Genomic DNA, 142,604 nt, shown 5'->3' with positions numbered 1-142,604 from the left:
TGTTGCTATCTCGACCTTAATTGCTGGCTAACCCACCTCTCTCTGCTCTAGGTGGCTGCCGCACTGTTGCGCCCTTTCCTTGCGGCGCTCAGCTGCCTCTCTGCTGCTAGACTGGGTTGGACGGGCTGTTGACCCTACACTATAAGTGGAAAAGTCAAACACAGACTGAACAGCTTCTGGCCTCAGCCTGTTGGTCCGGCAAACTACCAGCATGCCTGACTCAAAAACCCTCTCCTCTAGCTACTCATCTAGAAAGTGCTCACTGTAAACCGTAGCTGCAGGGCCAACTGGAGGGTTCTCTGTTTTCAGTGCAGCTAGCCAGCGATGTAGAACCGCTCGCCGCTTCAGAGACAAAGAGGAGAATACTGGGTATGGGATGGCCCAAGGAAACAGCTAAAACTTCTGCCTGATATTAGCTAATGTTAGTTAGCTACAGTTAACTTTGTTTACAGTTAGCTGGTTGACAATCATAGTATTATTCGAATTTAGCGGTACTTTCATTAGTTTCTACCTACTCTAAATTTTACCATTGTACCAGATCTCATTGCAGTGGGAGTGTGTTGAAAAGATGTGGAGAGCACTCCCTGCAAACTAAGATTTGCGTAGCTCTACAGTGAAGTAGGCCTAACTAACAAAATGTTGGTCAGAATTGATTGGCATAATGGCAGAAACTAGGAAAATAAGTCTAAGTTTAAAATTAACCATAATTATTATTATTATTATTATTTCATTCAAGCTTTCTGTTCTTTTCTGTTTCTGCTTTCTGTTTCTATTCAAGTGTTTCTGAAAACAATAACAGGATAATTCCAAAACGTTTTGGAGAAGTATAATTTTCCGTGACTTTTCAGGGCTTAGTCCTGGACAAAGAGCTGTTTTCTTTCTAAGAATGTCCGTCAGAAGAGCAGAAATGACGGCAGACAGTGCACACCAAGAAAGCTGTACAAGGGCACCCTGACAATAATTCAAACTCTGACCTCCACGTCACCGTCATGAATATGGAAATCAGCCTGGAAATTATGAAGTTGATTGAACTGTCGCATGATGAGTGCGGAGGACTTATTAAGCATTTGGTTAGGGAGTAATGAAAGGCTTTTAACCCACGTCTCGTCCCTGCACTCAGGACAAACCAAGCCTGACACTAACGTCCACTTTGAATCATGAGGCGTGAAACAGCTCCTAAAATAGCCATCAACTCTGGTCTCTGAAGATTGAAGTTTCTAACAAGCTATTGAGATAAAATCATGACTTTATTGTGCAGTTGTGTGGCATCATCATTTGCAAATATGCACTCGAACTTGTGAACATGCATCACAGTGAAGGTCTACTCAGTTTTGTCAATGTGAAATGTATTCACATTTGTACACTTGCATCATAATCTCCAAATTTAGACCTTTTAAGTGATTTGAAGCGGTCTCCATTGGAGTGGAAGGCCATTCTATTCCAATAGATATAATTTCCTCAAAAACAATGCACTTTCAATGATCTTTCAAGAAACTTTCAAGATCTCTGTCCCCGCAAGACTTTAAGTGTAATTTGGTTTCTTAACACAGTAAGTGAACGAATTTAGCAAGATAGCTAAAGTTTTTGGGTTTGTTGTTGATTTGTAATGGACTTCACTAATGATGAAGATTGAGATTTTGTTTTCAGAAGTTATGAATCTACAGGCCACAGAATAAAAACCAATACCAATTTGTGTTAGCATGCACACCGGATAGAAGTATCTACTGGAGAGATAATTTTGGTAACAATCCACTTGTCAGATATTGGATAGGTGATAAATGGGCCAAACTCCCAAAAAGTTGGTGTAGTCCTTTAAAATGCACCTTACACAGAGACACGATATGAATCAGAACTGAATAGAAAATAATTGAGACTTTGCCTTGCGTTATGTATGTTGTTTAATATATCCATAGCTTTGAGAGAGGGAAAAAAAGAGTGCAAGACAAGCCAGTGATCAGAAAAGGTTGATGTGAAGAGGCTGAGGGAGAGGCTGAGGTATCCCATGGATGGCGCTTCTACCTTCCCAGATTGGATTTGCTTTGCGTGGATCTCAGATAAACAAATAATAGAGGCCTCCAAGAAAAAAATCGAACCCAGAATGATGTGGACATTGAAATATTTTGTTTTGTTTGGTAATTTGAATTGCACTGAACTGAAAAGAGCTCTTAAAATTTGTATGTACTTTTTTATTTACTTTTAAAACCTTGAAGCATTTATTTATTTATTTATTTTTGTAGTGCACTATATTCAAGATATACAGAATACATTAAATTTTTTCTTTTTTTCTTTTTGAGTAACCTTTTGGTAAAAATAGAATAAATGCTGGCTGTTGTTATTTCTCAAGAACATGGTCATGGTGTTCTACTTCAATTTACTTAAATTCCCCCTTTCCAGACCTAGTTAGATAAGTCTATGTTCTTTTGAATTCTGGTCTTTTTGGTATACAGAGAGCTTTCAATTACTAGTCAACAGGACAAGCTTTGATACAGCCAATTACCTGAAGAAAGCGATCAATGATTACCAACGTCATGTATATGGTCTGCTGGAGGAGACTGAACTTCATGTTTAGTTGCACTACACACTCATAGCTTGTGATGCATGTTCACAAAGTTCATATTTGCAAATATGACGCCCCACAATCGCATAAGATGACACGATTTTATCCCCACACAATGACAAGGTCCCACCCAAACAGCCGCATATGCACACATTTTATTCTGGCATGCCTAGGCAACACTCTATCATTTTTATCTCAGAGTTTTCACACTTGTCTTGATCTTCTTAATGATCTTCTTCGTCCACTAGCTTATATTTTCCATTATCAACCAGCTTAAGGGGGAACTACTGTAGGAATAAATAATAATAATATTTTCTTATAATTATTTAAATATATGATCAAATGACTCTCAAAATGGGATTTTGCTTGAGAAGTAAGATGTAAGATGAAGTCAATGTATTTTCAATTATCCACCCTTTTTACAGGCAGTTTCACATTAGCTTCAGTTAAAGTCGTCCTCCCCCTCAACTGGCCAACACACAAACAACACAAAAACAATGCCGATTCACCCGTATTTTTTAATAGGATTTACAACTTTACTTGGCCTTGATTTGCTCTTCCCATACAACTACTGAAATCTTTCCAATCAGGCAGGCTTGTATTCTTTGAACTAACACGCCTTCTGGGATCCTGTGTAGTATTTTTTTTTACAGTTCAAACTCATTTTTTACAACAACACAGTGCATTTTAAAACAATACATCCGGTTAATGTAGCAGAGGTTGGCAATTGTAATTTAAGATGACACTAGCAGAGGGAGAATAAACTGTAGCGTTAATTTTACTGTCAGATTTAATGTCAAGAACTTTAAAAAAAAGAAAAAAAAAAGCTGATCATTAAGAAGGAACAGCCAGTGCCACAGTTATGAAAAAAAAAAAAAATATATATATATAAATAAAATGTTTACAGATATTTGTGTGTGTGTTAGTGTGAGTGTTTGTGTGTGTGATTGTGTTTGTCATTTTCTGCTATATTCTTTTTCCTTATTAAATATTTTTGGTGGTTAGATTTTTAGAGATGAACGGTCTGGACTGTTTCCCTGTTCCCTGTTTCCCTAACTGCAGCCTACCAGGCCTATAAGGTCTGGGTGTTAAATATAGAGCCCCCTACTGGGAACAGAGGGATTTAGAGTCATTATGAGGTGAAAATTGTACTGTATTGGATTTCCAGGTGCTGTCTGTAGGTGCTTGTCTGTTATGACATCTGGCAATATGAGTGGAGTCTATCTCTGTCTTTGTCTCGCTATATTTCTCTAGAGGCTCACTTCTCGCAACACCCTATACAAACTAACAGACAAACAGTTCCATATGACTACACCCACACACATACACATGCACCACACACACGCAGACAGACACATAATCACACACACACATACACGCACAGAGTGACTAATCTAGAGTGTAACTGGGAGGGTGACTTTTCATCACTGATGAAATGAATATGTATCAGGGGGAGAGGAGACCGAGATTCTCTGTGGGCCCACTCTGTAAAAATCATAGAGGTCAAGCAGCCAGATGTGTGAATGCGTGATAATGCAGCTATATGATGCAGCAAACATAGCGTGCGAGTGTGTGTGTGTGTGTGTGTGTGCTCTGTATGAATGTATACAACAGCGAGAGTGTTTGTGTTCATACAGCATTCAGTGTGCGTAGATGGGTTGGAAGGTTAAGCTCTTAAGTAGTGCTCAGTGTTTCTCCCCGACATGGAGACACATCAAACAGCCACACCAATTTCCGTCCAAGCCATCCGATGATTGCCATCAAGTGTCCTAAGCAGTGCACTTTTGTACTCTACTTGTCTATCAAGTCTCTATTCACTCTCAGCCTCTATGTTGTTTTGTGGGGGAATCATAGCTCATTGCTCATCGATAGACTCTCCAGCTCTGTGTTGATGCAGACATAACACAGGGCAAAGACCTAATGCATGTACAATAATACAGTTTGCAGAACCATGCTGAAACCAGCTAAGCATGCCTTCATGATTCGAATCAGTTGTCACTTTGTTATTACTGTTTGAAAGTCAAATTGTCTTATTTGTCCTTTGTCAATATTTGCTTATGATGTTTTATTCATGCAGTACCAGGCTATTTTGGCCTGATTCAGAATACCATGGTTTTAATATATTCCGAGTATATATTCATGTCTGAATGACTATTAGCATAAAATTAAGGAAGAATATCAAGGGATCCATCTGTTTGAGCCCCCAGGATTTTAATATCATAGCAAATGATAAACTTTAATCACAGAGTTAAAGTGCTTTACAAAGCACAGCAAGTGCTTTACAAAGCACAGCAAGTAAATTATAAAAATCAATTCTGACATGTGTAGAGAAGCTAAAATAGAGGTAACACGATGTTGATGTGCGTTTCATTTTCAGAACCTGGCAGCAGAAATCTGGGGCTATTACATGGCTTGTCAGTTGAGACAGGAGAACAAAGCATTACATTCGTGAAGGCAAGATGGCATGTCATTAAAAGACAAATCTATTCTTTATAATATTCCAAAGCTGATGAGACAATGTTTGGACAAGCTTTTTTAGTTTATATGTATTTTAGGGAGAGTAGAAAGGGCGGGGTGAGAAGAGAAAGAAAGTAGCGGTGTCCCTGTACGCATACATGTATCTGACTGTTTGTATGTGTGCCTGTGTGAGAGTGTGTGTGTATGCGCGCGTGTGTGTGAGCGTATATGAGTATGCGCGTGTGTGTGCGCGCAGATCAGTGTTCGGCCGGGCTGCAGCGTGGAGCAGAGCGGTGCCACCCCCCATGGCTGCTGAGCGCAGGACGACGGCTGACTGAGAATGAATGTGGACAGCTGAGCGACCGTAGGGCAGCCCTGGCCGAGGGTTATCATCTGATGACCTTGTGCTGTCCGCCGTGGAAAGCCGATCTGACAGCGCAAAGCTCGAGGCCACGGACACACATGTGGGGAGCGCAGATAGCCACCAGGGCGCAGACTGTCTGACTGACAGAAGTGGTGTCAAAAGGTAAAGTGAGGACTGTGAGGTGTTGGACCGTTACGATAAGCAGAGTGAGATGCCCTCGCCTTGTTAGTCAATTAAACAATTAGAGCTCTATCTTTTTTTCAGCTGCCACCAGTAGCTGAGTCACTATGACGGTCGGTTGCTCCCAAAAATAAAATAAAAACTTGGCTGCGTATGTGCCATGGTGGGACAAAGCTATAAAGACTCAATGAACCTGACTGCTGCGTCACTTTGAGTTTGGCTCGGTTGGTAAAGCAGAGGTTTGTCATGCCAGAGATCCCGGGTCGGCCAATGTCCACCAGACTCGTTTTTTATCCGGCATTTAGATGTGTGTGTGGGTCAGAGCCGACACACAGCCATGTTGTCCAGTGTTGCTGTGTCCGCCGGGCGAAGAGCGGGAGTCAGACGGGAGCTGTGCAGTTTCCTGATTGAAGCCACATCCTCTGAAATGAAAAAAAAAAAAGTGTGACGTGACCGCCAACACCTCCTCAAAGCGCCAAGCTGGTCATCACGAATTAGCACAAATTACGTGGTTGTTTTTCTTTTAAACTGACGAGTGCAATGTTGGTCTGGTGATTAGAAGAGACTGTCACATATCAGGAAGGTCAAGAGTTCAATCCCTGCTGCAGCCAATGAGTCCATCAGTGTTGAGAAGTCCAAAAATATTGAACCCTACCCCCTTGTGGCTGTCCCTGCCCTTTGACCCCTTTAATGAAAGGTGTAGGTACGCATTTCTACTAGAGATGGGAAGAAACAAAGCCATTGTCTCTTCTCCTTAACACCATGCTTACCATAAATTGTTTGGTTGCTTTTGTGTGTGTGTGTGTGTGTGTGTGTGTGTGGGAGTGACTGTGTGGTCAGACCCAGAGACTGGCTCTCACTGGAAGGGCAGCTAGACAGTGCAGTATGCTGTTAGCTAACATCACTGTAGTAACACCGTGCCAGCACAGTGTTACTACATATAGTTTGAGGAGAGTTTGATTTCTCCATATCAATATTAATGTGCATCTGCCCAGCAATAGTCATAGTTAAGTTTTAGAAACAGTAACAAAAAAGCCCTCCCCCTACTCAGGGTAGTTAATATGGCAGCATATTGTACCATGTGCAGTCCCCATGTGAGATGTGACTTCCAACAGATATGTTCCACATAGTTTCTTATAATAGCCACGATAGAGGCCACAGCAGGGCTTCCAACACGCTGTCCACGTATGAATGAAGATCTAGGCCATTTACCTTGTTCAGTGGTTGATTGTAGCGATGGCCCAGGCAGGTTGGTGGTGGCAGTATGAAGGTGTTGATTCAAAAGAATGATAATTTAAACTTAGTAATTTAAAATAAGACCATAATACTATAACAAAAAGTGGTTGAAAAACTGTGTGCTGTGTACTGTGCTTCCTAACAAAACTGAAAACTGGCTATCTGCAACGCCATATTACAGTAATTACCCACAGGTCCCTACAACCGTGACAGGTTAAGCCTTTCAAAATAAAAGCATCTACTTAACGTTACCAATCCATTACATAAATCAAATTTAATTCATTACAGGTCCTTGTTCATAAAAGACATAAACCAAACCCAGGCAAAAATTAAACTTTATATTATCAAAATGGCTCATACACCCCAAGTATTAGTCTAATAGCCCTGGAATCTGTTGCTGAGCTAAACACGGCAGTCCTCGTTTTCCCGCTGGTCTCCTGGCTTCTTGCATTGGGTTAAATTTCCTGCTAGGAGTGTTAGTGAAAGTTTCATTGCTGATTTCTTATTTTCTTTGTAGCGTCACAAACACATGGACATGATCTATTATTGACAGTTAAAACTCAGTGCATAGTCTTGTCGCTCATGTAGCAGTCATTACAGCTCGATAGGCTGGATACTTTTTTTTGGGAATGTCTGGAACTTATGAATGACTCCTGTGTGACCAGTAAAGTCATCCTGTCACCCTCTTGTGGCAGCCTGGTCAGATAAAGCTTAATCTCTCCATAGCGAATTTGAAGGACAATTAAATTACAGAGTACATTACACATGACAGTGAATCCATTTCCTTTTACAGTAAAAATATTCTTCCTTTATTGATTGTAATTACATGCAGGCTGCTAAAGACATAACTGAGTATTTATGGCAATGAACTTTGGAGTCGGATATAGTTTATAGTCTATCTATTCATGCTGTTGATTATTCAAAACAAAACATTTAAAACAATTTTTGAAAAGGTTGATAAGTGTGCTGTACAGTCACTGTAAATGTTGAAATGTTATGTGTGTGCATTTGTCTGCATTTCTCTGTAATTATGCCATTACATAATCATCATATCATAAACTTATCACTTATTACAAGGACAAAATGTTTATGAAAAGTCTGGTTGAACTGAAGCCTCAAAAACTGTGTGACAACCCGTTGACACCGTACCTTGCTCTGCATCATAAATCGCATCCACCTCTATATTTATAAAAATAGAGAAAGAGAGAGAGAGAGAGACAGACAGACAGACAGACAGACAGACAGACAGAGAGAGAGAGAGAGAGACAGACAGACAGACAGACAGACAGAGAGAGAGAGAGAGAGAGAGAGAGAGAGAGAGATAGCGGGAAAGGGAAAGAGAATATTTAGTGGGCGAAAGAGTCCAGCTGCTGAAAGTGGTTAGCAGGACCAGTGAATCTCATAAAGCGGAGACACAGCTGTGGTCCTTAACCTGACTTCCTCTTTAACAGACTGAATCCACATCTTACCAAACATCGTAAAACATTAACCAAGCTGAGGCCTTCAACTCAATTGTAGAAGGATCTTGTCACGTATGCCAGGTGAAAAGTGAGTATGTTCAAAAACATAACATTCCACCAATTTCTAAAAACGGGACTATTTGTTTTTTTGTTTGTTTTTTGGGACGGTGTATGTGTGCGGGGGGTTTTAGTGGGTTTTATGGACTGAAGTTTGGTATAACCTTCAGTTTAAGTAAAAACATTAAACTTGTGATTTATATAAGATATGGCTTGTCATTTCTGCTAACTCATGTCAAGAAAAATATTTCATTGGCAGAGTGGATGATGTTTTGTTGGTCGACAGATGACCGGTAACTGCTTGGTTTCTCGCAATGCAGAACCTGATTTTAAGTAATTTTTTTCAGTATGCACCGTTAGCTAAACCCATTTAAAGTGAATTAGTCCATTAGAATTATCACCATTGTACTGGCACCTTTAATATGTTTTTATGTCCTTGATCAACTTTCTTTGGGATAAATCAATTAAAAGGAACATTTGCTACAAGCTTCAAAAGCCTGGTTGCGTAACTAAACATTAATTTACACTTTGCTTAATTATCTCTTTTTTTGCTGAGTATATATAAATTAGTTTTTGGAGACTGTTGCACACACACAAACACACACATACAGTCACAAACACAAACTCTCTTTCTCTCTTTCTTTATCTCTCTATCTCTTTCTCCTCCCGCCCTCACTCACTTAAAGACTTTAGAAGCCGATTGCAGTGAAAAGGATGTGATAAACTGTCTTGCATTTAACGGTGTAGGTTAGGTGGATGGCCAGTTAAAGGGCTCTTAGCTGCTTGCCATTAGTCTTTAGGCATAGACATGGGAAATTCACCAATCACCAAACTCCTACTTCAACCCCCCCTTCCCTCCGTCAGCCTTTCAAAGCCACGTCTTCAGACTCAGACGGAAAATAGTGCATTAGCTCTTCACATTAGGGGCTCATGAATAGATTTGCATGTTTGGGATCATTAACTGGAGGATTCTCTTCTCCCCTCCTCTGCTGGTTTTCACACCACATCATCTCTATCAAAATGCAGGTGTCATCCGTGCCACCTTTTCTGCATCATCATCATCTCTCTCTCTTCCCTTTCTCTTTCTTTCTCTTTCTCTTTTTTCCTTCTCTCTCATGATATACACAGCGCCAGTATATGACTACTTATATAAGGGATTTTGCTCTCAAATTTACTAAAATCAGAATTATAATCATTCACGATTCACGATTTGATACAACCACCATACGATGTAATAAATAAAAGTTCAATGACAACAAAGTCTGACCGTGCATAAGTATGATCATTTCTGAGCCACAAATCTTTCTAGCGATGCCATTGGCTCGCTAGAATGTAAACAACAATTTAAAAATGTCATTACAAAGTGCAAATAATATAATTTGGATGGAGAGCTCGTGAAATTGTGATGGTCAAGCCGTCTCCTTTGTGATTACTACAGCAGAATAAAATGTAATATCGTGATTCATTTTTATGCCCCACGATACATATTGTCACATTTTTGTATTGCGATATATTGAATTTTGATATATCGTCCCGTCCCAGACAATAAACTATCCAAAGAACCCTACATAAAATCCTATGTCATTCTTCATTCAAATCCCAATGGGTCAGAGAAACATAAAGTAGGAAAGGTGGGAAACTGTATCAAAAAATAAATATTATTTGCTATAAATAGTGCTAAAAAATACAAGCACTTCAAAGCACTCTGCTGCCTGAGGAAGAGCACCAAGTTTGAAATGTGTTGCAACTGAGTAATAAACTTCATTTTTTGTGCATTGTATGGTTTCCCACCTTTTCTACTTTATTCTTCATTCAAATATTATCAAGCCACTTGACTCATGGAACTCATATACACTAGTGGACAGTACAGACAGAGTATGAACATATGACTCCACAAATATACTTTCAGTGTTCCATCGTCTGTTAGTAGAATTATTCCCTGTGATATGTCCTGCTTTTTCTCTGTGGTACCTTGACACATCTCTCACACAGGCTCCTCAGGTAAATCACCCCCTGCCCAACAAAAAATTGATTTAATATGATTCACTTGATGACGTTACAACACGTCAAGAATAAATAAACTCACAATGAAGTCAGAGACTCACTTCCATTGTGGCCCTCATGATTTCAAGAAACAATCCCTTTCACAGGTTCTTTGGGTATATCGCCCCCCCCCCCCCCGAACTGCAATTCAGCCTGATAAGAGATCTTTTTAATATCACTCTCTTCTCCAATATCAGTGGGTTGTGAGGGTGCCAGGCCGGGATATTGAGTGAGAGGTAAGAGTTTCTCTCTCTCGGCTTGGCCCAGCATCAAAACTTATTAGACAGATAAATGAGAGCTGGACGTTCGTCTGAGCAGGCCTTTTTTTGTGCCGATGTCATTTATTCGTTCCGTGAATACTGGCTCAATCAGATAGCGACCAGCCTTTCACAGTGGCCACCATCTCTCTGCCTCTGTTGACCCATACTGGCACACTGCTGACTGATGTGAGCTGTTCTGGTGGCACTGAAACAGCCATTTCTCTTTCACTTTGCAACTGCTTTTGTTCAGTTTCATCTGTAGGGGACCCTTTTGCAGATAGAGCCTAATCTCCAATCTTAAGGTCAGACTGTGTATATGTGATACTACTACTCTATTTGGTGTTTTGTTCCCTTATTTACCACAGTTAAAAAGCCTTGTAAACCCCCTGCACCGCAAGACTTCTCTTTGTGTGTGAAGTTTTTGACTTTCATCATACTGTGTTAGTGGCTCTTATGACATGTGATAAGCGGCTTAATTTGTTTTTTATCCTAAAGGATAGAGGGTGTAATAATATTTATAGGAGGGATTTGTGCTTGTCTGAAGGGCTTGCAGAATAATAACTATTTCTTACACTCAGTAGAGACTGTGTAAGCTATTCACCTGGGAGTGTGTGTGTGTGTGTGTGCGCGCATGTGTGTGCATGTACGTATATGTGTGTGACTGTGCATGTGTGTGGTAGTGGGTGTGTGCGAGAGTGGAGTGTTTTGTTCAGCCCCACTCTCAACTCTGAAGTCCTTAAAAAAGCAGACTCCCAGCAAAGACATCCTTGACCAGTTTCCTGTAACCATAGCGATAGGGAGCGCTCTCCAATCAAATCTCTGTATTGTGTATTAGGGAAGTGCTCTGTTTCCTGCTGTTTTCACTGGCTTCCTCCCATTGGTGTATGCTTGGGATTCCTCATTTGGTCCTGGAAAGCTACAGAGAGTCTTATTCTGCCATCTTGTTGTATTCATTTTCTCTTGCGAATTTACATACAATACAGGCAACAGTTAGAATGGAATGAAGTAAGTTGCAAACCTTTTGTTCAATTTTCCACCAAACATTATGTGAGATTAACTTTTAAGATGCTATTCCAAGCTTTTCTTTCTGAGTGTTATATGTTACTGTTTATTCCCTCTGTGTGTATGTTTCCACTTTAAAGATATCCATCTTAGCATGCCATTTAATCTTTAAAATTGTTTTATTTCTGTTAAAACGAGTACAAATCTGCCAGCTAGGTTCAATGGTTTCACTTAAATTTTAGCAATACATTGAAATCACTTGTTTAATGACAATGTCACTTGATAAAAAAAAATAAAAAAATCTTGAAACCAGTTAGGTTGAAACAAGTTGAAATTATTTACCTTGATTTTAGGAATGAACATGACATGAAATGACTTTATACAGTGAATTAAGTTTTTTTTCAGTGTGTTATATGTCCGGACAGATCAGTTCTAAAAGTTTGCTGAAGTAAAAGATGAAAAAAGAAAGTTTGTCTTCACTTTCGTTACTTGATGTTGCTTCATTTTGATACATATAATGATACACAAATCTTTGTCTTATAGAGGATCAGCCAGTTGAAGCCATCAGAAGCAGCCTCCTTGGAGACGCCTGCTCATGCTTGTCAGATTCTACACAACATGGGGCGTTAATCTGCATCGAGCAACACTCCTTACAACCCCAGTGTCTAGGACTAAACCTGGCAGCGATGCAGGTTGGTCATCAGGTCACCAGCAGCACCGTTCTCCAAATCCCACCCCAGCCTGAGCCTACCGTACTCAGGAACCGACACCCAATCCTGCAGGACACCATCCAGCCTGTCTTGGCCCAGGCCATCATTAATCCTAAGAGGGGGATGGAGGGACACGTCCAGCCACAGACGCCACGCCCCCCGAGGACCTGCAGCTCCCATGGACCCGGTAAACCATGTTGGAGCTTGGATATAAGGGTGGCCGTGCTCCTGGTGACGCTGGCTGGAGCTTTAATCCTGCTGCTGTTGTATAGACTCCTACAGCTGAGACACAGGTATGTACACGTGACAACAATTAAGTAATAAGTGATGTCACAGACCACCTTTTGCCCTGATGCCTAAAGATCAAATCTCACCAGAACTTTTTCTGCCGTGTCTCCCCTGTGTCCCTGTCAACTTTAATAATGAACAGTGTTAAGCCCACAGAACTTGAATGGATCATTCCCATTCAAATCAATGTTCCGGGATGGTTGGAGTGGCAAACAAGAGCAAGCAAGGATCCTAAACAGACTTAAAAACAGGAGAATACAATTGTGACATAAAAGTAGAACAGACTATAAAAGGCATTCTTTTAAACAAGTAGGTTTTGAGAAGGGATTTAAAAGATGATACTGAGTTTGCAGGTCTGAGTTCCTCAGGTGCCTGAGGAACTCAGACCTGCAAACTCAGTATCATCTTCCAGAGCTCAGGGGCTCTTATGGCGAAGGCCCGACCAGTTAGCCTGGACCTTGGAGCAGTCAGGAAGTCCCTGCCTCAGGACCTCAGACTGCACTCTGGCAAATACGGGGTTAAAAGATCTGTAATATAGCTAGGAGCTAAACCACATTGAGCCTTAAAACATAACAGTAAGATCTTAAAATCGATTCTATATTTAACAGGCAGCCAATGAAGAGAGGGTAAAATAGGGGTAATGTGGGTGCGTTTCTTGGTGTTTGTTAAGAGCCTGGCAGCTGCAATGGAAACGAAGGATGCACTGACGTTTTTGTGAAACAACTCAGAACACGGATTGAACATGTTGAATCGGACAATACAAGTCCAAACAACCTCCAACAATACAGATCCGAACAGGCAGCGCCACACTGGCCCAACATTGTCTGATGTTGGTATATTTTGGGAGTTGTATGGCAAGTTCATTTTGTATATATCAGTGAGTTCAACATACTAAGCAACACTGCTAGGGGTTTCGCCCCAAATGGAAAAGTAACCGTGAATGCACTCGTACTATAGGACGGTTTGTTCAAAAGCGGTCTCCAAATGGCATGTCGTGTTGTTTCGTGTCGTGTTTGTTCATGTTGTGTCATTTTGTGCTGTCCTGTGTCATGCAGGCTGAGGCTGTCCAGGGCGAGGCACGCTCTACAGTACTACAGCTTCTACCACGCTGCCGCCTACTCACTCAAAGACCCCGGGCTGCCTCTGGTACTGCCTGACAAGAATGGGAACGTCTGTGAGGTTACTGCTCCAGTCCAAGTCGTGACCACGGTGACGCCCACCGCAGTCACCCCACTGCCGCCCCCACCGGTGTCCCCTCCACCCCCACTGCCCCTGCCCCTACCTCCTGCCCTCCCTCTACCTCCACCTCCTGCCCTCTCTCCACCTCCTCTCCTCCCTCCACCCCCTCTCCCTCAGACCCACCCTGTCATCACCCTCCCTCTCCCTCTCCCCCTGCCGGTCATCCACACCACCCCGCCCAGCCCTCACCCGTCGTGGGGCGCCAGCTCGGACGCGGATGTGTACTCTCGTATCGGAGCCTTCAGGCCGTCCAGGCTCTCCAGCCTCTCCAGCCAAACACAGGTCGTCCTGTTTGAACACTCGTCTCTCTGACCTCCAACGTAGGGCGTGACTGGAAAAAGAAAGTGAATACGTTTGCTCATTCTACCTGCATTTGACAAAAAAAATCTAAACAACAGCAACAAAAAACACTGAGGTAATGTTTGACTGTATTCTATTGATGAAAAAGAGACAAATCCTGACGAAGGCCACAAGCCGAAATGCGTTGGTTTTACTAATAAACATTTGCTGTCAGTTCTGCAGGTGTTTCTGGAATCTATTCTTTTTCTGATTGTTTTCTATTGTCAGGAGAACAAAGAATAACTTTAGTAAAACCTTAGAATAACTTTAGTAATAACTTAGTAATATGTTTTTGGGAAAAAAGGCCATAGTCATCAACAGATGAGCATTCTGACTGATAAACTCTGATCATAATCTAGGAATAATGTACCTCTTGCTCAGAGAGTATATATGTATATTTGTGCATATAGACACAATATATAGACACACGCACACACACACACACACACACACACAAAGAAAAAATATACAGTATGTGATGTAAAGAAATGAAGAAATCCTTTCCAAAACACTCTGAAGTTGACCATTCAATATCTCCAAATATAGAGGATTCAGTAAAAAAGTGTGTGTAAAACTGTTATCCTTTTGTCAGCCAGTAAATGTATTTATCTACTATCCTTTGAAAAGGATGTTAGGTGTTATTTGGTTGAAATAGAGAATGTCATTTTGGAGCAAAACTCTTCAAATATTAAGATGTTTTGTTGCATAGGATTGTGCAGCCTAGTTTTGTGGTTGTAAAACTAGGTTCAGGCTGGTGGAAGCCTTGCCTGACCAACCCCTCCTCTACTTTGAAAACTGCTTTGGAGGTTAATAAGAAAGGTAAAATAGACTTACATTATCCCTTCATATCTATTTTAAGAGTCATGGAAGAAATTCTGCTGAGGTTTATGCTTTATCCTCCACAAAGTGATGAGTGCTCACTATTCAGAGCCTTATGATCTTCAGGATCTTCTTCTGAATCTTTCTGCCGACTTATCTGTTTATTTCTTTTTTTGCTAATTTTGCTAGTTTGCTAGTTGCTACTTTGCTAGTTAGTTTCACATTTCTCCCAGGATTATTGTAGCTGACCTCATGGTTTCCTCAGATGGGAGGCATTTCCTGATGTGGTTTTCCATGGCAGGGTCCCTCCCTATATCTCACGCTCTGTTCTCTCTCTCTCTCTCTCTCTCTCTCTCTCTCTCTCTCTCTCTCTCTCTCTCTCAATCAAGGGTGGAAGTAACTAATACTGTAACATTTACTCAAGTTACTGTAATTGAGTAGCTTTTTTGTGTACTTGTACTTTTTGAGTATTTTCAGTCAGTAATTTTACTTTTACTTAAGTACATTTTTCCTGAAGAATAAGTAAAGTAATCTGTCTTTAATTTGTTTTTGCACTTCATTTTGTAGTTTCAAATTTTTACAATTAAAAGAATCTAGTTTGAACTCTGTCCTGTCATGTTAGAATTGCATGGGAAAGATCAGATCTAAAAAAAATTATATTTTCTAAAAAGTAAAGTAATAACTTTTACCCTGACTACATATTAAATTAGCTACTTTTTACTTTTACTGAAGTAGATTTTTACACCAGTGCTTTTACTTCTACTTTAGTAAAATATCAACAAAGTAACAATACTTGAGTAGGACACTCTAGTACTCTTTCCACCACTGTTCTCAATCATACTTCACTTCCTGCCTCACCTTTCCTTCACTCTCAATTTCATTTTTGTGTAATGATGTAATTCTATGATTCTTAAGTTTTCTTTATATTCAACTGAATATCACATGTTCAAATATGAATAAACAATTTTCTGTCTGTTCCCTTTTTGGAGGGTTAAAGTGTTCCTTAATACAATTAAAACCACAGTGTACTGACAATTAAACATTATAATCTGTGCAACAGCAACTTTTGTTCCTTAATAATCAAACTCAGATCTTGCATGGATGCACACAGTTTCATCATTCTCTAAAGTTGCTATGCCAACAGAGGTAACATCTGTCTGTTGTTGGCATGGCAACTTTAGTCTCCACCTTGCCCTTAACTTGCTGAGAAGATTAAATCACCTTCAATATTTAACCACGTTGTTCCTTCTTTTCCCAACAGGTCTCTCATGTATAATTTAAGAATAGTTTGCAAAGTCATGAGGGATGCTATTTAGTTGTTGTCTGTTTGTTGAACATTGCTTGCTTGGGTGAAAACCGAGACCTTGCATGGCAGGCCTCTTTATTCTCTTCCACAGCTAACTCTGCTAGTTAGGCCTTTGTTTCCATACTAAAAGCCAGATAATTCAATCTGTGCATGTATTGTAGCTCCGTTAATAGGTTTTAAACTGAACAGGAAAGACACTGTAACAATATACTGGTACAGTAAATAAATAAATCACGGAGTAACATGCAAGACTTAATATGGATGTGTTTGTGTGTTCTGTATCTGATTAACGTTAATTGAGGGATTTTATCTCATAATGTTCCATTTTAAAAAGGCTCAATGAAATGCCTTATTCAATAGTTCAAAAATAGATTATTCTATTCTCATGATGTTATTTCTTGAAGGCCAAGGTCTTAAAAGAGCAAATAACTTGTTTTTTTTATAATGACTTTTTCTTTTGTGTCAGCAATCATTTAAGAGAGCAGGTGGGTGTCACATTTTTCAAATGCCAGATATCTCATTTTTGAGGTGTTCTCTTCAATCTGTCTCTAGCTTTGAAAAATACAATACAATGTACCTGTGCATTGTTGATACCCCAGGCGCTTTTCAAATGGACAACTCCATTGCAATTCCTTGTATAACTTATATCAGATCTTTTACAGGTCCTGATCCTCCTTTTTGCAGAAATGCACGTTTTGGGTGGAACAGACTTGACTAAGATGAAACTGTCCGCTGCATCATAAATCTGACCCCCACACCCGGGAAAATGACTTTGTGTCACAAAAGCCCTTGACTTACAGTAGAGATGCTTGGTAATTGCATCTGTCCTCTTCTCATTTTCTAATCTCTGTAGTCAAAGTGAGAGGAAATGGACACTGTTAGCATTGCCCTCAGTGCCTGTCTCCTCTGCATGATGCCAAAACAAGTACTTTATTTGCAAAATAGAGGGATAGAAGTGTGCAATTACCAATGGCCATCTTACTTCCCTGTGTTCCAAAAGATCAAAACAGCAATTTGATGAGGAAAAGATAGCCAAGGAAAACAAACTTTTTCAAACTTCACTCCTGTGGGACTAAGCTTACCTCCGCAGAACTCTGTTAAGGACTAACAGTCAAACCTTTGTGAGAACCTCCTGCCAAGAGAAAGTTAAGGGCTAAATGCCCCCTCTCCACTTAAACGTAATACAGACTTGATTTTTGAATATCACTGATTCTTGAGACCTGGGACAAAACATGTCCCACAAATAAAAGTGTTGAAAATTATGTTGAAAATAATGAAATTACATGTTGTAACAGCCCTCGGCAACCTCCATCAGATAGACTTTTAGTTGATTTTAAATAAATGTGCTTATATCTCCTTCAGCCAATAGTGTCAACCTATCTCTTCAAAACATGTTATTTGAGGTTGAAAATTATTATCTTGTATCTTTAATACTAAAGATAAAGTTACATAAGGTAATCTTGCATAATCTTAGGTTGGTCAAATAAATGAACAAATGTCAATATTCAACATTTAATTGCACATATGTGTAACTATGGGGCAGAAAAGAAGATTCTAAAGGCTCTAAATCTGTGTTGGTCAAAATAAATAATATTTTTTTATTATGTCTGCTAGTGTTGACACAAAGCAAGTAATGACATGAAAAACATTAATTTTGTGGAAAAAATAGTGAAAATAATGAGGTTGCACCGAAACACTGCTTGAGTGTTGAGCACTTTGTCTATAAACAGATCTGATTAGATTTTTTTCAAAATTAAGGATCAATGATATATAAATTTAGATAAAATACTTCCCCTAGTCAGTTTAAGATCCTGTTTCAATTGATAGTTTCCAATAACTATCAATTGATGTAAATAATGAAATTGATGGCTTTACCAGAGTACACAGGATATGTAGAAGCCTGGAACTGAGCTGGAGCTGAAAAGGAAGACAGTGGACAGTGTGTGTGTGTGTGTGTGTGTGTGTGTGTGTGTGCGCGCGCATTCATGTTTAGGTTCCACCCAGGCACGTAATAAGACCTTAAATAAAACTCAAAACATTGGCTAGAATTCTGAATATAAAGTTAAGATATTCATCAGTCTCTACACATGTCAGACAGCTCTATGACACAACATTTTATTTGTTAACGAGTCATAGCAAAATAAGTACACAAGTACATGCGTATGTGTTGTTTTTTGTCCAAGGAGAGAGAAGATACTGTACAGACACTATTGCAAAGATGTGCTTACTTGAGTAACAAGTAAGTCCCAAAGCATAGGGTCAAAGTCGCAAGCAAGTGTTGAGTGTAAAATGATGAGTCACAAGTCCCACTAAAACAGAGTTAAGACAAGTCGTGTGACAGGACGGATCAAGCACTGTGATGAGACAACACAAATTCAATCAATAGATAACATGCAGACAATCTCTTGAGGGAATGGTCTTATTTAATTAGATTTCCAAAATTCGGTGGCCAACATCTTACCTCTCTGCAAGACACCTGCCTGTTGTAAACAAATCTAATACTGATGCTCTGCATGCAAGGTCTGCAGAGTCCATATTGCTTTAATGTTGTGATCTCATGGGCACTATGCATATTCATAGGAGGGAAGTCTGTCTCATACAAATGAAGATATAATATGAATTTCAAAAGAAAATTTGAAGGGTTGCATTCCAAAAAGGCTCTATAACCATTTTGGAAAGATAATTGCCTAAAGTCCATTGCTCAATGCTTGAAGATGATTACAGATTTTGCTACTTTTTATGTAATAGCTTAAAAATAGCTATTATTAAAACTGATAGCTGCAGTCCCCAGTTCTGATTGATTCCGGTTGTGGCACAATCAAAGCAGTTGTAAAATACTCAATATACTAGGGATGGGCAATCATGTGCCATGGAGGGCCAAGAGCCTGCAAGTTTTCATTCCAACCAAACACTACACCACAAGGTAATTTCACTGATTAGCACACATTAAACCAGAGAAGAGCGACTAATCAGTGAAATAACCTTGTCCCAACTCCTGCACCTTAGCAGAGACTGTTAGCTGTGTGATTGGTAAACACTCTACATTATAGAACATGGTAAAAGAGAAAGTACTTTAACATCTCAGCATGTTTACAAATAAAGTGTTTCTTGGCTGTCATGTTAATTTGTCACATTTTATGCCTGGCGTACATCAAGGCCCACCTGGAGCAGGAACCCATGATGCAGCATGCAGGCAACAACTCAACCTCATCAGAGGAAGATGACATCTTTGCCAGCATGAAGGAGACCAGGGTTCAGGAGAACCCTGGGCAGATAGATGCCCACCTGGCCAGCACAACTGCTACCATGGATACTCTCAAGTCGTTCCCAGCTGTGTGCAAGTTTTCTCTAAAGGTTAGCGGCCCCCTGCCTGCTTTAGCAGCGTGTGAGAGACATTTTAACGTAGCAGGACTCATTTTTTTGTCCTGCTATGGACAAAAATTGGAAGCTTTGAAGACAAGGAAGAAAGTGATGTTTATATTATGTCAGGGCCTTCTATTTTAGCAAATTTCTAGTACAAGTGATGTTCTCACCAGAGACATTGTTTCAAAGTTGAATTCTGAGTAATAAAATTGAAATTTTGCTCCGTGTGATTAGATCTGGAATAGTGTGACATGCAAAATGTTGGTCACAATTTGTGTATAATTTTACTGATATTTGTTTTCATATGATTAATGCAGTGCAAACCACCCTAATTTCTTACAAAGTCTGCAGTGGCATTTGTACTACCATATGTGTAACAATGCTCGTCACTAGGGGGAGACGTAAGCAATTGGGTGCAGTCGCCTTCTCAGGCATCGAGGAAGAACACCTGAGAACTACTTTGTCTCCTCCTTCATGTGTCTGTTTATCCTATTTTAAGAGGTAATTGTTATATATGTATGCCTCTCCTTCCCGGGACCCATTACAGATTCTTGGGGGCTCTGACATCCATTCAGCAGAGCAAATCCAGTGATCACTGAATTAGGAGACAGTGTGAGGTGGTTGAGCGGAGCAAGGGAATCACCAGTGAATGTCCAGAGAGGAAGATGACCAGTGGAACCGAGGGGAGCCATGCCTAAAGTGGAGCAGCACTCTAGTACCAGTACAGCATAGTCAACGGTCATGGTCCAGATATTAAGCAAAGGGGATGAAGAACGTTGTATTAAACACATCTGTGCATTTATGGATTCTGATTGTCTGGTAGGTTCTGAAGATGAGGATTTGGGGCAGTATTTAAATTGTTTCTAATGCCATCCTGAGGTCAAAGGCTGATTTTGTTGTATCACCTGTGAGTCCTGAGGTTCTTGAGATAATAATAATAATAATAATAATACTAATATAACCCTTATCAATAAAACCACAGCACCCATAGAGCTATGAGCTATGTATGAGAAGCTGGGCAGAAAATTGCAGCAATGTTTCAAAAAGGTCAGACAGGGCTTCAGTGAGCTAGAAATCATCAGGAGTGTGCTGTGTGTCATTAAACCTGGCAACTTCAAAGACATGCTAATGAACAAGGGAGATATGATGATTGGGGAGCTCAAGGGGCTTCTGTAGTCTTAGCTGGGGCACAAGAGTAGCATTGAGCTGTTTCAGGAGCGTATGTGTGTGAAGCAAAACGAGCAGCAGTCACCCAAGCAGTTTCTCTGCAGGCACATTGGTCTTAAGCAAAAGATCATGTTCCTGTCAAAGCAGAGCAGCACTGACAAGAGATACACACCAATACCATTCAGGAAGCCTATCTGTACTCTGTTTATGAGGAGCTTGGCTATAAGTGCAATGATATCCACCGGGACCTGAAAACCTTCCTCACAGCCATGTTTCTGATAAAGAATTACTTAAGGAAGTCATGAAAATGACCAGTGATGAGAGTCATAGGGAGCATGACTGGGTCAAGCTCCACGCCACAAGGTCACTTGTGCACACAGTGTGTAGGTAGATGCTCAGCATAGAAAATACCCTCATGAGCAGCCAGAGACAGTGACAGACCACAATAGAACCACTCAACAGCTCAGTGGAGTAGGAGAACCTGACGAGCTTGGTAGCCTCTGTAAGGGTCAGTCAATGTCATTGTCAGCTGTCAACAATGCACCCATGCTTGTGTCCCATCAGCCGACTGCCTTCAGCCAGCCATCCTTCAGTTTCTAGACAAGGTAAGGTGTAAGACATGCATCAAACGGGGCCTGTGTAATTGAAGTCACTGCTTTGTGTGTGGTGAAGCAGGGCACAGAGCAGTGGGGTGCCTGATAAAGGCCAACCACTTGAGCTGGTCTCTGCAGAGGGACAACCAGTGACCGGCCTTCAGCCAGTGTCCCACCTGCCACCTCAATTCTGGCAACAGCCAACCATACCAGCCATACCACCAAATCCAAGAAAACCCCAGGCCCAGGGGTATCCCACATCCTGCTGCTACCATCCAGCCCACTAGTGTTTGTACTGCACCTGACATCACTGCACCACTAATTGAAAAAAAAAAAGTCTGTTGAACTGCTGCGTGAATGGCTATGCAGTAAACATCCTCCTTGATATTGGGTCCCAGGAGAGCATCGTAGACCACCTCTGGAGAGAGGTTACTTACCAGGCCAGCAGCTGAGACCCCTCCAGCATGATGAAACCCTCAATGTCTGCTGTCAGTGGTGATGCCATTTCATATGATGGCTGGGTTGAAGTCACAATAAACCTCCCTGAAAACAACAACTCTAACATTGCAAGTATCATTCCTGGTGAGCCAGATGAAGCTTGAGAGACTTCTCTTGGGTTCAGTGTGATTCAGGAAGTTATCAGCCAGCCTGAAGGTGCCAACATCTTGTCCACAGTTATCCGTCTGCTGCAGACTACCATGGCCATCGACGAGGAACAACTATCAGCCACTGGCAGCCTCATCCAGGTTCATGCAACCAGACTTTGTGTCCATGAGAGTGTGAAAACAAAACAAAACCATCCCAGCTGCTTATGTGTAGAGTCCCTTCCAATTTTGAAGTATCAAACCCAGTGGTGCTGTTTGAGCCAGGAATGGACAACCCACTGTTTTAGCAAATTACTATTGGGAAGTGTGTCTTGGAGATCCAAGTCACCAAGCATTCTTATATCCAAGTGCTAATTGAGAACCAAAACAAACATTAGGTCACTCTGCCCAATAGAATCAACCTGGGCACCATTCAGCATGTTGCCAAAATCAATGAAACTGACTTACCCAAGAAGAAGTCCTGCACCAAAGTTGACAGCGTCCAGTCCCCATCCATGTCCCATGTTGAAGGTGCTCCCCCACAGCTGTGGCATCCAACTGCTGCCTTTGTCTGTGACACTAGTGACATTGGCTGCAACCTGAGCCTTCAGATGTCCATCACCCAAAGATGGCATTCCTGTCCAGAGGGCATATCTGTGTCTAAGCCACTGTACAAGGAAGTGAAGAAGTACATTCAGGATCTAACAGTCAGGGGATTGCCAAGTCAAAGTCATCCTATGCTGCTCATTTGTGTCCAGAAAAAGGATGGGAGCCTTAAGGTTTGTACATAGACTACAGCTAGTCTACACCATAGACTACAGAAAATAAGGCTTATTATTCTGACTTTTAGTCATTATAAGCATTCAGGCAGTATGGCATACAGTACAGTATGGTTGTTGAGCAGCACATTGGACCAGGGCACCGTCTGCTTAACTCAATAGGCTGAAATGGGTTAATAATATCTGAGTATCATAGAAGAATATCACCATTATCACTTATTACTTTTCTTTCTTGTGGCAAAATTGACCCTGATCCCATCTCCAAGATTCATACACACGTGCAGGCACAAACACACACATGCACACATAGCCATACACTACACACACACACACACACACACTCACACTCACACACAAGTCAGATCCTTTGAGAACTTTCAGAGAGCATCTTGGGAAACAACTTTTAAGCTACATACAAACATGCATGTGTACACACACACACACACACACACACACACACACACACAAGTAATGATTTATGTGAGGATCTGCGTTACCATGGTGATGAACTTTTCCAGAGCTTAGAGACTAAATTGGAACATCTTCAATAAATAAATAAATAAATTAATAAAACTTTAGTTGGAGGACAAAACATGTCTAAATCAGCCAGATGTCGCTTGCATGGCAGCATTGATGTTTTGATTCTGTTTTAAGCTTCGACCCCAAGAAATTTGAGCAAGGGCTGCATGAGAAAATAACCCTAACTAACCCTTTCCTACTATTTTCATATTATAGAAGGCTAATCAATGAACACCATATTCATGTTACAGGTGAGATAATAAATAACATGAGGCTAGGTGCACATTCACCTTCACATTTAATGCTGGGGACATGGAATTCTAACACTACCAACATGTAATTTGGAGTTAACAAGTTGTGTTCATTTCACGTATCTGTGTGAGATCAGGTTGTGAAAGCTACTTACCACTAGCCTAATGCAAATCCGTGCTGTATGTCTGCGTCACCATGCATTGGACCTATGAGCTACAAGTTTGTGGCTGAGTAAACATGAATATTTTTCCTGGCCTTCTCATACACAAAGCCTCACACCAATCTTTATGTCAAAATTGCAAACACATCTGTTTTCAATACATGAGACAGTCAACACAGTCTCATACAAATTTGTGAAATGAGCATAAACTCATAAACTCATAAATGAGCATCAATCATGTGAGCATACGTTCCTCTATTAGCGTGAGGCCCAGGAAATATTGTGTTTTCAAATTGTAAAGTATGAGGAATACATATTTTTGTTCAATTAATGAAGGCTGTGTTTGTCACACATTGCATACAACATATTCTGATGTTTCCCCTAATTTTTCATCGCCTGGGCTGTGGGGGGCATAGTTTACATGTAAACTCCTTACTTAGCTTACATAGTGTCTAAGTTTAACTTTCTTTATGCAAGCTAATTTTCTTCGGGAGCGGCATCTTCTAATTGCCACAACTTAACTGTCTGCAGCAAGGTGGCGTTTAGAAGACATCCTAGAGATTTAGGCAATCTCCATTTGTGCTATTTTCTGATTGGCTGCTGATGGCTTTGGAACTGGAACTGGAAACGATTTTGTTTGTACACTGCATTGCATAATTTTGTTTTGTGATTGATTGTTGGTTAGTTAGATCTCAGTAGGCTCATTCTCTGTAAAGTTCTTTGAGACAGGCTTGTGATGAAGGGCTGTATAAATAAATTTGACTTGATTTGACAAGAACAGTTGAAGATCTGCACAGGTTTTTGATCTGTCAGGTAAGGGGAGACTGTCAAAACAAGTCTTTGATGTCATACGGTCCAAAATCAAAGTCTTAAAACCGAGTCAAGTCTTAAGTCCTCAAGTTTGCGACAAATGTCTCACTCAACTCAATCTTTCCGAGGCAGGAGACTCATTTCACTTCTCCACAGAACTCTTTCTCTCTTTGATTATTTGATATTCCTTAGTTGAGTTATAATTATTTAAGTCATAATTATTTATCTATCTTTCTTTCTTTCTTTCTTTCTTTCTTTCTTCTTTCTTTCTTTCTTCTACTTAGACAATGGTCTTTCTTACCAAAAGGCCACCCTGCCACACAAATCATTGATGAGATATTGAGTTTCTAAATAAAAACGAAACCTTTCGAATGAGTCATATGTAATCAAGTATTACAGAGAACTTTGATTTGGATGTTCGGTTTTTTTTCTTCATAGGCCAGTTAGTCCTGCGAGGATTTAGTCTCATGGAGGAAATGTTTACATGTGTCTTAAAGGGTTCAGACTGTTGGATTTAAGTGGGAGACAGAAAATGTCATGCATTCATAGGCTGTATCCTTCTTTAATAACTCTGTTTGAGGAAGCTTGGAAGTTGATTGCCAACAAATAACTTCACATTTGTTAGTAATTTTAAGACTTCAAAAAATCAAAAAATAGATGGTGCATGGGACAAGTGAATGGGGTTTTACCCCCCACTATATGACATTTGTATGTTTCTTTGCATTTGAAAAAAAACAATAGCTTATCATATTATTTTTTGTAATTTACACACACAGGGCTGTTTTTCGAGTTACTGTCCACGCAAAACCTTTGCTGTTACCTGCATGACCGGAGTTGTAGTAATCTTCAACCCTTGTAATTCTTTTGTTGTCATCTTTGAAAAAAGATGACGGGTCAGCCAGAGAAACAGACATATTGGTTACAGGTAATGCTAACCTACTTGTACAGCCGGCAACATCTGTGTCTGCAGAAAGTCTGCCTTCATTTTCTTATTTCTGAATGTTTTCTGAATGTTTCTGGGCATCAACCTTTAGGCAGTGGGTGTGTCTGCCTGCAATCAAAACCACTGCTGAATCGTTTTATATCTAAAAGCCACGATGGCTGGGGTGGCGGTCCTGAACTCTGATACAGAGTAACTGGAGTTCTGGTCAGAGCTAGTGTGTGTAGTTAGCTGTCAGCTAGCTACCATTGTTAGCGTAGCTTCTTTGTAGTAGAAAAGCTGATATACAATACAATGCAATACAATACAATACAATACAATACAATATAACTTTATTAATCCCCGAAGAGCAATTTGATATAGCTAGCTAAGCTAACAGGCACCTGTCCAACAGAAAACATGCAGGGCAACTCTGCGTCGCTTTTCATCCTCTCCTTCAATACTCGCCAACGGGTGAAAGCCAACCCCAGATTCACTCTCTTTTTGGAACGAGCCTTGTCTGTTGGTGTTTCGCCTTGCTGTACTTTTTTTTGTACTTTTTCAGTTTTTTTACCATTCTGGCAACCACGTTCAGGAGCCTTGCACTTCACATCTTGTTGAACTTAGGGAGGAGGGGTCAACTTTGAAAGTTGTGTTTACAAGCCACAACCGGCAAAATCCTACAGTATGCCCTTAAGATTCAGCAATTATTTATTTCTTCCAGCTGACTTATGTAGGCTAATTAATGTCATCCTTTCAATGTACTCAATGGTAGTTGGTGGTTGGGGGGGAGGTGCCCTTTTTTCCCATTTGAGCACCTGCCCCTTTAGAAGTCTGTGCACGGGCCTGCTGTCTGCATTTCTATCCTTCTTTGCATTTCTCCAATCTTAACCAAAATAATAAGCCACCTGATATTAACACTTGTGAAATACTTCAAAGTAGTATCTCGTTAACAAAATACATGAATAACATCTGAAAGAACATGCTTCCAGCCACTTGAGATGACATACATTAAAGTCTCTAGCATCTATTGGTTAAAAATATATATATATGAGAAAATGCACACTTCTTTTTCTGCTATGAAGAAGCATCTCTCTCACATGTTAATGCAGTTTTGTCCCTAAATTGAAGTTAATAACAAGGCACTTGAGAATAACATTCTATTAAAGTTGATTAAATCCTTCAATTTAGAGGGCTTATCTATTGCTTAAATGAGCAGAATAAGATGAATAAGATTAGAAAATATGCACATCTGTATATCTCTGCATTTTTCATCCTCTTTCCTGATACTTTCTCGTTTACGTTCTCAGTTTACGCATTTAGCTGACACATCCAGAGTGAATTACAAAGAGTCCTCTGATCAAGTGTTGTACAGTTAACTTTTATCTTCTTCTGCCAGAATCACAGATAAGTGGAATCAACTGGGAGAGAACAGTAGCACCTGCAGAAGGTATCAAACAGCAAGACAACAAACAACGTGCCTCTGTTTGATGTCCCACTTACGTGGCTTCTTGTACCAAACAAAATTACAGCACTGGCACCTGCTACAATGGGTTCAGAGGGAGAGAACTTAGGGAGAAAAGGCAGAGCAGGGAGATCCAGCACAAAGAAAAGAACGGGGGAAGAAGGGAAAAGGGCATTTGGAAATTATGCACATCCGAGCAACAAAAACGTTTGAGAGACTGTTGAAAAATGTTGTTGAAGATTCCAGTGAGATGTGAGAAAAATGATGGTAGAGCTAACATAGTATTTAACATTAGGTGTGGTAAAGAAGAATGGGAATATACCATACTGTAACTGATTATTATCCAATGAAGATGAAGTAAACAGGCACTGTGACATTATCAGTCACTCACTCATTTATTATCAATAGAGTAGCCCAATGCTGTACATTGATATGACATCACAACCTCAACATCTGAGTCTTGGTTTAATTGTTTATACTCCAGGAGAGAGACTTATGTGTGACCATGAATGCAATTTTACTTAATCCAGTAGAGATCAATACATAAGTTTCATGAAATGTAATCAAAATCTAAGATTAAAATTTTAAAAAATGCATGATTGACAATCTGAAAATGCATTCTTGAAAAGTTAACTATTCGAGGATACAAGGTTTCATCCAAACGCAGCAAAGTATTGATGTTAATTCTTACATTAAGTGGAATCCCCTTATAACTTTGAACTCTTGAACTAAAGTTGGGTTAAATCATTTTCAATTCACTCAATTCAAAATGTAAAATAAGACTGCAGTGGATATAATAATAATGAAGCCTTTATATTTGATAATGCTGTTGTAGATTGGATACAATATCTTTAAGCAACACTTAACATTACTATTGCCTTGTTCCAGGTATTAACCTAAGTACTGAACAATGGAAAAATATTGTAAATAGATAATTATAATGTGTTGAAAGTTCATAAAAAATATACTAAGCACATGTATGAGTTTTATTTTCATTAAGTACATACACAGTATTCTTATGCACTTACAAAATGTTTCCCATAGGTTAATACACAGATTAATACACTAGAATAAGACAATTGTTTAATAAGATTTGACTAACTTTTTTATGGTGAAAATTACCTTTCTGGATTGACTGACTTGACTGAAACGTGTCATTTAATAAAATTCTTGTAAGTGAAGACAGTGTGTGGGAGTCTACAGATTTCAACTAGAAAGTGGATTGACTTCCAACCCTGCAGGGAAATGTACAGTTACCGTATTAGCTATAACACAATAGCAAAATGCTCCATTAAAGTTTTCTAGGAGGTGTTTACACTAACATTTTATTTTGAAGTATTAATTTATTACATTATATTTACATTACAATTTCATTCATTTACATTTCATGCATTTAGCTCACACTGTTATCGAGAACAGTGCAGCTGCAGAGCAAACTTCATTTCCGAGATCACCAGCATTACAAGCAACTAATAATGAGTGCAATTGTAAAAGTCACAGAGCCCAGACACCAGACATAATAAATAGTCCTGATTATGTATAATAGAGAACTGCTATGTTAAGAAAAAATGTTTCCTTTTTATTTAACAACATCATCAGCACCTCTTGTTCTGCCGTTCTGCTGTATTACTCTAAGCTCGTTACCAACAACAGTCCCAGGAAGAATTCCACGAAGACAGTGGTAGACTATCTTTCGGTCCCATGAGGTTCTGAAAGCCCGTAACGTAATGCCTCTGACAGCAGAATGCCACAGGCCGCTCTGCAGGGGAACATGACTGAACAGTTCAAGAGCGTATGGATGAAATCCACACTCTTCACCTCCTCCAATATGCATGCTGATTTACAGCCAAGTGCACTCTGTACCAGTCTCTGAGGATGCAGAGACAGGCAACAAACCTGCAGATTACACAAACATCTAAAATAACAATGCCATTCCAGGGATGCTTTTACCCAGACTGCCTTACAGTACTGTGACTGCATGCGTTTTCAGACGTGGCCTGAGCATTTTCAGGTGACCTGGTGGAATCAAACCGCTAATGCAGACAGTGCAATGCTTTAGCCATTGAATTACACAGAACATCATCGTGTGTTTTCTCCAGCTACTGTTTAGTATTGTTCTGCAAAATGACTCTCCTGTTTTTGAAATGTCTCCTGTCAAAGAGACAATTGTATACAACTGACAAATCCGCTGACATTATTGTCTGAGGGGAATAGGCGTTCGGGGATTGGCGGAGGTTGAGGTTGCATATGTTATGTTGTGGGAAACCACATGAATACAGATTTGGTGTTTTTAGTTTTCTACCTTGACTTGAAAGCAGCACAATAATATGCTGCATAGAACAGAAAAAGACCATTTGGATAGAGAATAAACAGACAATAAACACATATATAACACTGGAAATTTGACAATTTCTCATATATATATGTATATATTTCTCAGTGATATTTTTTTAGTTTTTTATTTGATCTTTATTTACCCAGGGATAGGCTCAATGAGTGCACATGCTCTTTTTCAGCAGCGCACTGCTTCACACTCATACAGTTACACACAGAAAATTAAAGTAAATAAACAATAAAAACAGCCTATACATTTTACATATTTTGAGACTGTCCAATTGAGTGAATCTCCAGACCCTTCATTAGTGAATTTTCCCATAAAAATAAAGTCAGATAGACCCAAACAGAAAGTTTGAACAGGTCCTTCCAACAGACTCCATAACTTCTGAGTTTAGGAGATATATAAACACATATGTAAAATGGAGGCAAACCAGGAATATAGCCTACTTGTAAATAAAAGTGTACCATGATTGGCTAAGCCTGTGCATGGGCAGAGATAGCCTAGTTACTCTGGCATACAGGGAACAATTATGGGTGAATGCTTTACATCCAGGCAGTAAAGAACCTAAGTGAACCATGATGAGACAGTGTCCAACATGCACAAGATTTACAGATTTACAGATTATCAGAAGTGTGGACAGACAGTTCTCAGCCCCTCCTTGCTAAAGTTAATGAGATGGACATCCACTTGCTTGGTGCCATCAAGGTCCAAGGTCAAATTTGCTTATTCGCTTTATTCAATAGCTCACCTTAATATGGTCCATAAATGCATCATAAATGGTAGAGCCCCTAATTATAGCAAACTACTTTGAGAAGGTGGGAGAGGTAAATAGCCACAACACTCGAGCAAGTGTAGCTAACTTGAATCTATAGGTTCAATCCATGGTGGGAAAGGTTTTGTTTATTTATACTGGAGCCATCGGATGGAAGAAAAATTAAATTATTAAATGTCATTAAATTAAATTTAATTGTATTGTACTTTTTTCTTTTTATGATGCCTGTCATCATCTTGCCTGGGCTGGAGGAACAATTTCAACAATTTCTTCATATGTTTTTTTTTTTTATATATATATAAATATACTGTATCTGAATTGTCAATTCAACTAAACTAAATACCAAATTCCTTTGGTGTTGTGTCTAAATGCTGTTGTTTGGAAATGTATGCCCTCCAGAGAAAGTTTAGTTTATTTTAGTTTAGTTTTAGTTTTAGTTTTAGTTTAGTTTAGTTTAGTTTAGTTTAGTTTAGTTTAGTTTAGTTTGCACATAATCACAGCAAAAACAAAACCAAACAAAACAAAAAAAACAACAACAAAAAAAAAATCATCACACCTAAACCTAAACCTAAACCAACTCTGAAAACAAAAGTTCATGGGACTGAGGTGTGGTTGTTGTAGGGGTCTCTAGTGTTTTCAGCCTGTTCCTCTGTTGTGATTACTGTAAGTCACTGTGTGTCACACTGTGAGCTAAATGGCCAAAATATAAATGCATATGCTTGTGTGTACCGGCTGCCAGCTGTGGGCCCCTCACGATACGCCCTTCTGTATTCCTGTATTGCAGCAGGCCTTTGATCAGGTAATTGCCCTTAGGCCCCCAGAGTTTGCATCCCCCATATGTCGCTATGGCGACCAGCTCTCCAGCATCCATCTGTGTGCTCCATTCAGGGCCTTTTAGATGGACTCGTGTTGTGAGGCTCCGAGTGACGGAGGAACAGACGAGCGAGATGCTACATGAGGCACCCTGACCACTTTAACAGGTCCCTTTTCAAGACTGCGTGTGTGTGTGCATGTGTGTGTGCGTGTGTGTGTGCGTGTGTGTGTGTGTGTGTGTGTGAGTGTGTGTGTATGTTTAGATTTTGGAGTGAGTAAGTGAAGGAGTGAGTGAAACTACAGTGAAACAATAAATAGAACTGTGTTTTTAGTAATGATAAAAATAAAGTATATATATGTATATTTTGTTTTTGTCTGACTTTTTTGTGTGCGTGTGTATGTCTATAGGCTATTTCTGTCTTTTTGTCTATCACACACACACACACACACACACACACACACACACACACACACTTCTATGCACTCTTTGCCGTGACTGTCCCCATCTCACCCTAAACGTGACAATAAAGTTTCTTAATATTATTCCCGCTCCATGTCAGTGTCAACCCAGGAATGATGAAATTCATTTTAACAATCATATTACACACACTGTAATAAGGATTTTTTTTTTTTGCACATATAATACTCCTGAGATACACATCCAAGTATGCATTTTATCAGAGGATCAGAGAGCAGGCACAGCTCGGGGCAATAAACCCGGGAGCAGTTTGGGGGTTCAGTGTCTTATTAGAAGACACTTTGACAAGAATGACACATTTTCTGTTGTAGGGAATCAAACGCTGTGACGTTGAGGAGACCGGACGGTCTCTCTGGTCCTTCTAGACCTTGACAGAATGCTTTAATGGGGGGAAAGTTATATACGTAATTTATGTATTACAAGAATTTAAGTCCCACTGTAACTAATTTAAATTCACTGCATGTAGAGTTTTGTTTGAGGCATTGAAAACTTCTCCAACCTGTAACTTTTCCTACTTAATTATGTATTTCCTACAAGGGAAGATGATTTCTGGTTAATGAATAAAACTGGCTTTACTTAGCCTACATTTTCTTAGATTACTTTTTTTTTTTGCTTTACTTTGTTTCCTCTTCTTTTGTTTTCTTTTTTTAATAACCTTTATTTAGTATAAGAAGGATTACTGGGCATGCGTCATCTTCTGCTTCACATCCATACAGACAGACAAATCCACACCTGGGATCTATACCCAACACAATCACAGTCTTATACTGATGGCCAATGAGCAGCTCCACTGGTGCAACTGTGAGTGCCTTGTGTGCCTTGCTCAAAGGCACTGCAGTAGTGGATGTTGTGGGAGGCCCTTTGTTCATGGCATATTTCAGTCTCAAGGTATAATCAGACCTCCAGCGTCATGCCGTGGTGCCATGGGCTTGTTTGGATACTACTCATTTGGATCCTTCCTAATTTTCTAGTTTTCACATACACTAAACAGTTTTAAAGCGTATTTTCAAGTTAGCCACAGGATAGGAACACACGTACGCACACAAACGCACGCATGCACACACACACACACACACACACACACACACACACACACACACACACACAGAGGGAAAGAGCGAGAGAGAGAGAGAGAGAGAGATATTTCCATTTAAAACAAACACTAATTTATAGATCACTCGCGTTCTTATTCTTGTCACTTTGATTGATAGATTTGGTTTGATGATGTTGAATCTAAACGCTATCCATGAACCTGTACAAAATGTAAATACATGACTTCAGAAAAAGACATGATTTATTGAACATTACAGAGCAGGATAAGGAACATGGATCTTCAATCCAACGATCACAGCTTTATCTATGCATACAAACATCTCTGGGAATATTTTAATACTGATAACGATGGTGATGATCAACAATAATAATTATGATAGCCCTCCTTACAATTAAGCATCATTCTTTACTCAAAACAATCTATTTCTGCCAGTTTTATATTGATTTAGGACTGTGCTGGCATTTATGCCCTCTTTCAAATTGAAATGCATATCATTAGATGAAACTTCAGTGATCCCCTTGGGGGGAAATGGGTAAACATGAGAGTCTAAGATGAAAGTCCGCACCACACCGCAAAGGTTAAATTATTTGTGTGCTCACGGTCTGCAGAAATGACACTTGATTATTTTCTTGAAAGCGCTTTGGAAGTCTTTGTTGAAGTATGCGTAAATGATGGGATTCAGTAAGGAGTTGGAGTAGCCCAGCCAGTTAATGACATCCTCGAGCCACCGGGGCATGTAGCAGGACTCCTGGCAAAAGGGCATCACCAGGGCGACGATAAAGAAGGGCAGCCAGCAGAATATGAAGGTGCCCATAATGATGCCCAGTGTCTTCACCGTTTTGCGCTCCCGTGCCAGAGCAATCTTTCTCTTCGCCTCGGTTGCCTTCTCGTGTCTGCTCTCAAAGAGCGGGACGGAGTTCGGTGTGTTAGGCAGCGGCAGGTTGTTTTTCGAGTTACTGTGAACTTCTATTATTTCCAGAGACTCGCCGTCCTCTGCGTGTTTCACCGCACCGTTTACGCTCGGCAGCGGCTTGGGCTCCACGCTCCTTTTCCAACTTTTACCCGCGTCTCCGGTGGTCTTTTTGTGAAACAGGGCGGGGGACAGAGCCAAGCAAGAGTCGGACACCTTCTTTTTCTCCGTTTTACGCACTGTTCTCCTGATCCGGAACCTGGCAGCTTTGAATATCCGCCCATATAAAACGAGCATCAGAATCAACGGGATGTAGAAGGCACCGAACGTGGAGTATATTGTGTACCAGGGGTCTTGATTTATCTTACATTGCTTGGGGTTTGCCCTGTCCTTTGCCATGCTGCTGGGCTGGGAGCGCATGATCAGCATGGGTGGAACTGAGATGGAGAAGCCGACGAGCCAAGTGACACTGATGAGGACCGCAGCTCTTCTCGGGGTCCTTTTCTTCATGTAGTCTATTGGCTCGGTTATTGCCCAGTATCTGTCCAGAGCGATAGCGCACAGGTGCAGGATGGACGATGTGCAGCACAACACGTCCAGAGAAATGAAGATGTCGCACGGAATTTGTCCGAGAGTCCACCGGTTTAAGACTTGGTAAAGCGCCGCCATGGGCAGTACCAGCACCGACACCATCAGGTCAGTGACAGCTAGAGAGCCGATCAGGTAGTTGGCCACATTCTGGAGAGTCCTCTCCAAAGCTATGGCTGCGACGACGCACGCGTTCCCAAATATGGCACACAGGATGAGTGTGGCAAGGAGGAAGGATGTGACTATTTGATAACTCAGTTTCACCTCCTCCTCTGCAGCTTTTGGAGTTTTGTTGGAAAGGTTGTCAAACTGAGACCAGGCAGCTGTCGTGTTGTTTGTTCCCTCCATGTCGGTAAACTCGAAGTGTTTGGAGACCTTCAGTTACTTGGTAGGAGCCCGGTGCGCAACACACCGCCAAACCTTGAAGAGCGCATAGCGGACTGTGGGAGATGCGCTGTGCCACTCGAGCAGCAGAGAGTAGCTTAACTCCGTGTCTCGGTCGGTGACGAAGAATGATGCTGTATATTTATACTGGTGATGGAAAATGCGTCACTTGGCTGTGAGGATGTAACGGAGTTTTGGCTCTTTCTGTCCGTGTGCGCGATCAGTCGGCAGCTCACACGGTGAAGATATAGCTGAGAGAGTCGTATAGCCGACAGTCAGTCATATAAAAACTTGCAGTAATTTCCTAGCCTATATATATTTTTTTACATATATTTATTTTATTCCATACAAGTCATTAATTGCAGTCTGAAAATCGTATTTTTCTTGCAACAAGTGACAAAAATCTGCCAGTGTGGTGAGGTAATTGCATCTGTTTCTAATGCAAATCAACTTTTTTCGAGAACTTTCTCTGATCAAGTGTCATTGTCTTTATGTTAGTATGGTGTGCATGGTTTTCCCAAAATGTTGACACTTGTTTCTAGAAAATCCCTGTAACAAATGATTCTGCATTGGAAACAAATGGAACTATGCCACTGGCCATTTTCAGTTGTTGGTTTTAAGACTGAATATGACTTGTTGAGATTGACTTTTTTGCAGTGAAGTGTAGAGCTAATAGCCTACTCCATAATGTGTTCTGTTGCAAATAAAAAAACAAAAAATAGTAGAAATCAGTAAGACCAATCTTACCATTTCAGCAGTTAGTTATTTACTCCAAATCAAAACGAACAAACTTCATGTTGAATGTATCTTCTGTTCAGCACCACGGTCAGCGCAGTGGGCGACAGGTATGATAGGCTACTGCCACCTGGCGTCTATAGCTCTCGTAACACTATAATGTGATTATTTATTGAAACCTTAGGGATTGATATCGGGACTTCATAAATACGTGGCTCACCCACATAGCTTCTAAAACAAGCCTTTCCTTTACAAGACACCTCTTGAAGATGTATGCAATGAATTGAACGGTTATGTAATAAGTAAGTAATGAAATAGGCCTACATATTGTAGCCTAAGTGTCCTTATAGCTCACCAGTCTTGTAGACATCGTTGCTTCTCGCCTAAACTTGTAGTTAGCAGAGGGGGAATCCAACTAGTTACACCTACTCAAGTTAGGCTACTGTAGTTTTAACAGCCATCTGACATTTAAGCAGCCTATTACTAACAGACTGCAAACTTCCGTTGTTTTTCTAGGCTATAAGTTGTAAATAGGCCTATATTATAATGCAGTAAAGTTTGTTGCGACTGTGTGTCCAAGGACAGTTGGCATACCCTATAGAGTAAAACAGGTGTTCCTGATTTCAGCCCATTTCCCATATCTGAAAATGTACTTTTTGTTGCTGTTTCTTCTCTTTGTTTTGTCTTTGTTACATTTGCAATGAACACAACACCAGGCTCCAATGTCTGCACTGAAGTATGTAGAGATCAATGGTGATGTTAGTCACAGCATTAAGAAAATATAAACCAGCCAGCCAACCAGCAAACCAGCGAACAACGAGCAACGCGAACACTTTTGGTCCATCTGAGTTTCCGTAGTTTCAGACGTCACAGCTGCTCAACTGGTCCTGTTTCATTGTTTTTAAACAGGTTTTCTTTATTCCCAAGTCTCAAGAAGTCTTTCCAGCTACCAGGTTGGTTATTTTATATCACGAAGGCATGGATGTGCCGAGTGTCATTATCTGAAGTAATATGTTTTGCTCTGAAACGGCATTTTGTTCGTATTCGCCACGAGAGAGCTGGTGTTGTTGTTAAAACTGCTAACCTAGCATGCTAGAGGACATTCCTGTGTATCTGTTTTGACTCTGTCTCCCCTTCCTTTCTGCCTGTGCTAATGTTGAAAAACAGAAAATATCCATGTTGAAACCACGATAGCTACTAAAAAGTCATGTTGTGGGTATTTGGCTCCGCCTCGGTTACATGTCCTGTCTGTGTGTGTGCCCATGCTAAAATGTTGTTATAAACAGTTATAATGGGATAATGCCTAGCAATGGGGCTATTATTATAGATTGAATGCTATGGGATACAGGGAATCCCTCTGAACCTGCTATAAGAACTTCACCGCCATTAAATACTCATTTTAATACTTTGCTGACGTGACTTTCAACAAGTAGCTAGCTACTTATATCACAGGCTCAATAAGCCCGAGAGCTAAATTAAGACTGTGTTTTTGCATAGCTCAATGGGAAGAGCATGGGTCTAATACTGCTAAGGTTAGAGATGCAGTTCCCTCTGGAGCCACCCATACTTTAACTGTGTGCACTCAGGGTACTGTGAGGACACCGAGGAGCTTTGGATTAAAGTGCCCAACTAATGGCATATGTGGGTCATATTTTATTATGACATTATTATTATGATTGGATAAGACCTTTAAGACTATAGGCTGAAGCCACAGTGGATTTGATTTGTTGGTAAATTTGCAGAAAACCAGGAACACAAATGTCCTTAGCCCTAGAGCTGCGGGCGATATGGCTGAAATCAATATCATAATAAACATAAGGATTTTTTTTTATATTGATATAGGCTATATCACAGTATGCATCAAACTTAAATAATCAAATCAATCCTTGTCCCACTGAACCGAATGGTAATGTCAGGTGTGATGTCAAACAAACCTGCAATTTTCAAATATTCTTTAAAATGTTTGATAACTCATTTTGTCAGAGTTTTTAACCAAAAATTACTTGTTAGAATCAATTTAGACAGCAGAATTGAGTGTCACGATATCCCCGATTCACCATGTCATCACAATTTGATTCCACTGAAAGACAATAAACGATAATATTGAATTATCGCCCAGCCCTACTTAGACCCCCTCTCCCTTCCCTTCACTACCCACCCAGCCAGTGGCAGTCGGCTTTGCAGCTGATTGACAACAAGGACTGAAGCCCTCCTGCTGCAGTGTTTCCCTCAATTGGTCAGATGCCCAAGCCTCAAATGTACTTTGACAGCAAATAGCAGAGCAATGGCACTATCAGTATTGCTGAGATTCTGACATATTATCTTATTCATCAAAGTCCACCCAACCTGGGGATTACTTTTGCTGAATTCAACAAAATGTCATCTTCAAATTATAAAATTTACCTACGCGGCTTTAAGTCAAAGACCCACAGGCCTTTCTGCCAGTGTGTATGTTCCTGGTTACTGTATGATTTTCTGAGTTAAGGTACTTGACTGTGGTTGTCATTAACAGAACTGGACTGAAAACTAATCCTTGGAGAGCCCAAGAGGGATTACCATGCTCCGCTGCAGGAGGTGTCGCAAAAGCTTTATAGACTCAACATGTTTGTATCCGGTGGGTGACAATTTTTGTGCAAAATTCAGCAGCATGTTCTGATGTGTTTAGCAACTTGGGTCTAAACGTCAATAGGGCAAAACAACCTGCAATTACTGCAAGTCATACAAGGGCATGGTTAGGGCTACACGAGGTGAGGACTAGGACTACACACACACACACACACACACACACACAGATATACACTTACACATAGACACACTCAAACACAAGTAAACAACTCTTGTCTCTCGGCTCACACGTCTTTCTCTCTGTTTCATTGCTCTCCTTTCTTTATTCTTACACCCACACACATACACACACACACGCACACATACATAAATACACATATACACACCACCTACACTCAAAACACTCAATCTTTAGTGCATCCTTAGTAACATTTTTCTGTCATAAATGATCTCTCCACCCAGTAGACTCTCACAGTTTCTTTTCTGCCCTTGAGACACTGGTGAACTCATCCTAACACATAATACAATAGATTATAAAGTGCTTAGAGGACAACAGTGGTGGGAAAAAGATAGCAGCACGTGTCTGTGTCAGAAAAAGACAGAGAGATTGCTGGCTGTTAGCGTTGGGAAACTGGGTCTGGCAGGGATTGCCCTGGCTGATTGTTTTTCTTTTATGTTGAAGCAGATTGCTGACACAGATGATAGCACAGCTGCTCTTTGCAGTATTTGGCACGTCAATATTGACACACTGCCGGAATGGATACTGACCTCAGTCCACCAGGTAAGTGTGTGTGTGTGTGTGTGTGTGTGTGTGTGTGTGTGTGCTTGCGTGTGTCGTACGCGCATGTGTGTTTTATTTCTTACTGCAGCTAAGTTACTTACTGCTGTTTGCATGTATTCTCTTACATCCACTAGATGCCTTGGGAAAAGTGTTATAATAGTTTTACAGTTTCCATTAGTTTTATTTTACTTTTATCTCTTTTGACTTCGTTCTTATTTTCTTAGTTCTTATTTTCATTTTAGTGTACAAACAATAGTTATTTAGTTTTATCTAAGGTTTTAGTTTTTCAACTGTTGTGCCTGTATGGAGTGTGTTGGTAACACTTGTCACAGAAAATTGACAGAAAATTGTGTTTGGATGGCCATAGTTGATCTAGGGCTGTTCAGTATTAGATGATTCTCTCCACTTCACTTCCTTTATGGTTAAAAGGCAAAAATTTTATTTCACCTTATTTTCACCTATTTCATTATTAATATAGATTATTACTTTTTATTTGAATTAAATTCAAATCAAATTGAATTTAGCGTTTATTTTTATTTTACATTGCTAAACTAGGCTATGTTTTCATGCCCGTCTTTTTTTAATTAACTAACAATCTTGCTTGGGATTATATTAAAATATTTTAGGGTTTATGTAAATTAATGTTGGATTCATAAACATTTAGTTTGCATGTAAATAATTAAATAATCTCTTTTTCAGTGAATAATGCTTTTTGTCTGCACATCCTGCAACCATTACTATTTGACTGGTGCATGTTAATTCACTGGGGATCTGAAACAGACCAATGAAATTTCTTGTACATATTTGTTTATACAAACCAATCAAGTTGTTGTGATTTATTCTGTTTTTCTGTCGGTTTCTTTCTAGGCCCAGTGGACTGTAGGGAAACTGAACTGCCAGAACTGCGGTGCTCGTTTGGGCGGCTTCAATTTTATTAACCACAGCAGGTGTCCCTGCGGCCAGGATATTACTGTCCACCTCAGCAAAAGCCGTGTGGATCATGACCACAAACGCTCCATTCACATGGTCCAGCCCAGGAGGACAAGGCCTGAGACAGGACAGGGTGGTGTGCGGAGTGGGACAGAAGGCTCCCAGAATGAAGAGGAAAGGCCTGGACTCAACAGGGACACACTGGATGGTTTGCAGGTTAACTGTGCTGTCATGTCCCACATCAAGCCTGAAACACACACAGTCCCAGCCCATGCAGAGGCCTCCCATCAGCTGACTGACAGTGAAGCCACCCAGCCATTTCCTCTCAATCCTCTGTATAGCGTCTCTCATAGGAAAAGGTACAGTTTAGGAGATGATGCCTCCAGTAGTAGTCTTTGCCCAGCAAGCCCTATGGACAAGTCACTTGTGGAGGTGATGAGGACAGGGACCGATGAGTCTGCACATTCACTCATGGCGTATCACACAACTGAACACCTGGACACTGATGCTGGAGGTTCATTTAACAGCCTTGCCTGCCATTCAGCTGTTTCTAGAGAGAGGCGGTCAATGCTGGATCAGCAGCAGCTTCCTACTGTGGAGGGCCTTGCGTCTTCCAGAGTGGGTTCCCCTGAGCATGAGGAGATTTCTGACTCTCTAATGTTCCTAAGAGGGAGAACCATCTCTGACAGCATCGCGGAGCAGGAGGAGGAAATGATGGTATGAGGCCACTCCTTACAGCGAATTAGAAAAAAAGATACCTTCAAACTGGATTAATGCTCTTATAGTGGTTTATTCAGCTATGTTTTGATCTTGGCTGGTCTTCATCTGGCATACGAAAATCAAAATACAAACAAAGACAAAGACACGCACATCCAAAACATAGGTGCTGTATCAAATAAAATATTGAGTGAATTCTGATCTTGAATTGTATTCATGCATTATGATTGTCACTTTGCAACAGGTGTGTTATGTCACATGACTTTCTTCTAGGGTTTATAGGTATTTAAGATGGCGAGTCTCTGTAGTAAGTGAGGAAGAGCGACTTGCTTGAAACGTCACTTCTTTATTAAATTTGTCATACAGGAGCATTTTTGTTCTGTTGTATTTCACTTAATCTGGCATATACCTCAGGCTTGATGAAGCAGTTAGGGTTACCTAAGTTAGGGTTACCATTTGTGGTTGAACCATCACTGCATAAACCACCTAGCGAGCATTAATCTAGTGCGCAGATGTCTTTTCTGTTTCATTGTTTTGCCTTTTGTATCAATGATCTGGTTCAGGTTTTTTGACGTGCATGCTTTGCCTCCTCACTCCCCCTCACAGCCCCAGGCCACCGCCACCTCTCCAGCCTCAAACAGACTGAGCAAGAGGGAGAAGAACCGTCTGAAGAGTCATAGGAGAAAACAGAGGAGGAGAGAGCGCTGGATCCACAGTCAGCTGGAGCAGGAACAGGTGAGAGACATAGGTCCATGCCGTAACTAGCATCTGTGCATGAGTTACTGCATATAGTTGTGGCATAGGAAACAAAGACCTAACCCATGGCAATGTCAGGGTCAAATACCACATTGCTATCACCAAATACAAGAATTTAAGCTGTGGAAAAAGTCTGGAAGTTTGAAATGGAGAATACTTGGAGAAAGAGAGTTTCTATTTTAGAGCTGTTACTCCTTTTGTATCTGTGAATCTTCCCCACCTGATTCGATGCAGGGTTGCTGTCCTGTAGTTGACCCTGCACTCTGACCTCCCACAAAATAAATAGTCAATCACAGTAAATGCAATGACATTGTATTCTGCTACGTGACTAACCAAACACATCTGGTTCTCCAAGCAACTTCTATTCGAACCATCTGTTGGATGTAAGCCAAGAGTCTTTGCTCGTATCACCCTTGATAACTTTGTAGGAGTTGAACACAAATGGGAGGAATAATCATTAAGTTGGACATTGCCCTCATTGATGGATAACGGGAAACGTTTCTGTGCAGTTGTGACTAGGAAGAGGGAGATTGCTGGTTGAGTTTGGTCAGTGTGCAGCTCAGGTGCAGCCAGCATAGCCTCTGTTAAACTTAGGGACACAGATTGGGAGTTGGGAGAGAGAGTTGACAGCAGTTCTGGTCCCAGATTGCGAGACTTTGGTGAAGCCCATGTTTAAGCCCTGCTGAATGGATACTACAACCACTCTCAGATGATGGCTGTACAGAAAATTCTGCAGGTTTGCTTTTCTGTTTTGTTGGTGCACACACTGCTTCTGTATCAGCTGTTACAGTGTTGTTGTTGTTTTCTGTGGTATTATGTATCACAGAAAGCTTGGGGGTAATTTCTGTTTTGGTTCCACTTCCATCTCAGCTTTGGCCCCAGTTATGGTTGAGTGCATGTTGCAGTGCTACAATGTTTTTCCTTTGATATTATCATAATAAAAACAGTTTTAACAGTGTTTCTTAATGTTAGGACTGCACTTCTTCTTGGTTTTTAGGTTACATCAGATTAGATTAAACTTTCTGTGGGGAAATTGGGTCATTGCAGCAGCAGAGAATAGAGTACCCATGAGAATGGATACAAATAGAGATTGCTTAAGATAATACAACAATAAATCACAACAATCAAGCATATTGAGAACAATACAAATGAATAAAGACACAGTGTCTTCGTTCACATTATTAGATTTTCTGATGGCGGTAACATATGTGCAGAGCATGCATTATTAGCTATTCCAGATGGAAGTAGCATACATACCAAGATACATACAGATGCAAAAATAGGCGTTATTTTAACTCCAGATTTTCTCTATCAGTGGTAGTGATTTTCTTTCTGTGGTAACTGTGACTGAATACACCGATGCTGAATGAATACAGAGGAATCCCTGTGGCATGGAAATTATTGACTGCTCATTGAGCAGTAGGCAAGGCCTTTAAAATTTAAGCCAACTTTGAATAATTTAATAACAGCTGACGTCGGTAGTGTGTGGGTGGCCACAGGAGTACGGGTAGATGAGAAAAAAAATGTTAATGCTTTGATTTGATTGGTGAAAGCAATGTCAAAATCCCCCATGTGCCTCTCTCATGGATGACACATCTCTCAGATGAATTAAATCCGGACTAGAGCAAAAAGCTCTCTGCTTGGCCCGAACCGAAGACAGTCTCTCATCTTTTTGAGCACCGTCCCACAATGGCACTTGACGAGGTGATTGGAGTGCAGTTTCCATCCGTGTGACGTGTGAATAGAGGCATGGATTGGTCACCCAAACCTACCAGGCAGCTGCAGTTTCTTGTTTTTTTTTTTTTTATTATCTTTTTGAGAACAACACAAGGAGTATACATACATAAATCTCATTCCCCATATCTCAAATCCCCCACAAAAACAAAACAAAGCAAGGGAAGCACAACATGATGAGATATAACAATCATGTGACAATGTGGAGGTAAAAATAAAAGGTTAGTCAGTGGAGTAATGAGGGTCGAGCCTACTCCAAACAATCAGGGATCCTGATTGATATCCAAACATATCATATCCTCAAGATATAAAAGACAAAACAAAAAACAAACAAGATAAATAGACAACACAAACTATTGCACTCAGATCCTGCCGTTGTCATAGTCACTGACATTGGTGTAAGAGGTTCTTAAAGTCAAATTCTGTATGAGATTGCCATATTTTTAAAAAGTCTGAGGATCTGCCTTTACTCTTGTAATAAATGTTATCCAACGTAAGGTAGCTTGAGAGTTCATTCCACCAGTGGACTATTACTGGGGGTTTGGATACTTTCCAATTTAAAGCTATGCACTTCCTAGCTGCCAACAAGGCAAGATCTATGTATCTGCTTTCATATTTATTCCACTTGTCAGACATACTAGTTCCCAAAAGACATAAACGAGGTGAAAAGGGAATAGATACATGTAAACATTGTGATATTATCTTGGTAACGGAGTTCCAATATAAAGAAAGTAAATTACATGACCAAAACCTATGAAAAAACTTGCCTTTTTGTTTCTTACAACGCCAACAGAGAAATTACATCTCACTGTTCATTTTATTTAGTTTCTCTGGAGTATAATAAACCCTATGTACCATCTTAAATAGAGCTAGTTTATGCCTTAGATTGTAAGAGCATTTATGAACTTTTCTACAAATATAAGACCAATCCTCTTGATGTATTTTCATATGAAGATCTTGTTCCCACTTCTGTCTTAAATTATCTGTATTTACCATTGAACTTTCAATAAGGGCATTATAAATCTTTGAGATAACTTTTTTCTTGTTCTTTTCCCTATTGTTTAATATGACATCAATTTTTGATGGTTTAGGTTCTTGAAGAGAACCCTGCTCAGTATTTACTAAGTGTCTTATTTGAAAAAATCTAAATAAATGGGAAGAGGGAACTCCATATTTATGTTGAAATTGAGCAAATGAGAGAAAGGTCCCATTTTCAAACAGGTGAGAGATTTCCCTTATACCTTTATCATGCCAAGGTTTGAACGTGTCATCTTTACAACATGAGAGACTTGGATTTTTCCAAATTGGGGAGAAAGGGGAAAGAGGATTGTTGTAACCTAACAATTTATGGGACAATTTCCAGATACGGAGGCTATTTAGTATAACAGGATTCTTGGTGATTTTATCCACTTCTCTGAAATCAATGTATGGTAGATGTTCCAAGTTGTATGGATAAATATCCAAGGATTCTATTATTTTCCATGAGCATGAAGTATTTAAAAACCATTGTTTAATCTGAGTAAGTTGAGCTGACAAAAAATAATAATAAAAGTTGGGAAGCTTCAGGCCACCAGTTTCGTATGGTAAATACAGCACTGGCATCCGAACTCGTGGGGATTTGTTGTTCCAAATAAAGGAAGACAGCAGACTCTGTACCCTTTTAAAAAATGATTGTGGCGGTATAGTCGGAAGATTTTGAAATGAAGATAAACATTTAGGCAAAACAGACATTTTAACTATGTTGACTCTACCCATAAGAGAAATGGGAAGCTGACCAATTCTCTTTAATTCCTCCAATATTTTATTAACTGCTGGAAGGTAATTCAAACTAAAAGAGTCTTCAGATTTTCTAGGAATGAACATACCTAAGTACTTAATACATTTAATGGACCAGTTCCAATTGAATTGATTCTTCAGTGATGTATAGTCAAAGTTGGAAATTGGCATTATCTCCATTTTATCCCAGTTAATTTTGTATCCTGATAACTTCCCAAAATTTTCGATTAAAGATAACATAAACGGTATTGAGTTTACAGGGTCATGAAGATACAACAAGATATCGTCAGCATACAAAGATATAAGATGCTCCTCCTTCCCAATCTTAACACCTTTAATGTATTCATGAGATCTAATCATTGCAGCTAACGGTTCGATAGCAATGGCAAACAGTGCAGGTGACATTGGGCAACCTTGTCTTGTGCCTCTTGAAAGCAAGAAGGGTTTAGAATAGTTGATATTTGTTTTAACAATAGCCATAGGAGAACTGTAAAGAATTTGTACCCAGTAACAAAATTAAACAAAAATAAAAAAACCAAAATTGAATCTTCTAAGGACAGACATAAGGTATTTCCATTCAACTCTGTCGAATGCTTTTTCAGCATCGACCGAGAGAATAACATTCAGGGAATTAAGTTCATTAGTATGGTAAAGAATATCAAAGTACCTGCATAAATTATCAGTAGAAGTACAACCATGAACAAACCCAGTTTGGTCTAAATGAATAAGACTAGGTAAAACTTTCTCAAGCCGTAAAGCAAGGACTTTAGCAATGATTTTATAATCTGCATTAAGAATTGAAATTGGCCTATAGGAGGCGCACTGGAGAGGATCTTTATCTTTCTTTTGGAGTAGGATAATGGTAGCCATACATAAAGACTGAGGGAGACAACCTTTGCTAAAGCAAGCATTGATCATGGAAAGAAAAAGAGGTAATAAATAATTTGAAAATTGTCTATAAAACTCGATTGGAACCCTAACCCTACAACATAATGCAGATAAGTATGGACCTGAGATGCATTACAAAAAAGAACAAGACATACAATACAAACAACACACCGTATATTAGACCCAACACCCACCCCCCTAACCTTAGATACTCCCTGTGAATGTCACCCTCTATACAATGATAGAGGTGCTGCATTTTATGTAGTCAGCTCCCAACTTCAATTACATGAAACTAATATGAATATTCAGATTTGAATGTATCCTTTAACTGCTATCCATTATAATAAGAATCAAAACTAAACAATGTCCATAGTCCAAGCCCACCCCATTGAGTGGTCCTATAGGCCATCGGGCCAATAGTGAGGACGAAAAAAGGAAAAAAATAGAGAAAATCAAACCGACATGTAGGCTATTCGGCAAGCTTGTCCAATATCTACATAACATGACCACAATCACTTTCTTAATTCAGTGCTTGGAAATTGGTGAGCCCAGAGGACCTGCCACCACATAGTCTTTAATGTTAATGAATGCTGGCCATGCTTAGGAAAAAAAAAAGAAAAAATCACTCTTGTGGATCACGGAGGGATGGTTTGATTACCTGTTCATAATAAGTCATTGCCTCTTTAGCATCCGTGAATGTCGCCGTGGTCTCTAGGTGGGTAACTATCAGCTTACATGGATGCAGGAGACCGTATTTCACTCTGCTGCTCTCTTCATCAACAGGTCAGCCGAAAGGTCCGGGTAGATGTGTATTTTCTTCCCCGGCGAGTTTCATAATAGCCCTTTTGGTTTCCAGGCTGAACAGTCGGGCGATCATACTTATTGGGCGCGTCAGGGAATGAGGACCGGTACGGTGGGCAATGTTCACATATGGCTGCTGCCCAAGTTTGTCAGCACCAAACATTTCCCTTAAAGGGTGTTCATAAAGGCAGTTAGTTTTCCTTCTTCGGCTCCGCTGGGAATTACGATAATCCGAATATTGAATTTGCGGCTGTGGTCTTTAATTTGTTGAATCTTCTCTCTCAATGAGATGTTTTCTGAGTGTAGATTGGCATATTTCATCTCCATTTCGGTCAGTCGGCGGTCATTGTCTATGACTGCTTCCTCGACCTCCCGCAACTTAGAAGATGTGTCCTTCATTGTTTCTTGTAAAGAGTCAATTGACTCCTTTATCGGCTGCAGTTTTAAATCAAAGGCCATACCGATCTCCTCTCGAATAACCTCTCGTATAATCGAGGTGAGCTCTGTGCGGTCCATGCCTGAGTCCTTGCTTTGCAAATTAAGATCTTTCCCCGACATTATGCACTTCTTCGGTAGACTGGTGGATCGCAATGAGTTTCAGGGAGTCTAGTTCAAGACATTATATAGTAGCCTTGACTAAAGTCAGTCAAAAAAAAAAAAACTTTTTAGAAGAGGGTGCGACGGAGGCGTGTTCACTCCATGCTGCCGGAACAAGAAGTCGTTTCAGTCATTTTTAATTATGACGTCTCCCTCAGTTTTGTTTACCATTTTAAAAGATGCAGCAGTGTAGTTTGACAGTGGGCACAAAGAAAGGAGGAGCAGCTTGTTAGCAGAAACTAGAGCATGAGTAGGGCAACTCCTACATCTGACATCATCCTGTACAGAACGTACACAATCACACCAAAATACTAAGGATAGAGGGAGCAACAAACTGTGAAGATCAAAACCACAACCTTTTAAACATGATTGATGTTTTTCTCTGCACCATGGCCAAATTTCACTGAAACTTTATTATTCAAACCTTTAGCTAAGAAAAGCGTGCTTTTACTTTGTAGAATTGGCTGTTCAATGTTGGCTTATGTATGTTAGTTAACACGTGTGCGTGTCTATGTGTGTGTTTGTGCACAGGCTCGGAGCGTGAGCGGGTTATTGACAGACAGCGAGGAGGAGGACAGAGAGGGCTACACCTGCGCTGTGTGTCTCGACGTGTACTACAGCCCCTACAGCTGTCAGCCCTGCGGTCATGTCTTCTGCGAGCCGTGCCTCCGCACCTTGGCTAAGAACCGACCTACCAACACCCCCTGCCCTCTCTGCCGCACGCTCATCTCACACACACTCTTCCAGAAAGGTGAGCTTCCTCCAGGACTGAGTCTGACTGACACTCAAACAAAACACGGGAAATATCCAACACACACGCTCCTCTGCGATAATGATCTTTCACACCTAACTTTGCACGGCATGCAAATTAGACATAAGTTACTTACAATGCAGCCCATCCACTGCCTTACTGTACTTGATCAAGCTGCAGTAATTAGGAAGAGAGGGCATATCCAATAATCAAATTCAAATTGTGTCTTTAAGTACTGTTATCATTACCTTTCAGAGCTCAACCAGACAGCAAAGACCTTCTTCCCTAAGGTCTACCACACCCGCAAGCAGAACTTCCAGAAAGCCACTTGTGCAAAATGGCCTCTTCCCAACTGTCGCAAACGCTTCCGTATCTTCTGGGGTGAGATATGTTGTGTTGTACAAGCATATTTGTTTTTTGTGTCATGATCTAAAGTAAATTCTGGGATGACAGAATTGATTGTAAAGTCTTCTAGAGGTGCTGCAGGCATTTGAGATGGGAACTGCCCACTTCATAATGGAAAACACGCTCTCACTCGCCTCCCTTTCCCCTAACATTCAAGCCAGGTTTCAATATGAGCACTCACCCTAGTTTGATGGTGCAAAGGAAAGTGACATCAGATCTTGTTTATTGGTAAAAATATATAACAAATTTAACAATGTCTTCAGCAACGATTTCCAGCCATAATTGTGCAGTAACTTATTTCAATATAGAAAAAGTATAACAAGGTTTAATCTTTGTAAGAAACCCACTCTGTCCTGTCCCTCTCTCTCTCTCTCTCTCTCTCTCTCTCTCTCTCTCTCTCTCTCTCTCTCTCTCTCTCTCTCTCTCCCTATCTCCTCTCTCTTTTTCAAAGCTTATCTTGCTGTAGGGTTCAAGAGTTGAATAACTGCTTGTCCTCGTCCCCTGACTGACCTCATTTTCACTGTCTAACCTCATGTCCTTTCTCGACCTCATTGACTGATTGCAAATTATTTTATTGCTTTTTTCACAATTTAACTATAATAATAAACTTTATCTTTATAGCACACGAAACAGCAGTAATTAAACTCCAGAAAGATAAATATTAAATGTCAGACATTAATTAAAAGCAGGTTTACGTGGAAATAAAAAAAGGAAAATAGAACAAATAGAATTTAATAATACTTTGAAAATTTGTCAGAGTCAGAAACTTTGCTGCGTACTAACACTGACACTAGTACTATCACTGCTACTACTAGTACTACTACTACTCCTACTGCTAATAATAGTGGCGTGTGTGTGTGTGTGTGTGTGTGTGTGTGTGTGTGTGTGTGTGTGTGTGTGTGGGTGTGTGGGTGGGTGGGTGGGTGGGTGTGTATATGTTTATATACACTACCAGTCAAAAGTTTGGACACACCTGATTGAATGTAGTATGTTTTCCATTATCTTAAAGCCATTTTGATCTAAAGGCTTATGCTTAAATGCTTGAAATTTGTTTCTTAGACAAATATAAATAATTAAGCTGATGCCTATGTATGAATTTCTTTCCAAAGACTTTGCCTTTCCATCAAGGCAAAGGGCGGCTAGTTTAAAGAATCTAAAATATAAGATAATTTTGATTTGTTTAACACTTTTTTTGGTCACTTGGTTCCTTTTGTGTTATTTCATTGTTTTGATGTCTTTACTATTATTCTAAAATGTTTTTTTTTTAAGATGTATTGTTTAATTCACCTGGAACACTATGCAATTTTGACACAAGAAAAAATCTATTATAAACAAAAACAAAAAAAACAGGGAGACTAAACTGTGATTAATCACTGTAAAACTCTTGCAGTGTGTACCCGTCCTAACCTCATGCCTTCCTGTTTAACATCAGGATACCAGAGACAGGCAGCAACAGCCGGGAGACGCTGGCACTTCGCCCCCGCAGGCTTCACCCTGGATGCTCTGGACCTCGCTGACATGCGCGGCTGGCTCTTTGACATCGACCTGGTCATCATCTACATCCACTCTGTCAACTGGATCCTTGCTTTCCTACTCCTCTGTTTCCTCATCTACTTCTTCTTCTCTTGAGAGAGGTGTGTTCAAGAGTTAAAGAAGTTGTAATGCTGCTTTATTGGTCTGCTTTTTTCTTAAGGAGAGTGGGTAAACTGCCATGTCTGATTTTTTTATCAGTTTTGAGAGAGTACACAGTACATAGAAGTCAAACTTGTGATGTTGATGTTAAAATATTGTAAAGAAGCAGAGTAGAGGCGGCCAAGACATGGGGGTCTGGAGCAGGACAGTCTGGAAAAGTATGGGAAATTAATTTGATCATTTGAAGGTTTTGAAAAGTTTGAAAACTGCACAAAAGTCTGGAAAAGTGTAGAAAAAAAATAAAATTTATAATACACATGACTACACATTTTATGTAGTTGTAGACTGTCATTTCACATATTTGTCATTGTGAATAATTTAAGTAATGTGGCCTAGTTGATGGTCAATTTCCCTTTCCACTATCGGCATAGTATATGTTACTGGATACAGACCAGAATGTTCAAATCCTGTCAAGAAATTAAGGTCTAGGAAAAATCTGGAGTTTTGAAATGGAAAATATGTAGCAAGCCTGTTTTGATGAAAGGTGAGTGGAGTTAGCTGACTTGCTGATTTAGGAAGCTTGGCTATTCCTGCAGGGTGTCGGTCTGGACATGAAAGTCAGGAGTTGCATTATTAAAGTCAGGAGTCCATTATTACAGTCTGGCATGTAGAAATGCAACTGGGAAGAGAACATAAAGGAAATTAAGGATTTTTTAGCATTGCAGTACAGCCGTTTCAGTAACTTTAAATTCACATACATACAGTATTGGTTGTTACTAAGGTCATATGTTTAACCTTATTCTAAAGAAAGGGGGCTAGGCTTCGTGGGCTGAAGAACATGTCATTCATTTAGCTGCTATGACCCATCGCAGTGGGAAACCCACTGACAGAAAAATCTACATAGAAAGAAAATTTATTATCCGATCTTATTGCTCAGCTCACCCTAAAAACAATGGAATAAACAGCATAATAATCATATTTTTCACAGACTTGAACAAGAAAATTAGTGTGAAACCAGAAAATGTAATGTAATATTTAAATAGGAAATGGTAATATCTACACAATGCCTGTTAGTGCACAACAGACTGACAAAGTCTGTCCTTCAAAAGCCAAAACGGACACAGGAGGAAAGGGGAACAAATAACATTATGTGATGTTCTGACAGTCTGTGAGGTCGTATCACCCTTTTGCACATATATGGTAGTGTTTATCAGACACGGGGTACCATATTATTCGACACCCTCATTTTCAGTATTAATGTAGCACAGGTTAGTTGTCCCCCACAATGAAATCAGGGGAGGGACTATGGATCGGCCCCAGTCCGTCCGTCCGTCTGTCATGCATATCTCAGACGCCACTGATAAGATTTTGACAAAACTTCAGGGAATGACGGGTGTCATTGCTCAGTTCTGACATTTTCAAAATTACAATGATTAGCTGAAAGGGGACTGCGTCAATCATGGGGGATGGCATGTTTACTGTTGCCTTGTTTTTTAGTTAAGTTGGTTTAGTTAAGTTAAAATGACACTTAACTGAAAAACAAAGCAGATTCATAGTATAGCTCATCTCAGACATATCCAAAACTTTAAACAATGTTGCACAATTGCATGTGTTTTTTGAGTTATCAACAGCTTGAATTTGTACTCCAGTTATGTAATGGGAGGACACTAAATCTTTGTTTTGTTAAGTGGAGCTCAATGAAATGATGCAGATTAAAGAATAGCATTGTCCAAAGTTTAAGCGAGAGGCACTGTTGGGAAAATTTTGTTTCCATGCTTACAAGTTGCTATATTTACAAAGGGCATAGGTTTTTTAGGAATTCCAGTCAAAACAAAGCTTTAGAACCAAACATCTAACAAACTAAAAACAATAGCAAAAATGTATTTGGAGGGATCAATAACAGGAGGAGCAGGAAGAGCAGAGAAGAGTTCAGATGCACAATGGGTGAGATGCCCATTTAAATTCAGTGCCTTTGCTTACTAGTGCCTACTATCTACACCAAGTAACTTGAAACTGGAATTGAGCAAGACTTAAGTTTGTAACGTATCATGAGAGGCCCTATGAAGATAGAAATACTGCAAAACTTTCAATAAATACTTGTTCTCAAGTAATAACCTGTCTCTTATAGTAGTGTAGGAAAGTTTGATGTTTTCACAAAAACTTGACACGAATAAACGCCTGACCAGGATATTTTACTTTATTTTACTTTAGGCAAAAGCATTACATGTGTTTCACTTAAAACTGTTGTAGGTAGGTTTTGTAAATTGACATTTTGTTTAAATTCAACAAAAGTAATCCCCATACTGGGTGAACATAAATGAGTAATCTCATATGTCAGAATCTCGGCAATATTATATTTGCTCTCTGATTGCTACTGGCTCGGTGGGGGAGGGAGGGGACAGTACATCAGTCTGTTTTCCTTAAAACTACCTACCAAGGCTTTAAATACAATGCCTTCAGAAAGTATTCAATCCCCTTGACCTGTTTCACATTTTGTGGTGTTAAAGCCTCAGTTCAATTTTTGATTAACTTTGGATGGATTTTTTGTCACTGATCTACACACCTAGTCAAAGTGTATTTTTTAATTTATACAATTAAACAAATCAATTAAAAATGAAAAGATGTAATGTTTGAGTCAATCCCTTTGCAGTGACATTCTAAATTGAGTTAAGGTGCATCCAAATTCTTTTGAATGTTCTTGAGATGTCTCTATAACTTGGTTTCCACCTGTGGCCCCTAACCCTGTATCTGGCAGAAACTGGGCACAGCTCATCACCAATACCATCCCTACTGTAAAAGTAGTGAAAAAGTCGTGATCTCTATGCAGCCACATCAACACTGGAAAGGCTTCAGCACGAGAATGTGAAAGTCCTCAAGTGGCCCAGCCAAAGCTCAGACTTGAATCCCATTCAAAATCTGTGGGTTTTCCCACACAACTTGACTGAGCTTTTAGCAAATCTGCAGGGAGGAAAATCCTCAAATCAGACGTAGGAGACTTGAAGCTGTAATTGCTGCCAAAGGTGCTTCTACAAAGTATTAACTGCGGGTTTAAATATATTCATGTATTTTATTTTCAACAAATTTGCAAACATATCTAAAAACATTTTCACGCCATTATGGGGTATTTTGTGTAGCTTGTTCACAAAAATCCCAATTTGATCCATTTTGTCATCAGTCTGCAACACCGCAAAATGAGGAAAAAGTCAAGGATTTTGATTACTGACCATAAGTTTGCATTAATTGCTTATATTTTTCAGCTTTGTCATATCTGTTGTGATGTAATAAGAGCCTGTCTCCAATAATAGCCTGTCTCTAATTAAATGACCAGGACCAGTTTAGTTGTTGAAACAAAGAATTTGTACTACTAAACTACTGTTATAAGATTTATGCTAATTCACCTGCTGTTTTCTTTGTTTAGCCACATTCAATCATATCAAAATTTGCAGATATTGAATTACATCTATGACTACCAGTCCTACATTTAGTTTGTTTTGCCTACAGGGTTTGCTGATGTTCTTGTATATTGTGTATAATGAGTTCTATGGCAGACAGATAATCATGTTAAAAGGTGTTTTCATTTGAGCATGAAGCCTCCTTAAACTAATGCAATATAATTTGTTTTTGTATTGGACACTATGGGTTCAGATATTACATTTTGGTCTTTCAGACAAGACAGTGAAATTATCAGTAAAGAACCTATACTGTTGTTAAATTAGGAAAAATGTTCTTGTTCATATTTTCTATGTAGCCTATTCTTCTATAGTCTTTGAGTTGTGATGGAAATGAACTGAGTACCTCAACAGAAAAATGTCATTGTGTAAACAATTTGTCCCTTTGTTTACCCTTGTCTTATGACTATGAAAGTAATAAAAAAAAATTGGTCACAAAAAGGATTTTACAGTGTCGTTTATTTTTGAAGATCTATCTAAACTGAAAATGCATCCAACAAATTGATTAAGCTTATCTGACCTCTACATTTCTAAAATTACATGTATACATTGTGACAATACACAGATCCTTAGTTTCCTATAGCAGAAAAAAATATATTGGGCTATTAGTCCTCTCAATTTACCTCAAAACTGTTTTTTCTGAGTAACTCCCGCAGGAATATGATAGATTAAATTTATAAAGGTGGTAGATTGTCATCTTTTCATGCCTTTAAATGAAAATTAGAACTATACCTTACATTCAATGATGGAATTACGAGGCGGCCGTTACCTTACCCTATATTTTAATGTTCAAGGAAATTTCGATGGGATGCAAATAAACTGCCTATCGTCGAGTTCCATCCTTTGAACAATTAGGTTTATGAAAGCAGATTGCACAAGCGCCCCATCATCCTAATTTGATAATCTTATGTTGCACAGAAAGAAGAACCATGTGCCAGCGCTGGCTATTTTGGGATGGCTGCGCTAAAGATAGGTAGCCTGTGTTGTTTTTTCTGGACCACTGATGCTCCTCAACAGTTAATGGACTGTCGGAGGGTGACGAATTGTTTTGCTGTTGGCTCCCTGTGAATCCTCCTCACACGTGAGCGCACGACGGAAGACCGAGAGAGGAGCCTCGCTTGGCCTTCAGGACGGGTGAAGGTGACTCGCCTCGCTGCTGAGGAGATGCAGAGGGAGCTGCGGGTGTCCGCCCGGCCCGGTACTCCGTCCTGCTCTCCTACCAGCCAGAGCATAAGCCTGCAGGGGCATTAACCAGTAACCAGCTCCTCGACCCTGCAGCTTCTTCCTCGGGGTGGATCTTTTTTTTTTTTTTAAATAGAGGACACATCGACTCTCACAAAAGAGGGTCTCTCTGCTTTTGGGTGGGCTACAGCAGTGGGTGTGTATGCATGTGTTCTGCACCGTATGGGCGTAAAAAACGCCCCAGATCCGCAGCGAACATTTTTCAGATCAGTAAAGCGTCGCAAACGGACCCGGAGCGCCGGGAAAGCACGGAGAGCAGCCGTAAAGCCCAGGGGGCCGTGGACGACAGCAGGATGGTGAGCAGCCGACACACAATAATCTGTGCCGACGCTGGAGTAGCCTGATATTGAGAAGAGATTCGTGTTTAGACAGACAGCCTGAGGATATTGCATTGAATAGAACCAATTTAACACCATTTGCAGGTGCAGTAGCCTGTTATAGAAACCAGAATATGCAAAAACGACAGAAACGAGTGATTTCAAGGCTACATTTTAATATGAACAGTCCTCTGCCGTGATTGGTTATTTCAGAGTCGTTGATAATGCCTACCAGCTTTGAAGCTGCATTAATATCACCAGATGTTTTTCCTTTTCATGTTAAAATCAGTCGGCTTGTTGCATGTGCTGCCTGCAGATCACGCTCTCCGTTCCACATTGCACGCAAAGCAGAATCAAGCCTATAGTCTAATGGCCAAATCATCGGTTATTGGTGATGGTTGTTTTCAGACCGTCCAGGAATTCAACACGCTCGTCGCGCTGTACCGGGAGCAGGTCATATCAGTCGGAGAGATATCAGCCGACTGCCCGTCTCTCCGGGCGCAGATGCACCACACACGGACCAAAGGATGCTCCATGGCCCGGGCTGCACACCAGGACCTCGCCGTCATATCTGGCTCAGGGTAAGGAACCAAGCCGGAATAGGCCAACCGCGTGATTAAGGCTGCATCCATCTATTTTGAAGTTTGTATTGTTGAACTGTCCGTGGTGCTGAAGGTGTTGGCATCTCCTCCGTACACTCTCTTCATCAGCAGGAGTAGGATGATTCATACAGGGCTAGAGTTAGGGCTGCACATTTAATATAAATTAAATAAAAAATAAAAAAACTACTTCAATTTCCAAATCGCAAGAGGCTCAGTTATGCTGCTCAAAATGAACTCCTAAACATGGTATTCTGGTGCTGATTGTCTGGCCCACAAATGAAATTGCACGTTGTATTGCAATTTGTAAAAAGAAATATATAATAATAATAATTTGTGTTCAAACAGAGCAAGTTTTAAGCAATATATATATTTTTTTTCGCTTGAAAATCTAAAATAGCCTATAGAAAAATATGTCTGTATACTGTATTGCCATTTTTATTGCAATTGCAATTGACAATGAGGAGAACTATTGCTGCTGTAACTAACGACCAAGACAGCATTGATATCTCCTCTCTACTCACTCTATTTACTCACTCCTATCTTTCTTCTTAGCTCTTATTTCTTTTCCTAGCACCTTTTCGTTCTGTGGTAGCAGAAATAGTGAAAGGGCACTAAAGCCCTGACTTACACTCCTTTTGGTTGTTTGTAGTTTTGTTGATCTAGGAAGTTAAGCGTATTCAACTCATTGTAAGCTGCTCCAGATAAGAATGCTTAAAATGTGAATGTAGATGTGATTTAACTTTTGTGGCAAAATGGTAAGGGACCATGTGGCGTTTCATGTCCTTGCATTAGTGTCTTGATCCAGATGAAAAAATACACCTTAAAACATTTTTCCCTCGTCACATTGAACCTTGACTGTATCTCTTTTGCTCTTATCCTATCACTCTATCTCTCCTTCTCCCTGTCTGTCTCTCTTTCTCCATCTCTGGGTCTCTCTCTCCAACCTCTCTCTCACCCTGCCCCCCCCCCCCCTCTCCCTTCTTCCCTCTGTCTCTCTCTCTCCCTCCCTCCCTCTCTCTCTCCTCTCTCTTTTTGCCCCCACCCTCCTCTTCATGTTGTAGTCCAGAGGATGGAGAAATCCACCCTGAGATTTGCCGGCTGTTCATCCAGCTGCAGTGCTGCCTGGAGATGTTCATAACAGAGATGCTCAAATCCATGTGCCTGCTGGGGGTGCTGCAGCTTCACAGGAAAGGTAAGGAACTCTATAATATGGAGGAAATAACACATCATTTAAGGTTACAATGACAGAAATGTATCAAAAGATGGAGTCCAGCAATGGCGATAATGCTTTAAAGGAATAGTTGTCTTGACTGTTTATACTGAGGTTATGTTTTTGTGTATCTTATTTTTTTAAAATTATTATTATTTATTAATTTACCTATTTGTTTTCATTGATTTCCCCTATCTTTTCTGATGTTACCCCCCCCTGTGCAGTTTATTTTCTGTACATTTATTTTTTTATAATGCTTCTTTGTGCTGCCTTTGTATGGATTGTAACTGTGCTGAACCTTTCAATAAAGAATGAGTAAAAAAAGGGAAAAAAAGAAAAGGTACCATCACAGAAAAGAGTGCCATCACAGTATTTAGAGAAAAAAATTGAATTCTAATGAGAAGAACCATAGAATAACGAAAATACACTTTATTTTTACAACCATTTTCAAAACAAAGTTACAAAGTACTTTATTCCCCAACAATAAAACAATGATAAATAAAAGCCAACAAGTTTAAATTGGCACACAAGAATTATAAACAGGGTTAATTTTAAAACAGATAAAATGTACTTATTGTAAGTCAATTTGGACAAAAGCGTCTGCTAAATGACATAATGTCATGTAATGTAAAACAGACAAATAGAACAGTACTAAAATAAGTAAAAGTCACTTTTACTAAAAGCAACTTTGCCTGACTAAGAAGCTCATGCAGGGAGTTTAAAAGCCAAGGGGCCTGGACAGCAGAGGCTGCACATGGCTGCTTGTATCAAATTCAAAACCCTGGTGCTACCATGCAGCGCTGCACCTCCATGCCTCCCAGGCCGTTGTCCAGTCCTGTCCACCAGCCCATGCTCTGCCCTCTGCTGCTACCGGCTGCTTGGCTCTCCCTTCCCTGCTCCACCCTGGGCATTGCTCCTCCCACCCTCGACTCCTCTCTCTCCTCGCTCCCTAATAGTGGAAAAACCTCTCACCCCGATCAGAACAGCAGAGTCACTCCTCCTCTTCCATCTTAGGCTGAAAACGAATTTCTTCATGAAGTACTTAAGAAGCTTACTTTACTGTTGCACTTGTTACAAGTCATTCTGGACAAGAGCATCAGCTAAACACCTAAAATGTAAATGTAAAATGCAAAGACTCAGTCACTCCAAAATTTTGGAATGACCTGCAGAGACTTACTTGAGCATCTCTGAAGAATTACAGAAGTAAACCATGCACCTTTGAAACAGCAGAGGGCAGTAAAGGGCTGATAGCATGGTCTATGTGTGTAAAACATGGACGTATTAGAAAGGTTTGGTTTCATTTCAGTTTTAGTTCAAATAATTCAATGAAAATAAAATAAGCAAGAAACACTGTTTTGAATGATATAAACAATTCTCTGATAAGTTTCTGATGAATTGGCTGATTAAAAAAAGCAAAATTATATATTATATTATATTTTTATGCTTACATTTACGAAAGGTAGAATGTGCACATGCAGCTTTATCAAGTGCAGGACATCAAAAATTACCAAAACTGAAAATAGAATATCTGCCAACACTGTCGCTCCCAAAAAAATGCAATTTAACCTGATGAAGATCTGTGTGATCGAAACATTGTTCTGTGGGTCTTAACAAATCACATTTTTTGGGAGCAACACTGTTCTTTTTTCTATTTTCATAAACTAAGTTAAGACCTTGATTCACAAAATAGTAGGATTTTAGATTATAGCATTTTTTAAATATTGAGCAGTGGACGTTGGTAACTTTTCTTTTCTGAGAATAGATATGTTTTGGAAAGAACTCCTTCATTTCTTGGGAGATTTTGGGGGACTTTGTTGACAGCGATGTAGAGCTGATGTCTGTGTGTCCCTCACAGGAAAGGACTCGTACCCAGAGCCAAAGGTGGACTTCAAGATGGATGAGAGCTCAGACGTTCCCATCCTGGAAGACCGATCCTCCTCTCCTATAGACTATCCTCAGGAGCCGTGGCTGGTTGGGACTGACATTGAAAACATAGAGAGGTACGCTGAGTACACCTGCTCTTTGTGTTTGATTGATTGATTGATTGATTGATTCATTCATTCATTCACTCATTCATTCCTTGTTTTTGAGGTGGCACAACTCTTCTTAAAATCCAAACTGGCCTTTTTTTCTTTCAAATGTTGCAATTATTGTTCTGTTTTGTGCATCCAGAATAGTTAATTTGTTGTAGTGCAAACTATTATTGTATCCTAACTCATAAGGAAGGGAATTATTAAAGAATACTCAAGATGGTCCCCTATAGGAGATGTTGTGTACTTCAACAGCACATCAAATTAATGATTCCCTACTACTGTAGGATTGCAAAGTAAACTGGAAATAAATAAATAAAAGTATCAACTGTTACAATTTCCAATTTGCAAGAGCCTGCCTTGCAAAAAGATCAAGTTCCACCTCAGAGAAAATCTTTCATTTTATTCAAACTGAACAAATCCTGAGCATTAACATCACAATCCCAACATCTCAACATTCCCCTCACACCATGTTTATGTCCTGAAAACATTTAAAAACCACATGTCCACATGTATCACAATTTATATTGCAAATCACAATATATTGATTCAGTGTTTCTCTGTCTCCACAGAGACATGCGTGAGATGCGAAACCTACTCAGCAAACTCAGGGACACCATGCCTTTGCCACTGAAAAACCAAGGTACAGTATTAATGAATGTGATATGTGAAATCTTTGAGTATGTTAGTGTAAAGAAGTATTGTACACCTGCTGTTGCAGCGTGATCCCATCTAGATCCCATAACAAGTTTCTTTTTCACAGCAGGTGAAGTGCAAGTTTGTTATTTCCTGATACATCTATCTAATGCTCTTAGAGGGACTTTGAATGGATGCCATATAACCATATAAGCTTTAATCACTAGATCAACAATCAGCAACCAGACAATCGATGCAGCATATTCATGTGTCATTAAGTGAAGAAGAGGAGGAGAAAAGGCTGATTTTTTTTTTTTTTTAAGACAGCATCATGAAGAGCAAGTTCATGCCGTATTTACAAACTCATATCCATCTGTCCATTCCTTACAGATGACAGCAGTTTACTGAACCTGACTCCATACCCACTGGTCAGGCAGAGGAAGAGGCGCTTCTCTGGGCTCTGCTGCATGGTGTCTGGCTGAGCGCCTGGGGGTCCTTCAGGCAGCAGGCAGGGCAGCACAACAGTCCAACAACACACTATACCCTAGGCTACCCTAGGACCAAATAATACGATTGGACAATTTAAATTAAATTAAATTTAATTTCTTTTTTTTTAAATTTTGTTTTATTTTATTTTATATATTTTTTTATTTTAGTTAATGTTATTTATTTTATTTTATTTTATTTCCATAGTCATTTACGTATTTTGTTTTTCTTATACTATTTTCCTCCTTGTTGAGTTTCTGTTATCTTATTCAGTTGTATTTTTCTTTGTCATCTTGACTTTTATTGTTTGTTTGGCTGTTTGTTTGGTTGTGTATTTATTTATTTATGTATTTATTTTCTTTATGTATTTATTAATATATTTGGTTCCCTGGTTCCTCGAAAGTGAGACATTTCTGAAAGCCCCTTGTTTCTTTTTATCTCACATGCACAATCTGTCACACACACACCCCCCCCCCCACACCCCCCACCCCCTTGTATTTAAGTGTTTTATTATTTTATATAATAAAAAACAATGTAAAAAAGTACATATTCAGATTTTTAGGTATGATGGCTGTGCACAGGCATTTTTAGATTTTAGATTTCTCACTGTGCATGTCATGCGCCCATGTCTGAGTGTGTCATTGTCCAGTTCATATGTTTTAGCCCTAACCACCTCCTAACATATTTCATTTACCTTTTCCATTCACATATTTAACATATTACTGCCATTTGGGAGAGTTTCATGGTTTGTCAGAATGCCTGGTCAGTCCCTTGTGTGTTATAATTCCTTGTAGACAAAGCAATCCACCTATGGCGTTATGATGCATAAGCATATTTTGCTCCTATAATGAATACATTTCCCTTTCTGTAGAAAAGCAGGATTTTCAATATAATTTACAACACATGTGAAAACCTATGCCAGATGAGCTAAAGTTAGTTGAAGGCTTTGCCTAAACTTTGCCTTTTAGACATCGTCCTCAGAATGCCATTCTATTTTTTCCACTGTGCAGTGCTTCGTTTGCAGTCTTCCATGGAAAAGCACATATTTGCAACTTCAGTTTTCCATCACAAGGGCTTTGCAAATGTTCCATATATTAAAGCATACAGGAGAGGAGTGATACAAGTCTGTTTTGATTATCTCATCATTTGAGTAGTTGCTCTACATTATTTAGACTGTAAATGCTATTCATCACCTAAAAGTACACAATCTCTCCTATCTTCTACCATGAATTTAAACAGCACTCCCTTTAGATGATGGGATTTGAAAACATTTAAATGGACTTGTATGGTTCTTCTAGAGCACTCTATTAAAGCCATTTTCCCATTGAATGTAAGTACAATGTATAAACATTTGTCGACTTGTATTTGTGTAGGACTCTGAACCTTTTTTTTTGTTTGTTTTCTTTTAGAGTGGATGTCTAAATTGCTTAATTGAATTATTTTGTATTGTCTGGCATGAATATTGCTTGAAGTAGGCCATGTGTAGTAGTGTATCTTGCAATGTAGAGATTCTACTGCTAAACATATGTATAGGACATTTTATAATGTGAATAAAGTTTTATATCCAAATAAAATATGTGTCACTGATCTTAAATGCCCCCCCACCTCCCTCCATCCTTTTGTTTGTTCTGATCCTCAAATACATGGGAAGAAATAAAGATTAATTTAGCAATAATGGCTCTGTAAAGGACAAAAAAACTAAATCATTTTCACCAAGTATAATACATGTGCAGAACACTGTTGTGGTATTGGTGCAGATTACACACTGACACACTAAAAGGAAAGCAGGACCTCAGTGCAAAAGGAGAGTGCAGGATATACAATTAGACAACAGTTTATACATTTCTCTACATACATATTCTATATTCAGTCACTATGTTCATTTAACCAGTATTGCATATACATATTACATAATTGCCGTTGTACAAATGGCATGGATAATGTCCAGCAGTGCATTGGACCAGTGAGAGCAGGTGAAATGCATTAAATAATTTTAGCACATGGGCATAATACCTGAGGCTGAAAACTGGCACCGTGTGCAAAAAAAAAAATGTGTGCTGACATTGTGTGTAGTGCAAGATTGTGCAAATGCTTGGGTAACAATAAATAGTGTGGAAAAAAATGTGTCTCACATGAGCGCACTCCCCCTCTGTGTTTCTAGCTGTCAAGACTTAGAAACGAAACATCTGGTGAACATCTCCGAGGCTGGGAAACTCCAGAAGTATTTGCTTCCCGTAAAAAGACGAGATAAGAGGGTTATGTAAGATGTTCTGTTTTTGTGCTAATATGTGTTTCTATTATCAAATAATATTTTGTATGTTGAGCTGTGATTGGAAAGGGGTTGAGCAATGTAAGTCCAAAACCAATGGACTTTTCTATTTTATTCCCCCGGGAAATCACTTAAGGAGGTTATATCTTCCTGCTGTCAACTCACACACTTCCAAAATAGAAGAAGCAGTCCTATTAGTCTCTGCTTGCAATGCAGGGCTAACTCACTGCAAAGACCTCTCAACTGCCCACATACACACTCGGACACACAAGCTAACCATATGCTGAAGCCTTAGCTGAAGAGGACATCAGTTATTTGTGGTGAGTCAGATTTTGCATCTTTTGAAAGCATGCTTTGATTGAATTTTGTTAATTGCAGTGACACCATCTGGAAAAGAAATAGCTTAAAATGAGAAATTAATGTTGTAGAAACTCAAACTAATAGCTTAACATGAAAAATGCTTTGCACATTATGACCCATTTTAGTGTGCGTGAAAAATATATTTTACCTAATATAGGATATCTAGTTTTAGCCGATAAAAACAAGATCAGAATTGGAATCAGAGTACAATAAAGGTACAGGGAATTGTCTTCATGACATTGACACATATGGGAAATTTACAAAGTTGTGTGCAAGGACAAGGTCTACAGTATAATATACATCTAATTGATACATATAGTACTGTATTAAACCTTCTACTGCTCCTCCTTTTCTCACTGTCTGTCATCTGTTTATTGTCTCCAATCACTGTAGCAAACACCCAACGAAGAGTGCTTTCTAATCTGGCCTGATCAACAAATTAACTTCTAACTCGGTCCATGGCTCACACCAGCCGTTGCCTCCTGCTGCTGCTGCAGGTTCTGGGCTGGGCCACAATTAGCCTGGGTTGTTTTTGTGACCGCTACCCCTGGGGCTCATGGTCCGCCTGCTCCAGAACCTGCAATTATGGCACACAGCACAGACACAGGTATGGCACGGTCTAACAGCAAATCACAATACAGCACAGCAGGTTTAACAGTCAATGAAAAGTATTTTAAAGAGATATCCTGGTGGCTCGTGGGACTACTGGACATACTGTTCACTCACAGAAAGCAAAACACCAGTCAAAAGTTTGGGCACACCACATTTTTCTTTATTTTTACTATTTTCCACATTTTAGAATAATAGTAAAGACATTAAAACTATGAAATAACACAAATGGAATTATGCAGTGACCAAAAAAGTGTTAAACAGATCAAAAGTATCTTATATTTTACATTCTTTAAAGTAGCCGCCCTTTGCCTTGATGGAAAGACAAAGGCTTTGGAAAGAAATTCATACATAGGCATCAACTTCACTATTTATATTTGTCTAAGAAACAAATTTCAGGCATTTAAGCATAAGCCTTTAGATCAAAATGGCTAAGAAAATTAAATACATAATACATTCAATCAGGTGTGTCCAAACTTTTGTCTGGTAGTGTATATACAGCAATGTACCTAAGAAAAGACCAATCAAAATCAAGCATTTCATGTATTAAGTAAAAGTTAATTTTCTGTTTCTTCAAACATGATGCAAATTCTAAAGCTGGGTGAAAGTGACTCTCACACTCTTTTTGTCAGGAATTTTCAGTATGATGATTATTACTGGAAGAGTAGCTGTGCTCAGTTGTGCAAGAAGAGTGATAGCAGAGCTTGTAATGAGCAGACCTGTCCAATCAACTGCCTCCTGACAGAGTTCGGGCCCTGGTCCGACTGCTCTCCGTGTGCCAAGAAACAGGCAAGAACAGACGCATGCGTGTGCATGCTAATCACATTGCAAAACACCAAAACATGCACATACATATATTCCCTCTCTGGTTTTGATACTATTTGTTTTTTGAACAGGATGCTTTCTACTGACGATGAGGTTGTTGTACTTGGATAACTTTTTAATGAGAAGTAGAGGTGGTTTAAGTTTCTGTTATTTTTGATGCAAGGAAAAAGTCATTATATTAAATTGTGCCAATAATTATTTTTAGATTCAGTTTTGGGATTGATTGCTCATCATTATGATCTTTTACTAGTACTAGTAAGAGTCAAGGCATTTGGTCGAATTGGACTCTCTCTCTCTCTCTCTCTCTCTCTCATTCAGTGTGTTTTCATGCTGTTGTTGTAGTTACGAACACGGTCTGTGGAGAGGCCGTCCCAGTTTGGAGGCTCGGCCTGCAGTGTGGAGCTGACAGAAGAGAGGCCTTGTTACCCTTCGACAGAATGCAAGTTAGCACCAATCAACTGCAAGGACAACTTCCAGTGTGAAAATGGTATGCAGCGATTCATCATCGTGCACAATCAGGGGAAAAAGGATCACACATCCTCAGATTGACTGGCTGTTGCCACGCCACACAGTCAGACACATTTTACAGACACATTTTATAGTCTGAAATCAACATTCCAGTGAGATTTTTTTGTTTTGCTGCAGGACGCTGCATCAACTCGACGCTGACATGCAACAGACAGGACGACTGTGGAGACAACTCTGATGAGAGGAACTGTGACGACTTCAAAATAGTGTGTCCAGCTGACAAGAGAGTGGCCCCTGGAGCTGACCTGGTAGGAAATGGGTAAGCTGAAGTTAAAGGTCAAAGGTCACTCCTGAGCTTAGAACGTCTGTTGTGTTCAAATTACTCAAATTCCTTCCTAAATTCCCTCCCGCCAAGGTTCCTTCCTTCCTTCTTCCTTTTCATTTGTTTTCTCCTCCTGAGAACAAACATTGAACTGTTGTTGAACGATTTCACCACCTGTCACTGGTCCTTTGTATATATATAGAACATGAGGTTGAATGTACATATAGCCCATTATCCATAGTATGTATTGTACTGCCTTTGCACTGTATGTGAGGTCCTGTTGTCACTGTTTCTTTCATGTGTGTCAGTTGTTTGATATCTCTCTGTACCAGTGTTGCCAAGGCAAAGTAATCTATATTTATTGATTCCAACTGTGATTGTGATGTGTGTAGATTTGATGCTATAGCAGAGGAGCCGAGGGGTGCGGTGCTGGACAACATGTTCATGGGAGGCAGCTGCATCATCAAGAGGCCGCAGAGCACCTTGCTCTACCACCGGATCCCTCACAATTTTGAGAGCTTTGAGATCAAGGTATTATTGGATTTGTATCCTTTGATTGTAGAGCACTTTGTAACTTCCTTAAAATAATAATAGGCACATTTTTCATAGAAATAATTGTCTGTTTTGCTACTCTGTTGCCAATTGACATAACAAAATAGTGATTCAACCTATATCTAGTTCATGAAAGCTAGTGCATTTGCTGCATTTGCTGTTCTAAAGCAGTGGTTCTCAACCTGGGGGTCGGGACCCCTCGAGGGGTCGCAAGATCATTTTACGGGGTCGCAAGATGATTTATTGGATAGGAAAACAGCATATTTCTATTATACAAATTTATTTATCTATTTTTCTGATTTTTCTCAATTTTTTGCTTTTTTCTTGTGAAATCCTGAACAGTTTTCAGTCTCTCTGCCTCTTCTGATAATGAATCAAATGAAACAACTGGAAAAGGGGAAATCGTTCTTTGGTTGAACTCTGCGCACTTATGGGGTCGCAAGTAGGCATCGCTTCGTCTTCTCGCACAACAGCAGCTTGTTTGGCATAAATAGAAGAAGCGCGTGATAGCTTGTTAGCAGTTGCCACAAATTAGCCTGAACCAACAAAGAAAAGACTGGCTGCTACAGAAACTCAAACTACATCTTCAGAAAATCCAAGGAAAAAGACGTTACAACACCGGACACACTGATTGACAAGTAATCTCTGGGAAGAGCAGTGCAGAAATAGAAATAAAATCCAAAATAGACAAAATGAGGATCTCACAGATTACCACTTTAAGAAAAATACTGTACTATGATTACGGTTATGATTATGATTATTGTTGCTGTTGTGTTTATGAGATGGCTTAAAGACACGGGTACAGATCTGGTTCTGGTTCTGCAGGTGGGAGTGCCGGATGACTTCAGAACCGACCCGCAGCCACTGCAAGCTGAGTCAGTCACTGTGAAGACGTCCGGCTCCTCTGGAAGTCAACGTGATTTTGACACAATGTTTTTCTTCCCCATATTTTTCTTCGCAAGGAGATCAAAGTCATTTGTCTCATCTAACAAGTATGCTTTTGAAGCTTCAAAGAAGAAGGCAAGCCATTCTAACAGTGCACACACACACGTGTATCTGCATGCCTGCACACACACACACACACACACACACACACACACACACACACATACACATACACACACATAAAAATTACGTCTATCTGCGAAGCACATATCTGATTCAAATATCCATCCTGCTATTACAAAAAAAGGGTTATTTCTGCCTTCAAAAATAGGTTTTCCTTCTTCTTCTTCTTCTTCTTCTTCTTCTCCTTCTTAGCAATATCACCATCATTACCTGTTATTACCTACACAGGACTCCCAGTTCATCCGGGTGCACCAACTTCTGCCAGTGTCCAAGTTTAAGGTGCGGGACTCGGGTGATGTCGTCCTGTCGGGGCCTTTTCTCCAGTTTCTTCACGCTCTCCCGCTCGACTACAACTACGCCCTCTACCGGGACATCTTCCAGCGCTTTGGGACACACTACTACAGCTCAGGGACCCTGGGAGGCCACTATGACCTGCTGTACCAATACAGCCGAGAGGAGCTCAAAAGTTCAGGTAGGACAGGACGGCCTACAGTCTAGACTCTTCTCCCTCCTGGTGGTGGAACGATCTTCCCTCCACAGTCAGAATTGTAGAGTCTCTCCCCATTTTCATCTCAGATTGAAAACCCCTCTCTTCAGACTCCACCTCGCCCTCTGACCTCCTGTTGTGTTATGTTATGTGTTAATCTAAGACATACACTTACACTATCTTATTGACTTAACATATCTGCTGATAGGAGGGTAGTTTTTACTTTATTTTTCTTGTTTGTTGTGACATTTGGCTACTTACCCTGCTGATTCTTAAGGAATTTTCACTTATTTTACTGTTGCAATATTTGTGAATTGCTCTGGATAAGAGTGTCTGCTAAATCCCCAAATTGTAATTATAATCCTGAAAGAATCAGAATTCCTGAATCTCCAAGTACCATAAATCTACAGGAATTTGTCCGTGCAAGAGCGTTACAGAGACATATTGACAGCTTACTGAATTTTACATAACACATATCGACATGTGTTACAGGGACAGCAGGACAGCTGTGTGTATTTGAACACTGTGACTTAAAGTATGCTTGGAGCCGTAGAGGGAAGTGTAGTGAGTGATCAACACCAGCACTGCTCCCCAACAGGTGAAACAGTGGAGCGCACCAAAGGCTGCCTGGCCCGTGAAACCACCTGGACCATCATCATCTATACTCAACACTCCAGTGCCAACAGATGCTCCGACAACAGGATGACTGAGAAATACGAAGGTTCCTTTTATTTCCTGCCAGAAACCACACAGGCTTCAATGACATAAAATGCAATCAGTGCAAAACATTGATGATGTAGTATCAGTGCAGATGGGTAAAAAACATGTACAGTTCAGATAAAAAAAAAGAATAAATTATTGAAAAATATGGAAAGCAAGCCTGAACTCACCAGTTAAAATAATGCTGTGCATGCACTAAAACCACTTAAACTGTACAAAAATCTAAATTGGCACCTTTTTCTGTTTTCCAAGGTTTTAGATTCTCAGGAAAACCCAGCTGATTAACATCATGTTTTCACACTTCATTCATCATTTCTTTGCCTCAGGGTCGTACGTTCAGGCAGCAGAGAAGTCTTTCTCCATGGTGAAAGGGGGTCGTGCCAGAGAGGCTGCGGCTCTGGCCTGGGAGAGGAAAGGCGCCACTCCTGACCAAGCATCGTACAGGAACTGGGCCAAGTCTGTCATTGACAACCCTGCTGTGGTGGACTTTGAGGTTAGAAGTGTTTTAGAGCACTTACTTAAAGTGATGTTGATCTTTGGTAGTACCTTCGGTTGTGTAGCTTCCTGGAAATGAAATAACCCCAAAATCGACAATTGTCTTTTATCTGTTATCTGTAGAGATGAGTGGGGAATTGCTTTTTTCTCTCTTCATTCACTGCCGAAATGGCAAAACAGGTCTCAAAATCACACTTCTAGCACATAAACAAACGTGAACAAAGCAGATTCTGACAATATAGAAAAAAACTAGAAGTGGTAGTAGTGGTAGCCTCAGGGTGAGAGAAGTGAGTTTGTCACCAGAGGGTTGTGGGTCTGAATCAGCCAATATCAGTGAGTAAGCAGTGATGATAGTTCGGTAACCATCTGAATGAGCTCAAACAATGTTTTTTGTGAAGGTCTCTAATGATACTTTGTCAAGTCATGATATTATCAAATAATCTCTTATTTGAAAAATAATTAGAAAAAAAATGTATTAGATAATTACATATTCCATCCTCTATCCACTGGCTAGTCAATTAAAAGGGTGGATAACCTCAAGAGTTTTGTTTCAAAATGAAACAAAAAAGACACCCGCATTTACAAAAAGACTGACTGCACAGAATTAAAAATCATTTTTCATCACTTTTTAGTAGGTAACCTAAGGTGTTGGCTGACAACATGACAACCCTGTCTTTGTGTCTCCAGCTGCGGCTCATCATCAATCTGGTGAGGGGGATTCCCTGTGCTGTGACCAAGAGGAGACACCTGCGGAAGGCACTGATACAATACCTGGAGGAGTTTGACTCCTGCAAGTGCGCTCCCTGCCCAAACAACGCCAGGCCGGTTCTGTCCGGCACAGAGTGCAAGTGCATCTGCCAAACCGGCACCTTTGGGTCCAACTGTGAGACACGGGCTCCAGACTTCACCTCAGGTACACTGGGACTGTGTGTGTCTTTACTGATGAACCCAACTGTGTTTAATATCCTGTAGAGGAGACTAGGATAGAGCAGAGTAGAACACAGTAGAGTCAAGTAGAGTGGAGCAGAGTAGAGTTGAGTCGAGTCAGGTAGGATAGGGTAGAGTAGAGTAGAGTAGAGTAGAGTAGAGTAGAGTAGAGTAGAGTAGAGTCGAGTAGAGTAGAGTCAGGTAGGATAGGGTAGAGTAGAGTAGAGTAGAGTAGGGTAGAGTCGAGTAGAGTCGAGCAGAGTCGAGCAGAGTCAGGTAGGATAGGGTAGAGTAGAGTAGAGTAGAATAGGGTAGAGTAGAGTAGAGTAGAGTCGAGCAGAGTCGAGCAGAGTCAGGTAGAATAGGGTAGAGTAGAGTAGAGTAGAGTAGAATAGAGTAGAGTAGAGTAGGGTAGAGTAGAGTAGAGTAGAGTAGGGTAGAGTAGAGTAGAGTAGAGTAGAGTCAGGTAGGATAGGGTAGAGTAGAGTAAAGTAGAGTAGAGTCAAGCAGAGTCGAGCAGAGTCAGGTAGGATAGGGTAGAGTAGAGTAGAGTAGAGTAGAGTAGAGTAGAGTAGAGTAGAGTAGGGTAGAGTAGAGTAGAGTAGAGTCAGGTAGAATAGGGTAGAGTAGAGTAAGGTAACAAGGAAAGAGTAGAGTTGAGTAGAAAAAGACTATACCTCAGGTTCAGTTGAACAATGGATCTGTAACTGTTGATTTGGTGATTTTCATAATCGTCCTGGAACTGGAAGATGACATGTTAGAGTACAGCAGAGTAGAGTAAAGTAGAGTTGAGTAGAAAAAGATTACGCCTCAGGTTCAGCTGAACTCTGTCTCTGTTGGTTTTGGCTGAATGGACAGTCAGAATCAGAATGGCTTTCATTGTCAAGTTTGATGTACATAAGGTTATTTCCTTTGGTGGAATTGTTGTGGAAATATAACTTACACAGTAATGCAGTAGAATCAGCTAGAAACCTGAAAAGACGGGCTTGACACTGGCATGCCCGACGATGTAGCGATTCAGGCTGCTGGACCCAAGGAACAGCCAAACAATTCTGAATGCGTTTTTTACAACCAATAGAACCCAATCTAAATTATCCCAGCTAACTCCAGTATAGTGTGCGCTGAGTGTGGTTTGGCATGTGTTTTCTACAGAGGAAGTGGACGGCTACTGGAGCTGCTGGGGGCCGTGGAGTCCCGCCGGGGGCTGCGGAGCCGCCATGAAGAGACACCGGACGAGGCGGTGTGATAACCCCGCCCCGCTGAAAGGAGGCCAAGCCTGCGAAGGCCCTGCCAGACAGGAGGAGCCGTGCCACATCTCCTTCTTCCAAAAGTAGGAGGAGAAACACTTGGCTGAAAACAGTAACACATACTGAAAGATACTGAAAGGTCTGGACAGATTTAGTCATGAGCTGTACACGCATATGTGCTACAATATACACTTTTTAATTCAATATGACAATGCTTCTGCCTTAGTTGGCCTTTATCAGGTCTTCATGCATACGTATGTGTAACTAGGGGTTTACTGTATATGTTTTTAATCTAGACAAGATACCTGTGACAATGATGACGACTTCACCATAGGTTGGAGGGACGAGCTGCCTCCTGGTGTGGAGGGCTGCCTCAGGCCACAGGCGCCGGCCAACAGCTTCCTCAGGGTAAAGTCAACTAGTCTGCCTGCCGGGACTCGAGTCTCATGACTTGGACTCGAGTCACAATTTGAACTGCTTGAGACTTGGTTTGATGTATGAATAGAATATTTGAGACTTGACTCGGGACTTGAATTTAACTTGTACTTTGATGACTTGAAAAGTTTTCTTAGATTGAAAGTGATGAGATTTGTTCCACCAGACGACGTTTTCTGAATTTGTATGGAATGATTGAATTTATTGAAGCTGAAACTGATTGTAGAACTTACCAAGTTTTTATGCTTTTAAAACGATATTGCATTGGAATGTCCTGTTTTCTTTAAGATATTAAATTAACTTGGTGTTCTACAATTAGACTTGAGACTTGACATTAAAGACATGGACTTGACTTGGATTTGACTTGGTAATCTACGTCTAGACTTGGGACTTGACTTGAGACTGACTTGGGACGTGAGCAAAGTTGTCTTGGTCACACCTCTGTAGAAATGTATTCCTGAGAGACTATCAAGGGAGAGAGAGGGTAAGACAGACATAGATAGATAGATATCACAGATAGACAGACAGACACACACACACACGCGTTGACCAATGTGTTGTGTTTTTGATTCTTGTTTTATTGAATGTATTTTTTATTGTTGAACTGTTATGACTATTGATAGTCATTATATGATGGAGTGCTAACCCAGCACACACACACTCACACACACACACACACACATGCACACGCACACACACACACACACACACACACACACACACACACACACACACACACACACACACACTCTGTACCTTCATGCTTTGGCAACATTGTAAACTTTCATGCCAGTAAAGCAAATTGAATTGAATTGAATTGATAGATAGATAGATAGAGAATGTAGCTCATTGCCACATCACTCTGGATAAAAGTGTCATCTAATTGCTTAAAATATAGAGGAATAACAAGTTCTCAACTCTCACCCCTACTTCCTTCTTGTACTACGGCAGAAAGGTAAGCAGTACTACGCCTTTGGTGAGGATGAGGAGTTCCAGTGTTTCACCGGGTTTGACCTGGATGGTTTTCAGTACATTAACTGTCTTCCTGATGGGACCTGGACTCAGCCAAGAGGAAGCTGTCTCAGTAAGTTTGTCTGTCAGCAGTTTTTATAATCTAACTATGAATGTTGTTAACTTGAATCCGTTGAATGTTGTATGTTGCTGTTGGATATGATCTTGTATATATAATGCACACTTGCAATTTCACTCACAGCAATGAAATTGTTGTAGAAAAAATTTAGCTAGCTGCCTCTTGGACATTTTTTTCTGCATTGCACATTCTCAACATTTTCAACCAGCAACATACAATATACAGACAACAAGACTTACCTTCCCTTTGCTATTCCTTGTTCCTTTTCTATTCTTTGTTATTCTTACCTAGTTATTCTTTACACAGGGTAAGTTTAATTTTTATTTGAAACTATTCCTCCTGCACCTTAGGGAAAGTGTGCTATCCTCCTGAAGTGCCTGATGGGATGACGCTGTACCCAAACAAAGAGGAGTACACAGTAGGCCAAACTGTGGGCATTAACTGTGTGGAGGCAGGCCTGATGCCGCTGCCACGGACCATCTACAGCTGCAGCAGCAGTCTCACCTGGGAGCCACCGTTACCTGCCGACCTGCGCTGCACTGATGGTACAGTAGGAACAAGCTCACTGAAACTGCACACTGAGACCTTCGTACTTTGAGCTTCATTATACAGCGTTTCCACAGCTGTGGGAAATTGTGTTTTCCAGACGACGAGTTGTGGAAAATTATACATGTCAAAAACATTTTGGAAATATCGTGGAAATGTGTTCAGAAACACATGAATGCTTGGAAGATGTAAGCACCTTTGACTAGCCAAAACAGGATGTTGGACACACAAGTCAGCAATTTAACAAAAAATTATCATGTAACATTATGAAGAACATGTAACATTATGAAGACACTGATCACAAATATTGTTCAGGGAAGTTGAAGTCTATATTATGTGACAGTCATGCAAGAAATGTATGTATAGGAGCCCTGACTATAGAATGCTGTCTTATCCTTACTGAGGAAAAAACATTGACCTTTACACTTATATGTTATAATAACTCCACGCATGCATAGTTTCACTGCATCTGTTGATGTGCATAACTTATATGTGAAGCTTTCACCTCACAAGCAGGGATACCATCCTGTACAAAGAAAATGATTAATGAAAGCTTTGTCCTCTTGCTGTGTGTTTATCTAGAAAATCCATTTGTTCCTGAGAGTCAGTGTGATCCTGGACAGAAACTAGAGGGCGCTGAATGTGTCTGTATCCAACGTGAGAGCTGCCTGTAAGTGAAATTTAACTTAGGAAAAGCATCAGTGCTTTAAGATACTGAGTGTAAATGAAAGCATGACATGTGCACATTGCACATTTAAGAGCTTTTTTATGCGTTTATCACAAAAAAGCCCAAAATAGTTCAATGCTATTAAGTGTTGGAATTGCAATTGAATCCTTATCAGGTAGTTTTTACTTCATTTTTTTTATTTTATTTTATTTTATATTTGCTATTGGCATTCATATATACAGAACAATTCATCACAATAAATAAATTACCCAAACAAAAAGAAAAAAGGAAGAAAAGGACAAGAAAAATAAAACAAAATAAAAAAAAATCAAAGACAAAATCATTAATCTTTGCCCGCAGTTGACCAACCCTTGTGTGTGTGTGTGTGTGTGTGTGTGTGTGTGTGTGTGTGTGTGTTCTTGTGCCTATAATTGCAGTTCATATCAAGAGGCGCTCTGTATCCTAAACGTAGACCTCGGCGTCGCTGTGTCAATGTCCCTCTGCTCGTTTCATGCGGGCCGTTGCCATGGTGATCCGCTCTTCTTCATCAATGAGGGTCTGTGTGATGAGGGTGATACAGCCAAACTGGAGTGGGCCAAGTTTAGAGCCGAAATGGCCTCCAAGAGCGCTGCTCAGGTGCCATGCGAACTCGACACCTGTTATGAATGGGAGACCTGCTCTGGTGAGAACGTTTTATATGAAACCACTTAACACTAAATGTATCATTGACCTCGTCTGATGTGTGGTTATACTGTTTATAAATTTCACTCTGATTTGCATTAATGGGTCCCTGCAATTGTGTAAAAAAAAACATAAATTATGAAGAAAGCTTTAATTGCCCAGAGGAAGGACAAACGAGTACAAACGTCTCACCATCATCAGTGCACACTTTGGCGGTTGCAGCCTCTTGAGATTAAAGCACACTGAACACTTGAGAACATAATTTCTCCTTGGTTCATCAAATTAAATCATTTCCATTTGTATGATTTTATTGTAACCTTGGCTAGTAGGCACATGAAAGCTGCACTAGGCAACTTGGCAGCCCCAAACGGCAGCAAGAAGTAACTGTTTGAATTTTGAGGACTTCAAAACCCAGATGTTATGCGAGTACCTACATTTCTTCCTCCCTACATTTCTTCTTCTTTGTGGCTGTTGAGGGTGGAGGTGGTGAAGGAGTTCAGACGTCATTGGTGGGTCCAAATCTGTCTCCACTGAGCGCTCAGTCGCTGCTGTTTAGGAGCAAGTTCCGCATTTTGTTCTTAAGTTTATATTTGTCACTTCTTGTGCGTGGAGAAGATTTCCCACCAGTGTCCATACCTGACGCCAGAATGTAATTTGGGCAAATTATAGGGCAAATCTGCAGCATCTGAATTAGGTGGGGGGTGGGATGGTCTTCTCTGCTGCAGAAACACTTTGTGATTTGGGCTGAAACCTTTAGGCTGATGACGAGTGTATCTTTACATAAATATCTTGTCTAGTGCAGCTTTAAGTTCTCCATTATACCAAAGCACCACAAACAATTCACTAATGTATACTCGTGTCTCTCTGTCCTCAGCATTCAAAAAGTGTGAATGTAAAGCTGCTCGGGACTGTCCCAGAGATGACGAGCGCATGTTCTGCCTGAAGCTCATCAAGACCCAGAGGACACGGAGCATGAACCTGTGTTCTATGGCCGCCCTAAAATGTGCAAACTATGACTTTGAGATTCTCAATGAAGGTCTCTGTGAGTCCAGATGATCCTGCTGCAGCCCTTTTCTACTGATATATTCGCTTTTCAGGGTTTCCTCTGTATTCATTTTTTGCCAGTGGTGTGCCAACACTGCTGCTAGAACAACTGTGAATTTAACAAAATAATTGAAGCTAAATCAGAAATATGTGTATTTTTATTATGATTAACTATACAAAGACTAATGCTTTTTTGCAATGCAGCCTGCACTAGAACCATAATGGGACCAAAACAGGTACAGATATGGAACCCACCGTCAAATTACCAAGCACCACTGCACTACATACATTTACAGAGGAAATACTGCGATTGTCTGACACATTAGCACAGCTTGCACTATATTTTTCTATAAAGCAATGATATTAGAGTTATAAGAAACAGCTTTAAATGTGTTACAAATGCATGCAAGCACAGTAGAATCTTGTTTATCTTGTGGATGTTGGTAATTCTGTAAGTGTGGAATCGAATAGCAGGCGGACACTGTACTTTTAAAAGTTTATCAACAGGACCTTGGTGCCTTCTCAGAGGTCAGAGAGCACATTATGTTCTCTAGCCAACATGAACCATAATTGGTTGGAAAGCTTTCTAGTCATTTCTGCCCTCTCAGCCTGTTGAGCTCGTCTGACCGACCTTTGTGTGAAATTTACTGTACTTTTTACAAACTCTTCTTTGCTATGAGTGGATGAGGGTGGGAGCAGTCAATGCTAGTTAGAGGCACTAGAGTGGAATGTATACACTTTCCAAATGGGCTTCACAATTAATAATAAAAAGCTGAAATCATAACATTGAAGATGTTTCCTTTTTCTTATAGAGAGAGATTTTCCGATGATTTTCTAAACAAGTTTGTGCTGTGCATAATCTCTGGCCTACAAGGGTACCCTACGATGCACCCTAGAATTTTTTTAACATATTTTAAACCCTGAAAAGAAACTAGCAAGAAAATGTTGTCAATTGTAATAGCAGTTCATATCACAATCACAAAATTCTGAAAAAACAGCAAAAACAACAACATAGTTGTCAATAATATGCAGCCCTACTGCCGTACAGGAGATGAATGATAATGACATATTCAGAGCACTGAAATGTATTGAAATTCTGGACCATAACTCATTCAAATGAAACATGCCTACACAGTGCATGCTGTGAAATACTTTGTTCATGTTTTGGTTGCATGCATCAACAAACATTTTGCACTCATGTTTGCAAAATGTAATGTGATAATGTGGTCATAAGTCTGAGGGGGAACCAAGTAAAGCAGAGATTGCACATTGAGATTGCACAAAATGAGAACTTCAAGTGTTTGAGACCTTATTTTTTCAAATATTTGATATGTTGTAGGTGGATTTTGTTTAATTTCATTAAGTGTACTCTTCGAAACCTTTTCAAAAGTTTGAACTTTTATTGTCATCAACTTACAATGATAATGACAAAAAAAAGTATAGCAAAGCAATTGATTTTGGGATCAGTAGCATGTCAGTTAAACCACTAGAAAAATACTCTACATACAAATGTCTTCAATCATTAACCTTTCATCACAAACATCAAAAGGAAGCACAGGATGGCACAGAAATATATTTACAGCATAAAAGTGTTAGAAAAATATTATTTCTTTCTATATACATTTCAATCATTAAGATAAAAACCAATTCCCGTTTTATGTAGAATGTTAGATTGTGCTAGGGTCAGTAAGATAAAACAACAGCCATCTCTATTTCGGGCAAGCGTCAATACTGATCACCTTGACCTGCTCCCCAGCACACCTTCTAGCCCCCACCTCACATTCTGTCATCGCCTTGGCAACGATGTCATCTCCCGGGGTGACGCACAGGTGGGCGGAGTCTGTAGGACATTCCGTGGGGTTCTGGCACTCACATTTTCTCGCTGATTCTAGAATGAAACATAATGATTTTATATGGCAATGCAGTTTTACACACACACACACACACAAGATTTCAAGATTTCCTTTTTTATTGTCATCGTACAATTACAACAAAATTGCATTTGTATCTCCCTGAGTTTGATGCATAACAAACTAAACAATAATAAACAAGTAAATAAAATAAAATAAATAAAAACTGCAAAAATGCAGTGTGCAAGTGTATTGTCAACTTAGAAGTAGTTAATTTTAAAACCTAAGAGTAGTTAGTTTAAAACTTAAGATGAGTTAGTTCAAACAGAAAAGTAGTCAAAATAGAAATTATTCAAGCAGAGCAGTCAGTATCATGTCAACACACACACACACACACACACACACACAAACACCTATTAAAGGGCCACAACAGACTAACCTTGACATATTTCGCCTGGTTTGCAGTTTTGGCAGGAAGTGAACGTCTCCTCCGGCCAGTCACAGTCGCTGTCATTGGCCAGAGTGAAGCTACGCCCCAGACACCGCAGAGCTCCAAGTTGGCACACGCCTAGTAAGCGGGTTTGGCCTGAGCCAGGTCTGGCACACAACTGCAACGAAGCCCTGTATGAAAACCATATAGAGAGAGATTATAATTATTTGTGTACTTGTACAACTTAGAATAGGGATTTCCCCAGTGTTATAGATGCATTATAATAATAAATGCCTGTCAAAAATCATACTCACTGGCACTGGTTTGGCATTTTACACACACACTGAGTCTTTCCTACAGTCTCCCATGGTTTACAGTTCAGGCCAGATGGAGGGGAGGGAGCTGTTGGCGCTGCCAGAGACAAAAGAAAGCAGGATCGGTGTGTACTCCACAGTAACACAACCTAAATTTGGGTTGGATACGAAATCTGAGAGGAGGCGTTGGTTAGACTCCCTCATGTGACGGCGAGCAATGGAGGATCATTTTACGTTCACTGAATTCAGTTACATCTAAAATGTCAATAATCAAGAACAAAAAGAAAAGGTGTGGATTATGAATGGGCCATGTTTAAAAGCAGCATGTCACTCCTGCCATGGTAAAACCTTTTGGTGATTTTCAGGTGATTTTGGAGATTTCCACGGTCCTTTAGAGCTTTAACAACCCTGATGGCAATAAAAACCCTACAAAACCTTAAATCTTCTGAATTTTACGGTATATCTAAATTTCTGAAAAATTAACTTTGTTTTAGCATACAAGGTTTTTAACAGTGATGTCTGATTCCTAAATGTACCTTCAATGCACCTCATGCCCGCTGGAGAGGGGGACCACTGGAGACTGGGGCTGCACATGGTCTCTGACACCTCGCCCTCCAGCTGCGTCCCGGCGGGGCAGGACAGGGACACGCTGTCTCCGATCTCATAGGCTCCTTTGATGGGAGCGGCTGCGACTTCACTGTTCAGTGGAGGAATCCCACATGTCGCACCTGGAACAGGGAAAGAGGGATTTGGAGCAAGACGGAATGAATAAAAGATTACACTGACACGCACACAGAAGGGCAAAACAACATTCATGCTGGCCATCGGAAAAATCACATGGCTTAAGATTAAAAAAAGAGATAGCTGCACACTTCTCTCCATGCAAAAAAGATGGGGTTTATTCAAATATGTTTCGGCTTGCACCTTCATCAGGGAGTGTGATTCGAGGGTAACTTGGGGTTTCCTATCTGTATTTCTGGAGTGAAGTAAATACTTACTTTTGCAATTCATTGGTCCTGTCCTCCACTTCCGAGTGTCAGTGCATTCAGCCACGGCCTGTCCAGTGAGGTAATGACCATCTATGCAGGTGTATTCAATCGTATTGCCTACTAGGTAAAAGTCTCTGGGATTCTGAAAAACAAAACAATACACTCAAACACAGACCTTCATCACTCTTTAGGTATTGTTCATCATGGCTGTAAATGACAAAAACACCCTGTTCTTTACTAGGTGCAACGTTGATGCAGTGAGTGATGCATCACTGAAGTTCCTATAATCACAGAAAAGATTATTCTCAAGGGAGCTAGTTTAATATGAACTGAAAAACATTGTGTTAATCCATAACAAGAAATACAGGAGACAGGTAGAGAGATGGTTAACTAACTTCATGTTTAACACTATAGCTTAATAAAACAAACACATCTTGGCTGTATGTGTTGTATTGCCCACTTGACTAATCAGATTGCTGGCCAGAACAACCTGTTGTATAAAGCATTACTATTCTTTTGTATGAATTAATTTTAACATATAACTGAGAGCTTGATTTACACTAGGTTTCTGGAAACCACTTCCAAATTGCGATTAATAATAATCTAACTTAAGCAAATTGATTCTCACCAGAATAAATCCATTTCTGAGGTTTGGAGGCGCTCCGCATGTCTTGGGTGGGCTTACAGAAAGACTGAAGCACTGAGGTTCCATCATCCTGGACACACACACACACACACACACACACACACACACACACACACACACACACACAACAGTCAGTTTACAGTGCTGCATCTGACATATTACAGCCACCTGGTGCTAATCAACCATACAATCATCAAGGATATCACAATAAAGTCAGACTAATTTCCACTGTGGTCCTCAGGATGTGTGTGTTTTTCCTTACTGTAAGTACTGGATATCTGCTTCCTCACAAGGCTTGTGCTCCTCTCCCAGCCCAGAACAATGGCGCCCCCCACTGCTGGGGGCGGGGTTATTGCAGCTGCGGGTCCTTGACCTTTGACCTCCAGAGCAGGAACCCCAAGAGGACCAACAGCTCCAGCTGCCATGAATCACCCCTGAAAGAAAAAATTGAGATTGCTGATTTAATTTAACTTTTTCTCTAGAATTTGCAGCAAGTAAACAGAAATTGCTTCGGCTACTATTTATTTTATTTGGTGTTCCATATTGCTGTAGAGAATTGTGGGCAACCATAACGGCAGCTGATAACACTTAAAATTCACAGCAGTCAGAAAGACATTAGCAATAGAATAAAGTTTCATTCCAACATAAGTAATCCATGAATATCCATGAGATATCCACAGTGACACCTACTCTTACAAAATGCAAAATACAAAATACCCTTGGTTGACAAAATTATAACAGTTTTATAGACTGTTCACATACTATAGACTATAGACATTTTAGAAATAGTGAACTCCAAATGTATTAAATTTTTCAAAATAGAAGTAGACACTCTAAGGCTTATAGACAGCATAGATAAAGACTCTGTTCTGCTGGTTGCTCACCTGGTTGTTCTCCGATGACAGCGCCCCCCTCACACGCTTTCCCCGAGGTGCCGGGCTTGCAGACGCACCGACACTCGGTGCCCGTCAGGAGGGGCTGGCCGTTGTTCCGACAGGGCCGGCAGTGACACGGGTGCTCTTCTGCCAGATACTCCTCTGTGGCTCGTTTCAGATGGAGCTTCTTCAAGCCAGCGCATTGCACTTCCTTCACCAGCTCATACAGAGGACGCAGCTGTGGTAGAGTTAAGAGTTTATCCATTTGTTTTTAGAACATGAGGAAATATAGAAAGGAGAGAAACAAAATACAGATTGTTCAGAGAAGAAAGAAACTCAAAGGTGTTTATAAAAAAATAATCAATCAAACAAACAAAAATCAATAAATCAAAATGACGAGCAACACACACCACAATTGAATTGGATGATAGAAAGTAAATCAGTGCAAAACGTAACAGGATGGAAATAACAAAAGGTAACACTTTATTTGGACAGTCCAATGTTGATACTCAACTAACTATAAAGTGACAAAAAGTAGATGTTCAACAAAGTTTGCCTATTGAATGCATCTCTACAGACTATGTAACCCTGACTAACCCTAAACCCAACCCTAACCCCAGTAGTTTTAAACCTAAACCTAAACTTGACCTGACCATATTTCTAACATTAACCCCAACCCTAAGATTAACCCTAGCCCCGACACTGAATATCTATAGACTATTTCCACACTATTATGATTATCATTTGAAACTCAGTGGACTTTATAGTGACACATTAAAACATTAAAGTCACTTGATAGGAAGTTGAGAATCACCATTGGACTATCCAAATAAAGTGGGACCTTACAAAATAACAAAACCAAACTGCATAATGACAACTACGTGGAATAAAATACAAATAATGCAAAACCTCCTCCAAAACGATCAAATGGAGAGAGAGATGCAACCAGCTGTGTTGTCTGGTTTACCTTCTGGTTGACAACTTCAGGGAAGTCTTTGACAGACGAGGCCCAGCGGTCGTAGATCTCTCCATTAGATTCTGGATTTTCCACGTCCAGCACACTCAGGTCAGCTATGAATGCTGGGTCGCCACCCCAGACGTTGGTCTTAAATTGTAAGTTGTTTGTGTTGTGTCCTGCAGATAGACGAGAGCAGTGGCTGTTTAGAGTTTAGACTGTCTGTGATCGTCAGTTCTGATTTTATTTCACTTCAGAAATCCAAAACTTGCCAAAATGTTGTCATTGCGCTGTTAAGGCATATGTGGTTTGCAGCTAAACATAAAAAAAAAATCATGTAACTAGGGATGGGACAATATATCGAAATTCAATATATCACAGTGCAAAAATGAAAATCACAAATGAGATTTGTGGCGCAAAAACAAACATAATTCTGTACAGTCATACTTTGTTATTATTTAACTTTTATATAATACATCGTATCGTGGTTGTATCGAATCGTATCATGAGATGAGCAGATCGTCCCATCCCTAATAACTATATTAAATATGAAAACTGTCACTCACCACTGCGGGATGATAAAGATTTAGTCAGTTTTTCACACGTGGTTGTGACTTTCTTCCTGAAGAGACGGCGTTTCACCTTTCTCCAACACCTTTGGTACTCTGTGTTTGTTGTACCTTTACATGGACAAGACAGAAACCATGATGAAGCAACACTTACATGCTTGCCAGTGCTCAAAATCACTGCCAGGCACCAAATTTTGGTATATTTTTCCCCTGATGTGTAAATCTGAGGGAGACATCTGTCACACGGATTGATAACAACTCTACTATGTTCGCTTGTTATTGATTCTGTTGTTGCACTTGAAACATTGAAAATAAGATATGAAACATGAGATATTTTAAGGCTTTAACTGTTATAAAACTCTCTTTGCTGTAATATGTCAACCTTATTCTATTCTACCTCCATGTATTCTAAATGTATTGAAAACCTTAATAAGCAATATATAGTTTATAAAATTGATCTATTAAGCTTTGGCAAGTACAAACATTCTTGGCACTTTGCTTTTCAATGCACTGTCACTGACTGTCACTTACTCCTAAAATGAATTAGGTTCAAAATAGTAGCATCTGATACTAACAAATTAAGCTAAGTGCATGACACAAATTCATAATACTGTCTAAAAATATCCATCCTTGTCTTTAAAACCCTCCTTGAGATCTCATGATGCCTGCAGCAAGATCTTTGAGTATGCATGAACAGCAGCTACATTCCCCCAGAAGTACTTACTGGTTGATTGGAGAGCCTGCCGGTCAAACTCCAACAAGGCCTGGTACTCGCCCCCTAGAGCACCCTCTGAGAGGTAGTGGGTGCCGTACGTGTGCAGCAGCTGGCGGTAGGCTGAGTAGTCATAGGTGAGCGGCAGGGAGGACAAAGCTTTCCAGAAGCCTTCGGCCAGACTGAGGTATTGGGGGGCCGAGTTTTGGAACTGGGCCAGCTCCACTCGATTCTTCAGGATCAGAAGCTTGTAAGCCTGGATGATGGATGGGAGAAGAGTGGGAGGTCATTTCCTGTGAGTTGGTGGGTATAAACCTTTTTTTCTCTTTGGGTCCTGGTCATCCAGGCCAGGGATAGGTTTAGTTCAGCTTTAATTCTATTTAGGGGATTTGAAAACTGAATATCTTTTATAATAAAGGTTCACATATCCAGTCTAGAGATATAATATAGATATTTTTTAGAATTAACTTTAAGCTGCTGTAGGTAAGTGTGGGGGGAAAGAGATCAATTCTCAATAACACGCCTCCCACTCCTCCTAGTGAGTGACAGGAGGAGTGATTGACAGGCCGGAGTCCCGCCTTCTGCCTCAGACTTCTTCTTATTGGTTGGATGGGTTTCCACACATTTCTCTTTGATTTGAGAATAGCAGAGTTACGGGGCTACCTCTGTTTCTGAGATTCTGACACATTATCCTGATCATCTTTGACGATTTATTTTTATTACTTCTAAATATTATTCCATAAAAGTTACCTACTGCAGCTTTAAAGTGAACTGACATCATCCCTGAGCAAGGCACTTTCAGTAAAAAATTATCAGAGTTTGTTGTGCACAACAGTAACTAGTAACTAGTAATTCAGCTTATCATTTAAATCTGGTGCCAATCTCTCCATTGCGTACATACATGTGAATATGTCTATTCGGCACATAATGCATACACACATAAACACACATGCAAGTTCTGTGATGAGATGGAAATATCTTAAAGATTAGAGAAGTGGGTTTATGACTTAAAGGTTACTGTAAGAATCTGGCTGACAAAATTACAGTATAAGAAATGGATGAGAAACACTTTTGCTCGCTCAGTGGGCAATAGCATGCATATTTTCCCTTGATAAGTAAAGATTAAAAAAGTGGATCATATTGTAGAGCTGCTGAGAGAGTTACCTTGTTGTCGGTGAGCTCTTTGTGGAAGGTGCGGCGGTCGTGTCCAAACAAGGCGTTGGCAGTGATGTGCTGCATGTAGGACCAGGAGCTGTCATAGGATTCATCGCTCTCGTCATTGTCTACTTTCACCTGTGGCACAAAACAAAGACTGTAAACAATAGCCTATACTTCAACCGTCTGCTCCCATTAGAGCAGTTGCTGTTGGAATATCTTGTCTATTAATTCAGTTATTTCAGCTGTTTGGTAGTAGTAATAGTAATGCTGAAGGAAAGTGACTGTTAGCCCTGCTGGTTGAGTTCATGTCTCAGAAAATCACTATTAATTTTCTCATTGACGACTACAAAAATATGAATAGTTAAAGGCAAACATTTTACCAGTACAGTCACTTTTGAATAGAGCTTGGATTAGCCTACAAACTGTAATCTGTAACAAAGTTTGCAATAAAACAATGTTGATTTTGCATTTGGTAGCCCACAAGTATTTATAATCAATAAGGGAAGACTGAGTGTTTCAATATAGAAATTGAATCACGGTCATGTTTATTTCAATATCATGTAATATATTATAATGTTATTTCAGTATTCTGTAATATAAATGTATATAAAATTCCCTACTTTCTCCCTTAGCTCTGAACGCAGCCACCGAAGGGTCACATGACCTCCGCTGCCCTACCACTCACCTCAAAGTTGTATCTGAGGATGCTCTGCGGCAGCCTGTAAAGGATCTTATGGTCTCCACTGAACACCTTCCTGCACTGGCCTCCAAAGCTCAGAGTGTTAATGACCCCAGCTCTGAGTTTCCCTGTTAGCACGTCATACCTATAAAACACAACAAATACCGTTCAGTGGGCAGCTTTATCCAAAACACCTTATTGTACCAGTGAGTTGAACAAACAACTAGTGTTAGGGCTATGTTCTAGCCTCTGAGCTACCATGAAAAATGATATAAAACATTTATAAAAACATGTTAAGACACATATAAAACAGGTAAAATGGTTAAATAATATGCCATACATGACAACATTTCCTCATACGTACTGATTTGCAAGCATATATCAAATAGGGATTTGAAATCAGTAGAATACTTAGAAAAACTAACACAGCTGACCATTATTATATCAAATGCACACATGGCTTGTACTAATTTATGTGGCACAAACACATAGGCTCACATAGCCAACTATCTGACCCAATTATCAACCTTATTATCAGTCTCAGATGCATTGGCTAATGGGATGGTTGACTCTGCTGGTCTAATGGGTGATATGTGTGTCCAGCTGTGTCTACTCTAGCTCAGTGTATACAGTGGCAGGGAGTTTTTCTCACCCTCTGCCTGTGAAGTCGGAGTTGGGCGGGGTTTTGTCCATCTCACAGGAGTAGTGGCTGCTCTCCAGGTCACAGCTTCTCTCGTCGAGTCCGTCCTCACAGTCCTGGTCTCCATTACACACCAGTGACTGGCTGATACACTGGCCTGCAGTTTAAGATCGAAGAGTTTCATTCCAAAATGAGATACCCACCATTTAAAAAAAAAACAACAAAAAACAAACAACAATCTTACAACATTTTAAAGGACAGAGGGTAACTCAAGTCCTTTCTTCACAAAGTGATAACACCTAAACCGACTGGATCCTCTATATTCTCAATATATTGGATGATGAACTTCAATTGGGGATTATTGAAATTAACGTGCCCATTTTTAGTTACTGAAAGATTCAGCTGTAAATATACAGTATGATTGTTCTATAAAGTTTTTGTTTTTTTAAAATGTGGTGAATGGATTTATATCAGTAACGTCTTCTTTAAGATTTCAATGAGTGTCAAATATTTTGACACTCATAATAACGTTTTATATTTCAGCTTCTTGAGTAATGGTGACACCTGAGACATACAGTATCAGGATGTATCATTTAGACAGATCTTGTGCGGTAGAGGATTAGGGCCACATGTGAACAATTTATTTGAACTCCTAATTGATTAATCTCAGAATTTTGACACCAAAGTCAGAATTACTTAAATCTCAGAATTCTGACTTTAATCTCAGAACTTAATCTCAGAACTACCGGAGGTGCAGCGGAACCTTTCTCCACAGCCTGTTTCCAGAGGGCATCTTTTCTGTGGGACACACGGCTGCGTCTGAGTGGCTTCTCCTGAGCATGGTGAGCCCCCATACTGAGCATACTCCTCCACATGGCGAGTGCGCACCTGAAGAGAAAATTGTTTTTTTTAAATGAACAAAAAATAATGAACAAATGAAATGATCAGCAGAATTAGAGTTACTTAGCTCCACCTCCACCTGGTTCATTATTATCTCTTCATTCCCCAAGGAGGTTTATTCTCTGTAGCTTATTCTCATGGGGGATTTATAATAATAATAGTAATAATAAACTTTATTTGTATAGCACTTATCTAAAATAGGGTTTACAAAGTGCTTCACAGCAATAAGAAACAACAGATGTTAGGAAATTACAGTGCATTAATGCAGTAAAGATAAAAGTAAACAGTGGCGTAAAAGAAATTATAATAAAAGCAGATAAAAGATAAAAACAAAAAAATACAGAACAGCATAAGAGAATGTTACATAAAAGCAAGTGTATAATAAAAATGGGTCTTAAGGCGGGATTTAAAAGATGATACTGTGTCAGATCTCAAGTCTGTCAAGTCTGAGTTCTTCAGGCAGGTTGTTCCACAGTCTAGAGGCCCTGATGGTTAATGTCTAGTCAGCTTTGGTCAAGAGGAAACTGCCTGAGGATCTGAGACTGCGCTCAGGCTCATATGGCAGTAAGAGGTCTGTAATGCAGCTGGGAGCCAGGCTGAGCCAAATATTAATTTGGTATGTCCTTTGTTTTTTTTCTGTGTGCTCTTATGCTTTATTACTGCAGCAGCGCAGACCTAAAGAGCAGAACGACACACTGCCAAGGCAAACTGCACTGCCAACTCAGTTTGTTGTCAATTGCAATAAATGGTTAAACTATTGATGGGAGTGATTCCTGACAGAACTAATATAATAACAATAGGCTGCATGGAGACACATGGTTGGAAAAATAACAGGACCTCACATACAGCACAATGCAGCACAAGACGTACAATAAATGTTAGACTACATATAACTGGTGTGTGTGTGTGTGTGTGTGTGTGTGTGTGTGTCTTTGTCCCTTTAAATACCTTTGCACTGGTGCAGCCGTCACACTCAGACCATTCTCCATAAGCCCCCCATCTGCAATTCACAGGCTGTTGACAACTGAAAATGACAGACATGGAGATAAAACCATTTACACTACATTTCCATTTTAAGCATATAGCTCACACACTAATCCAGAACAATTTACAGTGAGTGCAACAGTAGGATAACCTTAAATTCCTAGTAAAATTATAAGCAACCAATATTAAGGAGTGCAAGGGTCAAAGCCTCAGTCTCTAGGCAATAGATTGACGAAAATGACCTATATTCCTCTGTCCAAGGAATATGTACGTATGAGAGAGAAGCAGACTTGTTAGAATCTGAATATGTCACACCACTGTTTATTATCCAAGTGAAAATACTGCAATAACATGTAAATACAGCCTTCGGGGGCATGGGTTGTGTGTGTGCAAGGGCGTAGGTTTGATTTTGACATTGGTAGGGACACAAATGGGGGAGGTCCGGAGGGGATGTAACCCCCACTGGAAGCTGAGGCGTTTTGCATTTATGATAGACTTCTGACCGCCATTTCATATCATCTAGATCAGTGATTCTCAACCTTTTTCATATCGAGGACCCCTAGTTTAGTCCACATTAGAGCCATGGACCCCCATTTGATGAGATTTTGTCTCTCGGACCCAAATCTGAGAATACTTTTATTGTTAGATATGATTTTGATCCAGAATCCCATGACTGTCTGTATTGTAGGTAGAGAGATAACAGTGAAACTATGATCAAAACAGTCATTCTTCTACATTCTGTAATTGTGTTAACTATTTGTAAATGAAATAATGCTGAAGTTTAACAATTCATCAATTTGCTGGGGACCCCCTGGAAGCCCCTCAAGGACCGCTGGTGGTCCCCGGACCCCACGTTGAGAACCACTGATCTAGATAGTTATGGTAGCTAATACACTCATTAACAGACACACAGACACAGGTGTGTAGCACATTAATGAATCCTTTACTCAAATTTGCCAGCTGAATGGGACTTTGAAGAGCACATTTTGTTTTAAGGCAGGTACTGTAGTACTGTTGCCTATTCAAACCAACGATCTGTATTTACATTTAAAATAATAATAATAATAATAATAATGATAAGATATTGTAAACTATATCCAAACCCTACATACAAACAGCTGAGTGTCCACTGCCTTGCTCCTATTTGAAGGAGCCAAACACATGCCTACGCCTGTCATTAACAGAGATGAACTGTTGGCATATTTGTTTTACATCAGTGTTGTCCAGTGTGGCAACATCAGCATTGTTCAGTCTCACTTGTGACATGTAGGCTACTTACTAACTTTAATGGCTAAACACAACTGTTACTAATATAAAATAGGATGGAGTCTTCACTCGCATGCTCGCCGGTAGGCGGAGTTTTGGCTCTTCTTGTACACAGCCCACAGCATTTCATACGTTAGCAAGAAATGGCAAAGCCAATCAGCGATTTTTTTGGGGGGGTTAGGGAGGCGGTGTCACACCAATTTTTATCTGGGTGACGCAATAACATTCTAAAACAGCTGTTATACTAAAGTTTCGTTACAGCGTCCGTTGCTATGCCGACACGGGACACCAATGCACTACACCAATGCAGCGGGACTCGTAGTAGAGAACACTATCTGTTAACATTGACTAGACACTGACGGACAAAACAACCTTTATTGTCAATCAAAATAATTGCTAGGGACATTTCAGAGTCGCTTGATATTGGTAGGGACACGTCCCTACCGTCCCTACCCAATTCTACGCCCTTGTGTGTGTGTACCTACCAAATTGGAGGAAGAAAGACGAGCAGCAGGGCCAAAGAGGACAGAGCTACAGCAAAATCCACCTATGGACAGACATCAGGGACCTCATTTATAACTTCTAATATGATTTATAACTTCATAAATATCTAGATTCCATCATACAATCACATCAAAGAATATGATAAAAAAAAAAAACAATCTCATTCCGTCAGTATTTGATAGTTCACAGAAAATTGGAGGAAATCAATTTGACCCACAGATTTTGGCATTAAGTGCAGTTTTTTTCATAAATCACCACTTTGTCAAAACCTGTGCATGGGAACATTTTTATGAATGAGGTCCCAGTTCCTCTGAGAAAAGCCCCGCATTAGTGATCAGCATGCATGTTCCAGCAACAACAGACTGCACCAAAACAAACAGCGCATTGTCTAAATTTGAACAGAATGTTTTCACCAAAGCTAAACTGTAAATGTGATTAAAAAATGTCTACATACAGCAGTTAGAGCAATTTACCTTCATGGTGTGCGCCTCAGAGATAGGCCTTTTCATCTGGTCTTTAACGCTGTAAAACTCGGGGTCATATAGCCAGCAGGGGGAGATTGCTCAACAGCACCCCGAGTTCAGGAATTTCCCAGCTGAAGAAACTCTTCCAACATCCCTCTGAGCTTCACAACGGACAAAGACCTATTTACTGCCTCCCTCAGTCATGAAAAGAGATCGCATGTACTTTTCCACTGCTTCAATCCAAAACCACTTACTTTGCTGTGCTTTCAATAATCTGTGCTTGTTCATCTGCATCAATAGTGTGAGCGTATTTCCAGTAAAGCTCTGATACCCCTGTTTGAACCGTGTAATGCATGACTATGACTGTGTTTTTTTTTTGTTTTTTTTTGTCATGACAGCTTCAGGACATGTAGGAGTGATGGGAATAGTTGCGTAATAATTGTTTTTCCTGCAGTGTAAGCCAGTCGGTCGCTGAGTCTGCAATATTTGTGCAAAGGTCACAGAATCCCCAGTTGGCCCGCATTATAACGCTTTTGACTGAATGACAAAACGCATGTGGAAATAACAGACAAGTTCAATGGGACTGTTTTTGCTGGCACACAAGTATTCATTTAATTTAATTTAATTCAATCCATACTTCACCTTTTCAGGCAGTTTTACAGTATGAGAAGTCAAGTCACTTTTATTTATGAAGGGCATTTTTTTTTTTTTATAAAATAGGTTAGAAAGTGCTTTACAGAACAACAAAGGACATGGATACAGACAAAACCAAGGAGAACATCAAAAACTTTAAGATATGTGGGTGTGCTTGCCTGTGTGTGTATGTGTGAGTGTGAGTGTGTGTGTGTGTGTGTGTGTGTACGTGCATGGTGATTAGTGAGAGAAATTAGCAGAAGCATAACACCAACTGTATAGGCCTCATGTTCTACAATGGCAGCAAAGCCCATGTTTAAAACAGCTATTAATAATCAATATGATGATGGTCATTTTCTACCCATGATGTTTTTACGCAATTTACTGAGTTGTTAAGTCATCTTAATATTTTTACTGTTTTTTCTTTATATGTTACATGTTTATATGTAAAGCCAATTTCATACATATTAAGCACATCCAAAAAGAAAAAATGTTCAGTCAAGAAGTAATTTTCGTTTAGTTTCAGAAAATCATACAGAGATTTGCATGATTAGTCCTTGTAACTTGTACTTCTTCTTCTTCTTTTTCTTCTTCTTCTTCATCATCATTATCATCATCAGCTTCTTCTGCCTCTTCTTCAGTGTTTTTATTTTTATCTTCATTATTTTTATTCTATTCTCTCTTTTTATTCTCACCCTTAGTTTTAGTCTTAGTCTTATCAGGACTCTGTTGATTGCATCCCTCATCCACCACCTCATCCACCTTCCAACATAATAACTTAAAAGATGCTGCCTTTTGCTATTGCTTGGGTGTCTACAATTCTTTCCAAAAATGTCTGAAATCCTTTTTTTTCTTTCTCAGAAATACATTAATCTTTGCCATCATTTTAATAATCATAACTCTTGCATTGATTATTGTTTGTCACTTGATGATGTTTTGTCTGTATAATCAGCCATTTCTCACTGTTGGTGTGATCCAAAAAACGTTGTCATAAATATAGGTCTATAAAAATAATGTTAGTTATGGCTACCATCTAGTGGTAAGTTATTTTCCCTTGTGGAGACTCGCACCAAGGTACTGTTTTAAAATATCCCTTGCTCAGTTTTAATTTAAACAGTGCACTGACGTGTTTTGTCCATAAACGAAAGCTGTTCTGAAATAAATAAATAAATCACTTGCTTGACTGTGTTATAATCAAACAAAAAAGAAAGTCACTAGGCAAATCAAATCATAACATCATTACTTTATGAGCCAGGCAAGGAGAGTTCAAGGCTATTTGGAGGGACACAATAATGGGCCATTAACTAATTAGAGAGGTCCAAACTCCTCTAGTATATACCTTCAAATTTCCTCAAATTAAATAATGCAAAATCCCTAAAAAGGGTGAATATGAGTCACTCAACACGTTTCTGTAGTCTGGTCCCTTTTAAACTCTTATTGATTGAATGGAGAAACAGGTTAGTAGGGGCTGATGTTAGTAAGAAGAAAAAGATGGACTCCGTGAGAACTGAGCCAGTGAGCAGTGTGTACAGCATGTGTGTGTGTGTGTGGGTGTACTGTGTTTACTGATTACTTTTGGTAGTCATGGTATGGCTGGGGCCACTGGGCCAGCTCCTGACTACTCTGCCAGTTGTTTAACCCCATATAAACCAGACTAATAATAATAATAACTTTATTTGTATAGCACTTTTCAATACAGGTAACAAAGTGCTTCACAACAGTCAATATAAAACACACAAACAAACCAAAATAAAATAAAAAATATTTTTTTATAAAACTTTTATAAAAATGTGTCGTAAGTGAAATAAAATGGGGAACTGAGTCTGCAAGCCTGATCTCCTCTGGCAGATTGTTCCAAAGTTTAGGGGCCCTGACAGCAGAGTAGAGCCTGCAATCCTTAAGCAGTAGCAATAAAAGTATAGGTTATAATCAAAGCATGATCAGGACGCTCAAGCTAGACAAATTACTAAAAAACAACAAACACTAACCCATAGACTTTTGAATGACCTGCCTGAGGACTTCAGGCTGACAAAATTGCTGATGAAGGCCTATGTAACCGCAACGTGTGCGCCACCAGCTATTTTAATGTTTTAGCCCAACTTAATAAAAGCTTTTTTAATAACCAAATCCACTTGAGTGCCTTGGATATCCTTTTTTCCATTGACAAAATTGGTATTTTATTTTAAATCACTTCTTTAAATCACTTAGGCTTGCTTTTGTGTTCCTATTGTGTTTTGGTGTCCTTGTGTGATTGTTTCTTATTACTGTTCTGCTATTCTCCTATTGTTTTTTTTGTTTTTTTCTTATTCATGTGTTCTTCTCTAGTTATTTTATTTACATTTGCTATAAGTAAATAGGACCCTGCCCCGTTTGTGTGTAGACCTAATATAATTTTATATCAAGTTCCCATGCAGTCAAGCCTTTTCTCATGTAGTTTTGAATGCAGCCACCAGAGGGCGACACGGTGACTTTCTGTCCCACTGCTGATTCTCTGCTCCTTGGTATCCAGGGCAACGCAGAGGAACAGAGCAACTGTTAACTGACAAACTGGCTGCTTGCTAACCCAGCTATATTTCACATTTACAAAGAATTAAGTAATATTTAAAAAATCAGAGTTAGCTACACAATGGGAATGATGCTGATTTATCCACTTGTGAAGGAGCCATAAAGTTATGAGGATCCTGGATTTGATGAAGGTAAGTTAGCTTTTCTAATGAGAAATCTCCCTGGTTGCACAGATTTATAAATTTAAGATTGTGATCTGTAAGCTAAGTTAGCATTTGCATAATGCTAGAACCAGTAGCGGCAAAATATAGCCTAGTGTACACTGTCTTTATAATAATGTTACATTTAACACTATGTTAACTAGTAGCCTGCAGTACTTTGCTAATATATTACATTTGTACAGTAAATATTGATTCTTACACATCAAAAGGCTAACTCAAACAAACAAAAGTGAAAGTGAAATACATATGCATGGATACAATAATATAAATTTAAAAAAAGTAAAAGTAGAAAAATTAAGCATTGGCATATGTAATCATTGTCTCTCTCTTTTGCTTTTAATGCATGTCAGCACAACTTATTTTACATAGACATACTGTATTAATGAAAAATCTCACTGAGATTACCTTCAGACAAACCCTATTATTTCTTACTGTAGTGGCATAAATAGATAATGAATGACATAATGTCATATGGATTTGTGCTTTCATTTGATAGTTTTGTTGTGAAGTTTTGAAATTTTATGAATATAAAATGTGCTCTTTTCTAACCTCGCTGGCCTGAGTGTGTGGAATAAGAAGAAAAATAGTTATAGGGTAACCATGCAGGATGTTCTTGCTGAATAAAGCAGGTGCACCAGCCCCGCTGAATCAATGGCAAATCAACTGCAGGGTGATTACAGAGAGGACGCTGATGATGGCTTATTGCTGAAACGCGTCCGTCGTTTGTGCTCTATAGATGCCCATTCAAATATATGATAAAAGGACATTAAGAGTGCTGGCTTTTCTTTCTTCATGATTACAGAGAGGCGACATAACAAATATTCAAGAGGCAACATCAGTGAGCTCTTATACCAGTACAAAACATTTAATGGAGATACAATGAAATGTATTTGCTTTTGACCTTAAGTCGTACACCTAGAAACAGGATGTGTTTCTCAGAACTGTTGAGTCTTGTATGTGCACAGTCACGCCTATTTGACTGATGTAGGGTGGCTTCTGTCAAAGGTTAACTGTGTGTGTGTGTGTGTGCTATGTGGAGCATGTAGAGAGTGGGTGGGTGGTCCGATGACGCAGGTCCAAACAGAGTTGTTACTGACATGTGAGTCGAGTGAGTCTCACATGTGGCAGTAACAGCCTGTGTACTGAAATATGACTCCGTACACTGCGTAATAGAGCTATTTTAAAAACTGTGTTGGGGAGTATAGTTTCTCTACATGTAATTAAACCAGTATTTGCAGTAGCCTGGCAGTAGTTCAACTAAATCCTAATTTGGATATTGAATTTAGCAGTTTCATTTTTTTTTTTTTTTTTGTCGTTTTGAGGCATGGTTAACCCTGTTTTATCTCTATGTGGTATAACTACTGCAACTACCAACTATTATTGGCTACAAAGGAAAAGAGGATTTTGCATTTTTCATCCTGATTTGAATGTATCCTTCCACTTCTTCAAATGTGTAGTAGCTGCATGGTAGCTTGTGAAACTCTATGCTTTAAAGTATCTTCTCCAACACTGTCTAAACATAGACTATACTGCATGGGTAAGGCCAGCAATCTTGCCAGTTTACTGACTTTTTCCTGACTGTCCACAGCCATTATAGTCAAGTCAAGTCAATTTTACATTTCATACACAGGTAAGTTCAATGTGCTTCACATAAAAAGGCAAAATAGTAACAAAAAACAGATAAGGAGATAGAATTCACACATATATAAAATACTCCACATAAATAAAATAACCTTTCAACGCACACACACACATACATAAAATACAGCTTTTTATAACCCCTGTCCTATTCATACAACAGCACTCACACACGGACTTACAGCAGACACACACAAAGGCATACACACACTGACTACCAAAAGCCTGAGAAAAAAGCAATGTTTTAAGACTGCTTTTAAAAGAGGATACAGTTGTAGCAGATCTCAGAACAGCACCATAGTGACTAAATGCACCTTCACCTGATTCAGATTTAACTCTAGGTACATTTAGGAGACACATGCCTGATGATCTGAGGGATCTGATTGGTTTACAGCCAGTGAGCAGGTCGGAAATGTATTTAGGAGCTATACCATTTAGGGCTTTGTAATTATAGGCGTTTTAATTATAGGCGTGCTTGTTGAAGCCAATTCGTACCTGAACCTGTTTGAGTCCTCCTGGAGGCCTGCAGGTGGTTTCCTCGTCCTTCCAGAGGCCGCCGACAGATGGCGCCCTGGTCCCTGCCTGTCTGCCCAGCACAGCACAGCACAGCAGCACCCAGAGGCGCAGGGTGCAGTACAGGATCCTACAGCTGTGTGTCTTTCCTGGCGGATCTCAGAGAGAGAGAGAGAGCGGGGGAGAGAGAGAGAGAGAGAGAGAGAGAGCGTTTTCTTCGACAGCGTTAGCAGCTGGTATGAATTTTGGCTAACCCAGTTTCCCAGGTGGTGTCAGCGGTCCTTTCTGAGGGATTTTTTTTTTTTTTTTTTTTTTTTTTAATGTTTTCCTCTCTGTGTGTTCGTCGGTCGTTGTCGTAGCTGCACATTATAAGGGAAACCTAATCTCCAGGACGGAGAGCAAGGCGGGTTTTCAGTTTACTAGAGAGGTGAGTGAGTTCCCATGCTTTCGCTGCATGTTGTTTATGTCAGATTACACAGCTGCACACCGCCAGTCTTGGATGGTGACTGGTGTAATTAATTCACAGTGGTGACTTGAAAAGTTTATTACCTTATATAGAGGTGATACTCTCTGTATACTACTGTAGCCTACTCTCTGTATGCATACCGATGTTATAGCAAAGCCCCCCCTTTTTTTTGACATTTCTCGTCAGAACTGGCTCCATGCCAAGTGTCAAATATGGTAAAGCTCTCAAACCAACGTATTGCACTGTAGGATAGATAATTAAACAATATTGTGAAATAACTGCGATAAATTGCCATGCTGTGTGTCCTAGATAAACATAGTTAGGCTTTATATGTGACAGTCTGAAGTCTGACAAGTCTGCAGGTGGCGGGGTCGGTACAGAGTAATCAATACTATAATATGGTGTAAACTGTATCAATGATCTGACTGCATTTAGTGGGCTGGTGTGTGTTCAGTCAGTTTTCACTGGCCAGGGAAAGGAAGGATGTAAGCCTGCTCAATGTTTACCTCGAACCACCACCCCTGGTACTGTCATTTCCCTTTGCACTTACACATAACTAAGAGTAAGAGGTTTCTCGTGAATACTACACATTTAAATATGTGATGAATCAGTAGTTCAGGGAGTTGGAGATCACTGATTGATCCATTTATGTAAGACTGCTCCAAATTGTTAACATGGGTTTTCACTGCTGTTTTCATAGATGCTTAGGACCTCTGAGTTATTATCTTTGTTCAGTTCCACACCTCAACCATAGGCGCCTGAGCAGTGGAGCAAATGCATCCCCATTATTTAATTAGGGGGAGCAAAGTTATGGTTTTGCTACCCCACTTTTTGTCTTTTTAAAAATAAACTTATCATCATACAGTCCCCGCAATCAGGTGATTATATTTAAGCAGTCTATATCAATGATCATTTTACTATTTTCAGCAACTGACAAAAACAAGTAATAAAAAAATCACACATTTTTGGCCCACCCTTTGAGTTGGTTCAGTCGAACCCGTCGCTGATCGTTTGCCACAGCATGCTTTGGCTGTCAATCACAGTCTGTCAATGAATCCACACAGGAGTCTGTTACAAAGGTAAGACACATGCCATTTAGCTTAACTGCGATCATTGACTGAAAATAGAACATAGGAAAAGATAGGCTAGCGATGTTGAATGAACCTGCTTGGCCCACTGACTCCAGCCAAACTTTAAACTAGCTAAAAGTAGGATTGTACTGTCGCCGAAATGCCGAAACGATTTGCTAGTCAACGTTAGCTAACTTTGCCAGCCAATCAAACATGTTTAATATTGTCGGAAGGTAGGTGCGCTCTCTCCAGCACCAAACTGGAAGCAGCAAACCGGGTAGTTACTTTGGTAACGGCCGAAAAATCAAATACCGTCACACACACATGATAGACGGTGAATTAACAGTGTTATGAGTCGGTGTTTAATTCGGCGTGTATCTGATCCCACAACCAGCACTTATTTCAGTGAGAAATCTAATTTTTGAAACGGTTCACCTCTCATTCCCACGGTCTTCTCCCACTAAAATAGCGCAGCTAACCAACGGAGGCTGGTAGCGAGTTGAGGCGACAAAATCCAAAATGTGAAGTTTGTACGGAAATACAGTTTATCTTTATGGATTATATTGATGCCGAATTGACAAGAAGACTGTCTACATATGACGCCTTTCATCTTGTGTTTCTAGAGTTATGTGTTTTTACGGACACGTAAGGAATTGTTAATATGTTATATTTCTTAAAGGGAGTTTGGCGTAATGTTTTCCCCGGAGAGCGCAGGGAGCTTCAGTTTAATTCAAACTGCTAATATGCAGGGGTTAAAGTGGGACGGAACGGCGTTCCGGCACCTTCGATTAATAAGTAAATAATTCTGATTGGCAGTTCCATACATAATAATGTCAAGCGAGTTCACAGGGCTGCCAACTCTCACGCATTGACCGTGAGACTCACGCAATTGACATTTTTCACACGCTCTCAGGCCGCAAGTCCATTTTCTCACGCAGTGAGAAACAAATTCATAACTGATAATGTCGCGGCGCGAAAAGAGACACTGACAGCGCACGAGACGAGACAGAGCAGCACCGTGCAGCAGCGAGTTATTCAGACCATCTGAATAGCGAGAAATATACACAAATCTATTATATTGTAATTTATTCCCATGCATGGTGCTCAGAGTAATCTCAGTCAGCGGCTCTTCTGCGTCTCTCCCTCTCCTCTCGCGCCGTGCGCACGCAGGCAGGAGTGAGAGTGAGTTACTATGGTTACGGGGACGCTCTCTGTCTGTCGCTCTGAAACTTTCTCGCGATTCCCATTAATAGGTTTTTAGGTTAGTATGCCTATGCAAAATCATGAATGTAAGCACCTCAATGCTGAAATCTAGTAATATAACATAATTTAACATTTTTGGTTAACATTATACAGGGTTGCTGTTTCTTGACTTAAGAGAGGAGGTGGTGTAGAAATGCAGGAAATTTTATTTTTTTGTGACCCCCCCCAACCAATTATGTATCTTACACCCCCCCCACCCCCCCGAAACAGGGTTCCCCCACCTGCCAAATCCCACTTTAACCCCTGCTAATATGTGTATTTTTTTTAACGTTTTTTGTCACCACTACAGAAACACTAGGTAACTGCTAAAGTATGATAGGGTTGTCTGACGTTGACTGCTGTTAGTTATTGGTTTGATTAATGGTTTAATAATGTTTGTTTGTATTGATTACTGACGGTGGCTGATCAGGCTAATTATCAGCTAATTGTACTCAGTTTGGCTGTTTCTTGACTTAATCCAAGAGGTTAGGTGGTGTAGAAATGCAGGAAATTTGTTTTAAATTACAATTTTTTTTTCTGGGGGAGGACCCCCAGATCCCCCCGCCAATTATGTATCTTTCCAAGTTTGCTCCCCCATTTTAAAACATAACCAGGCGCCCATGACCTCAACCACTGAGTAATCTACAAATAAACAAACAAACATTAAACACACATACAGTAAATGTCTTTTGGTGCATACTTTTAAATTCAAATCATCTTGCACTTACAGTTTCAGAATGAGTCACCCATGTGAGAATTGATCACTCAACCATGGCAGTTATTAGTATTAGTGTTAGTGCCATTCTCTATCCAGTGAGCTGCACAGGATTAGAGAAAAAAGTCGAAGTACATATAGTGAAGAAGCCCTGCCTTAGGCCTTATTGCCCTACAGTCTCCCTTATAGTCCTGAGGGGGAGCTGCTTTGGCTGACGACATATTTAGTTTCCTTGTTTGGTAGACCTGGGGCTCAAAACCGGTCTGGGATGCTTACACAAATCACCTCTTTACAGATGTCAACACTTCAGTCAAAGACAACACACTCTTGCCTTGTGGTCCCATTACTTTCTGTGTTTCTTAACACTGCAGTAGGTGTAAGAATGATGAGACAGAGCTCCCATAACAATATTAACATGATGCCCTACTTGGGCCATGAAGAATATAGGTAAATGTTGTGAATTTTAATGTATAACGTGATATCTCCAGTTTTGAGATTTGAAACTGGGATATATCATGACTTATCATTCCATATTTATTTAATTTGACCACAATGACGTGCTGAATAATATCTCCTATGGGAATCAAATGACAAACTCACTGAGTAAGATAACACTCAATGATGATCTTACCAGATTAAGTTCACAATACTAAGCATTAACATATGAATGCAAAATCGTATAAATGTCGCAAAACGTAATACCAAAAAATATGGGTATTTGGTAATGGGGATTGCATGGTAAAAAAGAAAATAAAGCTACAAAAATCCTGTATATCCCAGCCTAACACTGTAGTCTGTGGCCTTGACGTCGAGTCTGTGTTACCCACACATCCTTTTATCTAAACACAGACTTGTGCCATCTGCAGCTGTGTGGGCAGTTTAGTCTGCAGCAGACACTTCTCCTGTGCGTCTGTCTTATCAGCATGAGACATCCAAAACCAAAGGAAAACGTTTGTTCCTTTGGGGCAGACTGAGAGAAAACAGGCGTTGAGCTTCAACTGGTGTGCAGACCAACAGTGGTAGACAGAGATTAGAAGGTGATAATGTTGAGGCTACAGAAGTGGGTTCTGTTTACGTTGAGTGATAGGATACAACCCCAAACTGAACAACATCTGGGGAAACAAAACATTCTCAGTCCTTTCCCTCCTTCTCAGATTGGGAACATTTTTGGTCATGAAAAATGGCTAGGCTAAGTGCCGGAGATACAGAATAATAATAATAACCGTTGTCATCATCATCATAATGTTTAGCAAAGTTACAAAGTGCTGTGGACAAATTAAACATATGAACAGTCAAGGGAAGACTTGCACTACTGCTTTAGGCTTGCCCAGGAGAACAGAAGTAGTGCAAGATTAGGCTACACGATTACAACAATATATTCAAAAAGGCAGGCATAGACATGTTGACCTATTTAAGGCAAAAGGACTTACAAAGGTAATACAATGACTGCAGCCTAAGCAGACAGTTTAGCTAGCTGTATGGACAAAATATGAACACTAAGTTATGTAGCCTACATGGTCTGCAAGCTCGTCTCCAGATGTTAGAAGCAGACTGTTGAACAGGCCATGTTAAATGTCAAAAATGCTAAAAGTAGCATATGATATAATGCAGTTGCCAGCGCTGCAGATGATGCAAATCTCCTTCCTGCAGTGCGCCACAGAAGTGTGAAAGTAAGAGCGTCAATTATCGCATCCATTACGTCTGGCCCAATAGATTGCAGTTTACGAGGTATTGTTACAAACTTTTGATCCCTCAGCGGCACCTGATCTGCTTCCCTGGCCTCACATATCCTCTCTCCCACAGCACCGCATTAGTGACTTCTTTCTTCTGTTTTTTCTTATATGCATAAAAACACGAGACAGTGTCAATTTGAAAATCTCAGACACCGTCAAGAGTTACTTTGCGTTGTGACTGGCGCGCAGCAAGAGCATGAATATTATCTTGACCCATTTATTTGAGACCCAGGATTTTCCATACAAGGATCCGTGAAAGAGAACTTACACAGGGGCCAGAATGTAGGAGGAGGGATGGATTTCACAAGTGCTCTGGCAGGAGCCCAGTGCTGTTGGCTGGGAATGGATGTCATGTTCAGCACAGGACTGTTTACTCTGTCAGATTTCGAAACACAGCTCTCTGCAGGCAGGCTCACTAAGAGAATAATGAGCAAAGCAAACAGCGCTCAGCACCCCCATGGTGCTTCTGCTTTAGACCTCTGACCCCCGCTTAAGTGGGATATACTGTGATTCATGTTTTTCTTTCATTTGACATCAGTGAAAATTTGAAATAAAATCCCTTAGGGGAATCAAATGCCAGACTCATATGTAAAAGTCATTAATCAACTGATGAAATTTAAAGAATAAGTATCACTTGAACCGTGAATGGTACATCAGTAGATATTATCCACATCATTTTTTTTTAACTTGGCCTTCTTTTCTGTTTACTGGTTCTGTCATTCTAATTTAAGAAAAGTTAATGAAAATGGCATTTTGGCTAATTAGCTAAGTAACTTGAACAAGAAAAATGTGGCTATTTAGGGGGAAAAAAAGGCAAAAAGGGTATATTGGGTTCTTGTCCTAAAGAGTTCAAATTTCAAGAATTCAGCAAAATATTTACAAAGTGTACACAGTGTACACAGCTGAATGTCATGGTGTGTGTGGAATAGCCTAATCGATAAGCTACTTTTAATTCACTGAGGGCTCGTAGGTGAGGGTTTACACATAGCACATGCCATTTGGCGGTTGTATACATTTTTATCATGGGTGCCCCTATCCAACCTTTAACCCTGGCGATGTTGGTTCCATGCCCTTTGAACCCTGAGCACTACAGGATGAAAAGTTATCCCAGTGGCAGGTTGTGAAACTTTTTTTCTCAGCGGGGTTGAGGAGTGGTCAGAGAGCTTCCCTACTTAATGGTGGTGGTGGGCTGGGCCATGGGTGGTGTGGTTCAGCTGGGTTGACTGTACTGAGTTAGTAACGTTCACCACATGTTCCCTGCAGACTTGAACGACATGGCTACCGCCCTGACCGCGCTCCTCTTCCTCCTTCACATCTTCACTGTTTCAGCACTGGAACCGGCCGCTGAGCAAGGTGCGTTTGATACAATTTAATATATTGAATGGCTCTTTATTGAATGGCTCTTTATTTGCTAGACATCCTTTTCAATTTACTTGCATCTGTAGATCAAGGAGTCTCTCTTCCTACAGTAAGGGCTATGCTAATATGGCATATTTCTACAAGTGTTTTGGTTTAGGTTTATCTTTAGGTTTGTTTATTTATTTATATGCATACATAAATGCATACAAAATGGATGTGAAGAAAAATATGAAGAAGAAAAAAGGAACAAAAATCCAAGGTGTTCAGGAGGGACAAGGAAGCCTGCAGGATTTATCACTTATTTATAACTCCCCTAGAGTTTAAAACATTAAAACAAACATTTGCAGGATTTGAAGACTTGGCACAGGTTTGGGTGTACCACGTAATATTACTTTTATTACATAACTTACACATTTACATGTTATGGTATGTTGTTTGCAACTTTTATGTTTGTCATTGATGCTGCTTTCTGCGATAGTTCTCTCTTGAGATGCAGGTTTTTAATCTCAATTGGACTATTAAAGCATAAAAAAATAGAAAAAAAAAGCTTACATAACACCAGATGGAACTGATTATTCCCTTCATTACATTTTATGGGCCACAGGAAAATCTAGACCCTAGAATAATATCAGATTTTTATAGTCACCTAGTAACTGTGCCGCCAAGGCATTCAAACAAGCACGAAAGCTGTTGCACAACAGCGGAGCAGTGTGCAGAGAGCCGCCGAGAACAGCCAGCACATTTCTAGTGAAGTGGCTTCCCAGGAATTCTGGAGAGCAGCGACAGCGCTCCACCAGAGCCTGCTGAACAATGGGAAGCTGTTTAGTCGTTTAGAGGCCCCCTTTTCACCAAACAGCCTCTCAGTGGCATAGGGCACATGGTATATTAGCATACATGAGCTGCGTTTTATTCACAGACGTACAGTAGGTCCATGCATTGACCATGAAGTCACACACTAGCATCCTGTGCTTTGTCTTGTTACGTAACACTGTGACATAGTATAGACTGAGGGTGGGTCCCCTCTGCCTCTGTTCTCCTGCTACTCAAATTATCCTGTTTTTGTCTCACGTTAGAAAAACTCTGGGAGCGAGAGCCCACAAGTCTGTGCCAAGTTGTTCACAGAAATGGTTTGCTGAGAATCGATGGCCCCTCAGCCAACTATGGTTTATTGGCGTAGGGAATTGTTCAATGGGGAGCAAGTTTCCCAACTTACACGCCCAGAAAGAGAAATCTTAACAGCAAACATTTTGAATGTTTCACAGATTGGAGTGTGAAGCAGTGAATTTTAATGCTTTCAGGTGCATCCTTACACAATTTCCATATCCACACAGCAAGCCACCGTACGTTCTCAAGTGGTTTATATCACTCAGGAATCAGGATGTTGCTCTTAATGTCGTTGTGTTTCTTGACTAGAGAGGTCATGCTTGTTGTCCTACACTGTGGGACATGCATTATCTTTTTTATAACCTAATTTTGCTGTTCGGGTAGCGAAGCTTCAGAACTGAAATCACGGATGTGAGTGGTCTGGCCTTCGACCAAGGAAGGAAATGGCTTTTCTAAATGTAGAGGATGAGAGTACACAAGACTGATGGAGTCAAACCACGTGACTGTAAATAACTGTTTGCCCTCGGTGCTCACAGGGAAGACATTAATGAACGCTCTGCCCCCATACATTGTGCAAATGCTTTATATCAGGAAGAATCAAGACACTAATTAACATCAAGAGGCTGCCTGAACAAAAAGGCTGCAACCATATTCTACTTGATAATGTGTAGGATTTACTGGCAGTATGAAGGGTGTGAATTAGACCTTTTAGAGGAAATAATCCTCGCTGCCATTTCCTGCTCCCTTGGAAATTACAGCTAAAAGGAAATGCATCTGGGCTAATCAAAACAGAGTGAACGAGGATGTTTTGTTCGTCCTGAAATAGACTGGGCTAGTAGCGCTCAGAGAAAAAGAACATGCTGTAAACATGTTTACTCCGTGAGGTTGTGGCTGTTTGCCTTATAAAGAGGAGCCATGTAATGAGAATGCGTACGCATTGCAAATTGATATTTCCATCTTGGAAATTTGTTTTTGTGGCCCTGACAGCTGTGTTCACAAAGCCCTTGATACCTGCTGCATACATGTTTACTTACTCCAGAAATGAACTCAGCTTGGCAGACACTAAGCAAACACAGCAGCAATTACTTTTCCATACAGGCACTTTCACAAAAAATAAACTTATCAGTTTGCGAATGTTCAGTTGGCCTACCCAGTTTCTGCATAGAAAATGATGTACGCAGCATAAAGCCGCATTCCAGAAATTAATGTGTCAGTGTTTAATGTTTCAAAATTAGGTGACAGGGAATGATGAACTTTGTATCTCAGCTTCTCTCTCTCTCTCTTTTTTCTCTTTCTCTCTCTCTCACTCACTCACTCACTCACTCAATCACTCACTCTCACACACACACACACACACACACACACACACAACACACATGTTCTGACTCCTGATTTGTCATGATAAATTGAGCTACAAAACCCCTCAACATAGCTGAGTGTCAGATTGATTTTGCTCTTAATCCTGAGTTTAGCACAGTTCCAAGGACGAGACGGTGATCTGGTAAACAGGTTATTTTTAACCTTTTGCCCCCCCACCCCACACACACACACACACACACACACAGAAGAGCTGCTAAGCAGGCCAGAGGTATTCCTCTCCTCCTCTGAGCACAGCCTCACAGCTGTGTAGGAGCCATCTTGTCCTCACACTTCTTGGTACTCAGCCAGCCTGGGATTGTGTTGTTGTTCCTCTCTGAAGTATTGATGTGGCCAACTGATAGCTTCTGCCATCAGTAGAGCGTTGCTGGAGATGGATGATAATTGATCAGAAAGCTTCATGGGAATTGTGAACAATAAGCAGTGTTTACTTAACAGAATGTAAAAATGCTTGGGGGAGTATGGTGGCATGCTGCAATGTAAGGGAGAGCACAGAGCTAGTAGGCTCATAAATTAACAGATTCTGCCATAAAAACAAGATAGGAATGATAATTTAAGGTTTGTTCAGCTTCCCCCTTTGTCTGCAGGAGCAAATTGCATTGAGATACATATACATTATTACAGGTGTACCTTACCACTTGGCTCAAGAGAAAATGGTCCCAACTGCATTGCTTAAACCTGTGATTTTCTCACTGCAGAGTTATAAAAAAAAAATTGTGCTGTGCACACATGGTTTGAGTTCATGCAGCCAGCGAAGCCAGATCCACATGGCATTTTCTGTGCAAGAGCATTTCTGAGGACAGATAAAACAAACAGTTTCCACGAAAGCCATGGCAGTAAACTCCCTCCTGGCTGCGGCTTACATTTGAGGAAGAGTAAAGAGACTTCCAGGAAAAATGCAGCTGTCTGCCCTGCGGCCACACTGGTGCAGGAGTTGGGTTACTTGCATTATTCCCTCCCCGAAGTGCAGCTCATCCAACCTTGAAAGTGATTTTGATTTATACAAGTTGCAACACATGAATAAGCATAGCAGACATTTAGGATATCACAATATAAAAGGGGAAGATATATAAGAAGATATATATTTTTAAATATGTGTCTCTCTTTCTGTCTCTGTCTGTCTCTCTCTGTCTCTCTCCCTCCCTCTCTCTCTCTCTCTCTCCCTCTCTCTCTCTCGCTCTCTCTGTCTGTCTCTCCCTCTGTCTCTGCCTCTCTCTCCCTCTCTCTCTCTCTCCCTCTCTCTCGCTCTCTCTGTCTGTCTCTCCCTCTGTCTCTGCCTCTCTCTCCCTCTCTCTCTCTCCCTCTCTCTCTCTCTCTCTCTCTCGCTCACTCTCTCTGCCTCTCTCTCTCTCTCTCTCTCTCTCTCTCTCTCTCTCTCTCTCTCTCTCTCTCTCTCTCCCTCTCTCTCTCTCTCTCTCCCTACAGTCCTCCCCCAGAAACGCCCCCACCTCACCGGCTGTGTCTCCACCAACATGGAGACTTTCCGCTGCAGATGGAATGTTGGAACATTCCAGAACCTCTCAGAGCCCGGCGACCTCCGCTTGTTCTACATCAATAAAAAGTGAGGGAAACAAAGCTGTCATAAGTCACAGAAACAAACATTTTTCAAATCTTTATTTTATATCTTCAATGCTTTCAAGAACATCTATGGTCACAGATGTCAGCAGTTGAATGATTAGTTCCCCAGAGCCATCACTGAGAAAAGAGAAAGTGTGAGCGTTTGTATTTAACAACATTTATGAATAATTTTTTTTTATTAACATTATGAATGACATTTTGAAATCCCCTCATAGCCCACATTGTTTTTTTTAGTTTTCATTCTTACTCAACCCCCTGCTGGCCAAGGTTAAGCAGGTGTATTGCTTTTACAGCACAAATGTGTGCATTGTTTTGTTTAAGCGTTGTCGGGCATGTGGCACACCTGCACCCTTTCTTTCCGTTGACAAAGCAAAACTTATAGGTCCTGTCCAGTGTTGGTTGTGAGATATTAATTTTAACAAATACCACGTGATTTCTTGAAATTGCTGGTTTGCTGCTGCTGGAAATAGCTTGTTAATTTTCAATATCAACAGCTGTGAGGATACTCATCCAGAAACTGCTTTTTTGCAATTTGTATATTGAATACATTTTAAATAACTGAAGCACTGCTTCTTGTCACCTCCTTCCTCTCCTGCATGCAGTGTTTTATACCCCATGTTGTCTTTCACACTCTTGCAGACCCACCCATGTCTCTCCTAAAGAGTGGAGTGAGTGTCCTCACTACAGCACTGACAGGGTAGACGAGTGCTTCTTCAATGAGAACTACACGTCCATCTGGACATATTATAGTGTCCAGCTGCGCTCAAAGGACCAAGCCATCCTCTATGATGAGGATTTCTTCCACGTCGAAGAAATTGGTGAGCAGAGCAAGATGCGACCTTTTTGGTCTACAGACCACAGTGGCTGTGAAGCCCAAATTTCTCAAACTACATTCACTATTTTACCAGCCAACTAGATTTTTAGAACAGAATAGCCCCTTCAAACTATGGTTGGCTTCCTGACAAAGTGGCTAATAGAAGACATTAATGTGTTAATTTATCTCTATACATTATTATTGTAAGCTTTATTAGTTGGATCCAATAAATGTATGTGTATGTATGTAATCAGTGCTGATGTACTGTCATTTGAAAAAAACACAGAAGTTCTTGTGGATTGTGAATGATGAAACTGTGCTAATAGGGTATAATAACGGCTTCCTCAGTGCGACCTGATCCCCCAGTCGGGCTTAACTGGACGCTGCTGAATGTGGGTCTGACTGCGACTCACTTTGACATTATGGTGAGTTGGGAGCCACCACAGTCTGCAGACGTGGAGACGGGCTGGATGACGCTGCAGTACGAGGTCCAGTACCGCGAGGCCAACTCAGACCTGTGGAAAGTGAGTTTGTTTGTTTGTTTGTTTGTTTGTTTGTGTATTTGAATTTCTTGCTACCATGGAGTGCTAGAATTGGCAATAGGCAGTGCATGTAGAACAGAATACTAAGTATACCTAAGCTGTCTTTACACAGCTTCAAATTTTGTATTTTTATGCAAGATTTTATGTATATAGTGAAAAGGAGGGTTATGTTATCCCTGCTAGTAAAAAAGCCCACCCAGACCTGGTAAATTGTTTATTTAAAGTAAAAGGGAGCAATTGTCAGTGCAAATGCAATTGTTGGTTTTAAGCACTATGTAGATATTACTTAGATGTATGCATAACAGGAGCAAACGCTGAGGTAATTGTTGACATTCATAAAACTTTTTTTCTTTTTTATAAACTATACTGTGCTAATAATAATCAAAAGTAGAAAGGGTCGCTACTCATAAGTAAGTTAGCTGGTAAATAACAAAAAATAAACCTGGAGGCATCAGAAGCATCAGGATCAAGGATAACCATGAGTCAAATGGTTATTGCCATAAGAGATACATACATTGTCTCTCACAGGATTTCCCATGCAGTGTAAAATAAAAAACAATGAAAGAACATGCATCTTGTATCCGGATTGAGTCCAGATATCTTTTAGCGGGATTACGTTTACACCTGGTGTTAAAATGCGTCTCATGCATCTACACTGGAATCTGATTTCTGTTTCCATCACCAGATTCTCATGTACGTCACCTCACTTCTCATAATATTTACATCCAAAATTGACAGTAAATTCCTTCTCTCGCTTGTTCCCCAACCACGAGCGTCCAGACTAGGGGTTTCCACGACTAAGATTTTTCATAGTCGACCAAGATTTGTCAAGCAAAGCTCATAATCAACCAATGGTCGACCAATGGTTGACTAGGCATTTTCATTCCTAAATTAAAGTGTTTATTATTCAAAGCTCACGACCAATGCGGGCTGGTCATCCAGTGCAGTAAATTCTATAATAATCCTCTCTTGTTGTTTGTTTTTTTACCTTTTTCACTGTCATGGGCTAATTTATCTCATTTTCTCAGCACATCCTCTGTTTGCTACTGTTTCCTCGAGTGCCTGTTTAAATTAGTAGTATTGTAATTAGCTGCTGTCACCCCTCCAAACACATTGCAAATAGTAGTCTATAATTAGCTGTTTGACTGCTTTGCTCTCCAGTTTAAAGAAATTCACAACTGCAGACATTTTTTTTACATTATGTCATATCACATGCATACATAGTATGTTGAATTTTAGTATACTTTTAAAAATTAATTTAAAACCAATTCAAAATTCATTTTAAGACACACCAAGACTATAGCTTAAAAGTTGATTGCTTTTGTTTATAGAAAAACCTTTATCATGGTGAAGGTAAAGATAAACGTTACTTAGGGCAGAAAATTGTCACGGTTACTTCAACCACAGGCGTCTATTGTTTTTTTGTTGTTTTTTTTTTGTTTGTGTGTTTGTTTACTTACTGAATTACTTACACACATAAACACATATTTTTATTATTTTAATTTGGTGTTGAGTGACTACGCTTTCATTTTTGGTTTCATTACAGACTGGGCTTTTAAATCTCGAGAGCTTTCCCAGACTGATATGAGAACTCTGTTTTCTCCACAGAGTTCTCCACAGGTCGACCTTCAGAAAAGTACACAGTGTTCACTTTATGGGCTTCAAACTAACGTGGACCACGAGGTCCGGGTGAGGTGCAAGATGCTGGGTTGTAAACACTTTGGAGAATTCTGCGACTCCATCTTCATCAACATCCCCTCTAAAGGTAAACAACTTAGTGGCTACGTTTACATGCATGGAGTAACCCGGCTGTTGGCCATACTCTGATCACGGTTGTTCAGGTTAAGGTGTTTAACTGCAGTTGAATGTCCCTGTTGCTATGAATAAACCAACTAACAGAATATTCCTGTCCACCTGTGGCATCCCACACACACATAGAACAGTCAGCCTGACAGCTACCCCCGCTTTCTTTGACTGACCAAAAGCGTTTACAAGATGTTTACATGCCACAATAAGAGAATGGGTTAGGAATGTAATTCTTTGTGCATGTAAACACAGCCAATGTCACACATCCCTGCCGTTTCAAGTTTGTAATTTTTATGATGCATTATATTCATTATATGTGTGTTTGTGTGTATTTTTTATCCCCAGTGTCAAGATTCCCTGTCGCAGTCTTGCTCATCTTTGCTGCCTTGTGTTTAGTGGGAATCCTGATGTTGGTTATTGTCTCCCGGCAACAAAAGTAAGTATATTACACCTATAGGGTGTCTGTGCAGGTCTGCACAGTTTCGGAAAGGATGATAATGACTTGGACCATTCCAAATGTTTACATGTATGGAAACACTGCAACAAATCATGCAGCTAATTCACCACCACACTCTGGATTGAATGACCAGTTTGAGAGGGTGCCTGTGTGCCTCAATTATTAGTGATGTTATTAACCTATATTCAAAGGTATAAAACAGTGAAGAATATACTGTATCTGGAGTGTTTATACATTGAGTTCTGAAAAGTATGGAATTTTGAAATGACTCTCAAGGACTAGGGATAGTCCTTGAGAGTCATAGAGAGATAAATATTTTATTCACTGCACTGACCCTTTCCGATTTTTTTTAGAAATGAATTTCTGATTTGCATGATTTGGTAATGTCAAACTAAACCCGTTCCCTCTGTGCTTCTCTAAGGTTGATGGTTATTCTTTTGCCTCCTGTTCCTGGACCTAAAATAAGAGGAATCGACCCCGAACTACTCAAGGTATTCCTCTACATATTCCTATGTGTGACCGTACAGAAGGACTGATTCTGGGACACCAGAATTCACTGTTGAGCCCTCTGGATGTGTTCTGGGGCAAACATTATTCAGCTAAACATCTGTGATTTTAAGTGCCCATGTAGTATTTTTTCTCTTTTTCTCTACAATCAAAAGCCAGGTTTATGCATATGCTCACCCTAGTTTAATAGCACTACATGTTGGTATGATGTTGTATAGCTACTTGTAAAGTTACACTGTAGCTATAACTGTACAATAAATAAGTATTTGCCTATTTACCAACAACAGTCCTTTTCATCAAGTCCAAATTTCTGTATTTACTTGGTATTTGCCTAGTAAATATATTTTGGAGATGAGCTACCCTTCAAAATAGAGCAGCAGAAAGATAATACAGCACGTGCCACAGGTTCTGGGCAAAAAACAAAGAGTTAATCAGAGGAAAACTCGAAAGGAGACACGATGCGCCTCTGCTTCAGTAGTCTGAGTGCAAACCTTTTGGTTTACCAGAAATAAGACAAATTAAATCATTTTTGAATCATTTTGAGTGCATTAACTCCACTTCCTTTATCTTATAGAAAGGCAAGCTGGGGGAGTTGACATCTATCTTGGGTGGCCACCCTGATTTGAGGCCAGAGCTGTACAACAACGACCCCTGGGTGGAATTCATCGATCTGGACATTGAGGAGCATAACGACAGACTGACAGACCTGGACACCGACTGTCTCATGGACCGCTCCCTGTCCTCCAACTGCTCTCCCCTCTTCATTGGCTTCAGAGACGATGACTCGGGCCGTGCCAGCTGCTGTGACCCAGATCTCCCCAGTGACCCAGAGGCATCACCTTTCCACCCACTCCTCCCAAACCACAGCCCCAGCCAGGAACCCTCGGGCCCAGTCGCCTCAGAGCCCAGCTCCCCCGTCCAGATTCCCACCGCTGGGGAGTCCGCCTTTGTGGTTCCTGGCAGGGAGGACCTGTACACCCAGGTGAGCGAGGTGAGGCCGTCTGGAGAGGTGCTGCTGACACCTGAGGAACAGACTCAGGTGGAGAAGACCACTAGGAAAGATACAGAGGAAGAAAGTACGATAGGAAAGGAGAAAGAAAATGCAAAGAAAAACTTTCAGCTACTGGTAGTGAATGCAGATCATGGAGGTTACACCTCAGAGCTGGACGCAGGGAAGATGAGTCCAAGATTGTCCACAGGGGAAAGCAGTGAACCCTGCCAGAGAGAAGACTTGAGTTCTGTGCCAACCCAAGCCTTTGGAGAGTACCAGAGGCCGTATCTTGAATCAGATATGACCCCCATGTCCCCACTTCCCCCTGCTGCTGTGTACACCGTGGTAGAGGGTGTGGACAGGCAGAACAGCCTCCTACTGACACCAAACCTGACACCTGCTCCCCAACTAATACTGCTGAAGGCCATGCCCACACCAGAGGGTTACCTGACCCCTGACCTTTTGGGAGATATCACACCATAGATCAACGGTGAACTGTGGATAGCTGGGATTATTGAATCAAAGGCAGAGATAGGCTTGGGAACAGTCTTTGAGAGCAACTGTGAAGTGTCCCAACATTGAGTGTTGAATGTCAGCCCTCCTAAAATAGTGGAGGACTATCTGTGCCTATCCTGCCATCGCCTCTACCTCCTCTAACCTCCACCAACGGGACTGCTAAGTATCCGCCACACCCTCTAACGGGACTGCTAAGTCTACAGAAGTTGGAAGTTTGGTATTATGAGCGAAGAAGAGCATATGAGGGTGTGTTTTATTGAGGTTGTGCCAAGGGAACTGTTCAAAGGGAAATAATGACAGGTATTGCTAGTGCTAGGATTGCCCAGTATTCCGATACTTTAAATTGAAAACCAGCTCTAAAACACTACTTTTTAGATATGTCTTTAAGTGGGAGTACATTTAATTATACGGTAAAGTACTTTGTGTAACATTTGTACATGTCAGATACTTTTTTCTTATTAATAAAATCAGGTCATGTGTAATTTATATCATCTATGAAAATGCCTGTAAACAAAAGTGATTACAAAGAGATGAGTTCTCTTTGTAAGATTCCAACATTTCAAAGTTTTTCATCATCTTTCCATTCCCTTTGATGCTATAAAGTCAATATTGATACAACAGAATTGTTACTTTACCAATAGGTATTGCTTTTCAATGCTCAGCCCTGTTGAAGGTCTTTTATATCCTGTGGTTGCCAATGCCTAAGTATTTCTGCAAAGTAAAACAAAGCATGTGGGGAATGTAAGAAGATAAACTGTAGCATAAGAGGCTTGACTTCGCCTACTTGGTGCCATTTTATACTATCTTCTTTACAGTCATGTTCTCAACTGTGAAATGTTTTCAGAGCTGACTGCAAACATATTTTAGGATTTTCAATGTTCAGGGGAATTATTATTGCTATGTATGCTCAGTGAGTTCGTGTTATTTTAGTGTGCATGTGCTGTTAAGTCTATAGCTTAGCTTCAGTCTAAGTGCATGAAATGTAAATAAAACTACAACTCGGGGGCAGATGTTATTGTTGAATTTGTACAGTCATTTTATTTCAATTGTTCAAAATTGTTAGTCACAAATAAACAACTTTCATACTTTGTATTTGTATTCGTCTTTCCACAGCACTGCCATGATTCTTTTTTCAGTTAAAGGGCGCGTGCAACAGAAATTCAAATTACCTGTTCAACAGTTAAACTCGTTTGCTAGCAGATTAACTAAAATTTAGCTAGTACAGCGTTTAATGAAACTGAAACAATATCGTTTTTTTCTGAGTATATTACACTAGTTATTTGCTCTTTCCCAGACCAAGGAAGACCAGAGATGATAAAGTTAACCTGTGTTAATCTTGACAAGCTAATGGAAAATTTCGCTCTACTGGAACAGGTAGCTAAGTGATAGCTAAGAACATGGCTATGTTTGTCTACAGTGTTTGGTTTATTAGCCTATTTTAGCTGTCACCTACTATTCAAATATGACGAGCACTTTTTTAAACGATATATTTGAATAGTTTGGTATATAGAGTTGCCAGTCACATTAGAATTATACAGTTAATTTTACTGTATTATAATTATAGCCTACTGTCCTATTCCTTTATTCTTGCCAAACAGAAAATTACAGAAATTAATGGCAAGAACAGCATTTTGGAGATCATGCTGGAGGATGCCAACAGAGTCTTGAAATTTTATTTGACCAAAGAGAAAAGTTTGATTGAGGGTGAGTTTCTTGATTAATTAAACCATGTGTTTCATTTTGTATCTATAGTTTTTCTAAATTTGATGGTCCTATAAGCAGTTCGTTTATGGTGTATGTCTCCCTCTGCTGGTAATTTTGTGAAATGACACTTTTCATGACAGCGTCATTATACACTCCATTATGTTTCCAGTTCAGGAAATGAAATCCTAAATTTTTAAACATTTACCAGTCATCTTAACTACTTTTATAGAATAGGGCCTCCAAACGATGACGGTTTCCCTGCCAGACCAGAGCAGCTGATAGAGAATGCAATCTTACCAGCTTCAGCCAAGTTTTGCATTTTGCTGGTGCATGGGCACCAACTGGGAATGGCCAGGTGTGGCACTTGCATTACTTTGGCCTAAGTGGATCCATATTTGATCTTGCAGTTTAATGTCATTGAAATGGACAGCAAATATCAACCAAAAATACCCAGAAATATATTTGGAAGCCAAAATAATCACATCAGGGGAGCACTCATGACCAACGTTCCCTGTTTGGTGACCTGTATCTAATAATCTATCACACTGGCCAAATAATATTTTGTCAGTGATCAGTAGGCCTAATTGCCTCAATTTAGTTGATCCAAATGGGTTTGAAAGTTATAGTGGTAATTATTATATATTAGGAGTGGAGACTTGGCCATACCTTAGTGTTTAGTGGATTGATGGTGATGGTGGATTGATGGTGACTACAGTTCATTTCCCACCCCACCTTAAATAGAGGATAAACCTAGTTCATCAAAAGATTAAGTATTAAAATAAAAAATGCTCTGTCACCTCATGTTGTGCGTGACTTAATTAAGTCAGATGGAATTCATAGCAACAACAATTATGAGATGATGATTGGATTGTGTCAGACCTACTGTCAAATATTATTTACAAATAATTCTTATATTAATTTGCATGGATTACCAGATGGGTGAGGTTTACCACATTCAGATGGTGTCAGGTAATTTGTCAACCACAGAAAAATATGCTGTACTCTTCAAAATGCTTTCTGGTGACTGTGTGAACTTTCTGACACTCTCTGTATTGTTTTATGTGGCAAAATGCACATAAATGGCACCTAAGGCAACTCAAACAAACCATTAAAAGTTGCAGATGGTATCTGACCAACCTCTATGTTGCAGAGAGAGACAGCATGCTAGTCACAGTGAACAGACTCCAGCAGACTCTCCAGGAGCAGTGTAACCTCAGAGGTAAGTTGTCTGTGTCACACAGTGTCAGGTCAGACTTTTAATAACTGCCTGGGAACAGAATAACAAATCCTTTGATATTTAAAATACTCACACTGCTCTTTGTCAGGAAGTAAGGATATGTAAGGAGTGTTTCCTTGGTACACATTTTGTAATGGTGTAACACCACAGTGAGAAAGGTACAACCACTGCTAGAGAAGATGTGAATTTAAAATACAACAATGTAGTCCCAATGATTAATGGTTTTATTATGAATAATATCCTAATAAGATTTTTCAGTGCTAGAATCATAACTGACCAAAACTAAAAACACCACTGTTACATAAAATTACAGAGGAAATTTTTGTTAGGATTTTTATTAGCCTCGTTTTTATCTTGTGACTACCCTAAGATTGTTTATATTGTAGTGGAGAATGAGAAGTTGAAGAACGATGTGGCAGAGCTGAAACAACAGAATGAGAGAACAGCAGAGGTGAGCACTGAAGCAGTGTAAACACTTAAATAATTTTTCGGACATCTTACTTATCACTAAAACTGAATTTGTTTTATCTAGCAATCAGCTGAATGCATCAGACTGATGTGATACTGGTCATAAAACAATGCATTTTTAAATAGAATTTTTTTTTTTAAGTATATTTCATCACGCTGTAGATTAAATTATTAACTTTTTGTTGATATTTGTACACGCCATTTGCACTTCAGAATCAGTATGCTCAGTTGATTTCCTCCATAAAAATGTCCATAAACTAGAAGAAATCCTGCATTCTTATTGTAAGAATCTTTTCTTTTAAACTTTTTAGTGACTTTCAAAACCTTAAAATTGATAACAATTCCCAAAATCTGTAAAGTACCAATGGGTATTATTTTTCAACATCCGGTCCTTGTATCAGTGATGTGGTCTGTGGCCTCTGTGTTGTCAGGAGCGAGGGGCTGAGGTGCAGAGGCTGGTTTCTGAGATGAGAGCAGAGGAAGAGAGACACAAGAGGGAGCTGCAGACTGCGAAACAGCAGTGCAGAAGTGAGGTGGAGGATTCCCACAAAGAAACCCTGAATCAGTGTAAGCCCCCGAGCCGTAGGACAGACACCAGGAGGGTGCCTCTCAGAAATATACTTGATACGCTGAGACAAAGGTGTTGATGCTATAACATATATGCTATAAGGGAATCAGAATAATTTTACTGATGTACAGGAGCTTGTCATGGCACTGGAGACATTATTTAAGTACACTATTTAAGTGGCATTTCTAGGTAGGAAGTCAAAATTTTCAAGTTGTAGTACAGTCTAATTTGGGTAGGACACAGGAAGCATACAGTGGTTCCTTAGGTGCAGTAGGACATCCCACAACACCTTGCAACTTCAAAGGAGAAGAATGAAACTTCCACAACATCAGCTAAAATGAATGGCGGATGGAAGCCCAACCTATGGCCATACAAAATTAAACACATCTAACATTTTCAATTCATTTTATGTGAAAATTGTCAATAGGGAATCATACTTCATTTTCTTCGTTTCTGGAATGCTGCTGAAATTACTTTTACCAGTTGCCAGTGTCCTGGTGTAATTTACAGCGATGAGGTCACTACTGCATCAGGCTTAGTTTGATGGTTGATAAATTAACTGGTAGCAGAGTATCCACTGTATACATAAAAACTACATTTTATATAAAAACTATATTTTTCATAGCCAACAACATTTTAATGCTGGTGTAACATTATCTGTAGTCACATGACGCTGCCTAGGAAGGCTTTCTATCTCAAACTATTTATTTCTCTGCTACTACCACAGACCGTGAACAATAAAAGTAACAGCTACTACAGTTAAACAAGGTACCTTATTAGGAAGGTTCCTACATAGGAATCAAGGAAGTAGGACGCTACCTCCTGAATGAGACAGAGCCACTGACAACTTTCACAGAACATATAGTGATATAGTGATATACAATGTTATACGTACAAAAGAACCCCTGCTGTTCTGAAGGGACAGTGCAGAGATGTTGAATAGACAGCAGATTATTTATCACTCTATAAATTAATATTTAACATTCACCCAGTATGTGCGTTCAGGCAGCATGGCATACTGTATGGTTGTAACTGTGGAGAAGGTATTGAGTGTCTAGTAATGTATTGCACCTGTGTACCATGAAACTGTTATACTGAATAGGTCATGCATGAGAGAAAGTTGTGAGAATTATAGAACATGGACAGAATTCCTGAAAAGTTGCATGGAGAAACCCCAGACTGGTCATATTTTGTCAATATATTATGACAATGAGATCACATTTTTTGTTTGTCATGATAAACCACCTGCACACTCCCATCAAAGCACCTCACATGACGACCATAACGACGCGTTGACATTACTCCACTAAAATGTTTTTTTATTGCTTGAAAAAACATCTTTGTGATAAACTCTACATATACTGAATGTTGCTTTATGACGTGTCTCGCTCATTGGCAGAGCAGGAAATTAATAAAAAATGTTTGGTTCAATGGCAACATCGAGTGGTGGAATCAAAAGTTTATTTGCCACGTTTACCATTTTACTAGCCTACTAGACATTTAGAGACATAAAATAGCTTTACCTGCCAAAGGCTGGTAGAACAGAAAACTGGTGTTGTTTTTTTCCTTGGCAGTGGAAGCTAAAGATGCCAAAGTGAAGAAGCTGCTGGAGAGAAAAGATCTCGATCTGGAGGAGATGAAGAAGAGGCTTAGGGACCAGGAGAGGGAGAGGCAGAGTGAACTCCTAAAGATACAGATGGAGGTATAGACTAATCACTATGCTTTACTCTCAAGAGTTGTGTTGGGAGCAGTCCAAACTTCTAGTTAAAAAAGATAAAGAAGAAAGGCCTGAACACAAGAAGTTAGATCTGCACTGATTTATTGTGGTGACATTTCAGTCTGTAAAAAAAAAAAAAATTATGTAGATGAGACAAGTATGACTGTAGATCCTGTTACTAAAAGTCTGTCTGTCTGTCTGTCTGTCTGTCTATCTATCTATCTATCTATCTATCTGAGCGCTCATTTACAGCTTTACAAGACTTATTGATGTTTTGTTCTGTATGCTAAAGACAACATCCGTTACTGTTTTGTCAGTTTGGTGCGAAGCTAACCAGAGTTCAGAGTACAGCACAGTGGAGTCAACAGCAGCAGCAGCAGCAGCAAGGCTCCAGCTTTCTGCCCCAGAGCGTCTTCAGGAGGGTGAGCTCTCTCTCTCTCTCTCTCTCTCTCTCTCTCCTTCTCTCTCTCTCCCTCTCTCTCTCTCTCTCTCCCTCTCTCTCTCTCTCTCTCTCTCTCTCTCTCTCTCTCTTTCTCTTTCTCCAATGGACTACAAATTACCAGTTACTAGTTGCAATCATTAAAAAAAAGCACAGGTTTCCTCCTCCATGATGATGAATGTATGAATCAATGAATGCTTGCATAAATTAATGAATGTCTGACTGAACGCCTGCATAAATGAATTAATGAATGAATGAATGTTTAGTTTTATAGTTTATTATTATCAGGTTTATTATTATTGCATGTTGTGAGAAGTGTTGTATGTTTTCTTTTTATTGCTCTCCACACAACACAAGTTGTGCTTGTGTTTGTCTCTGTGTGTGTGAGTCTGTCTGTGTGTGTGTGTGTATTTGTCTGTGTATGTGTGTGTGCGTGTCTGTGTCAGCGTCTTTAACTCTGCGTGTCTGGATTAACTGTGCATGTGTGCCCTCAGAAGCTGCAGTTTTTCCAGGAGGAGAAGAACAAGGAGATTGTGGCTCTGCGTCAGAGAATCAAAGAATTGGAGGAGTCCCAGCACGCCAGTGGCCTCGCTGACACCCGCCTTAAGAAGAGAAAGATCTAACTGTCGTTTACAGGCTTGCAATCCTTACGAGCCAATGCCTTTGTCAGTCTTAAGCCAAGGTGTGAGCTGCTCTGTGGGCTTATCGAACTCGTGGCAAGTGGTTTCCCAGAAGGCAGAAGTTATCTAGGTGTTTTGAAAGAGTTTTTCCAGTATGCAGTTTTTGTTTTTCAAATACATTGTGTGCAAGCGAAAAGATCAATTCTCAGACTCTTGGAATTTGAATTTGAATTCCTTCCCATTACAGAATATTTATTCAATTATAGTACTTCATGTGTATTGTCATCCTTCACTAGATTTGCAGTATCATTGCCTGTGGATAGGGGGTCTATGGGTTGCTACAGGTGACCAGTGAAGAAGAAGATAGGCTGCATAGATAGTAGCACAGGTCCCCTGCACATGGGTATTATTCCTGTCTAAGGCCTTAATCTAATCAGACGCCTGCATGGGAGGCATTGACGTAGAGGTTGGGGAAATGTAGTGAGTCAGATAGCTGGAAGGCCAATCCATTCAAGGAATGAATCCTGTTTGTCTTTCCATTCAAAGGAAAAATCAATTAATTGGCTACCAGTTGGCCTGTTTTGTTGCATTCCATGAAGTCAAACCCCTGAGAATTTGCAAAAGTAGAACACCTGAACTGTACGCCTACCCATGATTTGAGGCCAGGAAATCCCATAGTGGATGTTTAGGAAAGAAAAGGCAGAAAGTAGCTATAGTTACAACTACTTTAGTTAATGCGATTGACTAGATTTTTTAGAAAAGCTCTGCTTTTCTGAGTACTTTTGAAATTCTGCACTTTTGATTCTACCTGAGTAATTTAGAAGCTTTTATTCAAGTTTAAATTTTTAACATGAGAGTAGTGAGTGCAATGAGATCAAGCAGTCATTCTGGACTTAACCCTCCCATGCTTAATACTACTGCTTTGTTGATATGAGCTAAATACCATGATCCATTCCCGTGATTGATTATGCAACAATATTTGGGGAATTAGATGCTATATCCTACACATACAACACTATCATTACACAAAATGAAGCTGATCCATATGTATTCCCATAGTTGCCTGGATATCATGTTACTGTACATTGTAGCTACTGTAGCAAGTGTCCTTCTGCAAGACCTCTACCTCACAGGGACAGCACACCTGAATTGAAGTGGCCCAGTTTGACATTGTTGATCTCATGCTTTGTAATCCCTTTATCTGTGCTGCTCTGCCTGTGTCTAAGGGGGACAGAGAGTGCTAATCTCTCTGGGAACATTAGATAATTACATTGCATAACATCTGATCTTCACCAGAGCTCAGTGCACAACTAGGAGATCGACCTTGCATCGCACAGAAACAGCCCCATGCACTTGCACAGGCGTTCTCCTGATGCATCATAACCTACAGATCAAAGCATCATAATCGTCAAATATAATTCATCTACATGCATGTGTGTTGTATGGTGCGTCTTTTGGCCTCATATCTTCCCCACTGCATTGATGTTAGCTGTTTGAAGGGATTGGGACAGACCTAAATAAAGCCAGGATTAGAGATCATGACACCACCTTGATCCCTAATCTGTGGGAGAAGACAGAGGAGCATGGAGAGATGGGTGAGGAGGCGTGGCCAGGGAAGCCTAACTGTCTGTCCAGTTACTCATAGCACAGACCGCTGCCCCCCAGGTTCCTGGCCAGCAATGTTGTATTTTCCAGCGGGAAGAGAGGGAGACTGAGCTAAAGGCAAAGATACACCATGATTATACCGTTCTTGCTCCCTGCGACGCTACATTCTCAAATAATTTAAGCATATTGATACAAAATGGTGGCATGTCATTGAAGAGGATCTGTTTTTCTGTGTCCTACTGGGATTTTTAGTATTATTAGTTACCATGGATTCTTCGGCTGCGTTTCAATGCAGAGCAACAATTTGGAAACTTGGTAAGAAAATTTAAATCTTATTTGTTATTTAAGTGAATAAAATTGTTGATCCTGTTTTGCAAAATTTCTCCCACCTTCCTGCAAATGTTGCAGTGTTATGAGTGCAGATGTATTGCTTCCAGTTTGTAGCCTGTGGCATCTATTTGTTGCAATGCTGAAAAGTCATGAAGGGTTTCATTCTGAAACACTCAATTTACCTGATGTTGATTGCTCAATGTTAATAAAGAAACATATTATTGCATTCACTAACATTTTAGTATAGAGAGCTAATATTAGTAATTAGTTCCCTAATATTAGAAGGTGTCACATATTTCAAATACTGGATAGCTCATTACGTAAAGAAATTCTTTATACATTATTAGTGTTAGCCAGTATACATTTCTTACAGATCAGCTTTACTGTACATCTTGAACTCTGTATTTGACAATGACAATATCGCTTCTGGTCTCACAAGCAAAACTTTTTTTTTTTTTGCTTTTTACTTCTGCTTGAGTTATTTCCTGCGTATTTATACCTGAGTTTTTTTAGTATTCTTATTTTAATAGTGATTATACTCTGATGTGACATTTGCAGTAGAGCAATCATTCTGCCTCCCGTACTGTAAGTCAGTGGTTCTCAACCTGGGGGTCGGGGCCTCCCAGGGAGTTGCTAGATCATTTTTGGGAAAAAAGCATATTTCTACTTTGCAAGTCTATTATCATGTCTATTTATTTTTTCAGATTTTTCTCTCATTTTTGCTTTTTTTCTATTGTGAAATACTGCATAGCTTTCAGCCTCTATGCCTCCTCTGATAATGAATCAAATGAAACAATCTGAAAAGGGAAAATCATTCTTTGGTTTAACTCTGAATCCTTGTGACGGGGGTCGCGAGTAGGCATCGATTCATTTCAAAGTTGAGGTTGAGAACCACTGCTGTAAGTGATACTGTAGCTTTAAAGATATGAGTTACCAACGAACTATTCCCAAACTGTGAGTTGACAATAACCCATCAAAATTATTTTTGAAGATGACACCATCCCCAGCCTGCTGTAGAGATGCCAGGAGGCCAGTACCAGGTGACGAGCACCAAGCTCCACCACAGCTTCTACAGCCTGACGGACAGCTCCGAGGCCGACCTTGAGGATGACGAGCTGGACGCCCCGCTGCGCCCCACTCCCCTGCAGAAGCTCACCCAAGACATGTGCAAAGACGAGAAGACCATCAAGGAGCTGATCATAGGCCGCAGGGTGGGCTTCTACAAGGTCCGCGGCGAGATCGGCTATGGCACCTTCTCCCGGGTTAAAATGGCCTTCCACGCCCTAACCAGAGGTAGGGGGATTAAACTGTGCCAGATTTCTGTCATTGCTTCTCCCTGAAACAAGGAAAGTTAACATGTTTTCCCACAACAAGGCACCACTCCCTCCAGACTGTGTCTTACTCTTCCCAACTGATGTGTGATGTCTCCCTGTCCCATGCATCTACCATATCATCCCATATCATCCATCTCCCTCCCAGACAAGGTGGCCCTGAAGGTGCTGGATAAGACCAGGCTGGATATGCAGGCCCATCGTCTGCTGTCCAGGGAGATTTCGAGCATGGAGAACCTGCAGCACCCCAACGTGGTCCGTCTGTACGAGGTCGTGGACACGCCCTGCCGTCTCTATCTGGTGCTGGAGTACGCAGGAGGCGGGGACCTCCACACCAGGATCTGCAATGATGGCAAACTGTCTGACAACAACAGCAAGATCACCTTCGCCCAGATCCTTTCTGCCATCAAATATTTGGTTAGTGTAGTAGAATTTTATTTGTTTATTTATCATGGTTAGTCACGTTGAAATCAACGATTTCCAAGGGAGACCTGGCTAAGACAGCAGCAGCATTTAGTTGCAGAAAGGAAAAATAAAACACTAAAAGGAGGAGGAAAAGAAAGGGAGAGAGAGAGCGAACGAGAGAAAGAGATAGGAGCAAGACTTGAAATGGTATCACAGTTAGAAAACAATCACCATAATCAAAATATTAACAATTTCCAGCAGATAGTTCACATTGGAGAAAAAAGTGGAGAGAAAAAAACTATTAACAGATTCAAAGTAGCCTATATTAAAACTCATGCTAGGATGTCATATACTGTCATTCATTATATCAAGAGTTCAGTTGATAAATTTTAACATTAGAAAACATTTATTTAATCCAAAGAAAACAGAATAAAAGTGTTGGGGAACCTACATTCCTAGGCTGAAAGGTGTAATGTCCAATGTCTGAATTAGTTGAACAGGCATTGCAGCGGTGTAAAAGTGGGGGGAAAAAACTGCTTAGGTAATAATAAAAAGCATGGTAAATAGTACTGACTGTAGGAAAGTTTACAGGAAGTATTGGATGGTGAAGAGGGGTCTAGAGAATGTGTGGGTTTGTAGAGCTTGAGTCTTAAGAGGGCTGCTTAGGTAAGAGTGACGGCTTTTGAAAAGAAGCTGCTGAAGTGATCTTGTCTTAATGGATCGGTACTGTCTTCCAGAGTAAAGCTTTTGGATCAGATAGTTGTCTTGATGCACAAATTTGGTGGCAAACCATCTTGCCCTCTTCTTTGCCCTTAATGGGGCGCAGCCTCCAAAGCAACAAAGCTAGAAGAGGGTTAAAGTGGCACCACAGGCAGATTCAGATTTGGGCTTCTTGGTTGTTAAATTAGTTTTATGCCATAAATACATTCTATTGATTAACAATGGTTAGTTTCTATGGAATATTACCTTGCTTGTGTACTTACTTACCTGCCATATTTGCAATAAAATGGCAAGGCGAAACCTCAGATTTGTTACCTATTTAGAAATACCAAACCAACTCATGTTTTGGTGTGTGCAGCACAACAACAACATCATCCACCGGGACCTGAAGGCGGAGAATGTTCTGTTCACCAGCAGTGCCTGTGTGAAGGTAGCCGACTTTGGATTCAGCACCCGCGTCTCAAACCGCAATGACGCCCTGGACACCTTCTGCGGCTCCCCCCCCTACGCCGCCCCGGAGCTCTTCAGGGACGAGTGCTACATGGGACCGCCAGTGGATGTGTGGGCCATGGGGGTCCTGCTGTTCTTCATGGTGACTGGCACCATGCCGTTCCGCGCCGAAACCATGGGTAAGCTGCGGCGCTGCATCCTGGAGGGCGCCTACACCGTCCCGCCCTGGGTGCCCGGCCCCTGCCAGAGGCTCATCAAAGGCATCCTGAAGACGGCACCTAAGGAGCGTTACGCAGTGGACCAAATGCTGGGCTGTGACTGGCTCTTGCCCGTGGAGTTTCCCTGGTCGCTGGAAGTTCCTGATCCACCGAGCCCTCTCCGCCTGCTGGACTCAGAGAGCGGGGAACTGGAGGATGAAGAGGAGGAGGTCCGGGCCTCTTTGGAGGAGCTGGGATTCACCATGGAGCACATACGGAACAATCAGCCCAAGGACAGCCGGAACCCTGTCACCGGGGTTTGCTGCATCCTCCTACACCGGGCCCAGAAGAGGAGGGGCTGCGACACTGTGCCGGTGGTTAGAGGCATGGTGCGAGACCCCAAGAGGGAGGGGCTCCGAGCCTACAGGGGCCTCAGACACACCTCCAAGTTCTGTGTGCTTTCATAATAGACTATTAAGAGATGCATCATCACAGTTTTTTCTTACAGGACTATTTTATACCAACATTTAACTATTATTTTTAGCAGTAGTGGTATTTATTTACTGTGGCTGGGGAGAAACTGACTTCTTCCTATGTGTTTTGCAAAAAAATAGTGTTTATTTAGTTTGTGCTAAGTTTCTGCTACTTTGTAGTTTTTGATAAATTATTATTTATTCCTACTAATGCATCTTTTCATGTTTTTAAGAATAGCCTATGGTATTTGTATGAAAGTGCCTCATGAAATTGCATTTTGGGGGGGGTGTAAGCAAAAGTAAAAGTAGCTTTATTTTGAAAGCTGATACATAAATTGCATGTAAATTGTAAACTTTTGTTAATGGCCTGAGTGAGTCTATATATCCCTGCAAAATGTAATGTTTCTTGGCTCTGAGGTGTAAAGTTGCAGCTAATTTTAACTTTTCATTCCTTTTACAAAAAGGGTTTTGGGGGAAACAGCTTAAGGGGTTCTACAGTAAAAAGCTTAGACTCACTTAAACCCATTCTGTCTCTCTAAATGACTTTCCTACTACTTATGAAATACTGAATAAAGTGTAAGAAAACTGATGAGTCACGCAATTTCATTGTTAAACGCAAAGCAGGTGGCTGCTGCACCCAAACAGAGCTGATGCTTGTGCAGCCTTCTTTGTGGTGTGTGTTTACCAAAGTTTCACTAGTGCCTGTGAGACTGCAAGTAAATAATAGCCCAACAGCAGCTGGCAGAACACCAGATGATATGCAGGACCTTTTTCTACAACCGGCCCAAACCGGCCAAACCCAGCCCCTCTGGCACTGAAAGCTGCACCCCAGCTCCTCCCCGCCCGACCCCCACCTACAGAAAGCGGCAGATGGCGCGGCGTGGCTGCGGAGACATCTGCAGGCCAGACAATAGGCGCTCTGTGCGGACCGCTGGATTTGACAGCCGAGCGCTCCGCTATTGTGCGCTGCCCATACACATGCAGATGAGCGCCTGGAGGAGGGAGGGACCGGAGTTTTACTGCAGGGACAACAGCGACCAGATGACAGACCTTAGCGCCTTCTATGCAAATTTGCCGAGTTTTAAACTTTTGTTAGTTTCATACCCCCCCAACCCCGCCCCACCTCCACCAAAAACGCAGGCACGCACACACACACACACACACACACACACACTAACATGCCCTAATTCCAGCCAAAGCCAGCCCAGTCCAAACTTTGTAGAACTCTATAAGTGAAAACACAAAACACCAACAATATATATTCTTTTTTGTTTTATTGAAGTATTATACAATTTCCAACAATTCTAAAGTGAAACCTTTAGAAAGTTGTACATTAGTATCTTATAGTCTTTCCAACATTGTTCCAACACAAGCAAAACCTCTAAAATCAAATCTTTAGAGGGAGGCTATGAGCTGATATCTTGTTAGCTGTTCTTTTTTTGTCTTCAGTACATAATGAAATGTTCTAAAGTTAAACCTTTGGAGCATTACAACTGAACATTTTTTTTTTATTATTTTTTTTTTTACAATTTTCAACATTAAGTTAGTATTAATTTAGTCATTATTACATGTCTAAAGTGAAACCTTTAGAGAACAGTCTCTTTTCAATATTATTATTTTTTTTCCTCATTGTTACATTTCTAAAGTGAAACCTTTAGAGAATATTCTTTTTTTCCAATAGTTTTTTAAAATATTTTTTTGTCATCGTTAAATTTCTAAAGTGAAACCTTTAGAGAATTAAGACAATTCTGGAAAGTGGGAAACATATCCGCTGATTGCAACTGTTGTCATGTTGCTCAGCAAGAGGACATTTTAAAAAGTCCCTTTTTAAGAATGCCTCTTTCTCAGCACCGCTTCTTCTCCTGCTGCGCGTGCTTCAAGGTGCGACATTTTGCTCTGTGGACCACAGGATGCAGAATTCGCTTCTCCTTTCTCTCCAAACCTCATCCGCACAAAGAATGAGGGTCGATGTGTCGCCCTTGTGGCATACCTGACCTCATTCACATAAAGAATGAGAGTCATCTTGGCATGGACGGGACAAGAAGCGACGGTCACGGGGGCCCCTCGGGCCGGCGCCGTGCTGCCTGGACGGAATTCTCCTCAGGAGTATCCAGGGATGAGTAGAAACAGTGTCATCCTGTTCAGAGGATGAGTATTTCCGTAGAAGAAGGTTTACAGCATCTCAGAAGAGAGGAGTAAAGTCCAGATCAGCGCTCAGGGAGGGTGATCTCAGGAACCCAGTCGTTCAGACTGCGGCTCTCCTCACAGAACAGGTGCAGCTTCTCCAGAGCGGGGTCCTCCCAGGAACCATCGGCTGGGTTCTGTAGAAACAAGCAGGAAGGGCCTTTAGTCACAAGCAAACCAAACACTTTCTGCTCAAATGTATCACATGGTCTTGTAAAATGCTTTGGTAGGATAGAGGCTGACTGGATCTGCTCTACATACCGTGATGAGGACGCAGTGGGCATCATCAAGCTGCTCAGCCTTGTCACCAACAATCTCAGCCAGGCGCTGCATGTCGCTCACTCTGACGATGCTGATGTCGTTGTCAAAGCAGAAGGACTGGATGAGGGTGAAGTGGATCTGCAGAGCGATGTCACACTCAAACTCCTCATCCACGGCCAGGACGCAGAAAGACACACTATCCGGATCACTGTGGAGACAATAAAAAAACTCAGTGAGCACACATTCAAAATTATCCAAATTAACCAGTATGATAGATGGAAATGCAGTAGATATCAGCAGCTGAGAGGCTCATACTTACAGATTCATAACTTTAGCGGACTCGTAGACGCCGACGGTGAGGCAGTCGTTGTCTTTAGCGGAGATCAGGACCTCTTCCAGGGCTTTGCCGGTGGACTGGACCCTCTCGGCGGGTTTCTGGATAAGAACTTCCTCAAGAGTCATGATGATGAGCTAAAATATTCCGCAAGGGAGCTTTAGAGAGTTTGTGTTGTCGGAGAGTAAATCCGAAAAGCAGAGTGCCTTAAAACGTGGAGCGTCCCCTTTTTATACTCTCCAGCTCGTGCGGCCCAGTGAAAGCGCTGCGCTCTGATTGGCTGAGCTGAATGGTGTATTGGTATGATAATGCTATTGTCACACTCCGGCTCGTGGCAGATTGATAGGGGTCATCGAGCCACGTTCTCCCTCTGAGCCAGGCTTAGGCGTGCGCTTTAACTAAAAATAATTTCATTTCAAAAGTTTCACTACTCTGTTGTTCTGTTGTTGTCATCTGCAACTTAGGAAAAACACAGTAAAAGATTCAAATTGCATATATTTATGTTAAACAGTAATTAAACTTTAAATTAAATTTTAGAAGTTTTAGTTTTAGAAACTCTCAAAGTAGATTACAGATAGCCATCTTGTCATTTTCGGAATGGCAAAGACAAATGTTCACTTAGATATAGACTATGTGTAGCCCCTGCAGGAGCTTCAAGAATTTATCAATTAAAAAATATAAACCATGCATAATGAAAACAAAAAAATTGCAATCTAGTTTTTGGTGAAAGTGAGTGTTTAAACAGTAACATGGAGAAAGTGTGCAGAAGGCGTCCCAACCCCCCTGTCCCCCACCCGAGACAGAGAAAGGGCAGGTGGATGATGCCATCTGTAGGACTAGAGGCTGGCTAAAACGGCCCCATTGTGCGCGCAGAAGCCTCTATTATCATGGTCCCCATACAAATGCAAATGACTAGCGCGTGCCAGAACGCTGTGCGTGCCGCACAATCTGCACTGCTGGCCCATGTGTACCACGTGGCCATCAGCTGTCCAAAAACCCTTGCTTGGTTTTTATTTATTTACTCTAGGGAACAGGGGCCACATGGACGGAATTTTATACAGGCAAAACTATTTTTCCAAGTTTCCAAAAAGTTACTTACTTGGTTTGGTGTTAAATGTATAAGATTCACTACTTCTATAGGCCTATTCTATTTTCATGATTTCGAGTAAGAGTAAAAATTTAACACGATTTAACACGAAGCTATCTTTCTATCATTCATTTTCGTGGTTGTGACCAATACGCACAACTTTTACGCACGGCTCAATTTCGCATTCATTTTGACTGTTCAACTGATTGGGCAGTTTCTGTCTATACAGCTTATGCCCATTTGATTAGTAAGGTGCATAATAACTAAAGAGACATCTTGCATCAGGTCTGGCGTGCTGCTACTGCTGCGTAAATAAAGGGGGTTGGAGTAGGGAGGTTGTGTGGGCGACACAGGTTGGCGGTGATTGATTCAGCACCATTGTTCTGTGGATAGCAGAGCGGCAGATGGAGAACTGTCGCTATGAGGACCCCCTCCCCTAACCCAGGTCAACCCCGACCGTAGGGCGCGCCGCTCCTTTGTCTACAAGTCTCTGCACTCGCTGGCCTGTTGTCTGTGTTTTGATTCAATTTAAATGCGAAAGAAGACAGCTCATGGTCTAAACTCATGACTAAGTATCGCAGTATATGTGTTATCTCAAAAACATGCCACAGATAGGGCTGCAGACTTGTAATGACAGATAAAATCACGTTCAGTTTGAGTTGTAAACAGTTGTAAGAATGCTGAAAATGTGTTTTGTTATACAACAAGAATCCCTTATCTGGAACTCACTGCAGAAGCACAAGAGGCAGAATACCAGAATAGCTGTCAGTTGTTTATTTTCGGGCTATCGCTCCTTGTGCAACGCTGACGCTGCACAGTGATCTCAACTTTGAATGTCGGTCTGCATGCTGCAAAGTTTACAAATATTGGAGCAGCATATCAGCTGGCCAAGAGGCTTTGGACCAAAGTTTGATCCAGCTGATAGGGTCTCAGACACTGGGCTATTTTAGGAAGGATCAACTTGCATGGCAACAGGACTGGCGCGTGCAAATCGATACCGACCTATTGTTGCTGAAGCACATCTGCCGGACGGGGCCCCTCCCAGCAGTGCGCGACAGGTGTTGGTGGCCAGGCCCCTCTCTGGTGACCTACGGCAATTGAGCAAAGCCCTAAGCCTCTTTGTGCAGATGCAAATTATCTAAAGCTGCATAATAACTCAAAGTTTCTTAATGTATGGCTTGCCGTGTGTCCAAACATGACTGTCTTACCAACTAAACACTTGGGGAGAGGGAAGATAAGCGAGCGCTCTAGTAGATACAGATAAAACTATATTTATAGCATACATGCTTTTCGTGACCAAAGCAATCTATTTAAGCAGTAAAACAGGGATCAATCTAGTCGAACTTGAGTGTAATTTTAGTAAAGGTCTGCGTCGGGAGCCTGCTAAACTTGGAGAATAAAATCATATTTGCAGTGGAATGAATAGCTGCATCGCTTGCGGCCATTGCGCACAGCAGGTGCTGACTTATTGTGCAGCAGTTTCCATTGTCGACCCTTCACCTTCCCCCACGGACAGATGGTATCTTCTGGTTGCTATGGAGAGTGATGCAGTATAGAGATAAAGCATGCAGGCATCTCCAGATGCCACGCGCCTCAAGTGAGGCCTTGCTTTACGCATGCAAAGCAGCGGCGCGTGCCACTGTCTAATCTGATCCACAAAAACAGCTTATCCAGTGAAATTGGTAATAAGTTGGAAGTCAACCTGATATACAGTGAAATTAAAATCGTGCATACCGTACCATGATAACGGAAAATACTGTTTTATTATAATAGCAATGCCTCACCGATTAGGGTGCAGAATTTTCGAGCCTTTATTGGTGCATAACTTCATCATTTTTGACCGTTTGGATCTGGGATTTCTACGCCCTTGTAACGGGATACAATTTGGCAAGTGAACGCTCTGCAAAAGTTATATCATTTCATACGAGGTATAGGCTTCAACATTTCCTAGGGAAATTATTTGCCAGTGATTGCCTTCCAAATCTACCACAACTTTGAGGACACGAGTCTAGGCTTTATGTGCGGTTTAATTATTCCTGTAAATTGACGGCATCAGATAAAAGGTCACAGAGTTTTGCATTTGATCCATTCAATCAAAACTGCCCCCGACCTTTCCAACTTTTCTCTATAGGCACGCGCCCATGAGGGGGGGCGGGGGGGGGGGGGGGGGGGGGGGGGGGCATTGTCCGCAAACAGCCAATCACAGAGCGCGCGTGTGCCGGCTCTCCACTATAAATACTGGCAAGTTCTTAGAACCAGCACAAACAACTCTTCTCTTGGATTTCTATCCACACCTGCTGAAGCTCAGATCCCAGACTTTGAACTAACTTCAAGATGCAGTCTCCTGGCAAATCTCTGAAAGAAGCTCTGCTCTCTGCTCAGAGCGAGGATCGCCTTACTGTTGGAGTCTATGAGAGTGCCAAAATAATGACTGAGTAAGTAAAAAAATCTTCATGAAAAATGACTTGTGACATGCTCTCAGAATAGCCTACTTGATCACTGTATGTGAGCAGCAGCTAACAGACTTGACTCTTTTCTGTCCACAGTGATCTGGATAGTGTGTCTTTCTGCATCCTGGCCGTGGATGAGGAGTTTGAGTGTGACATCGCTCTGCAGATCCACTTCACCCTCATCCAGTCCTTCTGCTTTGACAACGACATCAGCATCGTCAGAGTGAGCGACATGCAGCGCCTGGCTGAGATTGTTGGTGACAAGGCTGAGCAGCTTGATGATGCCCACTGCGTCCTCATCACGGTATGTAGAGCAGATCCAGTCAGCCTCTATCCTACCAAAGCATTTTACAAGACCATGTGATACATTTGAGCAGAAAGTGTTTGGTTTGCTTGTGACTAAAGGCCCTTCCTGCTTGTTTCTACAGAACCCAGCCGATGGTTCCTGGGAGGACCCCGCTCTGGAGAAGCTGCACCTGTTCTGTGAGGAGAGCCGCAGTCTGAACGACTGGGTTCCTGAGATCACCCTCCCTGAGCGCTGATCTGGACTTTACTCCTCTCTTCTGAGATGCTGTAAACCTTCTTCTACGGAAATACTCATCCTCTGAACAGGATGACACTGTTTCTACTCATCCCTGGATACTCCTGAGGAGAATTCCGTCCAGGCAGCACGGCGCCGGCCCGAGGGGCCCCCGTGACCGTCGCTTCTTGTCCCGTCCATGCCAAGATGACTCTCATTCTTTATGTGAATGAGGTCAGGTATGCCACAAGGGCGACACATCGACCCTCATTCTTTGTGCGGATGAGGTTTGGAGAGAAAGGAGAAGCGAATTCTGCATCCTGTGGTCCACAGAGCAAAATGTCGCACCTTGAAGCACGCGCAGCAGGAGAAGAAGCGGTGCTGAGAAAGAGGCATTCTTAAAAAGGGACTTTTTAAAATGTCCTCTTGCTGAGCAACATGACAACAGTTGCAATCAGCGGATATGTTTCCCACTTTCCAGAATTGTCTTAATTCTCTAAAGGTTTCACTTTAGAAATTTAACAATGACAAAAAAATATTTTAAAAACTATTGAATATTCTCTAAAGGTTTCACTTTAGAAATGTAACAATGAGAAAAAATTCTAAAAAATTATTGAAAAGAGACTGTTCTCTAAAGGTTTCACTTTAGAACTGACAGCAAAGTAAAAAAAAAAAAAAAGAACAATTGTGTAAAATTTTCCATAGAACATTAGTTATTATGAAACAAATATGGAAAGAAAATTTTAAAAAAAGAACATGTAGTACTTCCTGAAGGTTTCACTTCAGCTATATTTATGGCAAAACAAATGAGTGGATCACTGCATATCTGTTATTTTGTATGATGAAAGCCTACAAATAAAAAAATTGAATTCAATATTGCTCTCTGAATGTTCTTTGACTTCTACATCTGAAGTTTCACCACAGTTGAATTTTGTCTGTAGCACAAATCAATCCACATCTAGCCTTCATCTTCAGTATGCTGACTGTCTGTGTAGTTCTCTGACTTGACATCCTCAATCCTATTTTTGCTTCTTTATAAGTGAGATACTGACTCTGAATGTTCCTTTACTATTAATTTTGAGTCTGCACACAGTTGAAGTCAGCCTGCAACTCATATCAAGCTCGTCAAAACAGCAGACAACATGTGAATCTGTAGACTTTCTTAAATCTGTTTAACTCTGGCCACACTTTTGACTTGGGACTATTCAGTAGTATATTGCTTTCTATAAAAGTGACAAACCAATACAGTTGTTGCCACCCATGGTGAGCATTACCCAGAAAGGTATTACAAGTGATGCGTTTTATTTGTACCTCAGAAAATTTAGACAATTATGTTATTTCATTTGAAGGCAAGTGTTGAAAAGTAGTTCAAAGTGTGATAACATTAATATAAGAACAATAGCTGTCAGCTCCTTCTGTTGTAAAGCTAAAACAGGTCCTCCTAAATTTGTTGTATGGTAAATATTCTTAGAACTTAGATGTCTGTTTCAAGTATGATCCATATAGATCAAGTAATTTACCAATGTGGTCCTTTGAGATGCTTTTGCAAGTCTGCTGCCTCTTGCTTTCCTTGCTTTTAAATCAACCCCACTTGGCTTCTCATGTAAACATCAAATTGACTGTTCCTGGTTTAGAGTTGACTACAATTAACTTCTGACATGTCAAAGTAACCTTCACTCTGCTTTCATTCTGCCCAGAATATCTGGAGTATCTAGATTCAAGGTTGTGTTACAGTTATATTTTCAGCCTTATAATCTTAATACTTTATTTGATTAGTTATTTGTATTATCTTCAATACACCAGAGGAAATAATACCTAAACATACTAATACCAGAAATTAGATACCAGAAAATAAGGCTTTAAAGAGTATTCCAAATATTCCATAGAAATACACCATGTCATCTTAATGGGTCATATTTGAAGCAGTTATATATAATCTATGTGAAATTTATCCTGCAACAAATAACAGACAACTTTAATTGGCTTTGCTGAATCAACGGGTTCTGGATCGAATCCATGGACCGACTAGAAAAACCTGGATGAGGAAAGTGGATGAGAATGCTTTTCCCTCTCTCAACAGCAACCGTTGACATGCCCTTGAGCAAGGCACTTGAGCCCTCAGCTGCTCCGGTGGAACCTCTCAGTGATCAACAAGAGAAGATTGATTGTATCGGGCAGCTCCCATGTGTGAATATGTGCAACTGTATGAATGTGAAGCAGAGCATTGCTTAAAATGCACATGTAGACTCAGCGATTCTTTCCTGGACAAGTAAAGTGACACTGACCATCAGAGTGAACATCGGGTGCATATAGCTGCGTATTCTGGCAGTTTCAGATTCAGATTCAGAAAACCTCATTATATGACAGAAAAATGAGAGACCATAGTGTAAACAAAACATATCAGTTCAATCCCCATCCTCCCCTGGGCCCCTACCTGTTCCAGCGATACCTGGCTGACACTGCATTATGCATTTCTGCATGTCAAAGAAGAAACTCAATTGAACTATGTGTAAAACGGTGATTGTATTGATTGCTCTGCAGTCCTAAATACAAGTGCTTTAAATACAGAAAGGAGTGAGCAATGTGTTAGTGTATGGTGAAATGGATAGTGGTTGTGGTGATCCAGCGGGCAAAGACAAAAACAGCAAACTAACTTTAAGTAGTAGCAGTAGCAGCAGTAGTAGTATTATGATCCTGTCCTTATTGTCAAGCCAAGCAAAGTCAACCAAATGAAGATCCAGCCTAATGAATGTGCTCTTTTGCTCCTGGCACACGTTGTTTGTGAATAACAATTTCTCATTTGAGATTCAGAACTTTTAAGTGGCCTTTGTGTCTTTGCAGTCAAACTCCTCACTCACTCTGACCCAGCATGTTGCATGTCACTGCTAACCATTGTGGACTGATGTAGCAGTCAACAGCTGCTCCAGCCCCCATGCCCTAACACTGACCCCCTCCTTTCAGCACACCCCCTCCACACACACACACACACACACACACACACACACACACCTACACACACATACACACACACACACACACACACACACACACACACACACACACTGATATGGTCCTGTCGTATATGACTTTTACCCCAGAAAGGTGTGTTTTGATCACTGTCCCAGTGGGTGAACATGAATCAGCATTATCATTTACTGTGTCATACACCCAAACGACAACAACACAAACACACACATACACTCTGTATCAAAGCCTCAAACTATGTCAGACGTAAACCACAGGCCAGTTGAAACAGACAGCCAACCCTTAAAATCTCCCTGGCAACCAACCCTACACTCACTCCATCTGCTGTCCCATATAATGACATGGACAAGAGGAGCGAGGCAGAGAGGGAGGAGTAGGTGGAGAGAGGAGGAGGAGGAAGGCCCTGTGCCTGGCACAAGCCAGCTCTCATTCATCCATTCAGAACCAAATCCTGACTAACAACAACCCCCTCCACCCCACCCCACCTCACCCCAGCCACCACTACCTCTCCATTGAAGTGACAACACAATGAGAGCCTCTGCAGGAGCAAGCCGCATTCACTTACAATAACATGATAGTAAAAAAACGTATGTGTATAGAACATTTTAAAGTGGAGTTACCATGTGCTTTACTGGCAATGAAACAAAAATAAATAAGATAAACAATACAATTTCCAGATACGAATAAAACAATGGGTCAACGAGAAATAAAATTAGCAAGGAATAAAAGGGTATAAGCAAATGTTCTCTGTAAAAATGTGCATTACGAAGTGATTTAAAAGACAGCAGTAATTTTACCAGCCCAAGCTCCTCAGGCAGGGCATGTCAAAGTCCATGGCCCAGGGCAACAAAAGCCCCATCATATTTACTCTTTAGTCTGTAGAAGGGCTAAAGCGGTTTATACCTGCATTCATTTGCACAGACACAGTGGGAGTCAATTGAGTGAAATTGAATGCATGTACAGTGGTAAAAGCCCTGAGGCTGGTGTGCAGATATGAGGATGTACATGCACTGCTGAGGAGTCCTACATGAATAAGACATCTCCCTGTCTTTGTTCTTAAAAGTTGCTCTGAAATCCAATTATTGATGAGTGCATGTGCATGTATCTGCATGAGTGTGTTTGTGTGCATGCATCCATATGCATATGTGTCGTGTGTCGTCGGTATATGCAAGCTTTAACCCATGCAAGATGCATATAACAGCATGCTGCTGTGTGTGGATCTGTGCGTGTGCATGCCTAATGGACATCAGTGCAGGGCGGCTCTTTAATTGCCCCGTGTCACAATATTCCATCGTCTGAACCCTCCAACCCCTCACCCCAGCCAACCCCGGCTGCCCCCTGCCTCAACCCATTTTACAAGGGCTCTGTTCCAGCCACATGGCCCTTCTCAAGTGTCCTTTCAACACAACTCAACCCCCCCAAACTCCCCCCTCCATCCACTCTATTCTCTCTATTGGTGAGCTGAGGCAGCCCCTAGAGCTAGAGCAGATGGTACTGATGAGTTGGATGTTGGGTGTGTATACATGCATGCGCGTGCATGTGTGTGTGTGTGTGTGTGTGTGTGTGTGTGTGTGAGAGAGAGAGAGGGGGGGGGGACTGTTCAATTTGATTGGTGTTTTGGTTGACCACGTTTCCTAGGACACAGGCATCGGAATCCCCTCCGCAGCCCCTTCCTCTGGAGCAGGTCTTGTACAGTCTGTTGTGTTTCTATTTTTAGTGACGCACTTGATCAACTGATTTGATTAGCGAGGTGAAATGGAGACTGAATGGCTCACTTTTCATTCCCTGGTGATCATGAATCACTCTCTATAAGCTTTGACTACTTATTTTATGTTTCTTCACTGTGCCTTGCTACTCTGCAACATTGTAGCTGGGGTTAAAAATATAAATAATACCAGACATTATGTTTTTATACTGTGATTATGGGTATGATGCGGCTAGGTACATAGGTGTACCTAGCTGCATCACTATCGTGCCCATAATCACAGTAAATAATGTCCTCTAGGGTATCATGGCTTTTCTATGATGGTTACTAACATGTCCTTTCTGATAGTTTTCTTCCAAGTAGTGTATACAAAGCAAAAAAGGACAATAAAGCAAGAAAGATTTTTACCCACATGTTTACATGAAAAGTGACATTAGATTAAAAGATGTCTAACAGCCTAGTTGATTAGTAATTAGTTGACATAGTTGACATATTATCATATGGCATAAAAAGTCACAATAAGATGCAATGAAATTGTGTTTCTGTAAAACCGTAAAGCATCTGTTTGAACACCAGTGGGTGCCTTAAGTTTGTAGGGATGCTGGTGTCAGCTGGCCCCTCTAGTCTGCTTCCATGTTTTCTCCTAGTCTGCTAATTATGCTAAAATCTTCCCCATCATTACCATAACCCTGCTGTTGGTCTGCTCCAGGTCACTGTGTGCTCGGGGTCAGGGCCTAACTGATAAATCTGTGCTCATACAAAGGCATGTGTGTACACAAACACACACACACACACACACACACAGAGAAGTGCGTAGAGATTGTAGACTTGTGTATATGCACATGCATAAACATGCATGCAGACACACACACACACACACACACACACACACACACACACACACACACACACACACACACACACTCACAAATCTCTCCCCTTGCACATATGTCCCCCATTCCCTCAATCATCAGCTGTTCATGCTAATTTCTATTTCTGATCTTTATCAGACAGGCTCATTTCAACTCATGATTAATCTAATCACTAATTAGATTAACATATTGGAAGCCCCTAAGGCTATTCTCTCCTGAAATGCATGCTCTATTGCAGACACGATTACGAACCTCTGTGATATGGGTTTGTTACTGTATTTTTAGTTTATTTTCAGCTTATGTTCAGGCAGTGTTGCTATCATCTGAATGTGTAATTGAAGAAAATACTGAGTTTAGTCTCGAATATTATTTTACCTCTTACGTAAATATGGATTTTTAAGCATTTACATTTCAGAATTCAAAAACATTTATGTGATGATCAACACTTTATCTGGCATGGCCTATATGATTCTTTATCATTTTGGTATCACTCATCATTCAGGTAATATAGCTATCTTACATGTATAATTCTGAATACTGCATTATAAACACAGACTTTTGTAGCCTACATGTTTCCAAAATATTACATTCTGCAAACACAGACACCAATGAGCACAGTGAAAGTAGCAGCTAGCTGTGCATTTGTTTCTCTGACACTTCAACTTTAAAAAGAAACATCTTGGGAGTGTAGATTATAAATACGATGGCAGTGTATTTGTATGTGTATTTATGCATGTATTCACAATTGCAGCTTTGTAATGACTAGTGGTGGAACCAAAGGGTCTATAGTGCTGACACATGCTGCCAACTGTTGCCAAAATACTGGTCTGCTTCTCCGTACAATGCTGAGGCCCTGAAGGGTTCCCCGAGTAGACACACAGACACAGCAGCGACACTGTGTGTGTGTGTGTGTGTGTGTGTGTGTGTGTGTGTGGAGGGGGGGTAGTAGTACTGGATAGGACGTGTTGGCCTAAAGAGGTTGTGCTAGCCAGCTGTGCTCTGAATGCTGTCTGTGTCAGCAGGCTGTGCCAGAGTCGTGTGCATGTGTTTGCGTATGTGTGTGTGTGTGTGTGTGTGTGTGTGTGTGCGCGTGTGTGTATATATGTGTGTGTGCGTGCGTGTGGTGTGTGCATATGTGTATATACATGCATGTGTGCATGTATGCTCTAGAAACAGATCAGATGGCTAAATGTGCTTGTATTGTGGCCCCACCGCACACCCTCGCCAAAACAAAACTCAGACAAAAGCTACAGCTACCACTTTTACACCCTCATCAATGGGCACAGAGGGAGGGGGGGGCAGGAGGGGCCCTTCACAAAGGTGCACCGAGACCTCACCCCTCTTTTCCCTTTGTCTGTAAGAATGGCAAGGTCCAGGAGCAGCTGCTATGGCTGCACAGGACATTTGAGACGGTCCTTTTCACCAACACAAAGTCTGGAGCAGGGAGTGTGCAGGCTGCAGGGTTGACGGGGGTGGGGGGGTGTTTAGGGAGGGGCAGGACAGAGAAAGGGTGGTGGGTGCACTGATGGAGGGGACTGTGTGGTTTGGGAGGGGTAAGTGGAGAGGGGGTTTGTATACAAAACGAAAGGCACACTTTGCCAGATCAACGTGGAGCTGGCTCCCCATTCATCCAGAAGATCAGCAGCAGCAGCAGCAGCAGCAGCAGCAGCAGCAGAGCGGAGGGTGGGGGAGCTCCAGGAGACCCGGCCCTTTAAAGTGGAGAAGGAAGCCTTTAAAGTTGACAGCCATTAATGTGAGTCCATCAGTCACAGCACAAAGGACTCCCAGAGGTCTGCCATATGGACGCCGGCAGATCATCTGTTCAGGAATCACTATTCTGTTAGCACTAAAATCCAGCTTCAGCCAATAGCAGCCCGGACAGTGCCCCGCTCTACCCAACTACAACAAATCTTTAGCCTCTGATAGGTTGTTGTGGTGTTGTGGGTAATAAAGCCAGTCTCAATTAGCTGTAGATGTGCCTCAGGTAGGTGGGCAATTTGTTGTTTTAGTGGTGTAGGATGCAACGCTTCCCCCTATGTGTCTGATTGATTAGTGCTGGGGAAGAAAGTTAAACTAGAGTTGTGTTAAAAAGATTATCTTCCCTGTTTATGTTTTGCTGTTATCTGTGTATGTGCTCTTTTCCAAAATGTCGTACTTCAATGTAATATAGAAGAACCGGTCTCTAAAAGTGTTATAATTTTGTAAACCAAGGCCTATGAATCAAGTCCCAATAATTTGTTATAATGCTATCAATATTTTTTGTAAGGGTTAGGGTTAGTAATGGGTGTCACTTTTTTTCAAGTGGTAGATATCTCATAGCAACACTCCTGTGTTTTTCTGTGTAGATCAATAGAGGACTTATTATTCTGGCTGCTCCCCCTTCAGATACGCAGTTTCCACAACATCAGTATTGATGTAAACATCACCCTTCAATCTTTTCATACACACTTTTTCATTGTATTAATTTTCTGTCCTAAATGCACTCAGTGCTGAACTGATTTTGAGGCTGTATTGAATGTTTGTGTAAACATGTTTTTAAATCTAAGGAGCAATAGGACCAAACCTGCCCATGGTTTGGATAATCCCAGAGGTTTAACATAAAATAGTAGATTCATTTACTTAGTACTGTACTTGAATACAATTTTGAGGTGCTGGCACTTTACTTGAGTATTTCCATTTTGTGTGACTTTATACTTTTACTCCACTACATTTATCTGACGGCTGTAGTTACGAGTTACTTTGCAGAATAAAGTTTTACAAGCAAAACAAATGATAAACAAATAAAATATGTTGTATTGTTAGAGTTTTACAGTATAACTCCCCAACAGTACATGGAGTAGTTAGACATATAGCGCCACCTGGACCTCCTACAACATTAAAATACTTATTACAGGTTAATGCATCAATAATTTAACACACACACACACACACACACACACATATATAGATATATATCTATATATCTATATATATAGATAAAATCATTTAATAATTTAAGGAACCAGAGTACTTTCACTTTTTTTTTTTTTTACTTTTACTAAAAGTACATTTTAATGCAAATACATACAGTATATACTTTTACTTAAGTACAATTTTGAATGCAAGACTTTTACTGGAGTATTTTTCCATTGTGGTTTTGCTACATTTACTAAAGGATTTGAGTACATTTTCCACCACTGTGTATTTCCTATCAGAGATCACAACATCCAGTTTAATGAATGAACATACTGTATGCTGCTCCTGTCTGGGCCTTCATCTTGTACGTGTGTGTATTGTGCCATCCAGTGGTGTCATCATGACACTACAATCTGTAATGTCCCTTATCCCCTCCAGCATCATCCTCTGCTGTTCCTGTATCAGCCTGCTGATCACAGAGCAACAACCCCACCTAGTGGTGAGGAGTCTCTCCTGCATCAATACAAGTTCTGTACGCACACCCTGAACTCAACTGATGGTTGAAATTACAAGTGTCATGGGTCCAAGCATTATGAAACTCGCAAAATAAATAACCCATAATGGCTGTTTATTCAATTCAAATAAGAAAAAAAAAGCTTTATTCAGTTTAACACAAAAGACAGAACATTACCCTCAAAAACTATGTTTCTAAACTATTCAATTTCCTTTGGTTTGTTTGAGATCCAATTATGCATGCTTAGGCTGTCCAAGACACACAGATACACTGTGTGGTTAAAAAATGAATGGATGGATGGAAGGATGGATGGATGGTTGGATGGATGGATGGATCAACAGATGTTGGAATCACAAACACCAATGTGAGAAGAAGTTTCGTCGCTCAGCAGCTCATCAGCAGCATCAGACATGCTCAGCACATATTTGACAGGAGTTGGTCAAACCTGAGTCTTCCTGTGTCCTAAAAAACAGACCACCCACAATGGAGGGAGACGAGGAAGAAACAGGCTCTCCAAGGCTTTCAGCTTCACAGTGAGGCCGAGTGTTTACTGAGTCAATACAGGAGCTGTGTGTGGTCGGAGGTCTGTGTTCGAGACTGCAGGAGATTCATCCATGTTACCGTCTGAAAGATTTGCAATCCCTGCAGCCAAGAGAGGTATACGCTGACAACTATAGACTATTGAAATGTTTAGGATCCCCTGTACGCACTTAGGTTCATGTACAGTCCATTACACCGGGGACATGAGAGATGAGTGAGAGTTTGACAACACACCCGTGTCAGACTAGTGTGACCCTTCACTGACTAATAGCCACGTTTTGCTAGACTAGAGAAACACAGTCCGGAGTGAGCTACTGTTGACTCATTCCTTTTCTTTCCCTGTCAGACATTCTTGGAGATTCGGTCCATGGGCTTATCGCTAGAACAATTCATGTGCGCTTAGAGACAAATAAAAGCATGTTACATCAGTGTGTGTGTGTGTGTGTGTCATCATGATCATGTCTCGAAACATTTGGTGTGGGGCGGCTCACGCAGCTCTGCCGTCTGGTTTAGTGATTTTGGGAAGCAGCGAGAGATCATTAGTAATGCAACAGTGAAGCATATTTTCACTATTTACTAAATTTGCTGTGAACAAATGTTTGTAATCTTAGAAATGTGTACATCTATCTATCTATCTATCTATCTATCTGTCTGTCTTTGAGATTAAAGTGATTCTGATTCACATCCAGATTCTAGTTCCAATTGTTTTATTTGGTTCTCCTTCATATCCATATATCTAATTTATGCGCTGAAAGTTTTGGACTTCATAGGTAGGAAAGCTGTCAGAGGAGGGAGAACAAAACAAAGTGGAAAGTCAGTGGTGGGGAGGCTGCGGTCGGCTGGATCTGCATCACTGCTCTCTCTGAGACATTTATTTCACCCTGGACCTCTGACCAACGGCACACGGCCAAGGACTCCGTTCCAAACTGGCCCGATCTTTCTGTCTCTATATCTTTTTGTCTCTTTCTCTGTCTCTCCCTTTACCATTCCTCTACTAGTCTCTCGCTCTTCCTCTCTGTCTTTCGCTTTGTCTCTAGGTAGCTCTATGTCTCCCCCTCTGTCTCTTTGTCCTGTTTTACCTTACTCTGTCTCTCTCTCTCTTTCTCTCTCTCTCTGTCTCACTCTCTCTCTCTCTCTCTCTCTCTCTGCTCTCTCTCTGCCCCAGTGTGCATACAGAACCAACTGGAAGTCATTTCAGAAAGAAATTAACACAGGAGGCTAATACTTCCACACAGCAAATTGGATTCCTGCGCTTGACTGACTCCAGAGTATCACTGTATTGCACAGGACACAAAGTCTCCATGCAGTAAGCCAAAAGCACAAACTCAAGGGACCGGACTGGGTTGCTTCCAGACAAGTAACCTCTCAGAAAAGGTGTGTCATTTTCAAGGCATGCATTTGTCTAGTTTGGGACAGGAGACATTTGTGTTACCTTTCATCACATAGCAACTTATATTATTGCATGTAATTTTGATGATTTATATCCTCCTTTTTGCATTTTTTTAACAATGCTTTGGCTCAGTTTTTACAACAGAGTATCAATGTGCAAAACCTTAAAAGCTAAGAGCCAAACAGAGTTGCAAAATGTGTATCTTAACACACAAAACACCAAAGTGCACAACAAAAAGCAAACCGACTTGCATAAGGTTTACCTTGAGGCACAAAATACTGTTCTACATCCAAAGAGCACAACACTAAATCAATAGCTCATTTCTAAGCCCACCTCATGTTCGTATAATGTTCAAATGCTTATTACTGGACATGCAGATCCTAAATCAATTCAACATTTATTTTCAATCGTGTTTCATTACTTGCAACAACATTGCCCGGGTTAATAGCACTGCGACACAATTGTTAATTACTTCACCGCTACATAAAAGGCTGTTGGAAAAGCTGTATGCCTGTTCCAACACGGAGCCAATTCATCTGGTATTGAATATCGAGGTTGTGGATGGGGTCATGGCCAAGGTCACGGTCCATTGGTTACTGTAAAATATTGCAATGTATTGAGTTTCGGTTTTGTGGATACCTGGCAGTATTGTGCTGCCACAGAAATTATCATAATACTGTAAATTATTTGTATGTGCACATTTTCAGTGAATCTTGTACAGCATTACTGTATTTGTTCGTCTTCAGTGATTATCAGAAATTTCAGTATTGTAACCAAAATATCTGATGGTTTGGCGTTTGGTATCTTGCATAAAAACACAATTTTTAAAATTATATTACATCTTGCGTATGCAGAACAGTACATTGATGCCATAAGGTACAATCACTGAATGTGTTTCATCTTTTTCTGCATAGACGTTTGTGTTTTGGACATATGCCGTCTTCTTTCTTGTGTTCTTCTTGAATCATGACGGACATTAATTTTGCCTTGCAGAATATCTTTATACATATTATATGCAGTAAATATATGTAAATAAATAGAATCTAGAATATCACAGAGACTGCTTACTGTATCTAATTTCAAATTCTTCTCTACAGTTGAGGTTGAAAATCTTTTGTTCATTGCCATTTGGATAACACGAATGATGGGAAATGACCATTGCATTCTCTGTTTTGAATCATTTCATTTTTAAATGTAATAATGACTGAATTTCAGCAAGGAACATATCCAATATTCTGATTCTAGGAAAACCTTTGGATGATGTACTATACCTCAGTTGACAAAGATGTTTTTATTTTGCATGAAATAAGGGATTTAGAGCTCATAATTAGGTGTATAAATTTTGTGATAAGTTTTGCACGTCAAAACTCTTTCTGTGAAAATGTAATTAAAACAATCGTGAAATTTAATGAATTCGATAAGCTGCGTTAACAGAATGTTCTGAACCACAAAAAAACATATTCAAGAAATCTTTCATCCCACACGAACTTAACTAATTTAATTTCTACTGTCTTTAATAAGTCTCTACCAGGAATTGCACTTTGATCCCAGCGCAATTATCATGTTTCCATGGTTTTCAAAAGCTAAATTTGGGTTAGCCGGCTGCTGTGAAACGCTTCACTCATCTATACTTGAACGCCATAAAACTTCAACACGGTGTGATGAATATAATTTTCTACAAAGGAAGTGTGTTCTTATTGAGCAGTATGTAATTACAAAAGGATGTGAAAGTTGTATTATTGAACATTTAACTTAAACTATCAATCCACACCATAGCTGAAAATGTCCACACATCTCTCATAATGCTTTTCGAATCCAAATAGATTTCAGTGACATCACATGACAACGTACTTCTGGGTTCATCATCTGTTAGTTTGCACATTTGTTTGATGAAAAGTTTCAACCAATTTAAAACCAGTTTCATACTGTCCGCTACTGCCACAAACCTGAAATAAAGGTTTTAAGAGAACCCATGTCGTCACACCTCAGTCACTGCCTTCTATTCTATTCTATTCTATTCTATTCTGCACTGACACAACATGCCGTCATTAGCACATGCTGTGGTGAGAAGTAACATAAATGTGTTTTGCCACAACATTTGTCACAACAAATATATATATATATATATATATATATATACTTCTCTAAATAAAGATGTCGCTATCATATATATATATATAGATATATATATATATATATATATATATATATATATATATGAGCGACACATCTTTATTTAGAGAAGTCTGACTTGTGACTTGATTTATAAAAGACTCACATGTGGTTTAGCTTCCGTCAGTCATGCTGCATTACTTCTCTCTAGCAGTTTAACCTCAGTTTGAGTATATTAACAAGGTCAGTTTTGGATACCTAAGATGTGTGTGTGTGTGTGTGTGTGTGTTTACTGTTTATTATTTGGATCCCCATTAGTCATTGCAATTTACATACATATTACATTTTAAGCATTTAGCTGATGCTCTTATCCAGAGCAACTTACAAATAGCACAACAGTAAATGAGATCAAGTCACCAAAATTACAAGGATCCAACAGTAAGGAGTGCTGTATTGTGCAATATTCCTCCTTACTATTAGTTATAATGTGCCTGTGGCCGTAGATGGAACATGCAAGAGTGAAGGGCTGAGAAAATAAATAGACTAAAAGCTAAGTATAAAGATACAAGGGATTTCTGAGAGCAATTAGAGTGATTAAAGGAGAGGGGAAATTATTCAGTGAGGATGAGGTGACATGAGCTACTGAGCTTCG

The 142,604-nt window shown here is 40.4% G+C and overlaps 11 protein-coding genes across 13 annotated transcripts; 8 read left to right on the top strand and 3 right to left on the bottom strand.

Annotated features, from left to right (window-relative positions):
- Positions 1-11,529: 11,529 nt before the first annotated feature.
- On the top strand, positions 11,530-14,379 carry LOC144542545 (uncharacterized). Its single transcript, XM_078289474.1, has 3 exons — positions 11,530-11,619; positions 12,160-12,619; positions 13,670-14,379. Exons 2-3 carry the CDS (start codon positions 12,303-12,305, stop codon positions 14,163-14,165), a joined length of 813 nt encoding a protein of 270 aa, XP_078145600.1. The 5' UTR covers positions 11,530-11,619; positions 12,160-12,302; the 3' UTR covers positions 14,166-14,379.
- Positions 14,380-32,978: 18,599 nt separating this feature from the next.
- Positions 32,979-34,229, bottom strand: htr1ab (5-hydroxytryptamine (serotonin) receptor 1A b). Its single transcript, XM_071913853.2, has one exon. It carries the CDS (start codon positions 34,227-34,229, stop codon positions 32,979-32,981), a length of 1,251 nt encoding a protein of 416 aa, XP_071769954.1.
- A 1,650-nt stretch (positions 34,230-35,879) lies between these two features.
- On the top strand, positions 35,880-49,659 carry rnf180b (ring finger protein 180b). Its single transcript, XM_071913855.2, has 8 exons — positions 35,880-35,953; positions 37,513-37,618; positions 38,264-38,346; positions 39,214-39,993; positions 40,600-40,728; positions 47,077-47,296; positions 47,552-47,677; positions 49,134-49,659. The coding sequence occupies exons 2-8, from the start codon at positions 37,558-37,560 to the stop codon at positions 49,328-49,330; spliced, it is 1,596 nt and encodes a 531-aa protein (XP_071769956.2). The 5' UTR covers positions 35,880-35,953; positions 37,513-37,557; the 3' UTR covers positions 49,331-49,659.
- Positions 49,660-54,170: 4,511 nt separating this feature from the next.
- On the top strand, positions 54,171-59,301 carry rgs7bpb (regulator of G protein signaling 7 binding protein b). The gene is made up of 6 exons (XM_071913842.1): positions 54,171-54,320; positions 54,750-54,922; positions 56,005-56,135; positions 58,009-58,153; positions 58,756-58,826; positions 59,210-59,301. Exons 1-6 carry the CDS (start codon positions 54,171-54,173, stop codon positions 59,299-59,301), a joined length of 762 nt encoding a protein of 253 aa, XP_071769943.1.
- Positions 59,302-62,392: 3,091 nt separating this feature from the next.
- On the top strand, positions 62,393-74,901 carry c6.2 (complement component 6, duplicate 2). Its single transcript, XM_071913841.2, has 17 exons — positions 62,393-62,541; positions 63,176-63,332; positions 63,711-63,855; positions 64,014-64,155; positions 64,551-64,689; positions 65,536-65,730; positions 66,007-66,250; positions 66,864-66,986; positions 67,312-67,478; positions 68,168-68,393; positions 69,560-69,737; positions 69,951-70,062; positions 71,041-71,173; positions 71,530-71,724; positions 72,308-72,395; positions 72,830-73,074; positions 73,948-74,901. Exons 1-17 carry the CDS (start codon positions 62,393-62,395, stop codon positions 74,127-74,129), a joined length of 2,820 nt encoding a protein of 939 aa, XP_071769942.2. The 3' UTR covers positions 74,130-74,901.
- Positions 74,902-75,596: 695 nt separating this feature from the next.
- LOC139923126 (complement component C7) lies at positions 75,597-88,097 on the bottom strand. The gene is made up of 18 exons (XM_071913846.2): positions 88,055-88,097; positions 87,570-87,615; positions 85,783-85,858; positions 84,681-84,822; positions 83,947-84,091; positions 83,301-83,439; positions 82,622-82,750; positions 81,470-81,713; positions 80,743-80,856; positions 80,189-80,355; positions 79,231-79,459; positions 78,609-78,780; positions 78,329-78,416; positions 77,710-77,842; positions 77,255-77,439; positions 76,712-76,836; positions 76,407-76,588; positions 75,597-76,005 (listed from the first exon to the last, which is right to left on the bottom strand). The coding sequence occupies exons 1-18, from the start codon at positions 88,095-88,097 to the stop codon at positions 75,827-75,829; spliced, it is 2,538 nt and encodes an 845-aa protein (XP_071769947.2). The 3' UTR covers positions 75,597-75,826.
- Positions 88,098-93,729: 5,632 nt separating this feature from the next.
- Positions 93,730-110,754, top strand: LOC139923137 (growth hormone receptor). Of its 2 annotated transcripts, XM_071913858.2 has the most exons (9): positions 93,730-93,989; positions 100,052-100,141; positions 104,054-104,189; positions 104,846-105,024; positions 105,369-105,544; positions 107,171-107,327; positions 107,714-107,804; positions 108,247-108,316; positions 108,907-110,754. In XM_071913858.2, the coding sequence occupies exons 2-9, from the start codon at positions 100,063-100,065 to the stop codon at positions 109,804-109,806; spliced, it is 1,788 nt and encodes a 595-aa protein (XP_071769959.1). In that variant the 5' UTR covers positions 93,730-93,989; positions 100,052-100,062; the 3' UTR covers positions 109,807-110,754. The 2 variants fall into 2 exon arrangements, with proteins under 2 accessions (XP_071769959.1, XP_078143560.1); XM_078287434.1 differs by lacking the exon at positions 93,730-93,989 and having other exon boundaries at positions 100,039-100,141.
- A 396-nt stretch (positions 110,755-111,150) lies between these two features.
- ccdc152 (coiled-coil domain containing 152) lies at positions 111,151-116,595 on the top strand. The gene is made up of 8 exons (XM_071913837.2): positions 111,151-111,213; positions 111,438-111,543; positions 112,694-112,762; positions 113,167-113,231; positions 113,680-113,815; positions 115,391-115,518; positions 115,851-115,955; positions 116,467-116,595. Exons 1-8 carry the CDS (start codon positions 111,151-111,153, stop codon positions 116,593-116,595), a joined length of 801 nt encoding a protein of 266 aa, XP_071769938.2.
- Positions 116,596-119,546: 2,951 nt separating this feature from the next.
- On the top strand, positions 119,547-122,097 carry nim1kb (NIM1 serine/threonine protein kinase). The gene is made up of 3 exons (XM_071913854.2): positions 119,547-119,820; positions 120,007-120,275; positions 121,342-122,097. Exons 1-3 carry the CDS (start codon positions 119,547-119,549, stop codon positions 122,095-122,097), a joined length of 1,299 nt encoding a protein of 432 aa, XP_071769955.2.
- Positions 122,098-124,310: 2,213 nt separating this feature from the next.
- LOC139923124 (growth arrest and DNA damage-inducible protein GADD45 gamma) lies at positions 124,311-125,061 on the bottom strand. The gene is made up of 3 exons (XM_071913843.1): positions 124,868-125,061; positions 124,549-124,756; positions 124,311-124,424 (listed from the first exon to the last, which is right to left on the bottom strand). Exons 1-3 carry the CDS (start codon positions 125,008-125,010, stop codon positions 124,311-124,313), a joined length of 465 nt encoding a protein of 154 aa, XP_071769944.1. The 5' UTR covers positions 125,011-125,061.
- A 1,503-nt stretch (positions 125,062-126,564) lies between these two features.
- Positions 126,565-128,961, top strand: LOC139923127 (growth arrest and DNA damage-inducible protein GADD45 gamma-like). 2 transcript variants are annotated; one of them, XM_071913847.2, is made up of 4 exons: positions 126,565-126,585; positions 128,304-128,404; positions 128,516-128,723; positions 128,848-128,961. In XM_071913847.2, the coding sequence occupies exons 2-4, from the start codon at positions 128,304-128,306 to the stop codon at positions 128,959-128,961; spliced, it is 423 nt and encodes a 140-aa protein (XP_071769948.2). In that variant the 5' UTR covers positions 126,565-126,585. The 2 variants fall into 2 exon arrangements, with proteins under 2 accessions (XP_071769948.2, XP_071769949.2); XM_071913848.2 differs by lacking the exon at positions 126,565-126,585 and having other exon boundaries at positions 128,298-128,404.
- Positions 128,962-142,604: the final 13,643 nt, after the last annotated feature.

Source organism: Centroberyx gerrardi, chromosome 2 (genome assembly GCF_048128805.1).
Source record: "Centroberyx gerrardi isolate f3 chromosome 2, fCenGer3.hap1.cur.20231027, whole genome shotgun sequence".
NCBI classification, from domain to species: Eukaryota; Metazoa; Chordata; class Actinopteri; order Beryciformes; family Berycidae; genus Centroberyx; species Centroberyx gerrardi.
This window is presented reverse-complemented; position numbering and strand designations above follow the sequence as displayed.

What these genes read in the sequence shown, in the direction of transcription:
- LOC139923124 (XM_071913843.1), bottom strand. Translation starts at nt 125,010, where the DNA reads ATGACTCTTGAGGAAGTTCTTATCCAGAAACCCGCCGAGAGGGTCCAG. An exon ending in TCCGCTAAAGTTATGAATCT is followed by an intron (nt 124,757 to 124,867) that starts GTAAGTATGAGC and finishes TTGTCTCCACAG; the next exon opens with TGATCCGGATAGTGTGTCTT. An exon ending in CCCACTGCGTCCTCATCACG is followed by an intron (nt 124,425 to 124,548) that starts GTATGTAGAGCA and finishes TTGTTTCTACAG; the next exon opens with AACCCAGCCGATGGTTCCTG.
- LOC144542545 (XM_078289474.1), top strand. Translation starts at nt 12,303, where the DNA reads ATGCAGGTTGGTCATCAGGTCACCAGCAGCACCGTTCTCCAAATCCCA. An exon ending in CTCCTACAGCTGAGACACAG is followed by an intron (nt 12,620 to 13,669) that starts GTATGTACACGT and finishes TGTGTCATGCAG; the next exon opens with GCTGAGGCTGTCCAGGGCGA.
- LOC139923137 (XM_078287434.1), top strand. Translation starts at nt 100,039, where the DNA reads ATGTTCCCTGCAGACTTGAACGACATGGCTACCGCCCTGACCGCGCTC. An exon ending in GGAACCGGCCGCTGAGCAAG is followed by an intron (nt 100,142 to 104,053) that starts GTGCGTTTGATA and finishes CTCTCCCTACAG; the next exon opens with TCCTCCCCCAGAAACGCCCC. An exon ending in ATTGTCTCCCGGCAACAAAA is followed by an intron (nt 107,805 to 108,246) that starts GTAAGTATATTA and finishes TGCTTCTCTAAG; the next exon opens with GTTGATGGTTATTCTTTTGC.
- rgs7bpb (XM_071913842.1), top strand. Translation starts at nt 54,171, where the DNA reads ATGTGTTCTGCACCGTATGGGCGTAAAAAACGCCCCAGATCCGCAGCG. An exon ending in GCCGTCATATCTGGCTCAGG is followed by an intron (nt 54,923 to 56,004) that starts GTAAGGAACCAA and finishes TTCATGTTGTAG; the next exon opens with TCCAGAGGATGGAGAAATCC. An exon ending in GACATTGAAAACATAGAGAG is followed by an intron (nt 58,154 to 58,755) that starts GTACGCTGAGTA and finishes CTGTCTCCACAG; the next exon opens with AGACATGCGTGAGATGCGAA.
- LOC139923127 (XM_071913847.2), top strand. Translation starts at nt 128,304, where the DNA reads ATGCAGTCTCCTGGCAAATCTCTGAAAGAAGCTCTGCTCTCTGCTCAG. An exon ending in AGTGCCAAAATAATGACTGA is followed by an intron (nt 128,405 to 128,515) that starts GTAAGTAAAAAA and finishes TTCTGTCCACAG; the next exon opens with TGATCTGGATAGTGTGTCTT. An exon ending in CCCACTGCGTCCTCATCACG is followed by an intron (nt 128,724 to 128,847) that starts GTATGTAGAGCA and finishes TTGTTTCTACAG; the next exon opens with AACCCAGCCGATGGTTCCTG.
- LOC139923126 (XM_071913846.2), bottom strand. Translation starts at nt 88,097, where the DNA reads ATGAAAAGGCCTATCTCTGAGGCGCACACCATGAAGGTAAATT. An exon ending in TCCTCAGATACAACTTTGAG is followed by an intron (nt 82,751 to 83,300) that starts GTGAGTGGTAGG and finishes TTTGTGCCACAG; the next exon opens with GTGAAAGTAGACAATGACGA. An exon ending in AAGAGCTCACCGACAACAAG is followed by an intron (nt 81,714 to 82,621) that starts GTAACTCTCTCA and finishes TCCATCATCCAG; the next exon opens with GCTTACAAGCTTCTGATCCT.
- ccdc152 (XM_071913837.2), top strand. Translation starts at nt 111,151, where the DNA reads ATGATAAAGTTAACCTGTGTTAATCTTGACAAGCTAATGGAAAATTTC. An exon ending in AGAATGAGAGAACAGCAGAG is followed by an intron (nt 113,232 to 113,679) that starts GTGAGCACTGAA and finishes CTGTGTTGTCAG; the next exon opens with GAGCGAGGGGCTGAGGTGCA. An exon ending in CCCAGAGCGTCTTCAGGAGG is followed by an intron (nt 115,956 to 116,466) that starts GTGAGCTCTCTC and finishes GTGTGCCCTCAG; the next exon opens with AAGCTGCAGTTTTTCCAGGA.
- htr1ab (XM_071913853.2), bottom strand. Translation starts at nt 34,229, where the DNA reads ATGGAGGGAACAAACAACACGACAGCTGCCTGGTCTCAGTTTGACAAC.
- rnf180b (XM_071913855.2), top strand. Translation starts at nt 37,558, where the DNA reads ATGCTCCGCTGCAGGAGGTGTCGCAAAAGCTTTATAGACTCAACATGT. An exon ending in TACTGACCTCAGTCCACCAG is followed by an intron (nt 38,347 to 39,213) that starts GTAAGTGTGTGT and finishes GTTTCTTTCTAG; the next exon opens with GCCCAGTGGACTGTAGGGAA. An exon ending in GTCAGCTGGAGCAGGAACAG is followed by an intron (nt 40,729 to 47,076) that starts GTGAGAGACATA and finishes GTTTGTGCACAG; the next exon opens with GCTCGGAGCGTGAGCGGGTT.
- nim1kb (XM_071913854.2), top strand. Translation starts at nt 119,547, where the DNA reads ATGCCAGGAGGCCAGTACCAGGTGACGAGCACCAAGCTCCACCACAGC. An exon ending in CTTCCACGCCCTAACCAGAG is followed by an intron (nt 119,821 to 120,006) that starts GTAGGGGGATTA and finishes TCTCCCTCCCAG; the next exon opens with ACAAGGTGGCCCTGAAGGTG. An exon ending in TTTCTGCCATCAAATATTTG is followed by an intron (nt 120,276 to 121,341) that starts GTTAGTGTAGTA and finishes TGGTGTGTGCAG; the next exon opens with CACAACAACAACATCATCCA.
- c6.2 (XM_071913841.2), top strand. Translation starts at nt 62,393, where the DNA reads ATGGCTCACACCAGCCGTTGCCTCCTGCTGCTGCTGCAGGTTCTGGGC. An exon ending in GATGACTGAGAAATACGAAG is followed by an intron (nt 66,987 to 67,311) that starts GTTCCTTTTATT and finishes TCTTTGCCTCAG; the next exon opens with GGTCGTACGTTCAGGCAGCA. An exon ending in ATCCAACGTGAGAGCTGCCT is followed by an intron (nt 72,396 to 72,829) that starts GTAAGTGAAATT and finishes CTATAATTGCAG; the next exon opens with TTCATATCAAGAGGCGCTCT.